This window comes from Battus philenor, unplaced genomic scaffold (genome assembly GCF_028537555.1).
Source record: "Battus philenor isolate CCGP_79_NKW_IND1 unplaced genomic scaffold, ilBatPhil1.0.hap1 SCAF_18, whole genome shotgun sequence".
Classification (NCBI taxonomy): domain Eukaryota; kingdom Metazoa; phylum Arthropoda; class Insecta; order Lepidoptera; family Papilionidae; genus Battus; species Battus philenor.
The window spans coordinates 13498064-13616892 of record NW_027181680.1 but is presented as its reverse complement, the minus strand read 5'-3'; the positions used below and the strand labels follow the sequence as shown (position 1 = coordinate 13616892).

The 118829-nt window shown below is 36.4% G+C and overlaps 1 protein-coding gene across 1 annotated transcript; it reads left to right on the top strand.

The window, feature by feature from the left end:
* Positions 1-7172: 7172 nt before the first annotated feature.
* Positions 7173-89511, top strand: HGTX (HGTX homeodomain transcription factor). The gene is made up of 4 exons (XM_068763678.1): positions 7173-7482; positions 30441-30455; positions 36448-36647; positions 88856-89511. The coding sequence occupies exons 1-4, from the start codon at positions 7173-7175 to the stop codon at positions 89057-89059; spliced, it is 729 nt and encodes a 242-aa protein (XP_068619779.1). The 3' UTR covers positions 89060-89511.
* Positions 89512-118829: the final 29318 nt, after the last annotated feature.

The window sequence follows — 118829 nt, the reverse complement described above, 5'->3', positions numbered from 1 at the left end:
AATTAATATTTGATAAAGTAAAAAAATATCTAGGGCTTAAGTGTTTGGTATTACACTTCATACCAAACGGATTTATTTATAATATTATATAGGTATTTATGGTGTTAATTATGTGGAGATGACAAACTGCACCAAAAGGCACTTTCTTCAATGAAAAATAAACTTGAGTAGATCGTGCGTGAGTGCAAAAGTTTTGTCGGCAGCGCTGCCGCACGCCCGCACCGGCCGGTGTCTGAAAGCCGTGTACCCGCTACAAAAGCTCGCGGCGAGCTTCAGCCGGAGGGGGCGGCGCCTACGAAAGCTCCGCGCCGCACCTCTCCCTCCCGCGCTCGATTCTTCATATCTGCTTTTTTGTAGTCGTTTTTAAGTTGCGAGCCCCGCGAATATCGCGCCCAAACGACTTTTTATTACGACGCTGCCAATTTAAATGTACAAGGGAGATTATTTCCGAGCTCGTGAATGCGTCGCGGCGCTCGCGCACTGATAGATCCTTATCTAATGTTACATCACTTTTTGTTACATTTTCTGTTTTTAAAATCAAATCTTTATACTAAATTTGGTTTTCAATCTTGTTTTCTATATCTACAACTCTCGTTTCCGATGATAATTAATGAAACTAAATCTAAAAACGTGGCAAAGCGGCCTATAATTTTCAATAATATTTACTTATATAAAAATACCGAGAGTTTAATTTTAATTAACAGTAATAGACTTCTTAGTACCGGGTGATACTCGCCCACAAAACCGGAGAACTTAAACATATGTTATACCACTCACGGAAAATACTCTATAGTCTAATATATGTGCCCTGAATATAACAAAATCCCTAACGAACTTGTTGCCCTTAGTGTTTCCTTTGCCTCGTTAACAAAATGTTTGTTATTACATAAGTACTTTTCGATATCAAATTTAACATATTATTGTATACATTTTTAAGACAGCGAGGAGAGTTGTTTAAAGTTGTAGACAATTATATATACCTGGGATCAACCATCCAGTTTCGTAAGTCGGATGGGCAGCGTTCGGGAAGCTCCAAGACATCTTCTCGTGCAAAATATCGCAATGTTTGAACACGAAGATCACCCAGAGAGTGATGAGAAGGGAAAAATGAGGAGATCCGCAGAGGAACCAATATAACCAACATAGTTTGAAATATTGGTCATTTGAAAGAAAACTATTGCGGTGAAAGAATTGGGAGAAATGTACACGTGAATAATGTCGTATTGCAGCCTTACTGATGACGGTCAATATCAAATTTCGCTCGAATAACATCGTAAAAGACATTACTTTCAAAAACTTTTAAATTTAATACCATTAAAATCTATTTTCTGTAATAACTCAGATAATTTACAGAATTAATAAACAAAAATTAAATATGTAAATGCAGAAAGAAATATCTTTGATTCGATATATAAATTATCCTTGTAGGTTGAATATAACTAAAGTAATTAAAGAAATTCGGTTTTTAGTTTCTCCTGTAAAATTTTCTTTTTGAGATTGCGGGTATTTTCGGTGGGGGGACGGTTTGAAAATAATAAAATAAATGTCAGTGAGTTTTTTATTGGCTCTTCTTAGATCTAAAGGAATTTGGAACCCCTAATTGTATGTTGAAGGATGTCATTGTAGAAGTATTGAATTTTTGACAAACGTAACTGTTTGGGCGTTCATTTCTTGACTTACATAAGTGATCACTATAAAACACCGAAGAGTAGAACACCATTAATAGTGAATAATATCTATAACAAGGGTCGAAACACATATTAACAAAAATTTTTAGAGAAACCTCAGCAATCTTGTATGGTTCAAAGAATATCGAATAGTTATCATACAACATTCATTAGTAGATAAAACTGTGTGTGGCTCCGCAAACAGCGGACCTGCTCAGAGATACATTTAATATAATTATTTTGAGGAACTACGGATTGTAGTGAAAGCAAACGGTAAAAGAGGATGTGGACCATCACCTGCTGGTATGATTAAGTCTATAGCTTTCTTCCTTTTCCTTTCTTTTCAGCCGATGGACTCCCACTGCAAGGCATAGGCCTCCCTCGAAAATCGCCACGAGGACCGGTCCTGCGCTCGCGGTCGCCATTCGAGAACCTTTCGGCACCAGCAGCCATCGGTGCGAGCAGTGTCCCCCGCCCACGCCTACTTCAGGCGAGCGATTCTCGAGCCATGTTGGTGATCTATAAGTCTATAATCTGACTTCTCATTCTCTCTCTCTCTCTAAGAAAAGTAGAAGACTGAAGAATATGTTTAAGTTTATTAAGATATTTCAGGACAAGGTTTTCAAGAAAACCATTAAGAAGGCTTATGAATCAAAGTTATTAATAATCTGTGTCAATAAAAAACCTTTTAATTTTAAATCGTTAGGTAATGATTTCCTGTATCATTAATACAAATTGTATTTTAATGAAAAATGTCTAGTCTTTATCTATATTTTTTTCAACACTAAGTGGCGAATTAGACTTCATTGAAGAAGTTTATTTCAATTACAACCAATATATGTTCTGTTGTAGTAACGATAAAGTGTAACACAAAAGAATTTAACGTATGAATGGATGGTGTATATGCCTATAAAATCCTAGGTCCCCCTTGACACCCTTGGCTGGGAATGATAAACTCGCTTAGTAGCTCAAGTCGGGGACTCCCTGCGGGAGCTATTGCACCAACGACAGAGCGACTTTACAGTTATGTAGCACTCATATCTGATGTTTTAAAGTAGTTCACCATCAGATATGAATACTGCCCTGCCACTGCTGAAGTGCAAGTGGCTTCCTCGAGTTTAGTTACTGTAAAGAGATTTAGGCAATTTTAGATAGGCAAGGGTCTAAATGCCTACAAGCAAAGATCCTGTTCAAACATGGCAGCAGTATTCCGCAGAAAATCGATCCTGTATTTTTTTAATATTTAGAGAATATACTTCTTAGGTGTGTGCTCTGAAAGCTGTCATAGTTATGGAGGTCCCTGTCTGGTCCTTTTTGTGGTGTCGCGCTCTCATCATCCTTACTCTCCATTCGTCATCTTATACTTAAATTCTTTCATGTTTCAAAATCGCGTGAAATATTTGATATCTAGGGGCAAAAGAGTTTAAGGTAATTCGTAGTTTGTGTAGGGAAAAAAAAAGTGTTGTTATTTATTGAAAACAACTCAATTGGTAAAGTGGTTTTAAAATTTTTGAGTATGGATAAATTTGGCAATTATTTAAGTAGATATTAATTTAAACTATTTTGAAAGAAAATATCTTTCACCGCGTGTGCCGAGCCGCCGGCAGTGTGGCTCTATGGGTAGAAGGCAACTCGCGGTCGCGGTGCAACTTCCGGTCCGCGACCGCGTCAACCTATGTACGTAATTAAACATCGAGTTATCAACGCTATTTATTTTCTTATTACTCTATTACTTTTATTATATATGCCATTTGTCTTTGCAAGCTTTGTACTGTCATAAGTTATTGGTCATTTTCAAATAGAAAAAAAAAGATTAAATATATTTTACAGTGAACACTTTTTGATTAAATCAGAGTTCCCCAAACTTTTTGTGTCGTAGATCCCTAGCCATGTTTTTCCGTGTTGGGTAGACCCCCTACTTACCTGATATTGATTCCCTGTAAATTTTCAACTGTAGTGAAGTTTAGTGTTAAAAACTTAAAGAAAAAACACATGTTAATTTATACATTTATTAAGTTTTTACAAGTTCGAAATGTATTGCTACCACAAAGTGAATACCATCATCCTACAACTTACAAAATTTTATAAACAAAAATAATATTTTTTTTACTTCATAGGTACTTTTATAAATAATGTAAATGTTTTGGTATTATACGATAGTATGATGTAAGTAAATAGGCACTATCAGTGTATGTGTTGAGATCCACTTCATTTTCATTTCATGGACCCCCAAATTTTTTTCGCTGACGTAGACCCCTTGCAGGTTGTCATAGACCCCTAGGGGTCTATGTAGACCACTTTGGGAATCACTGGATTAAATGGAAATTAAATAATTATTACGTGATTGATTAATAATAACTAATGCAGCCAGTAAACGACGATATTAATTTGCAGTGACGTTGCCAAATGCTTCAAATTTAAAGCGACCGGTCAAATGTTTTGATCTGACGAGTTGATTGCTTTAATAATCATTATATTATCTGAAATATTCCAAAATGCTGTGCAGTTAAAAAAAAAACCTTTTACAAAGTGTATTAGAACACTTTAAAAAAAGACTTCGGTAATGTAGTTTTTAAGTTATGGTGTAACCAAGTGAAGTAAGGCTTTATACATATGTAAAAATTTAAGCATATGTAGTTCGTATAAAAAAGATATATTTTACAGCCTCGGAAATTTTCATCGTCTACTACAAGGTATAGCTCTCCCCCAAAAATATCTTTAGTGGGACAGACCATTATCACCACGCTTGGCAGGCGGGTTGGCGTTCGTAGTGTGGTATTATGGTACGCAGAGGATGCAGCTGTCCATCCTCTGGAAACTAGTTAGTGAGCAGTGACAACCCTATATAGTTAATTAAAGCTTAAAGTTTAAAGTTAATAACATTCTCTTTCTTTCTTCATCCTAAGAATCGAATCGGCAATCTGTTTTTATTAAATGAATCTATGTTCAACATACATTAGCACCCGTGCCTTTGTGATTAAATTTGCGCCTAATATTTAAAAAAAAAAATTATACTTACGTTTTTATGATGATGTTATAAAAAATTATGCTCATGTTATAGTGTTTAGTGTCTTAATCTATTTACTGACTTAAATCGTGAACAATTTAAAACTAAGTTGAAGTTAACTAATTGTTATTTTTTTTGAACCCATGACCTACGACGGAAAGTCTCATTTCTCTACCTTCTGGTCTACCGCTACCCAGAGACTTTGTATGCATTAATCTCGTGGAAACGATTGTTAAAGTTAATTAATTTTTACAATGATCATTTAACCTCAAGACATCCAGTTTTAACACATATTTGAAAACGTTTTAACAAACAGTTAAGCAAACAGGATGTTTGGTGATGGATATTCACCCCCCATTAAAGAGTTCATTTGTCAGCAAAAATCTGTAATTATTTTACACTTATGTCATTTCCAAAATATAAATATGAGTAACTTTGAAATATGTTACAATGATTTATCTTTCTTATTGGAATGCGACAAGCTAATAGCAAATTTTGTAGGGACATACAGAAAACGATAATTAATTTTAATATATTACTATATTATCTTTACGCTATTTATTATTTCAGGAAGCACTGGTTTTTAATGGGGAATATCATAAATTAATTAACAGCAAATGAACTATACATTTATCCCTTTTATATCTATAACCAATCATCCTGTATTTTACATCCTGCAACGACCGTTAGTCGTTGGTGGTCGAAAACAGAACTTATAATACTCACTACAGCTAGTGCAGTATATATCAAGATCAAGTTAACTACGTGCGGTGATCGTTTAGTGTAAGTGGTTCAAAAGTTATAAATTAAAGCTACAACTTGTGTGTAAATGAGCCTGTGCGATCAATCTCACTTTAGACACGGTGTAGTTGAGGACACAAAAGAGCTTGCAGCGACAGCTCACGTGACCGGGGAAGCTGCCACAAGGGCTGCTCTTTGTAACGCTGTGCGTTTCCATCCGGGCCCGTTCATTGTTGTATTTATTTATGGTGCCGCCATATTTATTAGGGGAAGAGGTTTTTAATTTCGCTTAATGCCCGCTATTAGGGATTAAAAAGGGCTTATAAAATTGACTTCAGTGTTGTGGTGTAATTTGTCTGCGAGGCATTTTTTTTTTCAATTCGACTCTTTGTGCGCGTGAGAGCGGACCGGATGTGGTCATAATTTTTAATTGGACTGATTACCGATAGGGCTTATTAATAATTGGGTACGGGGTTGTAGTGCGGCGGGGATTAGCGTACCGAGGTGGGAATAAAGCCGCATTAGCTCTAATATACGAGTAGGTGCACGGTAACGACCTTTCAAAAGGACTTTCGAACGAAACCTTTTTGTGTTCATATAAACAAATTAATTAAAAGTTGTTACGAACTTGTAACAGGTTTTATATACCAATTGTATGTTAAAAAAACGCACAACTGAACATGCGATATCATACTTATATATTAATGAACCACTAAATACATATATGTATATATAAATGAATCGCTAAATTCGTAATCTGTGTAAAATTCTAAAACGGGCTTTACGAATTCGATAATTTTTGTAAATTTTTATTAAGCTCTAAACTAACCTATTTATGGAAAAAAATAATAAAAAAGTGAAAACCATACATTTATTTTCCCGTTCAAACTACAGTTTCTATTGAAACTTCCGTCTCTAACTGTCAACTATTTAACATCAATCACAAATAAAGAAAAGCTTGGTAGAAAGTAAAATAAATGTCGTCTAAAATATAACGATGAAAAAATAATTAAATATACTAAAGTCATGAAGCTTTCGAAAAAAAAAACTTATTTTCGTAATCTAAAATCATTCAGTGGAACGACCACTGTATAAAACGTTTTAGTTTTTTTTCTACGGAAACTAATTCTTGTACAATGAGTTTCCCTACGATGGTGTAAGTGTTTGCAACATGAGCAATGATCGCGCGCAACTGCAGATGCCGCCGTAATGCCGCGGGTGTTTTATTTCCTCTCGGATGGAGTGCTCTCAATTAATACAATATTTGTCACATAAATTATCTAACGACAAACGTCCGGATGCCTATTCACCGCGCGCCGCGTTGTTCCGGACACAATGGTCGCGGGGCGAGCGGGCCGCGGGACGGAGGGGGGGCGGTCCGCTTGCAAAAACTGCACCAGACTTAATTATAAAGAGACAAGAAGCGCTATTAAATAGCGATTCGTTAAATGTACGCGCCGCGTTAACGTGCGGCTCGGCTGCGCTGCGCGCGAGCGGGACGCGCGTCGCGTAAACTAACGCGTGTGAGCAGGACGGGCGCATAGCGTACGCTCCCCGGCCAGGGGCGGCGCCCGACGCGAGGTTTAGATTGACTGGGCGGTGTCTATCCGGTTTTTTGTGTCGGCGTCCGGTCCGCGAGCTTTTCATTCTGCACCGGGCGCGCGCGCGGTGCTGTCACGCGACGCGATGCTCGGCCTGTAGTGCGACATGCACTGACTGCCGGCAAGTGACCGATGCGGTGAACTTATGCGATAAGCATGTCCGAACTCCGCGGTTCCCCTCCTCTCTCGCGAGGTGCCCTCGACGGCGGCTTCGGAGCTCCGCTGGCCGCGCTGAGCTCGCTGGCGGAGGCACCGCCGCCGGCGCCCAACCCGCACGGCATCGACCACATCCTGTCGAGGCCAACGGTGGGCGCAGGTGTGGGCGGCGGGCTGCTCACGCCGCGGCTGTCGCTGGCCGCGGCCGCCGCCGGCATGGCGCACTACCTGCAGCACAAGCCACTCTACTGGCCCGGCTTCCAAGGACTCGTCTCTAACCCCATGGCATGGCGGGATCGCTTGCAGTCCAGTGAGTAATTTCAACTTATAAGTGATTTTAACTTAGCGGTCGTGTAAAAGACATCAACGCGTTCTTAAGCGCTTTTAATATATTTACTTTAAGGATAGTGCGAGAAAGACAAAAATATGGTAAAAAAATAACTCCTAACTAGATGCTGCCAAAGATAGAAAGGAGGCGAAGAGGTTTACTAAAACAACAATAACCTAGATTAGTTTTAAACTACATTCTATTAAACAAAATAAATTACAACAATATCGTTTTAAAACAAATTGCTCAAACAATTTTATTTCAGTGTTCTTTTTGTTCAAGAATAATATTCGCAAGTAACCTTGAAATATTCGAATTGTAGAGATCACTTTCAAATAGAAGCATTAGTCGATAAGTATCAAAAAGCTAGCCGCGAACAGAGATTCAATCTCTACCGACTCACTTTAAGAATACGGACTTGTTAATGTAACATAATACGTAATAAAAAACAAATGACTTAATATGTAATCTATTTGATTTTATTGCGGATATTCACGGGCTTATTTACGTCCAATTATCTCAACACGGCCTAGATTTTAAAGCCTTGCTGGACTATATTCGTAATAATTTAAAATCGCACATTATACATGTAGGCTTATTCGTTATATATTTCATTAACAAATTCGTATATAATATAATAAACACGTTATTGTGGATTCGTAAATAATTTTAGTTTTATATATTATATTGGTAATAGGAACTTTTCAACAAATTGAGATGTTACAAAATTTGACGGATGTATAACAATATACGACTTAATAAACATTATAGAGCTTTTACTGATATTTTACGACAGTTAAGTGAGAAAAAGCTGTATGAATTGGTAGGGTATTATGCTTTAGCGGAAATCTGCAGTAGGCCGTGCCGCCGTCGGAAGGCTCGCGCCGCCGGGCGCAGTCAGGCCGCGTCGTAAAAGCTTAAGGACCTCGTTAACGGCGTGAGCTTTGCGTTTAATTGTCATCGAACTGCTCTCGACACCAACGTACAGGCTTTATCGGCTTTAATTGCTTGTCTGCGAATACATTCGACTCCGCAAATATCTATCGACGTTTATACTAGGAATATTTATTCGACTGTGAACATAATTAAAACCAATATGCAATTTAGTGATGAGCTTTTTAGATTTAAAATTAAGTGTCGTGAATTGCAATGTTTATTTATATCACAAAATTATGCTAACATGAATCTTTATAAATTACCATTAGATATCATTGAATATGTTATCAGCTTGTTTAGTATGTTTTCGTACTCTAAATTTGGAAATCGAAATTTCGTTTTGTATTTAAACTTGCCATAGATTAACGTAATTTAATTTGTATTAGCTGTGGTTATTTCACTTAAATATATATCATTGTTTAAGTGTACTCATGTATTATAAAATTATAGAATTCATTCTACAATATGTAGTAAGAAAGTTAAATTATAGTGTATAATATTTTGAAAGTAAAGTTTTGGTTATCGGATTAAGAGTATATCAGAAATTTACCAACAAAAAAAATCTAATTGATTTTTTTGTAGGTACAGATTAATTCGCGTATGAATACCCTGTAGTTTTACGCTGAAGGTTGCTATAACGCATGGAAGCACAGACCGCGGCCCGCCGGTCGAATACTGGTGGCCCGCCGATAGCAAAAATAATACTCTCGTACATTAAAAAAAATATTGAATTCTATTCCAAAATAATTTAATAAATTATTCTCAATTCTTTATTGTCTTTAATTACCTATAGTTCTGGCGGCCGGCCCGCCATCAGTTCATGATATGCCCGAGTGGCCCCTAGTCTTAATAAGTCTGTGCAACCATGCTATAAGGGGAACTCGCTTCTGTTTTTCCTTTTTCTTCTTTTCAGTTGACAGACGGCCATTGCAAGGCATAGGCTTCCCCCAAAACGCAAAGTCGACCTTTTTAATTTTGAGTGCATCCAGTGACTTCCCGCGACCTTTATAATGTCGCCGGTGCATTTAGTGGGGGGTCTCCCTACACCGAGTCTACCGGCCCGTGGCCACCGCTCCGGTACCCTTCGGCCTCAACCACCGTGATGTGCCCCGTGCACTGCCACTTTAAACGAGCAAACCTTCGACCTAATTCGATATTACTTCTCGAATTCATAACCTATCACCGCTAAATCACACCGGAGACCTTTATATTCAAGCATTGCAATATTTCAGACAAGAAGATATTTCGGAGCTTCGAAATATCTTCTGTCGGTAAGCTTCCGAACTTTACCCAGATAAGTTTGATTATAGTTTCTTTCAAATTAGACTCTTCATATTATTTTCTTGACGTAAACAAGTTATCAATGTTAGTAATGTAAAGTGAATAATGACATATAATCGAAACAGATAATACCTAACTAAGAAAATAATATCTGATCAAAGAGATTTAAATAATTATACGCATTGGTTTTATCACACCTGATTCTTGGCAGCAATTTTATTTACCTTTATATACTTGTTATAATTTTTTTATTACTTTTCTTCTATCGCTACGCCTAGGTAGTTTGTCCTAATGATTCGTATCGTACTATAATATCAATGCTACGAGCATTTACTGTTCAACCTAAATATAAAAAAAAACATTTTCGTTTTTCGACTTAAGATGAAAAATTTCTGTCAAAATAGTACTCAGTGTTTTAATATTCCTTCACATAGATGCACCTTTATTCTGTATTCGTTTCATTACTCTAATAATGTGTTAGTAAAAACCGACCCGGCTGCTGTTCGGTTACCACACAACGTATACGAATGTGAAGGGTAGGTGCTGGTCGAGTGATAAGTCTGGATCGACTTTCTCAAAGGTCTTTTCGCTTAGGAGCGTCTTCGTATATTTTCTTGAGTGTTTCAAAAATAACAATTTATTAATTAATACTTTTACTCATTTATTGTGTGAACCTTTAATTTAAAACAGAGCTACGAGTATTTTAAACTTCCTCTTTTAATCATTATTTTGCTTTGATATGGTCGGACCTTTATGCATTGTATGTATCGGTATAATAAATTTTTAATGTTGTGTCATCTATAAAGGAACACATAACGGGTGTATTGTTTATTCGGTAATTTTTAATGTAACTCTATTTAATGTGTACTGCTGCTGATTTGAGAAGTCCAAAACAAATCTAGTTCGGTTCATTATGTGATCAATTTCACAGAAATCTTAGTCCGATAAAGTAAGCTGTTGTAAGCCGAACCGGGACTTTCGAAACGATGCTTTTAATTTAATTTAAAAATCTATATTGTACACGCATAATATATACTTAGTTGCATAATAGTAAAGACAAAAGTGGGCGGTTTTATCGCACGAGGCAATTCTTCCTTACAACCATAGTATGGAAACAATACGGAGAAAAATAACGGCTAGTTAACGTGTAGTATATGTACAAACAATATATGTTTACAAACATACATACATACATATGTAGTATTTAGTGTTATATAAACGCTCAGATTAATATTTATATCGCGTATTGATAGTCCAGTAATCTTTCTAGTTTCAGCGCCAGAGCATAACTCCATTTGCCACATATAATACATAATTAAATTAAATGATTATTGATCTTTGCATTAGGTTAAGTATGCCATCAAATTGTACACCTACACGATATATTGTAGAAAGAGCTTACATATGTTTTATTAGATTTGAGAAAACTTTTGAATGTTCAAGATATTTAATGCAATAAGGCTCAGTTTTGTGGGATTGCTACTTATAAAACCTTCTTCATTGGTCGACGGAAGACGCTGGATGCAGGCCGCTTTTAATTGGTCCTATAGGAAATCAAAGGTCGGCCTATGTCCAGTGGTGGAGGTCTAGCAGTTGAGGTGGTGATGATGATGTGATCATGAAATCCTTCACCGGTGGATAATGCTTGTAACTCCGTTCACAAATCATAAAAGTCGTCCTAGAGCTGAGCTGTTTTGAATGAACTGTATGAAGGTAAGCGTTGATCACGCAATCCGTGATTAGAGTAAGTTATAAGATATGTCGACATACGTTCAGACATGTTCCCCGTGTGCCGGCAAGTACTGAGCACCGCACTATCTCAGGCCGCTATCTGCCACTCGACCGGCACACTCCTCCGCGCTAATTATGTGTGCTCTTGTTATCAATAATTCCTTTATTAAACTTTATCAGTACACCGTAGTATTCTGTTTTATCGGTATATGTGATTATGTGGATTATGTATTCATTTAATTTAATTTTGTTATGGTAATCATAGTACTAGGTGGATATACGAACCTGTTTTGGTTTATTTTATTTTCATTTCATTTAGGAATCCAGTGCCCGGTGTAGCACGAGTACGACTTTGTCATTAATATGTTAATTAAATTATTACTGCTAAACAAAAACTACGGTATGATAATCACAGACCGTGAAACGAATCGTAAGACGTCCATTTATAAAGAGAACCTTGGACGAATAAAAGTTATGTATAACTCAGAATATTTAAGTGGCAATTGAAGGAGAAAGTGACATAGTTCTGGAGTCGAGATCACTGACCGGCAAGCGCTGCACACGAAATCTAAAAGGTGGACAGGTCACTTTGTTCAGATCAGCGAAAGAAGAAGAAAAAGAAGTGGATTCAGGTCTTTATCTTATTAAAGATTAACAGGAGAGACCTTGGTCCAGTAATGAACTTCCTGCGGCTGTAATGATGGTGACGAATTATAACAGCTCAATTTAAAAACGGTTAACTATATATTTAATTTGCGTTCAAAACATTTTACTGTTATTACGGATCGTAAACGATATCATACCTATGTTGGAAACACATGTTAGCTTTTTAGAAAAAAAACGCTCACACTGATAAGCAGCTCCGAATGAAGCTCTTAGAAACTTTATTCATCAGCTACACTAAATTACTGAAACGCCATGAAGTGCAAAATCTCTTTGACAGATGGTGAAGGATATATCTCCTGCGAGGAGCGTCTAAAGAACGTGATAAAGAACAAGAAACAAATCTGTTTATAGTCTGAGATTGTTTGCAGATAATAAAAAAAATTGTAGCAAAATAATCTTACAGACAAATGGTTATAGAGCTGACTATAGTATATTTGTGAAGAAATATGTTTACAGTTCTTTATCTTGTTCTTTTCAGCTGCTAGAGCAAGGCATAGGCCTTTCCCAAAGATCGCCACGATGTGATTGTTTTACAGTTACTAATTCGTAATTACAATTATTTAATAATTTTGTAGTTACATAAATTTATGACAAATTCTTTTAAATGCATGCGTAGAAGGAATTACTATTAATAATAATTTTTTATAATAATGATTTATATGTCTCTCTAGTAAGTATAAGGTCGCAGGTCTGTCTGTGTATAAATTTGTGTGGTTACATTTTTCAACAATTTCACTTTCTACCCATATTATAGTTGATAGTTAGTTTGAGGTATATCTATTATGAAACACCTCAAAGACTTTTATATTATATGCATCAAACTAAAAATAACTCCAGCTTGTGCAAAAGTGAAGTACTGTGCTCGCTTTTCTGCGCAAGTGTGTATGTATGTGTGGGGAGAAGACGGTTATTAGTGAGTCCAACATATATTACATATATATATATGCGGTATATGTAAATAGTCAGCGAGACGAAACCTTCAACGTCAACTTAATTAAGAGAAATACTTTAGTTATTAAAACCAAAGTTTTATTTATTTAGATGATATGGTGATAAAGTTTTAATATTAGTAGTACATATGTTACGTAAATGCGAAGTATTATCTAAAAAGCTCTCTATGTGTATTAAATTTTTGTTTAATGTCTATGAGTCTTCATAAAATACATAATTTGTGAACTCACAAATAAATTAAATGAATACGACAAATATGAAATGAGTAAAGTAGATTTTGTTACTATAACATTTGTGGTCTTTTATATATATATATATATATATATATATATATATATATATATATATATATATATATATATATATATATATATAGACAAAGTGTCAGTTTGCAATGCCATACATTAGTTAGTGTTTTGTTCCCCGCCTATTTTAGGTTTAATTAATGAAGTAACTGACGTGTAAAGCCGTGTAGAGGTCTGGTTAATATGAACTAAAAATATTACACACAAATTTTTTCTTGTTTTCACACTACAAGGCATAGGCTTCCACCAACGATCGTCACGATGACTTTAACTATGTTGTCGTCCACCCAGTGGGAAGCAAACCCACGCCGACAAACAGACAGACGTAGAGGTCTAATGAACTACAAATACTATATACATAAATACTATGTGTCTACTGCAGTACATGGGCTTCGTCTAGAGGTTTCCAATAATATCATCTGGATACTGTATGCATCCAGTTTTGTGAGACAACTTTAAGATCCTACCCCTCACTTACCGGTCCTTGGTCTCCATTACAAAACCTCAAGGTTTCAGCAGCCATCTGTTCTGCGCGCTATATGACCAATGCCGCTTCGATATATAATTTAAAATCACGCTTAATGCGATAGCTTTTACGGCTCATAACAAAATTTAATTAAGCTGCGTCGATATCGATGCAGTGTGACGACATCCTTGTCTAATGCGTGATAACGAGCGCACATAATCACTTGTGAAGTGTTTAGCGAAATTGAATTACACCGACTTACTGCTCATGTCACACCAGACCTAGCTTCGCCTAAACAAATTGTCTTTTCTCCATTTCTACAATGTCTTTTATTGTAATTGTTTTAGAAAGTCTACAAATCGTTATGTAATTAAAATTGTCTGGAGCACTGTAGAGATTTAAAACCAATATTAAAAAAGTATACCATTCTATTCAAGAATACTATATTAATGTTGGAGTGCGTGGTGATGAGTGGAATTAAATGTTGTCACTGCTCACTCAGGAAGCTAATTATTGTCGCGTACGCTTTACAAAACTACATTTGTAAAGAGCAACTGTTGAGTTTTTTGCCGGTTTTAAGCAGAACTGTCTTCCGAGGCGGCGGTAACTTCTGGGACAACAATGCCGGAAATTTATGTTGATTATCGATTCGAAATTGCTTGTAATAGCCTATTCAAAAAAAATGTATTTTAAATTATAGGGTTTTTTATCAAACTATATTAACCAATAAATAGGAAAAATTAAGCTTAAAGCTTTTTATATATTCTAGTAAACCACTTGACTTTTATCTTTTCTATCTGAAAGATTTTTTTTACTTGAAGTGAGTTAACATTTATAAGGCTTTAATGAATTTATTTCTGTAATTTTTTTTATTTAGTTTGTCTATAATGACATTAGATGTCTATATTATATTAATTTAGTGTTTTCAAATCTAGGCTGTTGGATGCTTAATACATAAATGAATGCACACATGGTTTTTAAGTTTATTTTTAAAAATTACAATATTGTTACATTTCTCCTGTTCATTTGGAAGGTTATTGTTCAAATGCACTCTTTCAAGTAATACAGTTTCCTTTTTATAAATAGTTCGGACAATAGTTCACTGGCTATTGGTCTGTGGTCACGTATACATTGTATTGAATAGTTCCGAATCTACAATCTATTATATTTTGAAAAATATTTGCAGCTTTGAGAGTATCAGCATAGTTATATATTCTTCTATCAGCACCTATCTCTCTTTTTAATTATAGGCTAATTACTATAACATTTAAAGAAATAAAAATGCTGCCAAATTTACAATATTTACTTCTAATACTTTTGTTTAAGTTGGTAAGTTTAAAAAAGGAATGTAATTAATAATACGCACTATAATAATATCATCCGGAAATGACTGCTTTAAGTACAAGTAAGAAAAGTTTTTGTTTAAAAGGTAGTTTGATGTCTTTAGGAAGGATATCTTAGTCTTAATGCCTACTGGGTAGGTAGGTTTCGCTTTGTATGCACGGGGCCCTGCGTGCAGTAAACACGGATATAATCCCCTGTATATCAGCACGCTTTGGCCTCAGCATCCGGCGCCAAGTGACCGCCTACGTTGGACACTGTTTGCTCTGTCTTATCATACATCGTATATACCCAAGATTTATAATTAAAGATCATCTTTGGCAACTGAGAACAATAGATAAAGTTATATAGAAATGAGGAGATTCACAAATGAACGAAAATAAACGTCTATCAGACTGGCAAGTTAAATTGAAATTGTGTAGGCTACGTAGCTCGTAAAAAAGATGGTGGCTTAGGTCTTTAGGTTCTGTAGTGAAGACCACAGACCTGCAAACAGCGAAAGACATCCGCCCACAAGGTGAACAGACTTATTAAGTCTTTTGGAAATCTAGGGGTTAGGGGGTGGGTAAAGTACAATGATTGGAATGGTAATCATAATTACAAAAACTTCGAGGTTTGTTGTGTTTAGTAACCATATGTAACAGATCACGTAAGTAAAGTTGATGTATTTTTTCGTCTCGCTTGTAAAAGGTGGTATAGTTATCCTGTCCATTCAATGGATTTTAATACGAAAGTGTTTTCCATAATAAGCTAACACTTTAACTATACGATCTTTACAAATGAAAAATGATTTGTATAATCATTTCACGGAGGATAGATTCAACACTAATTTTTTTTTTAATAAAGATTTTCTCGACAAATTGTGGGCATTATTATTATAAAAACAAACACAGTTGCCTACCAAATGTGGTGCTAATTTTATGTAAAAATTAATATTAATAATCACGCTTTAATATTTACAAAGTTTAATCAATTTTGGTTACATTTTGTTACAACAGAGTGCATTTTTGTGTGGTTGCTCGTAACTACACTTGATTATTATGTTTTATTCACGCAGCGCGTACATTTGTGCCTTTAATATTTTGCAAACAGATTAAATACGGAACAAAATGTAATGACACATAAAAAAGAAAATATCTAATTTCAAATCAAAATTATGTTAACTTGAAATTTAAATAATTAATTTGGATTTTATTACTGAAACACCATATTTGATTTTAGGCATGCCTGCACAGAGAATGGACAATCTGTGAGGCCTCGATCTAATACAGGACGACTGCTTTTAAGAGAAAGAGCTTTCAAGGAGTAAAAGTATAAGTTCTTTTGATGTCAAATAATGTATAATTAAAACATATCTAAAAATGAATAGTTGTAAAAATAATAAATAAAGTAAGGACAATAGAGCAAAAAAGCTTTTTTTAAAAATCGGATTACTATTTGTTGAAATTACTTATTGTTTACAATCTGTCGCTGCAGACTTTTTACTGTCACAAGCTATTAGCCTGCCGTATTCCAATAGAAAAATATAAATCAATATCATATATTTCACAGAGATCTATTTATTACGTCTGATTGTAAATAGGTATAAAAGCTTTAAACCTCTAGTATAAGACTCTTTATTTTTAAAATACGGTTCGTAACTATGTTACTTTGTCAGGAAATCTACTGCCAATTGTATAACCTGGAGAAGGTAGCAACGAGCGGTTTGGTGGTGGCTGCAGTGGTCAAATGGCAACATTAAAGCTATAATTGAAAAGCGGAAGTACCCCCGCGACAGAATTATTAATGTCCGGCCGCGGCGACGCAGCGCTCCGATGAAGTGGGACATGTTTTTTTAATTACCTCCACGCGCAGGGCCGGCGCAGAGCATTGGCTAAAAGCTCACTCTCCGGTGCTTAATAAGTAAAGCTCTACGTCGTATTATTTTAATCATCATCATCATTTCAGCCGCTCTTTCACTTCTGGACATAGACATCCTTCATAGATTTCCAATGGAACTTGTAAAATTAGTCCGCACTGGCGTAGGGTGGACGTCTTGTACAATGCTTGCTGGTCCGAGGTCTCAATTCCAAAACCTTAAGGCCGTGGCCATCTGACCACTGTCATTTCAACTTGCCGATCAGCTACAAGCCTGAACTACAGACCTCCTCGTAAAGTAATTCCGAGCTTAATCTCCTCCATGGCTTATTGGGTGATTGTTTTTTGGCCCCCATTAGTGTAGACCCTCTCGTTCTCATATCTTATTTTTAGGACAGGGACAGATATGTTTCTATTTTCACCCTCTAATTCAATTCAATTTCTCTCTTTAATCCTTCATATTTTTGATCATTCTCACAGCATTCATTTACATTATATTTATGTATCGCCTTACATCCTTCGCTACATTTCTTGAAATTTTATTAATTTTCATTTCCAATTGACTTTTTATTTTGTTTTTGTTGAGTGACTGGTGGGCTAGTTAATGAGGTCCAGAGTGGGGGACCACATATCAATCTAGTAAGCCAATACAGTTTAATAACGTAGTATATAGGAGGGTGAAGAAGAGGCAAAAATCAAAAGGAACTCATGGTTACAAAACTTGGTCCGTGGCTCACGATGGATACCAGAGCGCTTTTCAGAGATTCAATTTCAAGGATTTTATTCATTTCTTCATATTATTTTTAAGTTTGGATCATTTATATTTATTACTTTGTGTACATCACGAAATGTATAGAAGATTCTAATTAAATAGAAACTACGAATTACTTTTTTGTATGGCTAAACGGACTGGTTTCTGCGATCAAGCGATTGGTAGTCTGTTTTAAAATCCGAGTGCGAAGGTGCTACCGTTTGACCGGCTGTCGCTTACTAGCAGTACTTGAAATAACCCATAATAAGTTTATAAATGTTTTTCTACTTTCAAAAAAGTTCTGTGAAGAAGCTACACACTTAGACGAGTTTTTTAGTGATTGCATTCTCCCACAGGAAAAGGTATTTTCATCTGTGAGTGTACGTCAATCGAGCTGATAAAAGAACTCTCCCGTCGCTTTAAGCGCTCATGTATTTTATACCCGAAGAGATATCACGGCGACTGCAGCGCTTTAAATGCGCATTTTCGTTTCTCGGCTGAAGACAGCCCTGGCTGTTCTAGTGTCCCCTTCTCCCGTCCCTCGCTCCCCCTCACCCCGCGGCCGGACGCGGCATGTGTCGCCTCGAATTAAAATTTCACTTCCGAATGCAGTTTTGAATGGGCGGCCGTTAGCCCGAATGTGCCGGCCTTTTATTGTGCTCCCGCCCGCCCTCGCCCCCTGCGGGGGGAAAATGAAAATTGTCGTGGACTGCCAGTGTATTCGCGTATTGACTTCTGCGCTAATGTTCGCGCCCTTATCCTTGGCTTATTGGGAATCGTTTACATTAGAGTCAGCTTTTTGCCATTACACTAAATACTATGATAATAAAAAAATGTATTTACTTTTAAATATTATTTACATTTATTAATGTAGGAAAATATACTTTTATTTATTGTGGTCAATGAGAATAAAAATTTTGGCCTTAGTTTTTTTGGTCTCTTCGAAGGACAAATCACGTTTGAAACCTTGACAGCTTTTACTTGAAGAACCCTATAAAGGAGCTCAATTTGAGTGAAAAACATACATTCATGTTTAAATAAATAAAACATTAAATATATAATAGGTTACGTTTTCATGAAAGCTATGATTTAAGATGGCATCCTTGCATTATAATATAGACAATGATATAGCTCATTTTCTGTCAAATGATTTATGGCACAATGTCTAACACAGAGCTTTCACTGGAAGCTGCGTTCAGTTGTCGATTCAAATGTCGTTTCAAATGTGCCTTACATTTCACATACAGGGTGATTGTTTACAGCTATAAAAGCTTTAAAGGTGATTGTATGTGATTGTATACCTCTTTTGTTGTTCATTAATGGTACATCCTATCAATCATTTCATAAGTAATAATTAACATAATGATAATAATATGAAAAAGCTTTTTGAAAATCCGAACTGTTAAATAAAAAAAAATATTTCCTGTTTATTATCCATGCAGACTTTTTGCTGTCAGAAATTACTGTGTCCTATTCCAATAGAAAAAATGAATTAAATACGGTGATTCGAAATAGGTAGATTATGTATTTTTTACAATAAGCTACTGCAGATTTTGTATTACCAGTTATTGGCTTGTAGTATTCCTCTAGAAAAAACAAATTAATGTTACACATTTTAAAATAATCACTTGATATTGGATAATTACGAATTGGTATAAAACTTCCGAAGTTTTTTGCTAGCGAATGAGTATTCATAACTTTTAAGCCTTTACACCTTTAGTTGATCAGCAGTAATCTCGGTTTATACACCGATTTCTATACGTCTGAACACCACTTCATTTGTGAGACAGAAGTAATTAGCACTAACAATATTATTAAATGTGAAACATTTTTGATGCTAGTAACTAGTTTCTCTGAATTCCGCAATGTAAATACTGCTTATTTACATTCTTAAGGTCATTATGTCAAATGAAATAGTTAAATAGAAGTCGAGTACACGAGTCTACGCCCGTAGCGCGTCCAAGCGGCGTAGCAGTTGTAGCTCCACCTGGGGTGGTGCGATAATAAGGCTTGGAGCCGTTGGGGGCCCAGACCGCAACAATCTCGCCCGCGCCTAATGAAATTAAATTAAGAATAAACGCAACTCGGTGCGGCTGCGGTCGCGGCTCGCCCGCCCGCCCCCGCCCGCCCTACTCGCGCCGCCCGCCCAGAGCGGACTCCATCTTTGTTTTAGAATGAGGTGACGGTTATTACGTTTGATATGAATTTTGTTACGCCATGTTTATTTGACCATCTTTTTAATTTACTAAAAATTTTAAAGTCTTCCTTATGATGTGCATACAGCCATTTCTGTAGACGTAAAATCGATTTATCGTCATAGTATCAGATGCGTTTCGATGAAAATAGACATCCCGCTAAGAACGTCATGATTTTAATACGAAAAATGTTTAAGCTGCGATAGTAAACGGTCCTTTAGACTTTATCACCGTACAATATGCAGTAATCAAATATCACTGTTACTTTTTTGGCTTTAGCTAAACCTCTGTTCCTTGCCTTGAATATTATATATATATTCTCGAATATCACATGAGACGTACAGCTACGTTATTTAAAAAGCTTTAACGGCCATCAAACTGAAGGCTTCGGGGTTGATCCAATGGCTTCAGCGCACTAAGCAAGCGGAGCCCGGAAGGTATATATACTGGCATTTATGTTGTTATTGTATATGTATTTCAATCTTCCCTATTACGTGTTATTTAGTCACAAAGAAAAAAAAAACAAATTTAACTTTATTATTAAATATAATATCGTGGTTATTCTTACAATAAAAAACATGTATTTAATCAAGTAAAACAAGTAAGTAACACAAAGGGTATGAAACCGTGCGAAAGATCACCGATTATGTATTTATTAATGACATTATCAGTATTTATATTTTTAAACTAATTATCATAATTCTCATGTCAGCCGATCGACATCCATTACCTGACAGGCCTCTTGGTCTATTGCGCTGCCCGTATGCAGCGACCTTAACTATACCGTCAATCCACTTAACAGGAGCCTAATTTACGCCTCATCTACCAGCTCGTGGTCGCCACTAGTCGTCAGCACGAGCGATGCGGCCTGCCCGCACCCACTTCACACGAGCAATACTTCGAGCTACGTCTGTGACTTTGATACTTCCTAGCATCTCCTTATTTCTGTACTTAATGAAATCAGGCGTTACCTTGCAGAAGTCCATCCTAAGTAAGAAAAGAACCAATATTTAGCCACTTCCACAGAGTTCTCTGTGTTTGGCCCTAATCGGTGTAACATAACTCCTGAAGATGCCCCGTGGAGGGGTGAAACACGTATTGAGTGATTTGACGGTGGTAGTTGTGTAATTCGTATTGTTTGCCGCATACGCATTTATCAGCGGGCTGGCGGGCGGTGCACTTTGTTGCACGACTACCACTGCATGTGCAGAAGTGGCTAAATATTCCTTTTCTTGAAGCGAGGCTCCGAAAAAAGCCCTTCATGTGACCTTAATGTTGTAGTATTGCCCAATATATGTACAAAGTGGTACCTCAGCGATAATGGACTGAGACATATATAATTCATACTTTATGTATTAATTATATAGGATTGCCACAGCTCATATATAAGTTTCCAGAGGATGGACTTCAGAGTACTCGGCGTATTATACCGCACTGTGATCACGAACCTAACTGCCATGCGTGGCGATTATGCTATATCCCCCGTAGATATCTTTGAAGGAGGTGTATGCGTCGCAGTGAGCATCTATGGACTGAATAGACGACGACAAAATATACAAAGTTGTGTTTATATATAGCTAAAAATCACCAATATTCTTAAAAATTTAAATACATGTTTCTTTCATGTACAGTTAAAACATGTAATACAATTAAAAATAATGTAGATAAAAATGTTAGCATTCATTAAATCAAATAAGATTAACAGACACTAGTTCCCTAACTCGCAGCGTCACCTGTGAAAATTTCCGCCGCCCCGGCACGCGCGGGCGGCGCGGGCGGCGCGGGCGGCGCGGGCGGCGTTACAACTGAAACAATTGTCACGTCGCCTGTGTACGCGTTTGATGCGCCGCCTACGACGTCTCTGCTTAACCCCTCGACCAACTTAGACTACCTACACACGTTCGCTTTTCAACAGCCGCGTATAAAACCAAACTCGAGCTTGAATTAGCAGCTTTGAAAGCAATTAATAGTTTTATATATCACCAATATTTATGATTTCCAGTAATTAGTTTTAAGTTTGAAAGTGTACAATAGTTTTTACAAAATAAAATGGCTGTCGATAAAATACATATGTACTAATTGTTGATATAAAAAAAATTGTGTCAACTTTTTGTGTGACTTTCTTTATTAACAACAACAACTTATTATATCTAAAGGTACTGCAAATTCTATCTACGTTTATAAAAACGAATGTGTCTGTCTGTCTGTACTCGATAGATTCAAGAACTATTTAACAAATCGCCTTGAAAATTTGGTAATTTGTTAGGTATATCCTCTATGCTGTCTAGATATATAACATAGCAACATGTGAACGAACATTTAGTTAACAATAAAATAAAGTAACGAGTTGTCTGTGTCCACTAGACTCGTACAAAGATATTGTAATGAAACGAAGAAAAAAATAAATGACCATAAGATGCATGTTTAGAATTAGATACATGTTTATAACAATTCGGTCGTATTACGTGCAAATATGAAACATATTAAAATTTATAATTAATTTATATGATGCTAATACAATAACAGTAACAATACAATATTTTTCTTTATAATGATTTTAAAAAATTAAAATGTAAATCAACTAAAATCTTTTTACAATTATTTAAATATAAAAAAAAAACAATGCACAATGAAGTCAACCAATCACCGAACATACCATTTTGAATATAGAACGACTTTATCCTCGTGAAATCTAAGATTATAAATACAAGGACGGTTTGGCACATTTTTTAAATTTACTTTTATTAGTGTTGTGTTCCTGGCAGAGCCTTTGTGACCTTTATTATAGTTTAATTACCACTTTATTGAACAATTAAAAAAAAGTTAAATAAATGTCATTTATGAAAAAAACATAGGAAATTAATTTGCAAATACTATTCGTACTGTCAAACGTATTTTAGAATGATTACTATATTTCATGTCTTAATAAATAAAAAAGAATATTTACGGAATTATTTCATACATTGCAAGAGTCAATAATAAGATTATGTTTACATAGTAAAGCTTTATAATCAATATTTTAATAAAAGCATTTTTTGGTTTTGTTGGCATCAAACGTTTGACAAACAGTGTAAATTCTCAATCGATTCCCTTCATAAGAACCTTCTTTCTCTTAATTAAAAAAAATATGTACCGTTATGGACTTCATCTCCAGTTTTGGGATTCTGGTGTCCAAGGTGTTGAGCTGCTGCATCCTGAGACTTCCTGCGACCTTAAATATGTCCTCGGTCCACCAGATTTGCCTATCCACGCGTCTACCTACTATATATACATTATTTACTTTATTGGAGAGAGACAGTAACAAAAGGCAGTACAGGCAAACTTAGTAGCTTAGAAATATAAAATTGGTTACAGTTGTTACCTTATAAATATCTCACTAAGAACATATAATGATTTATATATTTAAATTCATTTAGATATACAATAAAAAAAATCAAAGGTCTGTGTCGTGTGCAAGCAGCCTAACGTCATTATCTGCAGAACAGGTGTCGTGCGTGTCGCGATACGCTATCGCTTCATTAGCGGCGCCGCACGCCGCACGCCGCACGCCGCACGCGCGTACGAACGCCGATAACTTGTGCCAATATATAATTGTGATAATTGTACAGAGCCGCGTGCCGTCTGTCGGCACATATTAATTATGCGCCGAAAGCTTTGAGAACCTATGTCAATTACCGATTGGGCGCGTGCGGTATTCATAAAAACATTCCATATTCAAAATTTATATTTGGAACTTGATATTGTGATGATATATTTACAAAGATCAATTGTCTAGTTTCTGGACGGCTTTTCTCTGCAGATCAGAATTCCGAACTGTAGGTAGCTGAAATATAATTTATGTTTAATGTATAAATTATATCCAAAAACCTGCTAATGAGCCAATAAAACGTTTTCTATACATACCAATCAAGATAAAATTTTTAAATGTCATAATAGAGTTAACGAAATAATGTACTTTTAATTTTAAATGTAAAATTGTACTATTTTCATTGTCCGCTATTGTTCCTAATTTGAAAATTATGCGGCATGGTTATTAACTATTTGGTCAGTTATTAGCAGTGACTAAGTCATCAGACAATGATAATCACCATCATCAGTGCATTATTAACGTGAATGATGTATATTATATTTATCATCGTCTTTTCAATCTTTGCTGGACATTGACCGCTCCTAGATTTCCAAAAAGATTAGTTCAGAGCGGCCAACGTCCAGCCTTTTAATATGAACTTAACAACTTCTTCTGCCTATCTTGTAGGTCATGATCTCTACAAAATTTTAAGCCTTCTTTCGAACAGTGAGATAAAAACAGAAGTTTATAAATAAAGTAAGTGTAAGTGATAAATAAATGAAGTAATAAGGTACGTTAATCAAAAGTTCTTTCAGTTAAAATAATGTCTGTAGCGTGAGCAATCGCTGCCTACCCTTTCCCCGCAAATAGCTTCGTAGTACGTAAAGCTAAACAAGTCGTCGGACGCGCGGCGCAATTAGAGAGATCTCGTGTTTACCTCGCCGCAAGCTGCGCGCCTTGTTCCGACACGTGTACACTCGTCCCAGATATAAAGCGGCCAAATTCAAAACTTCCTCGAAGCTGTCACCTCTACCTTCATAGCAATAAGGGTCAATTTGGTACGCGGAGTTTGAGATAGGAGCGCAGAACGTTTTTGCTTGGTACTCAGTCGCAGCCCCCCGTAAGGGTGGGAGGATTATTTATACAGGATAGAGCGCAGATTTTGCGTCTGTCGTTACGCTCGGCGGAATGAATGGCCTGTCGTGGCGTGCGCGCGTCGGCGGGAACTTGCCGCGCGCTCGCGACCCAGCCACGTAGACGAACGTATCGTTACGGTTACGTGCTGTTACTCAAATACGTTTTCATTTAAATCAATATGTTCCGGATAGAGAGCTCATTATACAGGGTGATTCATTATAGGTGTACAAGCTTTAAAGGGGTGAATGTATAGCTCATTTACTGCCAATTAATATATGGTATGACTTGTCCAAAAATGAATGGTTTCAGAAATAATAAATTACGTAATGATAATATAGTAAGTAAATAATAAAACAATGTGTTGCTGCAAGCTTGGTGTTTCCAGAATTAATTTGCTTATGAAATGTTACAAGCAAACTACTATATATTAATAGAAATATAAAAATAATGTAACATATTTTAAAGCGATCACTTGCTACAGGTTGATTTCAAATAGGTGAAAATTTAAAGTTTTTTTGCTAACAGATGAGCTCTTTATTCACCCTTTTTAAGCTTTTGCGCCTAAAATCATTCTTTAACACACCTTGTAATTTTCGTAACTCCGTTAAAACAATGTTAATTATCCTTGTCATCCAAGGTGTTGTATAAACGATAAAAAGTCTTTAAACATTAACATACCTGTAGTAGTATAGTATATTGCATTTTGATATCTCGTCAGATGGTTTGACATACGGACATAAGCATATACATATAATAACATCTCCTTTATAAACCATATAAGTAAATACTAACACTGTTTACAATATTTTGGTCTGTAACCTTTGAAGTTTGTAAATTGTGAGGTTAATTTCTATTTAAAAATATATATAATTGATAAACGTAATTAGTAGATATTGGCTTTGAGCAACTGTCATTATAAGTTACACCTCAATGGTCCTGTAGAACTGAATGGCTTTTTATAATATTTCATTAATGTCTGCATCTTTTCATAATGACTTTATATTTATTTTCTCTTTTTTATCTATAGCACTTGTAATTGCGTATCTTTTTTTAATACATATTGTATTCACTTTATGTATTTTAGATTGTGCAGAACACAATATAATTAATATGAAAAGTTAAATTTAAAATATAAATACATCAATATTAACAAATATTATAAAGTATAAGAGAAACATTCACCTTAGCAACAATCATAGCCCCAATATTATATATATATATATATATACATGTAAATAAATATACATACATATATAAATATATATATATTAACATTGCACATAAATAACTTTTACAAGTTAGAAAAGGCTTAATAAAAATTTAAATGTAATAAGGAACATAAACTATGTACAACTATGTAAAATCTAATGTACGTTTTATAAATGATGTAACTTTTATTGTAGCATCCAGTTTTGTTTGTCAGTAAATATAATACAATTTCCTTCCAGCATTTTCTGTGTTGCCTAAGCTTTTGTTCGAGCTTATTTTATTTATGATATTGTTTGCATATGAGCGGAGCGCCGCAACTGCGATTCCGTTGGTGATGCTAAGGCGTGAGCAGCCGCTACAACTTTCTCACTGTGTTAGGGGTCTAATTTCAAAAGACTAGCGATGTGTTTTTTCAAAACAAATCTGTATATCATTAAATACATATATTTATTGTATTTTAATAGCGTGATTTTTATATTATGGCGTTTAGTTATTTCCATGATATATAATAAGTACAAATAGTATTTATGTACATGTGATTTACAATCCCTTCCTACACTTGATGACCATCCGTTCTATTTTTTCACAGCAAAGAACTCATTCAATGATTGTCCGGAAGAAATTGGTGTTTGCGATAAGTCGATCTTTTGTATATCTTTGTTTGATATATTATTAATTTATTATCCTTTTCTACGTTTCAATGTACAACAAATTGTTAAATAGAATTAATTGAAATTACTTCTGTATATTTTTAATACACTACAATCTTTTAATTACAAAGCTATCCGTTTAATTCGATGTGGAGTCAGTAAAGTCGGGCAACTACATAAATTTGAGATTCTTCAATTAATACTGTGTTTAAAGTCTGAGTAAAAGCAGCGCAAAGGGAGTGGAACATAGGAATTGCGATATACAGTGGTAAAGTCAGTGCAGACGTTGCACGCGGTGTGAAGCTTCCGACACGAACCAGCGTAGCACGTAGCACGTAGCACGTAGCACGTAGCACGTAGCACGTAGCCCGTAGCACGCGAGTCAAAGTACATAAGACCGTCTCCCCTATTTTTCAGTAACAGGCAGAGCAACATGCTCACCAATATGTACCCGCTAAAGCCCCCTTCGCTCCTCGTTAGTCCTCTGCAAATCGAGAGGGCGACGGGAGGTCCCCGGGGGCGAAGGGGTTGCGAGGGCCCTGCGGTCGGCGCTGTCTGTGCGTATAAGTGCAGAGATTTTAAGCGCCCAGATAATTGTGTCAGGGTTGCGCTCGTGATTGCCGAGTGACGCGAACGCGCTCCGAGCTCGTCAACGCGCAGATAAAGGGACCTACGCTCACTTGTTACAATTAATTTAATAGCCGCTGCGGAGCTTGAATAATTAAAAGGACGGCGTGCGAAATCTCGAGCGCGGCTGCGAGATACAATTTCTAAATGGCAAAATTCTCATCGAGACGGCGAACTGTAACTTTAACCGCTTTAATGTGGCGGTTCATTATAAGCGGGGGAGATATATTATTACTTATTTATTCATTTATTTCTTCACATTAATTACCACTGTTAAATTTATACTGTCATTAGTGTACGTCAAAAACATAAAAGCTAGACGAGAAGAATTTGATAGGAAATATAACCTAATTGAAAATTAAGCTACGGTGTTTCCAAAGGCGTCCTATACTAAGAAGGGCTCAAAACAAATCTATTTTTTGTAAAAACTCTCACAGTAACTACTGAACAACTACTAAATTATTTTCCTAGTTCTATTCTCATAAAACCATTTTAATTGTATATTTAATTTCAATCGCGGGTTTTTAAAATAAGTTTTGTGGTGAACAAAACGATCTGTTCAGAGCAGACGGAACCGCGGGTAGGGCCTAGTGCGAAATAAGCTCGAAGTGGATAAAACCCGCCGTAAATTGAATTTGTCGGCGCGGCCCCCGGATTGATTCATATCCCGGCGCGGATAAATATTAATGCCGCGGCCCACGGCGGCGCAGCTAATGCTATGCTGTATTAATATTAATGCTATGTTCTTATGGCGGCGCTGGTGCCGGTGCCCGCTTTGCCCATTGCTTTTACTAAGAGTTACGACCGGCGTTCGCAGCTGACCGCGCCCGGACTATGTTGTAAGCAAATTTTGTTAATGTATCACTTGTGTTTCGGCATACGAAAAATACAAATATTTATTCTTTTATCGCGAAGAAAATATTGTAACCAGTGTATTTTATGTCGCTTTCACTTATAGCATAGTTTCTTCTGTTATTGTTTTTATTTATATGTGTGTACGTAAATAAAAAAAGTGTCGCCAAAAATGTTGCACACAAATCCAGAGCGAACGACTTACTTTGCAATTTTTTCATTATTTAATTACAACGTGGTCACGATTTATATGGAAAATAAGAGGAAAATTATAAAAATAACATGTTCTTTTTCACGTCTAAATCACGATGTAAATGAAAACAATCGTCTTTTGCTGTGAAAAGTGAAACTTTTGTCGTCAATTGAAACATGAAGGAAATGTCAGTTTCCCTTACGATTAATCGCATCGTTAACAAAGCTTAATTTTAATTACTCAATTATTTTTTTCATAAGGAATCATTGATTATAGACAAGACTAAAGAAAGAAGAAAAGACTGAAGAAGAAAAATAGTTTTATTTTTTCTACTACTGAGACAAGCTAATAACATTTGACAAAAAAGGCTGTCGAACCACCTTCTTTTCTTTTTCGTGGGTAAATCTCCTCTGCTGCATGGAAAAAAAGGGTTATGCTATACTCCTACCGGCTAGAGTCCCACGGTTTTCTTTGACACCTTTTGCTAAGTCTACGAAAACACCTTCGTATATACCAACGTTATTTAAATGGCGGTGGCCTAGTGCTTCAACTCCTTAGAATATAGCTGCAGCCCCCCTAATCATAAATACACGAGATTCACGTGCCAACGCAGGATCAGGACATGCATACGGCGAACCACCATGAATCTGTCGCCAAGGACATGTTATGAAGGTTGCGACTGCGGATAAGGAGCTCAGATGTTCTTTCTCTCTCTCTTTCTTCGCAGCCTCCTTCTCCAACATTACTTTTTTGCAGAAAGTTATATCAGCGCTGAACATATAGTCAGTTTCAAAAATCTTTTCAGAATGATAAGGAGGTCTCCATAACCTTCCATTTATTCGACAACATTTCAACCACCATTCCAGTATGGATCCACTAATAAATATACGCCACTCCCATAAATTTCCTACTCGACCGATACGAAGCGGGTTGACATCCGTCAACGTTGGAAGTCGTACGCTGTTCTTGTCGGTCTGCGGTCTCTTCTTCATAACCTTAAGGCTCCTGTCATCCGTTCTCACTCTGTAGTAGTTAATCTTCTACTAAATAAACTAATGGAATACGTACTTCTTTATTAATACTTCTTTAGTAAAGTTACAATTTCCTCCCACTGCAGGTCCAATGAAGATTGTTAAATGCTATATCATTATGAAACATCACTGTTCAATTGTTTACTAGTTTCATCTCAGTGTTTTAACTCATTGTAAGTAAACTTTAAGGCTTACCCTTAGCGGCAATCAAACTTCGTCTAAGCCTGTTTGCCTGGTAGGTTTGTTCTTTTTCTTAAAGCCTTTTTTTACAAAATGGTCCCCGTTTTTGGGACTTCTAGTTTCTCTTGCCATGAGTTTTCTTAAAATGTATTCACGCGTTCCTCTATTCACAATATTTTTTGAAACTTCCTTTTGTCCTTTATATGTTCTATTTTTTCTCATTTAAAATCTTTTTACCTCATCTATATTCCCTGATCATAATATTACATCAAATACCCCAGATTATTATACTTCATTTTTAGACAATACATTTTATTTCTATTTTTACAGATAGAATTAAAACCATTCTCTTTTAAAAATGTTCTATATTTTGTCTATATCGCTTTTTACATGATTTTCATTAAAAAAAAAAATATTTCGTGGAATTCTTACCGGCCTTTGGGATCTAGAATTGAGTCTTATGCCTATTTATTGTGATCTGCACTTCTTTACAATACTCGGTATGCTTCCTCCCTCTATCTTGCTTCCCATTTCGACCCATAGTCAGAGTAGAGTCCTCCAAACACAGGATAGCCTGCTTTTCTTAAAGTTAGGTGTTCTTGGTATAAAAGTCGTCATCATGGAGTTTATTGCATTGGGTTCGATGACGAAGAAGTATTTATAGGCATGTTTGACTGAAGGTAGTTGTCCGTGTGGGTGAAACGATATCTTGGGATACTACCTTTAATGTATGTATGGGAAGGCGTAAGTTTAAAAAACGAACTGAAGAATGTAAGATTTGTGAGTAAATGGGTGGGCTCGCAGCGGCGGGCGCGGCGGGCGCGTAAACACTTGGCGTCGGCGTGAGCTCTGCCTACACGGGCCGTGAGCTCGCTACATTGATTCCTCGCTCCGCACTCGCTGTTGTCACGATTTTAAACTTTACACACTTGGCACACGGGTGCAATTCACGTGGCGGCTCGCTATCAGGGCATTAGCGCAATGTACTCGCCGTCTTGATACAATGGGAGCAGGGTTTAAGTTCACTTGTTCGTTTGCTGAGTGTTTGGCGGGTTTGATTCGGTGCGGGCGGCAGTTCACTCGGCGGGGGGCGTGCAGGGGGCGCGAGGGGGCCGCGCGGGGCGGAGCAGGGGGCCCGTGCACCGCCGCGCCACAACATTTACTGGGTGTTTTACATGAAGTAGCGTTTCAATTGTAATTGGCTGCTATTGCTGTTGTCGCTCGCGGAACAAGGATACACGAGCACCGGTTTATATGCGGAGTTATTTAACTTCCAGTACACCAAGCGTTAACTGTACAGCACTAGTCGCACATAACTTAAAATTTTACAGAAAAAACTTAATCATATCTAAATACAAACTTAACCTGTGTAACAAGGAAAGAGAAAATAAAAGAATTCATTTTGAAAAATAATATTTCTACACACGAAAACGTTTAAAGTTATGTGAACTCAAAATTATATGGGCAGAAACATGTTGCGAAGCAGAATAGAGTCAAAATTAGAATAGATTATAAAAAAAAATTCAGGTTTTTAGATAACCGATGAGAGTTCTGTTAAAATTCCAATATTGAATAAATTAAATTTATCTTTATCTTTTATCTTGTTGGGGGGTTATAGGGAGTTATCCAGGCAAAAGTAACTAGACAAATTTAGGGTTTATCCTCTAGGGTATTTTCGAGTCGGAATGCTAAACAAATATTAATTTAGCCTTAACCTGAAACCTGGGCTGCTTGGGGCCCCTGCGTCAGAATAAATGGAGATCTAAGATTTAAGAGTAAGGGCAACATTACAAAAAGGGGATTTTACAGAAATAAAATTGTTCATTTATAGCGGTATAAATACGGGCGTAACTCGAATGAATACACACACTCCTACTTCGGACTTAGTGTCGTTAGTAACTCAAGATCTACCGGCCCTAGGAACAATCCTACAAAGTAATAAGCACCGACTCAGTTTCCGAAGGAATTTTCATTGTGCTGCCTAAAATGGTTAGCCGCTCCTCGCGCCCTGTCTCTTTAAGCCAACGGAAGTTATAAATGCCAACTAGATAACAGTAACAATCGTTAGTACTGTTTACTTGTGTATAGCACGAGAAGAATTCTAGGAGAGCCCATTTTAATAGAAAATAGACCCGGTTTAAGCTCGCCTATAATAGCATCTTCAACTTAATCTACGAGGGTTCGGAACAATCTTCTATTTAAGAAGAGTTCAAAAGAAAGTGAGACGGTTTTGTTAGTTGTAACAATTTATTTCCCAACGAACCAAAATTTGTTTGATAAATTAGTTAAATTTATTAAATGTTATGCAACCGATTGTCAAGCCGTTCGGTCCCAAAGTTCTTGAGTGATGTTTACGAGTCGATGGACGCGGCGTGGGCAGGCCTACCACCAGGTGAGCGAACGACAGAGTTAAGGTCGCTGAAAAAAACCGGATGCGGGCAGAGTGGCACCTGTCATCGTGGCGATCTTGGTGAGGCCTATACCTTTAAGTGGGCGTCTATCAGTGGAAAATAAGATACGGGGTTTTATTGTAAAACTATTCATAATCGCCCCAAAGAAGTTACTAATATATGAGACTAGAGAACGTATGAGATCACAAATGAAGATATCCGCAGAAGAACCAAAACGTAGTTCGAAGAATTGCATATCTGAAGTGGCAGTGGGCGATGCACATCGCTCGTGCAACCGATGGCCATTTGGGCTGAAAGGTTCTCAAGTGGTGACCACGAACCGGTAGACGCAACGTGGGTTGGCCTCCCACTAGGCCGACAATTTAGTTTAGGAAAAAAGAAGAGAAAGGGGAAAAAAGAAATTTGACTTTATTTCTAAGACTAACCTGATGTACATTGCTGTTCTCATTATTCTATATTTATTAATATTATTTTATGCATAGACAACATTAACATATATATGTAAGTCATAATTTTTCAAGACAATTTTGTTTTCTCAGTGTCTCCCTCTTACAATATGTTTTAAAAAAAAAAATAAGATTATTATCAGCATTAGGCCGTAAAAGTAACCCATAGACATAATCGTATGGAAATAATAATAATAATGGCGCTTCGCCAACATTTGTCAAAAGACGTGTATAAAAACCTTTAATATTATAAAAATACCATTAAAGATTCTATTTTTAAATAATAGATACATTAATAATATAGTATTTAGAGTAAAATTTGTACATATCATTTGCTATAAAGCATAAGTGGCGCGGCGTTCCTTTTTCCCGCCAATATTAACAAGCAGTCTGCATAATGCATGACGCTGCAAGATGGCGGCGCCCGGCGCGCCGCGTGCACGCCGCTTTCTTATAGCGCTGCAAATTGCTCCTTGACCGACGCTTCCTCTGCTCATACTTACCTACTTTGACTCAATTTAGTATTAAGGATTTATAATTATTCAAATTGGCTTGAATGAAAACAAGATAATGTTTTGTCCAAAAAAATTAATTAATTTTTTTTTCATCAAAAATTAATCAAGGAATCGGACCGTAAATTCCTACCAATAATCGAAAAAAATATTTTTAAAATAATCATTTGTTAATCTTCGTTGAAATAAAATTTTATTTTGTTTTAATTGTCACAAACACATACAAAGCAGTTTAAAAATTAGGGCTTTTTGAATTTTTAATGACAGACAACCACAACATGCCGTATGTTAAAAATACCTAAGTCTAATTTAAAAAATATAGTAATTATAATACTTCAATAAACATATTTATTATTATTTATTTATCATCACCCACCATTATTAATATAGTTCTTAGTGTAAGTAATAGCGAACTTTGTTACCGTTAGTGAAACAAATATTAACTAGCTGCGCCTCGTGGCTTCGTCCGCGTGCAATTTACCAAAAAATATTTAGTTCGATTAGTTTTTTTGGTCTTTTTTTTTGAATATGTAAGCCGGTCATGAATGTGGCAATTTACATACATTCTTATAGTCACCTACAACTCGAAACGTCATCATTTGTTCGCTGTTCGTTTCAATTTAAATCAGCGTGAACTGTCAAGGCAATGTGAAATACATTGGAATGACAGTGGCGCCATCTGTCGAAAATTGGTCAAACCAACTTTACTAAAGATCACATAATCAAATGCATAGACATGATAAAAGAAATACAGACACATTCACATATAATACATATAATATACAGTTATGCTACTTATTTACTCGTAAAAAATCCTTTTACAGTTTAAATATTTTTTTTATGAAATATTAAAACCGTTTAGTAATGCGTTGTTCTACTACTGTAGTAGAAGAAAAGTGATCAAAGAAACCGTCTGAGTTTACTGTTCGTTCTTCGTAGACTAGAGTGCGTTTGGAACTCTAGAAGGTTTTAAGTAGAAAGACGCTATCATTTTAAGCTCCGAGTTTCTTATGTGACCATTATAAAAGATCAAAAATGATAATCAAATTAAAAATAGAATATTTCATCTAATAACATTTAAATGTATACGTGATAATAAATTAATTCGAATTATATATTACCATTTCAGTCATAGCAAATCCATAGCTGAACATAAGGTTCTATAAAATATTTCCAATAAGTCCAGTTGGAAGGGGTCTACGTCCAGCGCCTTCCGAAGACTATAACAGTCTGTCGGCCGTGGTATCTACTCCAGAAACTTGAGGTCCATGGGTCCTTCTGTTCCGCGACCTTTGTAGCCTGACCATTACCACTTGAACTATCCAATCCGCTGAGCCATGTCGATCCCTACCATTCGTCTACGGATCTCGTTGATTCAATTTTGAGGTTATGTTGTGTTGTTGCCCGATATTAAAGACCCCGTGTCAGCGCCGTAAACAATCACTGGTAACACATATCCAAGTTGAAATAAGAAAGGAACATGTTACATTGTTATTTTATGAAGATATAACCTATTAAAAGTAATAAGGAAGCTGATTTTAAACTGTTCGTTTGACAGAAATGAGATTGCATGTTTCCCTCTCGCTAAATGCGATGTAACACGGAGTGGCGGACCGTTCTGGAATATTAATTAGTCATCTAATGTTTCCGTCGCGGGAACACAAGTCGTCATTCCGAGAGGGTGCAGGCGAAGCCCGACGCGAGGTTCAATGCGAATTAATGGAAAACAAATCTTTTAAGTTTTTAGCCTTAAGGAACGCTTCGTATTACTGGCCACTATACTTTTTAGACTCGTATTATTCTTCTGCGTTTGAATTCAAATTTGGAGACCAATTTAAATTCGAACGCCAGCTGTGATAGAGATACTGTCATCGTGTTGAAGTTAAATTTCATCTCTGTCTTAACAATTGTCAAGGGTCTGTTTGTCAAAAGTTGCAATATCATATAACTCAGCTAACAATTTTGAACGATGCCCTGTCTCAAACACGTCAAGTCCAAGTGTCAAAATCTCTTAATTTTTTTGGAAAAAAACCTCAAAATCTCGTCTCGTATCGTTCTGCAATCACTGTATTCTATAAATAAAAGAATCGAAGGTCTTGAAGGCTATACCGGTAAAAGATTATTCCGACTGTTTCGAGGGTTGGAAAAAGCTTTGGCGAAAGTGCGTTTTATCCAACAGATATTTTTTGAAAGAGATGAAATTGATTTGAGAGAATAATTAATAATTTACTTTTTATATACAAATTTATCTTACTTTTTGATGACAGTCTTTTGTCTATGCTTGTGTAAAATACAAATCGAGTTGTAATGGTTCTGATTCGAAAGGAATATTTTTAAATAACAAAGTTGTTAGTTAAGTAAGTTAAAACTATAAGAATATGCTTACATGATAAACACCTGTCAAGTTACATCGATCTAATAAATGTTTCTAAATAACAAAAAGGCTTCGTGTAGCGCCGAGCGGCTGTGTATAAATTCGTTGCGTCACATAAAGAGAAGCCAAAACAATAACCGCATTAAACTCCATCGCGATATTTTCATCGCGCTCAAATGTTCGTGAGGCATCGCCCGCCCTCCCTCGGGAGGAGGGACGGGGAAAAAAATGAAATGAAAATAATGATAAAGCCCTCTCCGGCGGGGAGCGTTAGCTGAAAGTTATTCTGTTCGCGACCACTCGCTACCGCACATGGCCGCTGCACTCACTTTTGTACAACACCAATAAAAATTATTTTCACTGTCATAAAAAGTATATACTAACTTCATTGTATACAGTATTGCCAAATATACTGGCCATATGCAATAAAATGAAAATTCTCGATCACAAACCCAGACACGATGATATAATCTAACAGTGTCGAGTAAGAAGATTAGTCAGTTCAATTTATCAGAAAAAAATTGTATTTTTAGTTCCTCTGTTGTGATACAGTTCTACTTAAAATAGAGTTACTAAAGCTTCTAAGGCGGCCTGGTCTGTTTAATGTAAAAAACCTTTAATGTTTAATAAAATTTTTGATGTCATTCTAGTTTTTTTTACGTATAACAAAATTTGTAACCTATAGAAAGTTTCACTTACTGTAACGTAAGCGTAGGTATCGAAAATATTCATATTTGTCTTATCAACTAACTACGTCTCTATCCCATTTTTCTATTTAATATTTTTTTTGCTTTGGTACAATGAAACTAGGATAGTAGATGTTGCCTTATATAATGTTACATAGATACACGATACAATCGATCAGAGATATATTTAAAGGAATGAGTGACGTCAGCAACGTTTAGTTTCACGTTTGGGAATGTTGAAAGTTAAGTGGGCGAGAAAGTTGCCTCAGGTTTATTGGTCATCTTTATAGTTTCAGCCGGTTCATAGCTGGACACCGGCTTCTCCCAGAGACTTCTAATAGGACCGGTTAGGAGATGCCTCCGTCCAGGCTCTTTCGACGACCATAATAACTTGGTCTGTCCAGCTTGTAGTTGGACATACTACACTGCGCTTGTCTGTCACTGGTTTTCATTCCAGAACTTTACTACTTCTTTGTTCTTTTTGTTTATTATAAACAACTACTCTACCTTCTATTGATTAGATATTTATAGGACTCTTTATGTCGTATATCATTGGGAGCATTACGTTTAAACGATATTTTACACCGGCAGTGAGCAATGGCGCGTTGAGCGCGTGCGCCGCGCAGGCTGGTGGCATGGACAAGGACGGCAAGAAGAAGCACACGCGCCCCACGTTCAGCGGGCAGCAGATCTTCGCGCTGGAGAAGACCTTCGAGCAGACCAAGTACCTCGCCGGTCCCGAGCGCGCCAAACTGGCATACGCGCTCGGTATGACGGAGTCCCAGGTCAAGGTAAGGCTGTGTTCATCTGTGCCAACATTTTTTCTTACTTCCTTAAACTTAATTTTAGTACCCTTTCCAACCTTATAGAGTAACTTGAAGGAACTTATTGTACTTGGTGTACACCACAGCGGTTTTTATTAATTTAGACTGACAGAATACGTGTTTTATTAGAAGATCTTTTGACTTAAACTTGCGTTATATCATTTCATTGTCTTTGTTATTGTTTTTCTATTCATTGGAATGAACAAAAGCGTCTCAAAAATTACAGGAACTTTCAAGGATGAACCATTTGCCACGTCTGAGCTCGTTAATAAGGCATTTGCTGATCTTAAGTCAATAATTTCAGATAAGGTATTGTGTCGATGACCACATAAACAAGTGTTTCATAAAGGTAATCTAATTTTTAAAAAATGACAAAGCTAGCTATAACTTAATAGAATAGGTTTCTAGGCAAGCATGAAACATCGTAAACCTCGTCATTGTTTAACATCAGGCAAGACAGAAGTCGAATGATTTTCCCATTGACGATTAAAAAAAGCAAAAGTATAAAAAGAGTGACATAGTGAATCAACCTGAGATTACGTGGTTTTTTAAAATCTTGACTAACAGAGTTGTCGAAGTTAGTTGTTAAGATAACACAGAGAACTCTTCGTCGCCCACTAGGAAGATGTTCCTAGCCTCTACTTTTCACACACGAAGAGGCTTAGAGTGGGGCTTCGACAACATTATTACATTCATGTTACAATAACATTTACACTCATTTTAATGAGCACTGTTGCACAAAAGCTTCAGAGCGTGCGAACCAATATACATCACGAGCTAATCTATAATAACAGTTATAATTATAACGAAGAGCTATTTCGTCAAGAAATAGAATAATGCTAATAGCTCGTGTAGCGCGCGTTATATAGCACCGCGATAAGCGACGCGTTCGGACAATTAACCGACTACTGCTCGCTGCGAGACTGTGTGTCAAAACCAACCTTTTCACCAGGACATAAGTGTGGTATTGCAGTGCGCGGGCCCCGGCCGAGCGTGTTGTTGGCCATCAGTAATCGGATTATATAGATTGAAAAGTCAATCACTTAGTCGCGGCGCAGTCAAACGATCGGACCAATGGGGGGATTAGCCGCGGCCGACATGTGGACGAATCCGTACTTTGTTTCCGTTTCGAATTCGGTTTAAATGAACGTGTGTTCACATTGATACATTCGTTCCTATCTGGAATATATTTAACATTTTATATTTAATGAACTACGTCACAATTTAATTTTGTATTACCTTAGTACCTACTGTTAATGTCGTTGGCTGGATCTACGCAGATAGATCTAAAGTTATTTTGAAGCCTTCTTATGTTAAGTTTAAAACAATTAGTTTTTGATTCCCTAGTCGACAGAATCACCCACTCTTCTTCAAGACATTAAAAAGTGTTTCTTTTCTCCGATACCTCCACAAACCATCCTCGATAGGAATCAATGTTTTTCACAAGGATTTGTAGTTTGTCAAATATTCAGGTAGCTGTAAAGAGAACCTGAGCACAAGACTTCTTCAGAAATTGTTTATTTATAATATTATTAATATTACCCGTAAATCTGTGAAGTCATTCACAAAGTTTCACTTTATACGTTATTTAAATTCTTATTCACACTTGTAAGAAGAAGATAGAATAAGAAGAAAAAGCAATTTTCCTATTCTTCACTTGTTTTGTGGTAGCCGAACATTGAAGTCGTTTAATCTATACCTTATGACACTACCAAAGCAATGTCTAAACTTAGATTGGATCATTTACTACTATTAGATTTTAATAATAAGCATTAGGTAATATGCATATCGTAATTAATAACAAACAGGGTACAGTTTAACGGATGTCCCGAACTAAAGTCAAGTTTAGTCGAAGCCAAACAATAGGGCCGGCGTAAAAAGGCAGTTTGATTTCGAACTAATTGGGGTGCAACGCTTACCCCACAAAGGACGCGCTAAATGCCGAGGGGATGAGCTCTTTAGCGTCCTTTACTACGCGCATGAATAGATTTGATCTCTGTACACTGCACGCTGTGTTCCGAAGCTAATTATGTAGGACAGATCGCGGAGAGAGATGTACGCGAGCAGTAACGACGGCGGGACATTTGGCGGAGGGGCGGCGTATTTAGCTGCCCATCCTGCGCTTTGTAATTGAAATCGCGACACTTTCGAAACGTATTATGGGAGCGAATTGTTCACATTAACATAATTTTACTGTGACAAATTTTAATGAGTTTTTTTTTCGTATTTTATCTTATTATATTTTCGTTTTCACGCACGTAAAGATTAGTGATAAGAAGAAAATATAAAACTTTTCCAAATATAAAAGGTTGTATCGCAATTAATTATGAAATGAATAACGATGTTCGTCACCCCACTCAGGGCGAGTTGCGATTTATAATCAAAGGGTGCAGCGCAGTCGACCGCACTAAGGGATCATAAACAAATTTTCTTAACTATTAATTTTCATTGAAATCCATTTTCTTAATACGATAAACATTTAAATTTACTATGAAAACAATGTTTAATTCATTATCGATGTAAAAGCGAATATGTAGCTCTTTTGCAAAACAAATGGTTTCATTGATATTAATACGTAAGACAAAGATTTGTCAAAATTTTGATTACTACATTAACAATATTTAAGAAGTTATTGGCCTGTAACATTTCAATAGAGAAATTAATTAATGAAAGATATTTCAGTTGGAAAACAACATATTTCTTCTTTAAAGCTTTTACACTTATAAACAATCATCCTGTATATGAACTAATAAATCAACAACTTTATTCTAACAACGGACTCAAGGTGAGCACAGGTATTGGCGCATAACCTGAGGCTGCCAATATGGAGTAGTGGTCGCACGAACCGTGATGGTAGAAACTGAAAGTTTTTAGGGCGTGGTGAACAAACAAACAAGACACCGATGATTAAAATAATAACAATATTGCTTTACTTCATTTTTATAAATAATTAGGAGACTAGAGCAGAGCAACTTACCATAATACACATTGTGACTACTTCGTTTTACGAATAACACAGATCAAAAAGTAAATTTATAAAATATAAATTCTTTGTTTGTTCTTCCAAATCAGTTTTATTTCTTTCAATGCTTTTTCCAGTTCTGAAAACAGTCAAAATAGTATTATATTATAATAGTATAGCCTTCAAAACCTTCAATTCAGTTCTTATCACTTCAGTCGTTTCAAAACGGCGTCCTGGCATTGGCATTTTGAGTTTACTGAACAGCGAGAAGTTGCACGGATCAAAATCAGAAATACGGAGGTTACGGAACGACATCAGACGAGTTTTTAACGCTGTTTTTACAAAAAAATTGTTCAATTTTGGTACCAATCATGACTTGACATCTTTGAGAAAATTAAAACATTTGATACTAACATGTGTAGCTCGGAGGTAATTATACTTTTTGACAAACAGACGTTTGAAAAATGTTATAGACAGTCCTACCAACCTATAAAATATTACCTGCCTTCCTAATGCCCAGGAGTTTTAAATGATTTCATCTTAATTTCTAATCACAGTAGCTTGTAACGGTAGGGGCGATATGACATAGAACTGATGGATGTATTAATGTCAATTTTCTTCTCTTAAAACTTCTATCTTCGTGTATATCTGCTCTACGTAAAACCTTCGCGAAGTAGTTCCGAGGCATCGCCTCTTCGACTCGCATGACGCGAGTGTCAAGCTTTTAACGCGAGGGTCCAAATCACATTACGTTAAGTGACGGAGTATAAGCAACGGGCTAATGGCAGCCGTCGTTATACTTAAATGTACAAGTTCGCGCTTGCGAGATAACTTTGTTTGTATCAATAATACTAACGGGAAAAGATTCGGCTAAGTTACTTCCACACGTCAGAGATCGATGTGTAATATATAGAGGGTAATTGGTTGTAGGTGTGAAATGATTTAAAAAGGTCGACTGTCAGCATAAGGTTTTAAGTTTTTCCATTTTATTTTTTTTCCTATTGAAATGCGATAGGCCAATAACTTCAGTTAGTACAAAGACTGTAGAACAGACAGTAAACAAGATTAATTTTAATATGTAGTTAATAATGTGCTTTTTCGTACAATATATTAATAACATTATTTTTTTAACCACTGATTTTAGTAGAAGGTGTACTTTATAATAATCGGCAGCAAATGAGCTGACACATGTACCGCTTTTAATCTTTTACACCAATCAACCTGTACGTGTATGAAGATGAAAACAGATAAAGATAATTGTTGATAGCTATAGTGTTTAACATAATTATGCCGCAGTTAACAACGCCCACCCTTGTATAGAAACGTAGCAGTTTTAAACAAACACATTAAAAAATAAATTTAACATGAGAAGAAGTATTTTTATAAGAAAAACGAGTGAAAATGCTGTGTAAAAGTTAATTTATCAGTATATGTGTGAGTTGGTTCAGTTAATTCCAGATACATGTTTTAATTTACCCTGAGATTTATATGCATCAATTTTTCACAATGATTCTCTCCAAACCTGGAAAAACCGAGGGGTCGAAGACCAGCGGGTAGACCCAGGTATCGCTGGATCGATCGCGTTGAGGCAGACTTGCGCGAATTGAATGTCAACCAATGGCAGACGATGGCGCAAGATAGAGGAAAGTGGAAGTCTCTCGCTTCGGAGGCCAAGACCCACTTTGGGTCACTGAGCCAGTGGAGTAAGTAAGTAAGTAAGATTCTCTCAAAAAGACACATGAACCTAACGAAAACAAAATAAATGTGAGGGATCGTCGCAAATCGCAAATCGTGATTGATTTTTATTTACACAGATAATGAAGTTGTCGAAAGTTTATTTAAACAAACGGTCGTCGGGTCGCGATGCGCCGGCCGCCGCGGGGCTGCAAATGAACCGGAAATAATGAGATTAATGGATGCAAGCGGCCGTGACGTCATCCCGTCACGACTCCTTGCAGGGTTTGGCAGGGTGCTCGCTGCCTCCCGGTAGCTGTTAACAGATGCATTGAGAAACTTTTCACGCGACATTACGTATTCGATATTATTAATTCTGACAGTTCAAGTTTCCCGATGACAGAGCTTTAATATTATTGAATTATAGTTTACTATATGTACGGTAAATCTAGTCTAGTTGTTAAACTCTTTTAACAGATACATTGTTGTGGAATTTCTATCTTTGTTTCTTCGTCTTCACAGCTATACCACCTTTCGAACTACTCTGCGTAGAGTAACAAAAATAGATAATAAGTTGACGATAAATAATAGTTCTGTTAAAAGTTCCAGTGTTAATTAGATAGGTTAATAAAGGTTCGGTTAAATAGTTATGGCAATCATCATTATTGTCGTCAAAAGATGTCCACTGTTTGGTACAAGCCTTACTCGTAGATTTCTAATAGCCAGGAGGAAGAACAGCGAGGTCTTTCAACAACCTTATGGAGAATGTCCTTTTCTTTCTTCCGCTACTTCTCCCAGCGCTAACGTTCTTCGAAGTGATAGTAGTGATATTAGCAATAGACAATAGCAACAGGACAAGTCGAGGTTCAGCTCTCTCAGGTGCCCTTGTGTCGGAGGTAAGCCGAGGTACCCTCGAGGTGACCCTTGGACTTAGTCACTCCATGAAGTGTTCGTCGAAGCGATCTTAGAACTCAGCGGCCTCCGGCAAAATAGTAATATGTAGAACCTTGAAACGAGGCATCGGCGGGAGCCCTCTTCGTTACGCAGTGAGAGCCCATTGAAAAAAAGTCCTTTTACTTCGTCTGCCGATCCGAAGCTTTCTCTCCGCAACAATATTTCTCTAGTAACAATATAAATGAAAATTTAATGAAAATCGAGAAACTTATTGTTAACGATAAAATAAATACATACTTATTATTCCTTCCTCCACGCTTCGTGTAATTAGTAGTCTTGTGGACAGTTGTGTTTAACTCTAAATACCTGTGGAATAATTGTAGTAATTCATGTTTGATGAAATCTAGTCAGGTTTATTATTGGATCTTCTCAGACAGGATCCTCGTGGCATTATTTTAAAGGATGCCTTATGTGTTGAAATCACTGTTTCTAGTTTCTAACCCATAACATTATCACAGTGATATCAAACGCACCCTATGATAATCACAGGTGAACATTATAAATGATGCTCAGTGAATAGACATGAACAAATAATTTTAATGCTATATCAGTGTACACTTTATAGTAGTGTTTAGATGTGTAATAATAAAACGCATCAGAATCAGATCTAAGAAGTCAATGACGTTAAATTCGCAAACACTGCAGTCGTCACGTAGCCGTCACGTGGCCGTCACGTGGCCGTCCCGCAACCGCCCCGCGGACCGCAGCGCCGGTAATCCTTTAAAACGCGTCGCCCAACAAATGAGGCCGCTCATTCACAAATTGAGCTCAAAAGCCATCGCACCAAAGCGGGTGCAATTACCCCACAGATGCGTCCACGTGTCAAGTGAATTAGGACTCTATTACGTTGAGTTAAGAGCCCGCGGCGGTGCACCGGGCAGGGTCCGCAATTCAATTGGGCGCGCGGGATGTCACGGCTCATTTGGCATTCGATGGAATTAATCCGCGGGGCAGAGCGCCCTCTGCTGCCGCGGCCCCGTGTTTACACATGTGACGCTGCACTCCGCCCCCCCTTCATCCCCTCCTCTCCTCCCTGCCGCACACACCCTCACGATGCAATTAGTCCTATGCATTTTGTCAGTTTATTTCATATGCAATCAGCGATGATATTTCGTGCTTTCCAATTGCAGTGGACTATAACCTGACCCGAAGTAACGACACTTCTTTACCTGTACAAATAGTTGAACTACACTATATATAAACATTAATAGACTAAGCATACTTAATAGATAAGAAAGCCAACTTTTTTTAAAATCTGTTTAATTTTGACTCTGCTTTACCAGATATACATATGACTGTGTATACATATAAACTTTATCAGAACTAATGTAAAAACGATTCCTTAAAATAAATGTAAAAGTTCTGAAATGAAAAACCGAATCTATTATTACAATACAAAATTAAAAGAAAAAATATTCTTTTCATTATTTTTCGCCTCACCACGTGCTATTAACCTAATCGAATCGCTTACTGTTCGCTTTCATTGCTGATAACAAAAACCCAAAGTTGTTCCTGCGAAGGATATATTAGTGCCTCTATTAATAGGTGTCAAAGAATAAACTTTACAGCAGGGGTGTCACACTTAAAATCTTAATTTTAGATGGGCCGCAAAAAAATTACTAGTACGTTATAATACACATATATAAAGTTAAATTATTGTTTACGTTGGTTATTTGTCATTTTAGAGAGATATTTTATTGGTTGAAACTGCTTTAAAAACTGGCATAACGGATATATTGACAGGGCCGCAAATATCGAGCCCGCGGGCCGCAGATTTGACACCCCTGATGTACAGCGAGGCCTACGCGAAACGTTTTGTTCGAAAGATACATTTAATTATATCTTTGTGTATGGATGGATTATCTGGCAACAAATAAAATAAATTCGTCCAGAAATAAGGCAGGGGAGCTGCTAATAAAGGGGAGTGCAGGGTTGGTTCGCACTAAACTGTTTACTTCGTCGCCGTTACAGTGCATTTGATCCGTGGGGTGAACGACGACGCGAGCATTAGGCTCATTCAAGCGGACGCTTACTTTTCAAGATTATTTGTTGTTAATTGTCAATAATTTATGGCATAATCTTTATTATTAATAGCGAAGGCAACCCGTTTTTTTTTATATTCCATATTTAAAACAGTTTTATTATGTCAGGATTCACATCGTGTGCTTATTAGACACAGATTTCTAGAACCAAGTTTTGACAGACGCTTTGCAAATGATATAGACAGTTCTACCAAACTAGGACAAAAAAATTACTGCCTTTCCTAATGCCCGAGAATTTTAAATTACAATTTCATATTACTTTTTTACCACAGAGTATATAGCGTTAGTATAAACGCGGCAAGCATTGTTCCAAATTTAAGGGATTCTAGCAATAGTGCAGTCGCGTTAAAAATAGTGAGTCATCAATATTATTCAACTTAAAGACAACCTTTGACTAATAGCTTAATTATTTATATTACCTACCTTTATTTACACATATTTTTCGTTCATTCATTTATAATTTTCAATTGTGAGACGTCATTTGTTGAACATAGACTTTCCTCATAAATTTTTGAAAAAACCGTTAAGAAGCAGTCTTCCCCGGCGAATTTCGGCCTCCTGAATAAGGACATCGGTCATTCCGGTGTAATGTCTCTGAGTTGTCATAAAATAAATTTATAAAGTTTTATGAACAAAAAAACTTAACGTAAGAAAATCTTATTACAATGTAAAGGGCCTTTTGAATGACAATTAAGCTTGAGAATAAATTGCTCTAATTGCTACGTTGGGGTGCATTTGAAACCCTCGGAAGGATGCTTCTTCTTCTTTTCTTAGCGATTCTCGATCGATGGAAGTCCACTGCAGGGCTTAGTTCTCCCCCAAAGATCGCTGCCAGCCCGCTTCTGCGCTGGCTGCAACCAACGACTTTCCGCGACCTTTATTAAGTCGTCTATTTAGTGACCCTTTCAGCCCCAATGGCCATCGGTTGCATGAACGATGTACCTAGTTCACTGCTACTTTAGATTAGCAACCGTGATCTTGGTTTTTTTGCGGATCACCTCATTTTTGACTCCTAAGGATGCTTATTTAAGTAATCTCAATTAGATTCTGAATATCGATTACGTATTGTCAATGTTTGTTTTGACAGAAGTCTTATCTGAGAACATAATGTGCCTGGTCTGTAAAGTTAAACCTTTGACGGTGGCTAAAAGTTTATAGGCTATCCGCGTGAGATATTCACGACGGGAACTCATTGCGTCTCGTAATTCGTGTGCAGTTAAAATGCAAATCCGTGCGACCGCTAGACTGCACTTCATAGGCTTTGTGTGCGAGGGCAGCCTCGTTACTACCTTTAAAGTTAACTGTACCGTATTCACGCTAACATAATTCAGTCAAAAAGGGAGAGTACCCTTCTTAGCGTACGTCACTCCATAGCGTCTATCTAACCGATCTAAGAACTCAGCGGTCTCACAATCTGGTGAAAGTGTAGTATGTTGCAGCTCGAGTAGAGGCTTTAAATGAGATTTTAGGCTTGACTCCCTCTGCACTTTCCCCCTCGAATTCACGAAATCTGCAAATGCCTTCTTGGTGTAAGCAAGGTAAAAAATTAGAAAAATGACTGGTTTTTACTGTTTACTAAAGTGTACAAATAATTATCACTGTAAATTTAATCGTCTATACTAATTATACTATCACTTGTTACTGGTAGCCCAGAGGCAGAGAACTAAGACTTGCGAGTGTAGATCGTTTCGATTCCCGGCGATACAATCTTATATATCAGGGGAACCGGAAAGTAAAGTCGTTTCTGTCGACATGTTTTACAGAAAAATTGATTGATTTTTACCGCTCCGGCATAGAAAATTTGTATACTAGATGGCAAAATGTTGTTGATAACGAAGGTAAATATATTGTTGATTAGAAATAAAAACTTGTTATAAATGTAGTCGTCTGAATTTAACTTAAGAAATTGACTTTACTTTCCGGTCTAATTCACACTTTGTGTATTAAATTTATAAGATTGCCACTGTCACGAAACAAGTTTCTAGAGGATGGGTAGCAGCGTCCTATTTGTACCATAAACCAGAATGCCTTCCCCAACCCACCTACCAAGCAAGAAGACCTATGCCTTGCAGTGGGCGTCTGTGGGCTAAAACGACGGATGTATTTGTGTATAAGTGTAAAGTTTGTTTGTCTATAGTGTATAAAGAGTTGAACAGAACATGCGATGTGTTATCATATTCTTTCCCTATTATTAAATATTATTAATATTATTGCGTATGTTGTAATTTGTAATTTTTAATTTAAGCTTCAATTATTTGGTTTTTTAACATCCGGTACAACTGCCAACGATATACTAGAATTACAAATCGTAATTAAAAAAATTCAAAAAAAATAATTAAAATAATTTATTTAACCGTAATGAAATAAATTATTAATAATTAGATATATAAGTATAATTAATGATTTGTCTAATATTTCGTTTACATTTGAGATGCAATCTTTGTGTTTACAAAAAACAATTATGTATCAAGGACATTGTAAAAGTCCACAAAAAATCTGCCTAAGTTTGTGTTAGTCTCTTCTCAGACCAGGGAGCACTTGGAACTCTTACAGGGTTAAATTGAAGGATGTTATTGTAGGAGAATTGAACCTAATTGGTGGACATAAAGAATAATTAAATCAATGGGACTAGGAGGTACCAGAACAAGAGACAGACCTAATGTCAGATGCGCTGACGAGGTCATGGCTACATCCGGTCACGAATGGCTTCATATTGCCAAAAATGAATGGAAAGCTTTGATGAAGGCTTTTACCTTGAGGAGGTCCATACAAATTCAATATAAATTATTAAAATTATTACCAAAAATTTTAATTTATAAATCTTAAGTTATCTGTATGGAATGAAATAAAGTTTTATTATCATTATATGTGATATGTATAATGATGTAATACGAGAGAATGATTTGTGATAGTTATAAATTTGACTACGTAATATTAGTGACATTATTGAGTTTGCAAATGATTTGAAGTTAAAAAAATCAGGGGAGAGATAAGACAAAGTGCAGCGGGCGCTGGATATTAAATAACTGAGACGGATCGCGCTGTGATTTCGTTTTAATGTGTTTTGATAGAACAGCGCTTATAGGCGCCTGAGCGCGTGACGCTCTCTTTTTATCTTAATTGAAATATAATTCGCGCGGGACCGAGCTCTACCCTCGAACTCTACGTTTGCAGTCATTAGTATATCTATTATTAGTCCGCGTGCTATTCTGCGTTTTTATTTTTGTGTCACTACTTACTACACTACAATGATGGAAAGATTATGTGAAGAATGAAAGAGAAGAGAATGAAAATAAAATAATTAAGTGAATAAATTAAATGCTAATAAAGTCCCTCTCCCACCATAAATAGGGGTACGACAGGCCCCCAATAGCGGGGGTCATAAAAAAAACACTACAATGATTAATAAATAACGATACTAGCTTACTAATGCATACGCTAGCTGTGCTTTTATACATTTAAAGTCTTTGGCAGCAAATGATAGTTGAATATATATCTAACTAGTCATCTTTTAAAGCTATAACATCTTTTTCTAATCACATTGTGTAATATTTAATGGATTCAGGCATTACCTTGCGGAAGTCCATCCTAAGTAAGAAAAGGACCAATATTTAGCCACTTCCGCACATGCAGTGGTAGTCGTGCAACAAAGTGCACCGCCCGCCAGCCCGCTGATAAATGCGCATGCGGCAAACAATGCGAACTACACAACTGCCACCGTCAAATCACTCAACACGTATTTCACCCCTCCACGGGGCATCTTCAGGAGTTATGTTACACTGATTATTGCCAAACATAGACTCTGTGAAACACTTGCTTACCTGGTGTAAATTGATCACTTGCATATGTTAAGAGGAAAATGCTAGGACAGCCTTATTTTGGTAGAAACTATAATCAAATTAAGCCTTAGCATCTTTCAACTTAAAACGCATGACTACTAGGATTCCAAACACGCCCAGATCTGAGAAGTAACAACAGTAAATTCAATCAGTTTGTTTCACTTTTACAAATGTCTTATTTTGTAATAAGAGGAATTCACTTTCAATTTTTATTATCACCTAATTTTTTTATTTTTATGAGTTCATTTTTTAATTTATTTTTTAAATGTATTTCATGAAAATTATGTAATATTACAGGAAAATGTATAATAAGACCGTACACCGTTGAAAAAGTTACCAATTTCATAGAGCTTACATTAAGGTTTGATAAGGATATCTTTATTTCAAGTGTTAACCTTGTGTACATCGACTTGAGTTATGAGAATCATTGGTAATGTTGCTTTGGTTATCTAGGCTTCAGAGCTTGGATCATATACGAAAAGATTATCCAGATTTTTGGTGTTCTACACTCTGCATTTTGGTGAGTGTGCGACTGAGATACATCAATAAACTCCCCATGTCCCTTCTTCTATCGAACAACAACACAATAAAATTGTAGTGTCTGTTTGTATCATAAATTAACCACTTTTTACTGCATGCATATGAATATACACGCGATAAACACAAGAATTACATTTCTTTTAAATTTTTGTTCGTCTCTTTGTTTCGGCTAATCTCTAAAATGACTGTATCGGTTTTGAAAGGTAGCTAATGTAACAAAGAGTAACTTAGGCTACTTTTATTTTAGAAAAACTTTTACACGTAAAATAAAATCAATAAACTTATTTATTAACTTCCACTCGGACAAAGCAACTAATATAAAATAAATATATTTTGATGGAAGCCTATTAGTGTGAAAATGAATATAAATTGGTGTCTATTTAATATTAAATTATAATCAAATGCAAAACTAAATACCGTCGACGAGAGCGCAGCTTGTGCGCGCGCGCCGCCGCGAGGGTCGCGGGGAGCTGTTACGTCATTTGGTTAAAGTGATCCGGATCAAATCTTCATTCGCCGCGGACGGGGCGAGCAGTCATTTGCACACGTTGCAACCATGCTCGCTTTAACAAAATAATGACTCTGCTTATCAATCTAAAGTCAATTATACATGGAGAAGACTAATCAGAGCAGTTGGCAGACCTGATAGCAGCATTCGTGTCTGTTGGAGCTGTAAGGTTCTAGAACAGAGACCACGAAAGCGCAGCGAAGGACATCCACTCACAAGGTGGATTTATTAAAGTCCTTGGTAGACGCTGGATGTAAGCCGCTTCCAACCGGTTCTAATTCAAATCTATGTCCAGTCCAATCTTAAATTAGAAAGCAATGTTTACAATGACCAGCTAAAGTAGCTTTTAAATATCGACACTAGTCAATTTCAATAACTCACATTGATTCAGAGTCGCGGCACTAAGTAGCAAAAACAATGTGTTTTTTTTGTCATAAAAGTAATTTTTTTGCGAAAAAATGTGTATGACTATAATTGTTCCACACCAGGGGTGTACAACTCTAAAGCTAATTTTGGCCTAATAAACAAATTTCAAGTTTTGGCGGACCGCAAAAAAAAATATTTTGAGTAGTACATTGCTGTTAAAAATATCTTTTTTTATTTGTTACTATCTTCGCTATTTCGGGAAAAATGTTATTGGCCGAGACTACTTTAAAAACTTACATAAACAATATATTGATTGGCCCGTAAAATTGTTAGTCTCAAGCAGGCCGCGGCCCATGAGTTTGACACCCCTGTTCCACACCATATTGAAATGATGTTCATGTCTCACGCCACCGATGGGATATCACAATATATCACTGATTATTTTAGAACAAAAATATTCAGAACCAAGTATAGACCCGGTAGGTATTTTGGAAAACGCAAGCAGAAGTTTCTAATCCAAGCGGCTGCAACTCTGGCTTCCAGGAGCCGCTTGAGTCATAAATAACAAACGTAATTTCATTCACAGAGCAGAGTGGCGTGACATCGATAACGACAGTCCATGACAAATATTGAAAATCGGACCTAAATCTATTCTGCAGCCTTTGTGCATTTTGCACTCGATTTGCGACTTTAATATATAAGTAACAAGGTGTAGTTTCTTCTGCCACTTGTTGAACAAAATTTGATGGACGTAGATTTAATTTGGAACGTATGCCCTGTCAATAGAGCTGTAAATACAATGGCAGCTGATGGACGTGGACAATGAATCGATCGCGGAGGCGCTAATGGCCTCTCATTAGACGTGCGGACGGCGAGTGGCTGATGGTGGATGGTAGGTGATGGTAACCAAGATCGCGGGCATTTATAAAAAACTACGTTAGTATGTAAGATAAGTAAACAAAATCCATTAGAACATCAGTGAAATACTAAGTCCCCTGAGGTAGTCCTCAGATTTAATTATACTCAAGAGGTCTACCTTTAGGTCCACCTTCTTCTTAGGGGTTCTGCCGATCTCTTGTAAATGTATGGAAGACAATCAACGCAATACGGTTGAAATGAATGATGAATCAAATGATTTGTTTGTATGTTGTGTTAAATTAATAAGTGCACATGTAAACTCGTCCTAATGTATATATATATATAATTTGCAACATGTGTTGCTACGTACAAAATTCAAGAACTAGAGAATTCAGTTAATTTTATGTCATATTTTCGTTAATCTATGATGGAGCATATACAAACCATAAAATAAGTTAAAACAGTTGTCTTTAATTAGTTGTTTTCATGAAAATCGAAAAAGGTGTTAGGATTATCGCAGATATACCTTCAAAGTATTATAATAACTTTATACAATACGATAATTGTCGAGTCAGCTAGTTAAGGCGGTATTTCTGGAATTTTACGTTGTCGTACCACACGAGGCGACAAAGGCACGGTAGGGTTGTTCAATATTTATTCTATTGTATAAAACTAAGTTTAGCTAGTGGAAAGTTCGTCACTGTTCGCTGGTCGTTATGAGTTTTAAGCTAACACAATAAACAAATTCATTATAAGTCCTGGGGTACAACTCTATAAGTCTATCCATCAATGGTTCCCTTTTGTCGCGTTAATCACCGCGCCGCATGTGCGTGGGCGTGTCCGACGCGTATCCGACTCGTATCCGACGCGTATCCGTTGCAAATCCGATCGTTTATTAAACAACAATAACCGCGGCATTATCATCACAATGCGCCCCAACATAACTAATGGCGGTTTTATTTGGCGCGCGACAGATGGCGGCCGCTTCGACTTCCAACTGCACGAAGCGATTTTTATGATAACCACTTCTCCAATATCCGGTTAACTGTATAACTTTAACTGCATCAAATCGACTTAACTTCGTGTATCAATTTGTCATAAATTAATTTCCCGATTCGATTTGTATTTACAATCGAATATAAATGAACAATAAATTCAAAATATTTAGAACAGTTTATGATGTATAAGCAATAAATCTTTATGTTATATAGGCGAAATTATATTATAGAAAACGCATAATTTTGTACGCTTAAAGAAATTAATAGTAATGACCTAATAGAAAAGTTTTATTTTGTGATTATAAACATAATATGCATGTTGAAATTTAGTTCTGAGATAAAAAAAATAACAAAGAACTGACCCAGTCCAAAGATATCTTAGGATCTTCTAATTATACATCTTTGTAAGTACAACGTATAGGTTTTCTAACTAAACCGTCAATCCGTCTGCCCACGCCGCATCTATTAGCTCGTGGTCTCCAATCGAAAACCTTTTCTGCCATCAGTTGCACGAGCAATCTGCTCCATCCAGTGCCACTTCGGACAGGCATTTTTTAGAGCTACACTTGATCTTGGTTCTTCTACGGATCTGCTCATATCTGTTTCTCGATCTCTCAGCCAAGCATAGCCCTCCAATTGCTCTCTGGGTGACTTTGACTTTCTTTTGTGGTCTGTCGTAAGTGATTACCTTATATTTGATTCAATTACGTAGAGAAATAACACAGACATATCACACAAGAACATGTCTTCAAAATATGAATAAATAAATAAAATAAATGAAGTTCAGAAAAAAGTGTCGCAAGTGTCGCTGTTGTGTTCTATTGTCGTAAATAATTGCATCATCCCGTTCAGCCACTCGATCAAACCTCTCGGAAACAATTTGCGCGGCCTCGTAACAATAAAGCCTTGATACATCGCGCCTCCCGGCGACACCCGCGCCGGCTCCCGGCACAAATCCTGCAATAATAAGGAGCGGGCGTGTGATTGATACAACAATGAAAATCCCCAGTCGACACCGCCATTTGCATTTTTATGGGCGCCGCCCTAGCCGCCCTTGCCGCCCCAGCTCGACCGGGGGCGCCCAACGCTACGACGTGAAAAACTGACTACATTCGTAGGGGTTTGACACGCACTCAAAATGTCTACTAATCGATTGCGGTCCCGCCTCTTAGAGACCTCATTGACTTTACAATAACTGCCTCCACTTGTGTTATATAAGATAGTTGGCTTAACAAGTGAATCTGATTTTTATGACATCCTGTTAATATAATCTGTGCTCAAGGTGGAAGCCGTTGGAGCTGATAGGTAGACGCAACGTGGATAAGTCCATTTCTAAACCAGGTCGACCGACAACATTGTCAAGAATGCGGGAAATCCAATGATGTGAGCAGTGATGTTTAAGGGGGGTATATTCATATATTAATACACTTACACAATACGACTATTTATATACTAGGGCGGACTTAATGCCATCGGATTATTTACCGGTTAAACGTTTAGGCGGTGCAGAAATAAATCAATAAAGGTAGGTGAAACGAGTAAATATCATAAAAGACAAAACATAAAATAAAAAAGTGAGAAAGAAAATATATAAAAACACCTTACATAAATATACTAATGGCTATAACTTACTGTTATTATATATAAATATTCCATATATAATATACATATACTATTTACATAGTATAAATATAATAAATTATGCGTTACAATGGCCATCTATCGGCTCACATGATGATAAAAAATAAAATTTGACAAAATAAAAAATTAACACCCTTTATAAAAATTACATAAAAAAAAGGAAAAATAGCAATAAAATAATTTTAAAATTAAAAATTCGATTACTAAGTTATTTAAGTAAATAATAGGGGCTATAATTAATTTGTTAATAAATAGTACATTATTAAACAGAAGACAAATCCCAGCACTGTTTTTACAAAAACTTTCTGGATCTCTACTAAAATCTTAAATACAATCTATTAAATAATAAACACTGGAAATTAAATATTGTACATTAAAAATGTACCTATCATAAGGTGATCGTTGGATACAGGCTGTTTCCTGCTGGTCTTGTTAGACAACGATAGGTAAGGCCGATGCCCAGCAATGGACTTCTTATAGCTGAAAAATGCTGATAGATTACAAAAATTAGCTTACAGTTAATTCCCGTAAAAACATCTAGTTTAGATATTTACAATGATCCCTTATCTAAATTGAAACAAAATATAGAATGCCGTCTGCAACATATAGGGCTCCCCTAAAGATATCTATGGGGGATATACCATACCTACATGGTAGGCAGGCGAGCTGACGATCGCAGTGTCATATTATGGTACGCAGAGAAAACTGCTGCCCATCTTCTGGAAACTTGTTGAATAAAAGTGTGAACTACATAAGATTGTATCCCGGGAATCAACCCGGTGATAAAAAATTTTAAATATTATTTTTATACAAAATAAATTATATACCTGTATTATAATAATTTTACATTAGATTAAGGTACGTACGTAAATAGATTTATTGTTGATCTAATTTAAAAATAATAACCAAGGGACGGCATTTTAAATCACTTTATATTTTCGTGTAATATTGTAAATATTATATATAAATCGTAATAACAACGACAAACGTGTTCGCATGTTTCAATAGATTTTATTTAAATGGTTCCTGTTTTTTGAGGCCTCTCTTGCTCCCCCGTCTGATTTTTGGAACAGGACCTTCATTGTTTAATTATTATTTTCACATATTTATTTCTGTACTCTTCTATTATTCGTCATATAATCCATCTTTCCTCTTCATTCATTCTATAATTCTCTAGCATTACTTTACACTGTTTCAATAGTTTAGTTATAGTGCGAGTCAAGTGGAAGATATCTGGTTGAGTATACTCTAAAAGAGGGTAGATACTCAGCCAAGCCCTCGAGGCAAGGTTTTACAACCCTCTCACTAATTACACCGTCACCGCCCCTTACGAGGCCGCGACGCCGCCCGGAAAGAATCCTATTGCTCTTTAACTTATATTCCTTGTCCTCATTTACATTGATCTTGAATGTGTTCTATACAATAAATCTGTTGCACGATATCTTAGACCTTCCTTTTCTAAGTTTTGAATCCAAAATAAAAGTATATTACTAAATAAATAATTGTAGTTGTAACACACAAGTGTTTAACTTGGTTAGTTGACTTATTTACTTAGTTACAATATTATCTACATATGAAATATTATATTAAATTTCATTCGAAATATTAACAACAAGCCGGTGGTAACTTACAACGAGACTAAGTACACTGACCCATTTATAAAGATAAAAATAATAAACGATTCAAAATTGCTTGTACATGCCTACTCGAATAATTATAATTTGAATTTAAATCTGTCTGTGGTCAACAGTACAACTATATCACTTTATAGGCTATTCTTTTCTATAAATGCTTAAATATCTTGATAATTTTTATCAGCAGTCATATAAGAAATAAATAAATGAAACATATTTTAGAGTCATTATTTATTTGATAAACATCTTAATAATAAAACACAAACACAAATGTTATGTTTTCTGTTTCGTACACTTACAAAATCTTACTTTAATGACGTTATTGTATTCTCATTGTAATGCTTTTGTATCAGACAAGCAAACTCAACATGACCTCACAAAGCAAACAGACGATCTTTTAGCGTCGCCGGATACTGACCGCCTCCAACTGATTCTGTTGCATATCTACAGCTGAAATGATAACGATAATACATTATAGTTAATAATGTATTTAATATCTTTAACACCTGAATCATACACTAAGATGGTATGACTCGGGTACGTTTTGTAAGGGTATGTTATACTAAATATGTACTTCAGGTACCACGGCCTATGCTGCGCTTGCCGGGCCGTGGTCTTCACACCAGAATCTTAAGGCTGTAGTAGTGATCCGTTATGTATAACGTACATAAAAACTTTGGACATGTAAGCACGCACTGCATTGTACCGCGTGCTGCGCAAGCTGGCGGGCTGACTGGTCTGAACTATTTAAAATAATCAAAAAACACGTCAATCGCAATAGATTTTATTTGATTTGAATCCATCAGCGATGCTTTCGTTACGGCACACATTTATAACACGTACTCCATGGTTTTAATAATTCACGGACTGTCCTAATGTTTTCATAAAAATAGTGTACACGAAATTATTTTAATAACCTGTACAGCTGCATAAGCTGTAGCTACAGTAATAACATTATAATTTCAAATTAGCACTAAATCACAACATTATTGTCTATATACCAGGAATTTAAAAATGTAAAAGAAATTTACATCGAGTTTCTTTGGTCGTATGCAACAAACAGATAAGATAATTTGCATTTAATTTTATTAAAATCTTACTCTTATTATATTAATTATTAAATAGCTCGTGTGAAATGTTAAAAATATTTCTGTCCTAAATGGTATGTTGTACCCATAACATTTTGTTAAATGGATTACTTCTCATACTTAATAGAAAAATTTAAAAACACAACTTCATTTATATATTTTACATTTGTTACAAAATCGCGAAAGCGGAGTATGAACTTCTATATATAGATTAAAATTTATCACTAAATATGTTGTTAAGCGTAAAACTGTTTTTCTTAAGGCTTTAGGAAGGCTCTTGCGGAGAGAACAATATAAATTGTGAGTAATGTTTCAAAAACAATAGGTTTCCTTTTACAATACAGATCACCGAGTAAATGAAATCTATTTTTAACTGCCACAATTTTGCCGTCAATCAAAACTGAAAAATGCATGTTTGGAATGAAATTACAATAAATTACGTAAAAAAATATGAAAAAGACTTATTAACATTAAATCAATAAATATAGGGACCAGTATGAAATACGTTAAATTTATTTATTTATTTCTATTTTTCTAATTGACTACGACATGCCAATAACTTCGGACAGTACAGTATTTGTCGAGGCAGCCAATAATTGTATACTATAGTTCTATATTAATATATATATTGAATCGTTTCAAAAATGAAGAGCTCTCTGTACCGAAATATCAAAAACCATGGCGGTCGTAGTTTTTAATTAACTTCCGTCAGTCCGCGCGACGTCGCTCCGTAATCGACTTAGCGTCCGTTGATCTGTTAAATTGTTTCGGTGGCTCGTCGCCATTTGCATTCTATAATTCAATAGCTCCGAATCAATCGGGTCCCAGCGCTGGGCAACAGTGTCGTTCGGTGATCCGTTTTCACACCGGTTCCCGCGCTCTCTTTATTTGTGTTACTAATAACAATTTATTCAATTTCTTTTATATACAACACCTATAATATTAGTAATATTAGTAGTAGTAACATATACCAATTTCGGCTACCACCTATTCAAAACTATATATTTATTCTCTAAATTATTGTTAAATTGGAATATATAGATATGATTTTGTTTGACATTTAAAACAAAATATCAATCGAAAAAATTATGAAATTATTTCTTGCATTTTGCTTTTTAAACAGTTTGTTTATTAAAACAAAAATATGTTACAACGCTTTAAGTTTAAATGTTTGACTTACTTCACTGAAAATATCATCATGGTTCACTAGGTGAATAATTTTTTTATATGGCGACACTTTACTTTTACGTAACGCTTATAACATCGAACAGTAGTAATAGAGGACTAAGACTTGATCGTAAGTCGCAGATTCGATCACGGAATAAAATTTTATATATTATACACTTTACGCAATAATTATATTGGATTGCCACTACCAAAAATTTCTAAAGGTTAGGTTAGCTACAGGGCGATCTTCAACCCGCTTTCCAAGATGCGATGATGTTATATCCCTTCATGGATATCTTTGTGGGAGGCCTGTTCCTTGCAATGAGTAACGTAATACAATGTAATAACGACGACTTATAACATCATTAAGAATATTTACGAAAATCTTCGGAAATCTAATCAAATACGTGTTGGGGCATTGCTTTATTTGGGAGTGCGTGTATTATCAATTATTTATAAAATACGAACGACATCCTTTTACTGTTAGAAACGAAATAACATGTGCTTCACTCTAACATCGCTAGATTGAGAGATTATATCGTTAATTCAATATTCGGTAACGTAAAGTGCTGCGAAGGTACGCCTGAAATATTACACAAACAATATTTCAAACACGGAAATCTTTATATTAAAAGCTGCCGTCTTCCGAGCGATTTACACACACCGGGATCTCAGACGGACCCATTATTTCAACGCCATGAGTGCTGTCTCGTGAAAAATAACTGTTCGAATTTCGAACGCGATGTGCTGGTGACGTAACGGCTCCGCAGCCCTCCGGCCCGCTGCGGCCCTCCCGCGGTCCTCCGCTGAAACATTTCGTCGCCGAACGACGCCACTCTAGTTTTACGCGCGCAAACAATTATTTATTGCGCCGAAAACAACCGACACCCCATACGCGCATGACAACAAACAAAATCATACGCTACTCTTTAAACACTAAGGTCGGAAATCGCAAGCGACCCCGCCGTCCTCTTCCGAGCAAGATTAATAGGGCATAAAACGTAAGATAATACAATATACAAGAAGACACGTTGTTAACCGTCCCGTTTGACGGCGGCGTCGAGTGAGATTTGACGTCTCGCTCGCGCGCGCGGCCGTCGCGTGAGTCCGTCTCCGCCCGACGGTTTCAATTATCTGCTTAATCCCTCAATTACGGCGACAGATGTCGCTCGCGTCTTCGAGCTTACGCGCCATTTTAAAGTAGCGTCCGCAAAAGCAATTACCGCTGATCGATGGCTCCGCCGCGCCGACAGACACGCGGACAAATCATAATTTAACCTCTTAATCTATGTACATGTCATGTATCAGTGCGGCGTGGTTACCGCACGCATTATAACATACTCGAGCACTGGTTCGAGCCGGCTTTGAATTGTCTTTCCAATCTATAAAACAAGAACAATTCGTCTTCGTATTGTTGCTCTTGGTTTAAGTGACTTGAATAAGTCGCAAACATGAATTTAAGTTAATATTTTTATTTGCATTACTATCACAATAAACTTCATTATAATCCCGCTGATTATCCCACAATTAATTTAAAAAGTCTCTCCAACAAAAATAGTGAATCAGGATGCTTGTCCTGGATGCGAGTCCAACTCGCCTAACTTAATTATAAGTTGAATGACGTTATTTAAAGTAAATCTCTATTAATAGCAGTTTCTGTAAAATTGGGTTCTTCTTGCGTTCTTCTATTCATCATCAGGAAATATTAAGGACAGGCATAAGATACTCTGTGCTCTGGGGGTAGGACAAGATTATGTGAGAATATCCCAATTAAACTTCCATCGGTGGACTTCGGTACCTTTGAAGCGACCGCCGAATCCTTTACGGAACTCGCATCTGAACCTCAATACGTTGAAAAGGCACATTCCAGGAGGAAGCTGTACCTCTCCTGGCATCCTCGTTGCAACGCAGCAACACGAGACCACTTTTCTGCTCTTCTAGTGAACCTTAGGCCTATTACAGTGAACGCGAGCTAAAGGATTGACCTTGTGGAGGGTACAACTACGCCATGTCTTTCGTATCGTGTTCGCCACTCGACAATCTTTTGGCCCCAAAGGCCGTTACAATTTTTGACGAGCAATTCTTCAAACATCGTCGCTGTCTTTGGTTCTTCTGTGGATCTCTTCATTTCAGTACTAATAATAACTCCACACTCTCACAAAGTCCGAAGTAGAAATTTGTACATTCACTAAAGCTTCGCCTAAATTATATTGAGCAATGGTCAATCAATAACAACCGCCAGCCAATCACAAGTCGAGAAGTATTGCAGTGCGCATTCTTTTAGCCGATGCATGTACAGAAACATATTTTTATGGAGTTCTACTTTTTGATGCGCCGCTGTCGATGACGTTATGTGGCTCCTACAGATAAATGATTAAAAAAATTGCGATTGACAATTATATATAAAGCTAAATGAACTTTGTTGCTGACGCTCCCGGCGCGGGAACGTCGCGGGGCCGACGCGACGCGCGTCAGCTAATAACTAATATTATAATGAAGGTTGCCGCGGCGTAACCCGCCCCGCTAATCCCGGCATTTGTACACGAAGCGCCGTCGCAGTACTCCTGCCCGTCTTTAAGGCGGCCATTAATTACCTTGATTCGCCTAATTACGTTTCATTATCGACCGCTTACTTGAGGGAAGAACGACTTGAATGTAAAACATCGGAACCTGAAGCCTCCGTGTTCACTTGCGCACAAACCTTTGCTGTGCTTATGTATATTAAATTAATTATTGATGTCCTTACATGCACTTTATTTTCATTTCTGAACGATCCATAGCAGGGGTACGTAACCCTTTTTAGTCAACAGGCCGCACATAAAGTAACACTTAGTAATCTAAAAAAGTGTATTTATAATAAACATTACAATAAAAAAATGTTAAATTAAAAAGCAAGTAGTTTTTATATATTTGAATTTATAATTCAAAAGAACTAAAATAGCGCGAACTTTCTTATTGCATGTTTGAAATAGTTCTCTTTCAATTTAGTATGTACTACCATTTTATTTTAATTAATCTTATAATAATATATTTATAAGAGAAGAAATAAATTCAGTTTTGAAACATAAATATATTAAATTTGATCAAACCGTGTTCGCTTGTGTCCATCAAAACAAAAATGTTATAAGAGCACAATTTTATTTAAGTAAATATCTTTTTAACTTCTCTTGCATTATAAAAATCTTATAATATTGTAAACCATTTTTAAATGACAGTACAGCTTGGGAATTTGTCTAATGTCGTAGTACGAAGGTACTAAACACGTCCTGATTTGAGAGCCTTACATAAACTAGGAAACTAGGGAACTTTTGTGAATGATACGTTATTTACATATATATAAAACTTTTAATACACCTGCTTTCGAACACGCTTCTTTGCTTCCGATTGGTATCTATAGTTTGACAGGTACGGAAAAGTGTTATAATTTAAATCTCAGACTTGAATTGGAAAATCAAACTATTGTCTTTGCTATTTTTAACTAAATTTTGGCATAGTTTCTCATCATAAGAAATTAAAAATTAGCCGTATTAGACAAGCTACTTTTAAGTTTTGCGCTTAGCAACTAATGTGGCGTTACATTTTCATAGATTTCAAACATAAAGGCAACAAAAGCGCCTACTCTTTCTGTTATCAAACACCTGTGCTCTGGATTACGTCATTAAAAGGCTCGTGGTGGCCACCAGGTGGTGTGCCTTTACCTCATCAGCGTCGCCGACTGCCCGGTCAAGTCCCCGATGCCGCAATATCTTCACACCTCAATTTTCACTCTGCGCTCGACACAACAAAGCTTATAATCGCATTAAGCTAATTTCACGTTAGATTACACCAAATTGAATATTAACATATTTGACAGCCCTCATTATTGATTCAATAGCGTCGTAAATCCGTGGTCTATTGGCAAGTGGTTTTAGATCTAACGCCGCGCGCTGAAGGTCGAGTTTGGATCGCGAGCGGGGGGTAGTTGAAGATAATTATCGGTGGTTGTATTTAATTTCTCCGCTGAGACGTCGGCCGACTTTCATTTGTCAAGAGCGACGTGCGAGCGACGGGAGCCGCGGTCACCGTCGAGTGATATATTACCGGGCGATGGCGCTGGTGATCAGATAGCGGCGCCGCGCATTGTCAGCGAGCGGTTAATTTCCCAGTAGCGGGCAGCGATCGCGCGCCGGAGCGAACGCCTTGTAGATTATCTTTCAATTTGGTGCGCCCGCGATACCATCGGCCGCGCTTGGTATTTAAATGACTTCGTCTTCGCTAATGTATCTATTGACCAACGTCACTCTTGTGGCTAAACACGACTTAATACCGATTGTATCTGTCGTTGTTTTTGTTCTAGAATGATCTGTCTAACGATGTAGTTTACTCTGGCTTCACTACGCGCTGTCCACCAATCCAAAATCAGAATTAACGCTATATTTGCGTACTTATACTTGAAAGTTCTCGTTGAAAGGTTTTTTCTTAATCGTGTGTTCTTGCACTACTTTTTTACATACAGTCCATTGTCACCGACGCATTTCGTCGTCGTTTCACACTGAACAACTTTCAAAGCGTCATTTTTCTTCCGCATAATCTGGTTAAGTGTTTTAAAATTTTAAAGTTAACTTTACAAGAAGTTTAGAAGTAGTCATACAATGAAAAGTTACTCCTTCCTAATTTTCTACGATCGAATCACGAATCAGAAGGTCCGTATTTCAACAGAAGTCCCAGCATAGCCCAGCGGGTCGACATATTGAAGGCGCAGTGGGCAAGCCACGCAGCACGCAGAACAGATGCCCGCTGGTACTTCGAGGTCAATCGAATTATGGTACACAGAGGACGCTGTCGTTCATCCTCTGGAAACTTGTTTAAGCAGTGGCAATCATATATAATCAATTCACAAAGTGTATTACATAAGATTGTGTACCGGGATTCGAATCCGCGACCTACGATCGCTAGTCTCAGTCCACAGCCGCTGGGCTACCTTTCCTAAATGCACTTCATTCTGTAATATAACTATTCCATGATGTTATAGAACTTGTGTCTATTTTATTATTTACCCATTGCGTAGAGAACTATTCCCATAGATAGACATGATGTTACAGAACCTATGTCTATATTCTTATTGACCCAGAGTAGAGAGCTACAAAACTTAAAATGAAAGAAGCTAATAAATTGATAGATCAAAAATATCTTGAGTTTTGGTGTACTACTAAATTCTTCCATTATACTTCAATAATGTTATTTGATCATATGGTAACATAATAGTATGGTGATGTTAGATAAGGTGTACTAGTGTAGGTGTAGTGTACCTTGGTGTCGGAAAAAAAAAACATTACAGTGTTTATTTTCCTTTATACTTTTTTCAGTAATGAAGTCCATGTGTACGCAATAAACAATAGAGTAAAAGGTGTACCAAAGTTAAACATAGCAAAGATACAAAATCACAACATCTGTCGCGCAGTAGCTATTGGCAAAAGACGATCGAGAGGAACCCGACGGAATGATAATACCAGATATCGGGATTGCCTCCGGCCTATCCGTTTCCGTGAAAAGCCAATACACTTGAAGTGTTACACTTTACCGGTGTCCACACGTTGCGGCGGCGGTTGGGAAAGTGCCGAGGAATGGTGGAAGCATGACGTCAGAGAAATTCATTACCCGCCGCCCACTGCGATCTGTATTCATGAATCGATTCCAGTTCAAATTGGGACTGATGTCTTATAGACTAGTATCACCATAATTATGGACAAATGTAGGACATTACTAAAATAGCAAATTTCTGATATTAACTCTACCTACCTTTGAGTATTCGTATTGAAAACTTATATATGTTATCATGGCTCCAGGGTCTCTCTCTTGTTCTAATACTCGAAGGAGAATTTATTTCTCATATTGTGATCATTAAAATTTCTAAAACAGTAAGGTAAATGCATGAAAATCTGTAATAAATTGATATTTAATTATTAAAAGTTTATACAAGGAAATTACTTTCGAAAATTATTTCAAAGTTAAATTAGCAATAAAATAAAGATAAATAAAAACTGAACGCCTCGCCGAAGATAACACAAGACATTTTAAGTCCAAGAGCGAATTAAGTCACTTGGTTTTCTTACGTAAATGTGAAAAGTATTCAAATTATTACGTCACCTTTTTCAATGGAAACCGAAATAGATAAGAAAGAAAATTTTACTCGAAGTCATTGCCTCTTAAACCAAATGTCACAGAGCACTACGAAGTTACAGTTTTCATATCTTTTTATTGTACTGAAAGTTTGATAGTGTTAATACTGCTAATTGAATAATATGAGTAGTTGACATATGCCTATCTGTATTAGTTTCTGGTATTTCTAATATAATACATGAAAGGACCTATTTGATACGTGAACCTCTGGTTTCTAGCTAGGTATATATTTCCTTTTTTGCTATATATTTCACGGCTATATATATTTATATAAATTTCCAACTAAGATTAGAAAAAGAATCAGTTAATTCTAAATATTAAACCCTTTGTTACGAGATGGTGTTCTTCTGGATATTCTAGATAACCTGCCGTCTTCATAGTAATGTAAGAAAAGGACCAATATTTAGCCACTTCCGCACATGCAGTGGTAGTCGTGCAATAAAATGCACCGCCCGCCAGCCCGCTGATAAATGCGTATGCGGCAAACAATGCGAATCACACAACCGCCACCGCCAAATCACTCAACACGTGTTTCACCCCTCCACGGGGCATCTTCAGGAGTTGTTATGTTACACCGATTAGTGCCAAACACAGAGTATATTCGTAGCCGTAGTAGTATACCCATTTAAATTCCTACCCCTTCTCTGTTTTCAGTAAATCCGTTCAGACCTCGCCATATTCCATAGCGTTGTACTATATTAATGAATAATCCCAAGATATAAGTTGTTCATGCTACTCCTAATAAATATTGTGAATCCTTGACCAATCTGTTTGTATAAACCTGGGGCTGTCCCAATTCGCGCCGGTCGCGTGGTCACAGCGCTCTACATCGGTGCGATGGCACATCAAATTTCATGCGGGTATGTGCTGATCGCGCCGAGATTTTTTATGGACACACTAGTCTTATTATTTTATTGCCTTTATGGAGGTTTCCATTCTATTATTTCGTCCCTCGACGTTATTAGATACGTTATTGTAACTGTTATAACCTAAATACTTTTCACATCGATACATATTAAACTCCTTATTATCTCTTTCGTTTGAATATAGAAGAAATTATTTTTGTTTATTTTATTAGGATCACCACACAATGTACGAAAGCGAAAATTTAATTATATAATGACCACAAATGCAAGGATTTTATATCATTTAGATTTTATTATCAATTAATCAAACAAATAAATCATTACAAATATAATCTTGTGATATTTGAACAAAATGTTTTCTCATCAAATACGTAATAAACTAGCACTTTTTAATCGACAATACAGGAAGCTACCACCAGCTCGGAAGGCAGTTCTGCTGAGAGCCAGCGAGAAACTCAACAGTTGCTCTTTACAAATATAGTTTTATAAAGAGTGCGCGACAATAATTAGCTTCCTGAGTGAGCATCAACAACATTTATTTCCAAACATTAACTTTAGTATAATATTCTTGGATAGAATAACAATCATTTTTCAATAATATTTTTATATTTCTCAAAGAAATCTCGCTAAAATTAACATAATACTCTTTCGAGCATGCTATTGGAAAGTAAATTAGATAGAAATTATTTATTTATTTACACTTTATTGTAAACCATAGATAATAACGTGACGAGAGGCGGTCTTATCGCTCGAAGTGATATCTACCAGACCACCTTTGAATGGAGATAAGAGACATGAAAGAAAGGGCAGTTTAGGGTGTACATATACAAACACATATATTACTATATATAAAATACTTATATATTCACATTTGATTGTTTGTCACGAAGCTTATACTTATATTTTTATTATATACAGTATAAATTTTGCTTGCACCACAAGTAACATAGGAACATGAAAGGAATGCCTTCGTAGGGATTGAATTTGAGATTGAAAGTTCACGTGCAAAACGCAATCGGAACAGGTAATAAACAATAACATCTTTGCTATCCTACGAGGTGATGGTATGAAGCGATGATCGCGAGGAACGTTTCATTTGAATAACAAGCATTGTAGGACTCGGTCTGATGGCGCGGAGTGAGCAATAACATGTAGGATGTATCAAGTACGGCAGGGGGGGCTGCCCCCCCCGCGACGCTCCGGCGATAACGCAGCGATAATGTTGCGATACGTATGCAGGACGCGGGATCCTTTATTATTATTTCCGCATATTGACTTTCCGGTGTCTGCCCACCCCCGGCGGGAGGGTGGGGTGAAGATGTAGTCGCGAAGTACACATGTAGCGGTCGCAATCGATCGCGTAATGCGTTCGGGATGGGCCGGCGTGCGCCGCGACGCGACCAACTGCTTTCTACATTATTCTGCAATAACGCAAGCGTCCGTTTATATTCACTCCTTTATAATAAACAACCTTTGTGGTCTAATACAATTGTACTGGATCATTATTTGTCTATTCATTTGTTTTATTTAAAATAAATAAATAGTCACATTATTCCCCCACTAGGTGGACCAATGATATGGTCAAGATTGTTAAATGCAAGCAGCGCTAGATTGGTCATTGTAATGATCATTTAATGGAATCAGGCGTTACCTTGCGGAAGTCCATCCTAAGTAGGAAAAGTACCAATATTTAACCACTTCCGCACGTGCAGTGGTAGTCGTGCAACAAAGTGCACCGCCAAAGCCAGAGTCAACTCTGTGTTTGGAACTAATCGGTGTAACATAACTCCTGAAGATGCCCCGTGGAGGGGTGAAACACGTTTTGAGTAATTTGGCGGTGGCAGTTGTGTGATTCGCATTGTTGCCGCATACGCATTTATCAGCGGGCTGGCGGGCGGTGCACTTTGTTGCACGACTACCACTGCATGTGCGGAAGTGGCTAAATATTGGTCTTTTTCTTAATTGTAATGATCTTTAGAGCAGGTCTATGCCTTGCAGTAGACGTCCATCATCTTGAAAGCAAAAGTCACCCCGACAGCAATACATAATATAAGTTTGCATTAGCTACATTTAACAAAGTACAAAATCAAATATTTTTGACATTTGTAAACAGCTTTGATTATATTTATGCTGACTTATATTTAAAGGTTAATAACTGATTAAAACAGATATCAATATTAAATTTTCTCTCTAATATACGATAAAACAAGGCACAAACAATCTATTGTACGAGTATATTAAAATAATAACAGCAAAGATTACACTTCCGTTAAAGTGATATTATAGCAAAAATATGTGCCTACTTTTTAATAACTTGCATTGGGGCATACTACTTTATTTGGGGGCTTTATTATCATTTTACCTGTGTATGTCCACGGCTGGCCCTTATAAGTGGCCTGTATTTAGCGTTTAAAGCAAAAAGACGTCTATCCAACTTATGGTTTCTGTATTGTACTTACCAGCCTCGCTTTCCTTCACGATAATTATAACGGTTTTTATGTTTTACGAATATCCTCATTCTTAATTCAAATTTGAAGGGAAATCCCAAAGCCTTGTCAATGAGTCCTTAAGCGACTGCGAACTTACCAATGGGGGTTAAGTAAGGACCATGTTTCCGCGTATGGGTTACGTAGCTGAATTCTTCTAGTGATATGATACAGTCATTAAACACTCCATTGCACTCTAACTTTCTACAGATAGCTTTCTCCTTATCTTTCTTTTTGGCCGATGCACGCCCAAGACCACCACCACGGTCGGTCCTGCGATGCCCGCGTCCAGCGAATTCCCGCGACTTGAGAATTTTTTTGCCCAAACGAGCATCGCTTGCACGAGCGATGTGTTCTGTCCACTGCCAATTCAGACGAGAAATTCTTCAAGCCTCGTCGGTGATCGTGATTCTTCTGCGAAGCTACATAGCCATGAGTGAACTTTTAAAATGTAATTTTAGAAATTATCCCAAATTACAATTTTTATTCGTTTTTTATTGCTATGTGCGAAATTTAACATATATATGTATATTAATCAATAAAGTATATATAAATATATATGATTAGTCTTGTACGGTGTCAATAACGGCCAATGAAAACTATCGAGTCGTCGGTCCATTTTGGTCGACCGGAAACTTAGTTGTAGTTTATTTTATCTTCAGTTTAAAGGGAGCTCAAGTTTTTGTAACTTGACCGGGAGAGGGTAGCGGGATGTTATTGGAAAAGTTGCGAGCGTCCCCCCCCCCCCTCGCTCCCCGCCGTCTGCAGGCGGCCGTGCGGCTCTCTTACTTGTATTCTAGTATCAATCGTTTATTAAAGAAATAGTTACTGTAAGTTCTTTAATGTTTCCAGTGAAGCATTAGGCTAATTATCGACGGCACGTTTCCTTAACTGCTAGTTGCTTACGAAAACCTTGGCCCAGGATATATGCGCTGAGCTTCACACGCGGCATGGGTAGGCTTCCACTAGGACCAGCGACATAATTAGTATTAAGGCAAGCAGCCGCATGCAGACAGCGTAAAACTAGTCAATGTGGTAATTTTTGGGGAACCGTTATGCCTTTCAGTGGCCGTCCACCAGCTGTTATGATGATGAGCATGATACAGACGTTCTTACCATGAATCCTATCAAAAAAGATAACCCTTACTTACTATGTATGTAGAAAAATGAATGAAGAAAGGAAAAAGAAAGTTACCTCTAAAGTATTGCCTATCTCGTTGTTTCCAATACCGCACTAAAGTCTCCATACTCCAGGTGTTCAAGAACAACAACTCCTCTCGTTTATCGTCCATTGAATTGACGCCTGTTGTCGGATGATGCAGTTCTTAATGACATTGATGTGACTCCTAAAATTCAGCCAATTTAAAAAAAAATTCACATACTTTTTTTTTTCAAAAATTCAAATTATAAAATTATTTATACTACATAAGATCGAATCTACAATCTGCTCGGATTAATTGTGTCAGACTTAAAAATAATAAGCGGATGAAACCCAACAGGCTACGTATTTTTTTTAAATAGTATAAAATTACTCAAAGCATTTATAGCCTGCAAATCATTCGTAATGTATGCTATCTTCTATGAATTAACTTGCAGTGTAAGTAACCCTGAACACGAGCGTTAATTGACAATTGAATATCAGGCATTGAAAGATTTTTGAACAAAGTTATTTAATTTAAAATTTTCGGCGTAATATACATAAAGGTTAGGGGACAATCTGGACATATGGCCTTTTTAAGGTACTCAGAAAACACTCGATATAGACCTTTTCAATAAGAAATCTTTGAGCGTGGCATATGTCCAGCTGTGGACGGACTGACGGACTGAGCTCACTCTGTGTTTGGCACTAATCGGTGTAACATAACTCCTGAAGATGCCCCGTGGAGGAATGAAACACGTGTTGAGTAATTTGGCGGTGGCGGTTGTGTGATTCGCATTGTTTGCCGCATACGCATTTATCAGCGGGCTGGCGGGCGGTGCATTTTATTGCACGACTGCCACTGCATGTGCAGAAGTGGCTAAATATTGGTCCTTTTCTTATCCTTCGACTTAAAATTTGATGATATCTATAAAAATATTGGTATATGTATATGTATACTATATTTATTAATACATATGTCAGAGATTTGACGTTTGGATCTTAGATATTTAAAAATCGTTTTCAATTCGTAATTGTTTACAAGAAAAATCCACTGGCTAGAGCTGTCGCTTAATAACGTGTACCTGTAGTAGTGGCTGTCCCCGCAATGTTCCCGGAACAAGGGAGGCCTCCCCCGCCCCTGGTCCGCCCTGCCCCGGGTGAAATACGCGCGCGGCGGCGCGGGCAAGTGCCGTTATCGCAGAGCATCCACTTACGACATTTACAGTTCTCATAAACGAGAAAATGTCGCGGCGACTCTTGAAACGGACTTTTACTGCTACTAAAGACTTCCCTGTGACTTCACTGCACGCGTCGTGTCCCGATCCTTGTCCCATCTTATAGTGTCCGCAATATACACTCGAATTTTAATGGTCAATACCATTTCAGTAAAGTGTTGCCATTATTTCATACATTTAAACAGAGATGGATACGAATGCCAAAAATACATTTTTAGTATATGTATTCATATATATTGACCGATGTGCATATAGCAAAAACAGTTATTTTAATACTACAAACAAACAATTAATTTTTTTTTATTTGTATAGACATTCCATCAATACAAAAAAATAGTGTTGATCGCGTCGTTCCTAAATTTCGAGCTAATCAACACATTTGACTAATAATTGTTATATTCGTAAATAGCTACCGTCTTGATTAAAATATTGTAAATATCATTTTGATTGAGTTTCATTTCTAATTACTTCAGCTCATAGACGCCCACTGTAAGGCATTGGCTTCCCCTATAGATATCTATGGAGAAATACGCCATAGTCACCACGCTTGGCAGGCAGGTTGGCGATCGCAATGTGGTATTATGGTACGCAGAAAACGCTGCTGCCCATCCTCTAGAAACTTGTTTGTGTGGATAATCCTATATATTTTTGTGGAAAGTGTTAATTTTATGAGATTGTGTCGACTCGAACCCGTGACCCGTGATCCCAAGTCTTAGGACTCTACCGCTGGAATACCACTCGTCATTGATAATATAGAAACATATTAATTTAGTCATTATATTAACAGTATAAAATTCATTTACTTTTTCAAGTAAGAACCTTTAGTGCTGATTATTATTAATGACTTACAGTTGTCCAGAGGTGAAGTAACAAAAAATTTTTTTAGCATATTTGTTTACTCTCTGACATAATGCAGTTAACTTTTTAATTTATACGTTATTATGTTTACTTGGCTCCTGTTTCTTATGACCAACTATACAGTTCTTTTATTATCTGTGCTCTACGCCATTTAAAATCTGACATCTGATACAAATCAGAACACCTTTATGCTTTTTGACAGCTATAAGCATAATTTAATGTATTTTTTGTAAATATTATTTTAAAAAAAATTATAGATTTGTTGTGCACATAATCTGTCATTTCGGTCCGACATTGTTATTACTGAACTGTCAAAATAACCGCGCACTTAAAAGTGATAACGAGGCACCGAGGCACGCGACGCCGCGCGGCAAACAAACGGCGCGAGGAGAGGCGGCCATTTATTATCCATTTTGTCGTGTGTATCTCCGGTCCATTAATAACATGGACTTATCCCGGGCCTAATCTGCCGCTCATTCCCGCTTTCCGCGGCCGATTCTTTTTCGCGCCAAATAAAAAACGCCGCCATTTTGAATTGGCTGCTGTCCGCGCAGATTTATTGCGTCCGCGGATTAACCGCGCCACCGCGCAAACAAATACAGAGGGGCCGCGCGGTTATTGATAATTTCAACTCCTTATTTAGCAGCCGCTTGTGAGCACGCGGCTTGGAAGGTTTTTATGACAGAACAACGCCTTTTACCAACAGTTTTCACCAACTGTTGCACCTCGTAGAGAGATGAACCAGCCGCCGGGGCAGGAGCAGTTGTCGACGGACACATTTTCGCTGTCCAAATACATGACGAATTCAAACAAATATTTTTTTACTTCTCTTTCGTGCACTCTTGTCAGAGTGGTAATGCCCTAGGTTCTTGTACCCCTGCTGCTATAGTAAATAGGAAATTAAAAAAAAAATTGCAAATGAGGTAGTACAAGGCTCTCTGCCGTTTAAGGGTAGAGGTTTATGGTGACAATAAATTATAAAATAAAAAAAAACCGCTGGTTAAATTAGTCATAATTCAAGCCTTTTAATACATTTTACAGCTACTATGTAATATACTAACCCAGGCGACACGCGTTAGCTGTTTAGTTTTCACGAAATTTAGTTTCGGATTATTAACAATCGGGCTTTATCCCCTTTCGTAGAGTGCGACAAAAAGGGGCTTTGAGTTTGCGGTCGTTACAAGCCAACTTCATTAGGTGCGGAATCGACTTGTTTGTTGGTGAAATAGAAAAAATTAAACTAGCATAAACTTAACCAAAATCAGACTTGACTATGTCTCTGGACATTCATTTGGAGTAAATATTGGAAGACCAAAAAAAAAATCTAAGGTGAAGTGGTCTCATACTACGAGTACAGCAGAGGGTTGGTACTAGAGGAAGTTATTTCATTGTTTCATATAACAATCCATTTGAATCAATTACAATAAACACTAGTACAAGTCACTAGAAGAAAGCCCATTGGTTCCAGTTTAATGTAGACTGAAATCAGACAATTCTCACCTATAATGGTATTCATCAAACTTAAACTTACTGTTGGCGCGCGTGTGGTCTGTCTAAACGGATTAAATAAATTCAAATGATGCTGGTAATTATATTATAATTTTACAAAACTAAATAACTGCAAAATAATACGTAACAATAGATTGACAGAACAAACATGACAAAAAACTCCTTCATAACACAAACTGTCAATTTAAAAAATATTAAAAACAAATACAAGCACAAAGAGGTTTTATATGATCCAGTGAGTCGCAAACACTTACAGTTAAGCCTTGCTGATGTACCTGGCACATAATATAAACGCATTAGCGGGTTTCGAACAACTCAAAGACCTACGAAACTTAACAGAACTCCCACCAAAGGGATATCTCCTTGTTCTTCTTCTTTTCAGCATGTAGAAGCCAAGTGGAAGATATAAAGGGAGGCCTAGAAAGATCACCACGATGATAAGCCTTGCACTGCCCCAAAGGAGTTAGTTGGTAGAAATATTACATATCCTAATCTTCCGCCCACATATCAGTTTCCGTTAGACATCAGAAAAAAGAGAAATAGAAGATACATACAATACAAAAGAGATAGGAATAGAAAAAATGGAGATAGAATATCTTATTAAATAGTAAATAAATTAGTAAATATTATTTTTTTTTAGGGTTTCTTTTTTAGTGACTTAGGTAGTTTCATTTTGTAAAAATTTACATACCAAATACTTGTGGTAGACATGACATGCTGGGCTGTTTTTACATTATTATTAACATATAATAATAATAACATCCTGTATGCTGTCATGATTCTAGCAAATAAATTTTATTTTTTATTAAGAAGAACGCTGCCTCTGAGAAGAACAGATTGTAATAATATCAATCAAAACCCCTTGTAATAGGCCTCAGTACTTCAGAGGGACTAGGATTTCTTCTTATGAAACGCTTAGAAGGATATGCAAAGGTATTTAGCAAATAGTACCAGTTTACTTCCAAAACCACGTAGAATTGTAAAAGGTTCTTTACTAGGGTAAGACAAACGAAGTTTTTGGTGCTTTAACCCTTTCGATACTGCAATACAATAGTGTGTCAGGACTAAAATTGAAATTATATTTAATTCTTACTTCAGGCGTGTGAATGTACTTATTTGTGCCAATTGACAATAAACATATAATTTTCACCAAGATTTAAGGAGTGTAAAGATTAAATTGGACCATTCAAACCAAACTGCTTATAAATTTGACGTAGCAGTCTTTCATCACAATTCAGTGGGACGTTATGTCCCAACAGTTCATATGTTTGATGGGAAATATATATACCTACACTATCGTAAGGGTTAAATACATTTACCTAAGCCTCCAAAAGAGAAAAACTTGTGTCATAGAGACAACTTGAAAGAGTTTGTAGCATGAAAAAATGTAGTCAGTTAACATGGTACAATTCTTGTAAAGGGAAAGAGTACAAAAAGAATGATGTACATAAACCCGGTGTGTCGACAGCCTAAGCGCGGTATAAATTTATTTCTAGTGTTAAATGAGCCGGTGTCGGTGATCCCGATTGCGGTGCGATCGGTTTTATGGGGAATTTTCAATTTGTTTCAGCGGCGATACGCCCGCCCTACTGATAGTTTCGGCACCGGCTCGCCCCCCGGCGCGCCCTCGACTTACACGCGTGTCTTGTGCTCTTTGCTGAGATAGTGGGTTATGGTTCGTAAAGGACTTGAATAGATTTTGATTTTGAAAATTTATACATTTTTTTAAAATATAAAAAAAGTTTTTTTTATAAAAAAAAATCTTGTTAAATATTGTGCCATAACACAAATTGTGAATAATTTTTTCGTCATCGTCATCATATAAGCCGATGGACGCCCTCAGCGAGGTGTTACCTTCTCTGATTCCACAAAGATCGCAAGACGTCTGCCGTATTGCACTGCCGATATTCAGAGACTTCCCGTGACTTTAACTATGTCGTCGTCAGTCCAACTTTTGCGGAGATTTTTTTTATGGCCCCCGCTATTGGGGGTCTCTCGTACCCCTATCTTTTGTGGGACAGGGACTTTACGGGCAAATTTAATTATTCACATAATTTTTTATTATTTATTTTCTCTTCTTTCATACTTGACATTGTCTTTCGGTCTATTCTTTCATGCCACAATTCTGCTTTCTTTCCCTTTTGCTCTGTATCACCTTTCATTCATTCCTATTTTCTTTTTACATTTTCATAATTACATTGTTATTTTATCGCGGAGTTTACCCACGTCACGTTTACCTGCGCGTGGTCACCACTCGTGAAAGTTCCAGTTCCAATTGCCATCCGTTGAACGAATTATGTGCCTTGCCCACTGCTACTGGTGTACTGGAGTACCGACGACATTGTTCACGTCGCGATATGTCACAGGATATGAGCAGCGCAGGACCGGCCATAGTGGTGATTATTGGGGGAGGCTTGTCTTGAAGTGGGCGTTCATCGGCTGAAAAGAAGAAGTACACAATAATACTTAATACTAAATAAATATATATACATGTCCATATCAAATGTTAGACGTCAATTAAAACTAAAATAAGGCGCGTGAGGATGTAACCGGGTAACATAACAATGAAATTATAATTACTTTATTTATATATATATATATATTAACACATTTATATAACTGAAGGAAAATTAAAGTTCTTATTACAAGTAATATATTCAATAGTCAAGAAATTACAAATTAATTACACAGATAATATTTTTATAAGGTTTATAATAACTGGTAGAGAAGAATAAATGAGAAATTTTTGGATTTTCACACCATATACACTAACTAACTTGAATTAAGAATGCCTAACTCGTAATCTGTTTGAGCTTTGGAACACTATATATATATAGAATATTATTAAAGTTATATAGAATATTATTAAAGGTTGCAAGCTTGTATAAAGAATTTATTATTGCAATAATTTGAAGCATATTGCACTAAAATACTTGCAGTGTACGAAATAGACAACTTACAGCATTCACTTGATAACGCTCCGTGTCACTGGCCACTACGGCGACTATACTTTTTAAATTTTAATTAGTATTCTGCGTTCGAATTTCAATTCGAACTCGTATTTGAATTCAATGCCAGTAGAGAGGTAGTCGCTGCCATTTTTTTTGGCTCAAAGTCAGTATTAATCAATAATCTAATAATCGCCACTTCGTCATTTGTCTTTTATCTTCCTCGCCATCGAAGATGGAATAACACATTTTTTGTTGTATACAATTATTACAATATTAATTTATTAAGATATTTAAGCAATAGATAAAGTGTCTGAATGTGTGAATATTTAAGATAAAAATATAAATTCGCTTATTTAACATCGGAACTTTTGACAGACCATCAACTTATTATCTATTTATTTACTTAATCTATTTTATTATGACTCTACTCTGCTTCGCAAGGTGTTATAGATGTGCAGAAGAAGCAAGAAGAAACTCCACAACAACACATCTTTTAATAAAGCTTAACACAGATTTACACATATACACTAAATCAGATACAGCCTAAATGAAGTCAAAATAATCAGGTGATATCACTGCTAAGATTTCTTATCATTTAAATATTCTTTTATTGAATAATAAGCCTTTTTCCGTCATTTTTTTATTTGCATTCTAAATTTTGTAAATGATTCAATAATGTTTTACGACATTTTGTTAATAAATGTGATTTAGTTTATAACAAATGAACTAGAAGCTCTTTGCAGTCATGACTTTGGTACGGTCAGTTTTTACACGGTGCCTTGTAAATGCACTATTGAAAATGTGAGAAAAATAAATGTGCAAAATATTAAGCTCTGATATCCAGTGTCGTGATAAATGTAATTCTTTTTAAAATTGAAGCAATAAAAACGTAAATTTAGTGGGATAACATCAAGTCGTTTGTGTAGATAGTGGACGAATTTTAATGTTTTCGCTGATGGCATCTATCGCGGGCGGCGTCGGCCCCTCCGTGAAAAAAGCTCGCCTAATTCCGAGCTGATGAGTGGCTTACACGCCGATAGCGAGGGATTACGAACGCTTTAAACTTTGCGTCCATCAGATAAGCCCGCGCCGCACTCGCCGCCCAACGCACGCGGGGCGGGCGCCGCCGAACGAATTGTCATTTAATTCCAAACATAAATAAATGCGGCCGTGTAGTCCTATGTAAATGATGACTTACTCACTTGATTTGATCGTGCCCTTAATATTCCTATTCAAATTTGATGTATACATATACAGGGTGATTGATTAAGGGTGTAAAAGTTTATTGTGTGGCTCATTTGTTCGTAAAAAGCTTTCACAACTATTTCCAATCAACATGTATAAAATGATCACTCTGAAATATGGTATTTTTTACTGGATGCGATAGTTTAATAATTTGCAATAAAAAGGCTGTAAAGATACATAGTAAACAATAATTATATATTTTTTTATGTAGTAATCAGAATATTGAAAAGTCTTTTGCTTACTATTTAATTATGTCATGCGTTATTAATATTGTCTGCCACCATTGATTTTTGTATAGATCTAACTTAAGCTTTAAAACCTTAAGCAATCATACTGTATATATTTTGTTACTTAAGAAAATAGCATGATTTTGGTGATATATTTAGTTCATATATGTAGTTTAACGAAACTTAAGTAAAACAATGTTTTATCCGACATTTCATTTGTTCTCGCGCGATTCGAGCAAAGAAATGTTTTTAGGAACTGGGAGAGTAATAGACAACATAGAAATAATACAGATTCTTCCATGATTTAGTCATTATCAAAGTATTGCTGTGACAGTAATGAAAAAATTTTTTAAAAAAATCTGATGAAAATCAAAAGTTAATCACGAACTCTGGCCGAATACAATAACGGCGGGCCGGAATGAGGAAAAATTAAAATTAAAAAATACAACGTTTCCCGCCGTCGCACTGTCAAAAATCTACGACATTTCATTAAGCGAAGGTAAGAAAAAAAAAAGTGTCGCCGAAATAACGGAAGAGCAGAGATTAAATTTTAAGGGGCAGTTTCTCTAAATTAATTAGCGAGGGTGAGACGAGAGTGGGGGGAAAAAAATGAAATGTCAAAATTACAACAAGATTCGCCTTAATTATGTCCGCGCGGGGCCCGGACGCACTAATTACATTTTCTTAATTTGCAAAGTTTTCGACGTCCGGCCGCCGTCCGAGGAGGTTTTTGTCTGAGAATTAAATACATTGGCAGCGCAGGCCGCCGTCGAACGCGATGTTAATTGAAAATTAATTGCTCTAATTTAATATTTTTATTTGTTGAACATTATTTTTAATGTTCAGTACTTTGACAATTATTTATTTTTAATATAACTTACATTTACTTAACATTATGTCAATAAATACCAACATTATTATATTTATTTATACAGAGTGATTAAATATAGGTGTGAAAGCTTTAAACGCTGTGAATATAATGCAATTGTAAACAATTAATATACGGTATACCTATCTTGGTATATAAAAATCGATGATTTCATAATATTATATATAAAATCGTTTTCAAAATTCATATCATTAAGTATTCAAATGAATTTAGTTTATTCTTTGTTCCTGCCGGCTGTACTGCCAGAAATTATAGGCATCTTAGCAGAAAAAAATTATCTTTAAATATTTCAAACTTATCGCTTTATACAGCCTGATTGAAAATAGATGTAAATGCCAGAAAAATAACCATAAATACTGTATAATTATGTAAACAAATGGACCCTGAGGATCAATTTTTAAAATTTTACTAAATGTTTTAATATAATTAAATCATATAATACGATAGAACAAATTGTATGTGTAAATAAATAGGCAGTGCATAGAAACAAATATGCGACGAAGGCAGTTCGAGACGACGGAGGCTTAGTTCGCCAGACGCAGGCCGTTCTTAAACGAAGCGAATTAACATTTTTATGCGGACTCCGAGTTAAAAAACCCAAAGGGGTGAGCCGGCACCGCTCTTTGGATAATTAACTTTACTGTTACAGCATCTCCTTGTCTTTCCTAATTTGCAAATGAGTTTTTTTAATAACACCGAGTTTGTAGCCGCCCTAATACCGCCATGATTTACGGGTGTTGCCAGCGCGTGGTTTGTTTACGTCCGAGTGTTGCCCCTTATCTTGCCCTGATGTAATTAGGATTTAGGACAAACATATATTATCTGGACGGGAATAGGTCATAATAGTTCCCTATCGGAATGACTAGATTTCTTGTACCTTTTTAAATGATCTTGACACAACACTAATCATCAAATTATAATAATTCCTTTTAAAACTAGTTATTTGTAAATAAAATTTGTATAACTATATGTTATTCAATTTGATCCAGATCTTAGTTCTAGTTCATGGACCCTTCCGCTCCGCGAACTCAGTGCCGATGAAGCTGTAAAAGCCTTAGGGCTAACAGCATTAACATCTTCAGAAACAATAAAGTACAATAGATAGATCTTAGTCAGCTCAACCACAGGATGGCCACAGCTGGACATAGGGGAGCTATACAATTTCCATTGGACAGGTGGGAAGGTCTGCATACAGAGCTTTCCAACGACCTTGTAGGTGGAAGTCCTGCGCTGCGTATGCCTGTCTCTGGTCTCCAGAACTCTAAGGCCTCAGAGGTCATATCTACTGCGCTATGTGGCTTGACCACTGCTATTTCATGGACAATACCAGTTACTTTTTATCGCTTACTAGTCTTTTGACCACTCGTCTGTTGGAAAGCGTCGTGGTCGAATATGAAGCAAAAAGCCTCAGTAAGTGTCTATTCACTCTTATCTTGAAGAGAATTGGGTTATATTTTTCAGATAATAAGAAAAAAGCAGACTATTCTATACTCGTGAAGTGAGTTTGCAAAAGAAGCTCAGAGTGAGAGACGAACCTTCTCTAGTAATAGATAATGGCTTAAGGGCCACATATATATGCACATAAATAAATATTTGGTTTGAATTTCAATGTACTTTATTTTACTAAAGTGTACAAGTACATTAAAACAGAAGCTGAAACAGTTCAATATCTGTTCATATCAGTGTGCATAGCGCTCGTAAAATGTTAATAAATAGTGTAAAATTGCGATGTCCTGTCCCAAAACATAAATAGTGCAGCCATCGATCAATTGGCTATTTTTTTTTGTCTACCGAATGAAATGTGACGCGACTCCCGTGCCGGCCGGCTATTTTTTTTATTTTCGCTCTGCAACCATTAGTACGGGAACGTCCATCGATCAAAAGCACAATTCCAATTTACCTATCGCCCACAAATTCTTCAAAAACGACTGCGCGAGTATCCGATCTCGCACAAATACAGATAAAAAATAAATTGCCGCCACCGCAGTACGGCGACTTTGTATTATTTTTTTTTCGCTCTGTTTGACATTTACGTCGCGCGCCATTTTGAATTGTATCGCAGCGTTGTCGGTTTGATGATTTAATAACAATTACGTTTTGAAATTTGGTTACCACATTATTATTTTCTGTATTTAATGTAAATATTAAAACATATAGATATTTTTCATTCAATAAGAACGACTTTTGAAGTTCTGGTCGGTTCTTCTTAGCAGAACTTTACTTTTACTTTTAATGTCAAAAGTGTAAACACCTATTCGAATATTTTTTTAATTTTGATTTAATGCAGATTAATTTCTTAATAATATATTTAATAAATCAATTTATTTTACTAGAACTACAAATACAGTACAGTTAGAAGTATAAATTAGTGCGTTAATTATCGTTATGGATCGGCCGCCATCTTGTTCAGCCGTTAAATGAAGCGTCGAAAGGTAATTAGGTTACAGAACCGTCCGGCGCGCTTTGATAACGTATTGATGGGCTGGGAATGCGAGTAATCCGTACGCCTTGTTGCCTGCGATGATTAGGCCGCCATCTTTATTCTTTTGGATTCAATTGAAATTTGAACTAAATCTTTTTTTTTACTTTTCGTGTTGGATTTACGTTAATGCGTTCTTCGTTACGTTCACTAGATTGAGATAATTATAGAAAAATTAACAAATATTTTGCTGGTTAGAAAGAACAACTGTTGTTTAAATATTTATTTATATATTGTTATATAAGATAACATCAATTTTATAGGCCTTAAAAGAAGAAAGGTAATTTTATTTATTATTAATCGTAACATAACGTAGAAATGTCAGTTAGTTGTCAACGTCACTTGATTGAAACATCTCAAATTCTTATGAAACAACAATGCAATGTGTGTGACGTGCTTGGGCAAATAAATCTAGTTTTTTCTAGTAAGAATCTGCATTTTTATTTAATTAAAACGCAATAAAGCGTACATTTATAAATCCATAGAGTGACAGTAAATCAGCTAATAAAGTATTTTGTTTGATATTCAAATTCAAAATATTTTATTTGGGCAGGCATGACATGCGCTTTAGAATCGTCGATTATTTTAACATTATATGCAATAAGCTACCACCAGCTGGGAGCGCTGATCTGAGGAGCCGGCCAGAAACTAAAGAGTTGCTCTTTTCAAATAAAATTTAACGAATTTTCATGTTAACATTATTATATTAACCATGTAAATGAATCAACGAACCAAGTTCAACACATTTCGATTTAATTAATAAATATCGAAAGATTTAATTTATAATATAATTTTAATTTTAGATTCAAAACTAAGAAAAGAAAGGTAGAAGAAATCTTGTCAAACTTTATTATATATGTGTACACCCAGACCCATATTAAAATAAAATATATACGTGCAAATTTTACCGAAGCGCCCACGCGTAAACGTATCTTCAAATTTCTGTATGATTGTCTCCTCTACAATTATCTCTTCCTTTTATTCTGTAAGCGAGTATATCTCTCTTTGTTTCCCTGGTACAGATAGTCAGGGACATCATTAACAATAGCTTATATCCATACCTTACTTTATGTTAACTGTTGTTTCTCTTACATTCATTCTTGTTATTCTTAAGCACATAGACATATTATCATCTCAACCTATAGATGCTTTCTGCAAGGAGTAGGCTTTCCCCAGGGAACGCCACAATGATGATGAAATAACAGTATCCATAGTTCTTATATTATACATTGAATGAATAACTCCCTCCTATAGCAGGAAATCTGTATCACCCCATGGTTCTGCAAAGCATAGTTACAGTTCGTATTTAAATAGAGTTTGGTTCGTCGCTATCAGGAGCGGGGTGAATGAAGTCGCCGCGGGCACATTAGCGGGCGGCGGGGGTGCGCGGGGGTGCGCGGGGGTGTGCGGGGGGAGGGCTCCGATAAGCCGCAGCTTGACAAATGACTTGCAGCGTAATGATGCGACGCCCTCGGACGCCATACCATCCGCCGGGCGCGCCCTGACGTCACGTTGACCTTAGGTCAAAGACGTGTGTGTGTGTTAATTGTGAGGGATTTTTCAACGACAACTATGTTTATAAAATTCGAACAAAACAATGGATTTATGTTAAAATTATTTAATTGAAGATTTGACAATTATAAATAACATTTCATTGAACAGTCTACCACAACCGCGTATTTAATATAGATTTTTGTTTTATTTGATTTTACAAGATTCATGTTTAGTACTTAATACGAAACCTGAAGTATTTAAACTCCCCGATGATCAACCATTGCAGCAGCTCATGTTTGGGAGGAGGTTTATGCCTTGCATTGGGATGCTCTAGGCTCAAATGGTGATGATGATGAGGTACAACCGGAACAGTTTCACCAATTGGAGTCCATAAGTAATTAACAAAAGACAATTTAACGATAATACAAGCAAAAGATACAGTAAATAAACAAAAGAAACATAACATAGGCAAGAGAACATTTACGAATGACAGCCTGGTCAAATATTATTGTCGTCATCGTCTCAGCCCATAGGCGCACACTGCAAGGCATATGACTCCCCCAAAGATATCTGATGATGATGGGGATGATGGGGATATACCATTATCACCATTTGAAAGGCGAGATGGCGATCGCAGTGGTATTATGGTATGCAGAGGACGCTGCTGCCCATCCTCTGGAAACTTGTTAATGGACAGTAGCAATCCTATATAATTAATGCACAAAGTGTGAATTATAAAAGATTGTATGCCAGGAATCGAACTCGCGACCTACGATTGCAAGTCGCTGTCCTCTACCGTTATGTCACCACTATTAGTATGAACATAGATGCAAATATATCACGCAGTTACATATCGTTGTTATAAAAATGGTGACTGACATATGATAAATACAAGAAATGAAAATAAACTTATAACCGTTAAACTTAATCTTAAAGAAGTTAGTAAATTTAGAGTCAAATAGAGTTCTATACCATATCTTAGACCGTCTTTTCGTTAGTTGTAAAACTAAAATAAAAAAATATTTAAATGAATATATTTTAGAGCATTCAAGACTTTTTAGTTGAACTAAATATAACTATGTTTTGTTTACCTATTTACATTGTTGTTATTATAATGCATACATCAAACATTATTAAATTTAATTTAAAAATACCAACTGTTGAGTTTCTAGCCGGCGCTTCTCAGTAGATAAGGTAAAAATCAGACTGTAAAAAAAAATTAATAAAAGGATACATAATCATTGGTCTAGTGAATATTTAATATATTTTAATATTTAGTTTTGAATTTTGAATAGAAGGTATTGGGTCATCTATACCCCAGCAGTCTGTATCAAATTTTATAGATGGAAGTAAACCTCACGATGAGGGCGTTACGGTCGAGCTTATTACGGTAATTCTGTATATTAAAATATATATATTTAAATTTACAATCACACGCACATTTTGAGCTGATAGCGTTTTTGTTAACCACCTCATGATTTATAGTTTTAATATTACAGTTCAATACATTGGCTTTACATGCCTTCGAGCTTCAATACTCTGAAAGAGGCACTGCCCCTTCGCAACCGTGGAATCTGCAAATGCCACCTGGCCAGATCTAAAAAAATGGCTTTATGTATAAGAAAAGCGGTAAATGCCAAACCGCGCAAATTAGAGACAAATCACCATGAGCGTCTTCTTCGCCATGGAAAATCTTTTGTAAATTTTAAATATCAAAGTATCCATTATGAATTGTTAACAAATTGAATATTACACCAGCGGGTAGTAAGGCGTAGGGTAGATCGCGAGTCGGCTCACGTCTGGCCTGTACTTTATCGCGCGCGTTCGCAGATGATATGTTTGATTTGTTCGATCGTCGACGGCGGGGGAATCCCCTGCGCTGCACGTTTACGAGTTGTTTCATGCATAGCATTTAAGATAAAAAATCGGTTCACATGGAAACGTTTTTTTTTATTTACATCGTAACAATTGTTTGTAATTTTAATAGAAAACTACACCACAGATCTGCTATGAAATTATTCAATTTTATTTATACTTATTTCGTTGTAAATCTGCTGTGGGCGCAGTTGGGATACGCGGTGCCTCAGGGAGAGGGTACATAATCCGGCGCTAGGGCCCGGTGAGGATCGTCGGATTTATATACATTTAAACAGTTACAATTATTCAACAATATTGTTATGTTTTAATTGAAATGAATCGTATCGTATCGAAAACGTTCCAATTTTATTAATATTGTTGTAAAAAACCTTTTCAATCTGCAATAGCGTAATTTCCTCTATCCGTGATTTCAAATCCATCTCTTAGCAACTTCCGGGAGAGGATGCAAGAACGCCTCAACGAATAAATAAATGATCGACCTTAGTAATTCACATACAGGTTTACTGGTTAGAATTCTAAGAAACCAATAATTTTTATACTGATCGAAACATAATTATTTACATATACTATTATTTACGTGAAATAAGCTTGAAAATGTAGTAATATTATAATTATTAAACAGTAAAAAACTTAGGATGTGTAAAGTGGAACTAAACACAGTAAAATGTACCTTCAGATTCCATAAATTATAACATACATATTTCCATAAGTTCTAAATGTAAAGTATTATACACATGTATAATAGAAGCTAATATTTACATATTATTGTTAATAAAGCGAGGGAATGTTTCGTTGTGTGTTCCAGTCCAGTAAAAAAATGTTATAGAAACTAAAACAGGCGCGCATTCGTCGCATCGTTCAAATTAATAATCCGGAAAGCAAGATGGCGGACGCGCTAAGACGTTTTTATTTCCCGCCACTGAAAGCGCATTATCTCTATCAAGCCATTACAGACCTCTCTTGTGAAAAATAATAGATATTCACATAATTATCCCGACCCCCCTCGAAAGAGCGGAACGAAAACATACGAGCTCCTACATTAGAGTGAGACGGATAGTGTCCCCGCGCTACGCGTTTTGCCACTTAAGTAATTGAATAGAGGGGTAAGTCGGGGTATAAAGGAGAACTGGAAAATAATAATATAAGTAATAATGTTGTTGGTTCGCGTGAAAGGGCCCAACTTGTTTAGTTGCGTCGTAAATAGAATAATAAACATACGTCTTTCTGTTAGATATGGGGAAACTCTGAACGGAGCGGCTCGGCGTCGTGTTTGCAGAAGTGGCTGGCCCGCCGCTGCTTCATGCGCTCGCTTCTTTTGTTACACTCCTCTTATATTTTCAGATTGACTTTCATATAGTTTTAAAACTATTTGGCCTTTTACAAACACTTATGTCATATACTAGTCCATCCACAGGGTGTTCTGACGATCTTGGATTGTTGAAAGACACTGGAAAGAAGAAGAGAAGTCTGTGGAAGATGAGGGGGTAGAAGCTCTATGTCTATATGTCGTCCTTTAGCTGAAATAATGATGATAAAGTGATGAATTTGATTTTTACATTAGCTTTTGTTTTGCCTTTGATCTGGTACACGGTTTTATCATCTTAACTCTCAAGAAGAAGACGTATTACTAATACGTAGTGATTTAGACCGACAGAGCTATTATATTATGAAGCTACATACATATATAGAATCACGGGTGATACCTACAACTACATAATATTATATAAGTTTGTAATAATTTACAATGACGGCAACTTGAAATGAAGTGTTAAATGCAAAGCAGGGTTAATATTACAAATGTAGTAATTCTAGCCCGCCTTTAGTGCACTACGTTATTAAGGAAATCGGGACAGGAAATAACAGTACGTAAAGAGGACAGCTTTCGGAGCTTCAGCTGGAGGACAGCTTTCGGAGACCAAATCAGAAATGAGGATATACGCAGAAGAACCACGATCACCGTTGTAGCTCGAAGAAGTGCCCGCTAGAAGTGACAGAGTGCGGGGCACATCGCAAGTGCAACCGAAAGATTTTCAAGTGGCGACCACTAGCTGGTAAACGCAGCATGGTTAGCCCCCCCCCCCCCCACTAGGCGAACCAACGAGTTAGTTCGCGGGAGGTCGCTGGATACGGGTAGCGCAAGACTTCTCGTGGCGATCTTTGAGGGAGGCCTAGGCCTTGCAGTGAGCGTCCATCGGCTGAAAAGAAGAAGAATAAGTAACAGGACAATATTTTTTCTGTATTGCACAGACATTAGCATCCGTACCTTAGTTTTTGCAACTACTTTTAATATTTCCGATTTTTTTTGCCCGCCTTTCTTCATGTCGCAGAGTTTACTAAGTCTCGTAAACTATTTTATAACCAAAATGTTAGTTTTTTAAATCATTGCTGTCTTGTTTGTTTGTTACAATGCCCTAACAAAGTCTAGTTTTCAACATTATGCGTGCACGGTTCGCGCGACACTTTCTGATCCCTTCTTCGAATTCCCATCCTCAGGTTTCATGATGATCAGATTTCATGTGCAATGGTTGCCGTTTATCAGTACAACTTTTCAAAATAAAATAAAAAAATCAAGCTTTATTGTACGCCTACTATATGTAGATGTCTATATATAGAACAAATAGTTCAAATAAGAGAAAATTAATTAGCAAGACATAATATGCTTTGGCAAAAGAAATGTGCCGTAGTTTATTAATATAAATAAATTAATATTTATTAATGAATTGTCCGGAATCATGTCCAAAAAAGGTATTATCTTACTTATATTTTGTAGTTGTCATTCGAAAAATTTAAATAAATAATTACATACATTAGATGGTTACTAACCAACCTAGTTATAGATTTAATTGATGGGAATGTAAAAATACAATCAACTCCTGTACACCGTACATGTGACCGCTAAAACTGGTTTTACTAGAATAAATGATACAGTAATAAATAACAACATGTCTGTGCGTCAGTAACAAAACTTAATAATCTATATTTCTACGACAAAGAACGGGCGGGTGTAGTGCTACGGAAGCAAATAGAATTTGCTTTGCCGGCACCGTCTGCAATAACTATTGATGTATTGACTTCACGTCGTGTTTATCTTCTTTCTTTCGTTTTTGTTTCGCTGACGTTTTGCTTTCGCGTACATTATAAAAGTTAGTACAAGTGTAGCCGTTCAATTGTTATTTTACAGTTTTAGATTATAAGTGTTCAGTTCAAGATATATTTGTCTTCTGAATACCGATACTGCTTACTTGCGGTCTTATATAGCACAATCAAATGATAAGAATCTTTCTTTTGACTGCCTTAACAAATTCAACTGTTTATATTATAAGTGGCTACTCTACCGCTTTGTGGTCTTCTAATTCAGGGCCGCGATAATATGAGTATTTAAACCACCTAATACCGTAGTCAACTAAATTTGCAAAGAACTGTTTAACAATCTTTTGATTCTCCCAAACAAACAGTAATAAAGGTTCTGCCGCGAAGTGGACGGCTCCTGGGGTATTTACGAGATGGTAAGGAACGCGAGGGTCTAATTAATTGCTTGCCTCGTCCGACGGCGCCATCAAAGTGTCGTTACAGACCCCGATACCGCTCTAATCCTTAACTTTAGGGTGAGGATACAGGAACGAGCGGCGAGGGTTTTTTTATTTTATCTACTCTTCACTAAAATCATCAGTTTTTTATTATTACAAATATATTGAGATGTTGCACATAACCCTTAAATATTTTTCCCATTGCCGGCTTGTAGAGCAAAGAGACTGTTTGCCGTCACGGCATGCTCGCATGCCAAGCGTGGCAAGAATCAGCACCATAAACCATGATACCTTCCATATTTCCGATGGAAAGGACTAAGTCGAATAAAAGCCTAGGTTAAACAATGCCCGTCTGATGGTTAAAATGGTGATGATGACAAAATATTAATACAGAATATATAGCAAAGTATTAAATAGTGGTCTGATTGCACAAGGCTATTTCTTTTAGACAAACATTGGATGATGTAGTTAATAAGAAAAAATAGAACGGGTATGGACATCAAATAAAAAGAAAAATTAAAAGTTAACGTATTTCAGATTTGTTCTTAAATATATACCTCAAAAGTATCTAAATGTTTTAATACATAAATCACAAAGCAAAATACAATACATACATATATCCAATAGTAAGCAGAAGTATACATATATAGGTATAGTAAAAATAGGTTGATTAAGGATGTTATAGGCTCTTCTCAGATCAGAGTTTGGATCCTTTGTAGCTTTAAAAGTTATAGGATTTAATAATTTAATTTCCTATAAAGGAGACTTCAAATATTTGAATTCTACTTTTGACGTTCACAAGGCATCACAAAAATTGACTCAAAGTAGAAAGTAATAAGTAAATGAACAGATTTAGTTGCCGCTATGAGAGTAATCGTGTGTAGGAACTTAATATAATAATGATAATACTAATATACAAGATACTTGTATAAAAAACAAAAGCAAGAACTCTTGTTAGGAATCTCTCCTCGCTTCCGCCTATCACAGTGTGCGCTTTGCAAATTTTAACAAAGCCGGATTAAGTTAGCGCTGTAAACAACGACGATACGACGGCCATCAAGCTGCCGCAACCACCAACAATAATTACAATAACATCCAATCGCAGCGGGATGATTTATTTATTTACTTTTTTACACATTGTTTAATGACGGCTTTATAGATAAACTGGTAGAGCAGCTAATCTATTCGCGTGTTCGGAAACATGAATCATCTACCAAGGAGAGACAACATGGTTATGTTGGTTTAGATGTTCATGACATCATCAGTACTCGTCACATATAAGACTTTTGATTCGTAGGAAGGCGAGCACAACCGTGAGACATCATGTGGCTAAAGTTGCTAATGTCCGGACAGTACCTCCGGCGAGATGACCGCACTTTAACGAGCGTCTCAACAGCATCTGCTCCAAACGCTAACCGCCCGCGCGTCCACGAGCACCGGCGCTCAGGCCTAATCATGAAAATGTATTTATGACCTAATTAAACTTCTGTCTACCCTCCACGCGAGCGAGACGCCCGTACGACGCCCCCGAAAGACAGAGCGAGACGGCGTACGCCCCGGGCCGGTGATTAACGAGCGTTATATGGCCGGTTAAGTACCGTGTAATTTGCAAAACGACCCTTAATTACCTCCGAACACGACTACCATCGCCGTCCTTATCGGACGGAGAGAAGGTCCGTACGCCGGAGGGAGATAAATAATGAGAGGCGGGCGGTGCTTTTAAGGCGATGTTTAATGAGGCATTATTATGTCTGCCGCGCAGATTAGCTTCACATGGCGCCGAAAATTGTTTGCCCGCTCTTTATATTTGGTTTCGTGCGGGACAGATGCGCCCGCCGCTGTTCATCTGCGCCTCCATTTGAATACGGAATCGCAGCTAACGACCGCTAGGCCGGCGCGCAAACACCTTGCCCGCTCGCACGCCTTGTTTTATATCACTTACATTGAATTAACGAAACTCGCGGAGCGTGTAAACACGTGTTTAGTCGTATATGTCTTTTCAGTCATTTCTTCTTTTGTTAGGACGTGTCCGTCGTGAAACGCGTTGACAAGCTCTCTCCGTACACTTCTATTCTCTGCTTAAGTCTGGTTGAAGAGTTCAGATATTAATTTGCCTTGATTGTATCGAGGTTTTTCACTGCCTTCTTTTCCTATAACTTGTAGTTTGACGATATCATCTGGTTAGCCAAAATAATCTGATCGAAGATGTATTTATTAAAGCATCTTGCTGTCCACGCTATGTATAACATTAATAATGCGTATACACGTATATGAAATTTAAAATAATGATGAAATGATTAATTTTGTACACGATAATAATATGTAAAATTATTTTATGAAATCTATAACTTCGGAACCAAACACTTCTCTTTGTCAAAACAATTCTGTCCAATAAATTGGACAGGTGTTTTTCCTTCAAAGTGAAATTCAAATTACTGTTTCAACGTGGTGGGATATAGCTGTTATTAGATGTTCACTTGTTGCCAGATTAGTGATGTCGTCAGCATAACGCAGTTTGGAAATATTATTTTCGTCTATTGGAATACCATTTGTCCCTCTTCAAGCCGCTACCCTCAGATGTGTTACCTTACATGTTACTATATTACTTACCTTACTGTAGCGTTATTTTTTTTTCTTTAAGGTACCGAGATAACCCAATAGTGGTTGTATTGACTACTACAACGATCCGCCTTTTGTTTGACGAGCGATGAGCCCAATAGCTGCCGATACCTCGGCTCAATTTTATTTATCATCACCATTTCGGCTGCAGAACATTCTCTGCTGGACATAGACTTGCCTGATAGATTTCCAATAGGGCCTTTGGCCTTAACAAAATCGACTGTCCGCTGGATTGAGTTACATGACAAGATCTTACATCATATCGTTATAAGAAGGTAACATTATTTTACAAAAATATTAATCAAATTACAATGTATTTAAAAGAATATTTCTTTCTACAGGTATGGTTCCAAAACAGAAGAACGAAGTGGCGGAAAAAGCACGCTGCGGAAATGGCGACAGCGAAGCGCAAGCAAGAAGAACTCGGTGAAGAGTGTGATGAACAGGAAGCTCATGAGCAGGAGCCCTGCAGCGACGACGACGACGCCAAGCGGCCGCGCATGCACCTGCACCTGCACCATCAGCCGCCGCACCAGCGACAGTGATCGCATGCCCGCGGCCGCCGTGCGCCCACCCCTACCGCCATGCCCCATCCGCCCCGCCACCTCGACCACCTCGCCACCCCCAGAGCATCCAGCCTCGGTTACGAGATGCCCTGCGACCTCTCCAACTGGCAACTCCGGAACATGGCGGACGAGCGGGACTCCGCCAACGCGAGCGGGTCGCTGGACAGCGAAACTGACTACTACAACGGTGACGACGATCAGCCGATCAATTTCGCGTACTACCATTTCTAAAAGGCCGCGGGCAGTATACACGTATAAATAATTATTTTGCTTCAACTATAAACATTACAAAAAAGACAGCTGACACAATTAAATGTGTAAAACTACAATACAAACACTTTTTAGTTCGTTCGCGTTAAAAATTCAGTGACATCTTTGTCCGTCGGCCTAGCCGTGCTCTAGAACGCGTTGATTTCGAAATTATGCTTTTACCCGGGCAATATTTCTCATCTTTTTAATTAGGAACAACAATTCACCGTATTTTTAACGCGAAAGAACTATAGTTATAATACTGTCTGTCCCTTTTACGTAAGAGCTGTGTAATATAATTTTAATTACGTTTTATTTAGATGTGTAAATATAAGCATAAGTAGTCACGCAGTACGACATAAGTAAATTATTATAACTAGATTTTACATACAAATTAAACTAGAGTTATCGGACGTTGTACATTCGGATTGAAAAGATTCCCCGTGCCAATTCGCCTCGCGTCACACTTATGTTGGCGACTGTACCTCGTTGCACCGGCCGATGCAGACGTAGGCACCGATTATTATTGTAACAGTAATTGTATTTGTAAATATTGGGGTTACGCAGAACTCGTTGTTGCCGCATGCCGCAGACTAATGTATATTATAATTGTTAAGGAATATAATTGTATATAGATATTTAAACGAATTTAATAAATACTTTATCGTGGCTACACGTAGCGACCGCGCGGGACATACTTACTGTCTTAACTCTGTTATGCGAACGAAAATCATGTACGTTATGAATTGGTAATATTTTTATTTCTCTCACACTGCCAATGTCAACAATACCTTCGCTTACTTTAAAAAAGCCAGAAACGGCAGCCATTAAATATATATGGAACAATAGCACTTTTTATCCAAGAAGACGCGCCCGTCTCCATATTTTCAATATAAACATTCAAGTTTTTATCAGTGAGAAGAATTCTATAAATCTATAGTAGTACCCAAAAGATCCGACGTTCAGTCCTCATAGACACTTTGAGATGCTAAACGCGATTCGCCTGACAGCTCATAACATAATTCCACCTCGAAGGCTCTTGCGCTTAGTTAGGAGGTGTAAAAAAACTCTTACGTGACTTCTAATCAGTGTGACGCCTAAAATCATAATTCTACGTATCTTACTATATACGATATTTACTAAACACTTGTTACGAAATTAAGATTTAATGACATATTAAAAATTGGACATCCATTAGGTCTCTTGCATATTTCAGTAAAGATCAGTTACGAGTACTTTTAGATCTCCAAGACTCTACTCTACTAATTGAGAGTTCATTAAAATCATAACGAAAGCAACTTGGGTTATAAATCTCATAAAATGCCTAATAAACACTGGAATTGAAGAACCTGAGGGTTTTCTTCCAAGTTATTAATTCCTTTAAGCATTCATCGCATCTAAGAGCTATGCGACCTCTCGATACCCTAAAAGAAAGGTATGTAGCGGTAGGAGCCGGGACTCCCACGGGAGCCCTGGACCTTCGCTATTTTCAAAGAGGTCTTAAACCAGACAGAAAATCTGCAAATTCCATATGGATTCCAGTGACATTTCGGTTCAAAGAAAATCCAGTTACTCTAGGCACTCTACCATAAAACACAGTTAAAGTATTTACTACTTTGGCAAGATATACTTTAAAGTTTACAAAGATCTACAGAATAGCTATGATAAGTACGTTGAACAATCGAAACAAATCCGTTACGAACACATGGAATGCCTTTATGTTAAATGTTACTACACTGTGACTACATATAAATAATGTCGCCTTCAGGCAATTTCAGTGGTTATTAAATATATCATTTTATTTATTTTTTTAATTGTTTCGGACCTGAGACATTTACCAACCGAATAAGCGGTAGACCCACCTTGATTACATTCAGATGTAATGATGTATATTTAATAGATATTTATTTAATTTGAATTTAAATCTTAAAATGGCGCGTCTTCTAGGTACAACTGTAGCTATTCCGTCATTAAACTTGTGTTGCCTAATTTAATTGATATATACTAAAGAAAACTATTTATAAACCTTATAGCGATAATACTGCATTTGAATTGAATTGTTTAATGTTATTATTTCTATTGTATTTATATATCTATAGTTAATCTTTTATAACACAAAATGAGCCATTTATAGATTTACTAAAATATTTGTTGAAGATACTGTAAAATCAAGTATTGTAAATTTTCTTCGTTTCTCTTTGTTGTTTTTGGCATATTCATATTGAACATCCTGTATATTGTATAACAGAAGTTACTTGAGTGTGGCAGGTCAACTAGTGTGGTTCAAATAAACGGTTAGTAAAAATATTCTCATTTGTATTATTTATCGCCCTTTATCGAATCCAACAGGTGGAAGGAATTTATATATTGGAGGCTGTATTACAAATGAACCATGATGTCAATGAGCTTAACTTTAAAGCTCTAATCGCTTTACAATGAAGAGTTATTAAAATTTTAGTCTCCAACTGTACTGTTGAAAAACTAAATTATAGATATCCTTGCGCATTTAATACTACAAGGTTTCGATGTTAGTATGTAGCTCTTCATCACCGTCATCATTTTAGCTGAAGTACGTTCACTGGTGGACAATGGCTTGCTCCTAAGTTTGTGATACCCGATTGGAAGCGGGCTGCATCTAGCGGCTTTCGACTACCTTAATAAAATCTTCTGTCTACCTTGTGGGGGAGGGGGTGTTCTACGCTCCGGTCGCCGGTCCGTGGTCTCCACTCCAGAATCATAAGGCTCCAAGTGCTTTCTGTTCTAAGTGCCATATGACCTGCCCATTACCATCACTTTACATCACGTATCACTGACTTCTTGTCAATTTTGGAATCAAATAAAAGTCTAATGTAACTGTCCGGCCTATCCTTTGTAAGGTTCCTCGGGCATATATACAGCAAAGAGGTTTAGACGATGCCTTTTCAGCGCTTTATTGTTCCGGAAAGGATGAAACTGTACACTGTAACTGTATACAGACAAGCGCTAAAAATATTCTCAGATCCGATGTTTCGTCCCGCCAGAGGTATATGAGGTTAATATGCTAATAAAAAAAAAACATATAATGCTAGTGTTTCAACAATTTATAATTTTGGCGGCTCTTATGTAGTCTTTAGGAACCATCTTAGTAATTCACTGTATCCATAACAGGTATATAATTTTGAGAATTTTTATGCACACGGCCTTGAAGAAAATTGAATCGAAACTTTTCAACGAAATTTTTCAAAATTAAGAGTTCTTTTGGATATAAAGTCATATGCCAGATGTTTTCTCTTACATGTGATCACTTTTCTCCTTATTTTTTTTATTTAATGTAGCCTTATTCTACAATATAAAAAATGTATATAGTAAATATTTAATGATTTGGAACACATAACAAAACCGTTATTTATATAGTAACTTTTAATGTATTTTTAACTTGTATCTACTGCTGGTGCATTTACGCAAATAAATAAACATTGCAGAAATAACAACTTCATTTTCGGGTTATTTCTCTTTACATTGTACAAAACCTCAATATTAGAATTAGTCGTTACTATATAGTATCGCCATCATCGCTTCAGCCACAAGTCTACTATTGAGACACTGGCCTCCCCCATAGATGCTCTATAGGACCGTTTGGGAGCGGCACATGAGCCTGCCCGTTGTACTTCTCTTCTTCTTCTTCGTTTCATTCGATGGACGCCCACTTCAAGGCATATGCCTCTACCAAGATCGCCGCGACGTCTGGTCCAACGGTGTCCTCATTTAGCAACATTTCCGTAACTTTAACTGTGGTCCTTCCACCTTGTGGTGGACCCACCCATGCTTCATCTACCGGCACGTGGTCACCATTCTATAACCTTTCGGTTGCACAAGAGAGCAATTCTTCGAGCTATGTTAGTGAACTTGGTTTTTCTGTGAATCTCCTCATTTTCGATTCGATCTCGTAAAGAAACTCCGAGCATAACTCTCTACATTGCTCTCTGGCTGACCTCGAGTCTTCCTATAAAACCTATTGTGACTACTTGTATCCGTATATCATCACCGTTTTAGTTTATTCAATATTAAAATGCCTAAATACCTACACATGAATTTCACAATATAAGAAATTTAAACATAACTAAACTCTAACAAAAATCTCATGAGGAAATATTATTTTAGTAAAAATCGCATCGAAAGTCAAGCAAGCTACTAACCGGAAGAAGTACAAAACGAACAGGAAGTGCGAGGGGGCGAGGAACAAGTAACAACCTCCTCCGCCCGCGATCGACTTGCTCAACATTTATCGAATGCTCGACTCGTTTTACACGGGCCGGCGTCGTCTGCCAACCTAAAGACATGTTCACACTCACTACTTTTTATGTTCGAATAACTCCAAAATCAATTGAAATACATAACCTCATTATGTATTTACTATACTATGGTATATTTATTCTCAATAAATCAGATTAGCACAGGACTGGTCATGGTGGTGATCATTTGGGGGTGGCATATGCCTTGCAGTGGGGGGTCCATCGGCAGAAAAAGAAGAAGAAGAAGAGATCAAATGACTGAGCGCATGTGATAAAGCGTAAGTGATTTAATTGAATAAAAATATACCTCAGATTTTGTCAATTAACGTATATAATACGTAATAACGAGTAAATAAAGTTTAATTTGTATTTACTATCCATCCGTGTAAATAATTTACTGCCAGAACTCTGGCCTGTTGCAAACCAATTGAAAATATTAATAAGTGTTATGTATTTCCAATTAATTAGTTTAAAAATAGTGATCGGGAAAATATATAAAAGCCTTTGCTAACAAAAAGGCCATTCACATTTTTAAAGCTTTTACACCTATAACTCGTCGTTTTGTATATTAGTTTGACAGAAATGAATGTATAGGTAAATGTAAGAGATATGAACGAGACACTCATTGAAAAATATCGCATTTAATATAAGTTTGTTGACATATTGTTTGTGTCTAAAAACACCGTTACACGAGAATATTATGCTCAGAGACATTACCCACGGCAATCAGGACATAAAATGCTTCACTGCTATGCTACTCGGGCAGAAATGTTTTATTAAATACAGGAGTAAATTATCTTTTTTTTTAAATAATATAAGACAAATGTTGTTCACAACAAAATTCTCCCATAGGAATTATACGAAATTATTATATCAGATTTGGCATCAGAAAAACTGTATTATATTTCTTATAATAAATACATGTATATTAAATATAATTGATATTAAAAAATTTGTACTTGAATCTTTGCTTCTTTACATAAAAAAAATTAATATAGCGATTGAGCCTTGTTTTTGAGGTACAAGTTCTAGCTCGTTTACAAATGAGGTTCTCCATACAAGAACCTTAAATGTACAGAACATTTGAAGAATTTTTAACGGACCACGGATCGGTCAACGTAGTGTAGGAGGTTCGTCCGCAAGGTGGACAAACAACCTTGTCAAGGTCGTTGGAAGACCCTGGACGATGATCGCTTCCAACTGGTCCTGTTGGAAATCTACAGTGGAAGGTCTATGTCTAACAGTTGGTGTCATATGGTTTAAATAATTAATATGATGACATAGTACATTCTATCGCATTAAAATGTTTGTCCAATTTTAATTATTCATTTATTTGTTATTTTACAGTAGGATTCTATATTAAGAATATTTTTTGATCGCGGTATAAACCAATTGACGAGTATTTTCTTACGTGAGTGTGAACAACGGTTTACCAGATCGGAAAACCTTCCGCGGCAATCGAAACTCCGGCAAAAGTCGCGACGCGCCGCGTCTCCATAGCAACGAACTGTAACAAAGGCCAATGTAAAACCTACCTAAAAGGTATTCAAGTACAGTTCCATTTTATTTGAATAACATGTTGCAAAGAGTTTTCCTTGTAGTTATAAATGTTAAAACAAGGTTTTACCGGTCGCGGCGAGGGCGGGCGGCTTCGAGGGCGGGCGGCGTGGAGTGTGAGCGTGGGGGAGTATTCTTTCATTTGTTGTGGCTCGGGCCGTAAGCGATAAGGTGCGCCGTCTAGGTACCTTTTATTTATGACTCCATTTTAAACCAGGGGCGAAGTGCTACGCAATTCGGCCGGATGTGATTTCCCGGTATTGGGGGACGCCGCCGGGCCTGGTTAAATATGTGCGCGTGATTTATATGGAGCACTCTCATGTATATGTACTTATACAGTACGTATATAGAGACAGTAGGAGACTGAAGTGTTCGTTTTCAACAAGTTGGTATGATGTCCACTACTTACAGTAAAATTTAAGTAAGGATCATATCTTTCTCTGGGCTTCAGAAAAAGCTGTATTTTTTTTTATTTAACAGTTTATTGTACACAATAAAAACACTAAAGTAACAATACAAATATAACTGACACAACAGGCACTACTTATTTCTAACCAGAAATTTCTTCCAGTAGGCCTACGGAAGGAGATTCATAAAAAGTAAGGCAGACACAACGTGCACAATAATTAAATTGAAATATTTACAATAGATACGACTTTTGACCATAATTACATACTTAACATGAACATAAATGTATACTCACATATTATATACTTACATAAATAAGCATAATAAATAATATATATATATAATATAAGCATAAATACATATATAGCATATATAACTAAAAATATTATATATACTAGACAACTAGCGATAAATAGTGCTCTTTGACTTGCTTTTTAAATACAGGTAATGATGGACAATCACGTACTTCGTAGGGGAGAGCGTTCCATAATCTTGCGGCATGGACAGTGAAGGAATAGGAAAAGAAATCAGAGTGATGGGTGGGGATGGCCAGTGACGTCCTTACGTTCGAACGACAAGGTTTGTCCTGGGCCCGGGAGAAGTGGAAGAGGTTACGGAGATAAAAAGGAGCAGAGGGATTGTATAGGATGTTATAGAGAGTAGAAAGAACATGAGCGTTCCTGCGGTGACGAATTGGAAGCCACTTGAGTTGCGATCGGAACTGGGAAATATGATCGTACTTACGTAAACCGAAAATAAATCTAATACATACATTTTGGAGAAGCTCTAGTTTGTTTAGAAGCTCCTCAGTGGCATCCAGGTAGCACGCGTCAGCGTAGTCAAGAATGGGGAAAAGGAGAGTCTGTACGAGGGAGATCTTGGTTTTCAGAGGTAAAAAGTTCTGGAGACATTTGAGCGAGTGAAGTGAAAAATGCAATTTTTTGCTGACCTCATTGACGTGCGGGAGCCAAGACAAATTGGAATCGATGGTTACCCCAAGATTCTTTGCAGATTTGCTAAAAGGTATAATAACGCCATCGTAAAGCAATGGACGGATAGCAGTGACAGCGCCAAAACGCTTATACATATATGCGCTCCCAATAAGCAAAGCCTGTGACTTTTTCGGGTTTACTACTAGTCCGAATGACTTAGCCCAAGTAGAGATCCGCTCCAGATCGGCATTGATAAGAGCAATAGCATCATCAAGATCAGAGATTTTAAAATGCCGATAGATCTGCAAGTCGTCTGCATAAAGATGGAAGTTAGACAAAATTACAGTGGTGACTGTGTTTATAAAAACGGAAAACAGGAGTGGTGACAGTACACCACCCTGCGGCACACCCGCACCGAGATCGCACCAGTCTGAGGAGACATCATCAGAGTGGATCCGCTGAGAACGACCACGAAGGTAAGACTCAAACCACGCCAAAGCAAGAGGAGAGACGTTAAGAGAGCGAAGAATAGCGAGAAGGACATCAAAGTCTACAGAATTGAAAGCTATATTTACTTAGTTGATATTTATATGATAATTTGCATACTGATTGCATAATAAATATAATGACGATATACAAAAGGTTACTACATATAAGCCTGTTATACATTTCTCTGAGTTCTATAAAATTGGCAAAGCTTGGAAACCATTTACGCTTTTACAAAGCTCTTTTATCATCGTCATCAAAATGTCCAAAAGACTTCATTTATTCTTCTTTTCATTCTTCACGAAGACCGGTCCTGCGCTACCTGACTATGTCGCCCATCCACCTAGTGGGGGGCCTACCCTCACTACGTCTACCAGCTCGTGATCATCATTGAAGAACCTTTCGGTCCCAACGGCAATGAGTTGCACGAGCGCTGGACTCCGCCTACTGCCAATTTAAACGAGCAATTCTTCGAGCTACGTCAGTGATCTTGGTTCCTCTGCGGATCTCCTCATTTTCGATTCGATCTCGCAGAGAAACTATGACCGTAGCGCTCTCCATTGCTCCCCGGGTGACTTCAAGCTTTCGTATGAGGCCTACCTTTTTTATTCGGGGATAACTGGGAACACTGTATATCTCTTGGCTATATAGTATTCGTACCCACTAAAAATCCCTCGCTGGTCGTTTTCGGTGACTTAGGAGGGGTCACGGGAGCTTGAACTACAGAAGAAAATGTACCTCCCCTGGCATCCTCATTGAACCTCAACTACACGAGTCCACTTCGCGTTGATATTCTTCTCGTGTTGGCAATAAGGGGACGATGAAGGCCCTCACCCTTAATGCCTGCGAATTCCAGTCCTTTTAGTCACCTCTTACAACAGGCAGGGGATACCTTAGCCATATTCTAGTGAACTCGGTCTAAAGGGTTATATACCACACAATACACATAATTGATAACTTTTCAACTATTACATAAAGATTTATTTTAAATATTGTAACTTTTACAGGACTATTGATAACCACCTTTTTTAATCTATTTTATTTTCGACTCTACTGTGCTTCGCAAGGTGTTCTAGCTATGTTGAAGAAGCAGGGTCGAACTCAATAACAAAACATCTTTTAGACGAAAAGTTTAACATTAAATGTTGATTAATTTCTGATTTAATTTTTTATATATTCCGAGCCTAATGGTTTCCATAGCCTGTTCAACAACTGTAAGTTCATTAATAATGGTCAGAGTACGGCACATTTCTGTTCTGTGCACATTGGTCAGGTCACATACACATTGGTCGTATTACACGTTGATCGGGTATTGGACAATTGAAAAAATTCCCACATAATACCACATTAACAGTGATCTGGCCGCTTGGCATTGCTGTCCGATCGATCTACATTCTACGTTTTTATTATTCCAACAGAGAAGACATTTTAAAAGTCAGATTCGAAATATAAATGATTGATGACCTGGACACTTCGTTATCTAACAGTAAGACATCAAACTTTATATACGAGCTTGTACGGACACCGGCCCACGGCGGTGCGTGCGCTTAAATAGATTTACTGCGCGTGCGCAGCGTGCGCGTGTGTTCGCGGGTCCGCTCGTCTATGTGTGCGTGTCTTGATTTACAAGCCAATTAATACGTTTATAGTGCCGAATCAAGCCGACATACGATCCGTCTCTACGCTTGTAAGTTATATCGACGACCAGCTACGAACGAATAAAACTGAGAACTAAATAAATCTATAGTTTAATACGTTGCAGTATACTCTTGACGAATTATAAACCAGATCAGTCACCTTTGTATAGTGATTATCTGCAGGGTGATTGGTAATAGGTGTTAAATGCTTTTATAACTATTTCTAATCACTCCATATCTATCACCTATTTGACGCGGTAAGAGTAGAATACCTGTCTTCATTATTAGAGAGTATAGAGAAGGATAACATCTCACTGGTGAGTAAAGAGGAAAGTCGACAGAACTTAATGAAGTTCTGTAAAAAGGTAACAACGAAGACAATTAAAATTAAAAAAAAAATTAATACAAAAAGAACAAACGGAAATAATAAAATTTAAAATATGTACAATATAGATAATAAGAATATAAATAAGAATAAAATTTAAATTGCAAATGATAAGAATAATAAAAGTAATATTGTAGAACTCGAGAGGGAAGGCGAAGGAAATGAAACAATGTATGGAAAGAAACGAAAGACATCGAAAAGGACGAAAGATGAAAATTGGAATAAAATCAAAAGGAAAAAAGGTTTTATGTAAATAAAGATCTTGTCCACTCACGATAGGAGTTGAAGATAAAAGAGAATCGCTCCATGTAACGATAAAGTTAAACTTCTTCTACAAAGTCTGCGAGGCAAATAGTGAACAATAAGTAATATTAAGATATTAATAATATATTACCATTATAAAGTATTTCGGAAACCTTTGATTTATGGATACACCCTATCCAGGTATATTAATTAACAGGAAATGATTAATATATTCACCATTTTAAAAGGTTTTACAACTAAAACCAATCACCCTGTATCAAAAAAAATAGGTCATAAGCAGCAAAGCACAAAACAAGAGAATAATTTTGATTCTTTAAAGTAAGATTAAAGTTATAAAGGAGACTAAAAATTAAAGATTTGTAAAGGAAATAGTAAAAACATTTTTTCATTTTGTACACATACCACAGACTATCAAAACTTTCTTGAGTCAGTGTGCGCATATAAAACAAAGTTCTACAAGATATCTTATACATTTCTCTTCTTAACTTTAGATCTTAAATTAAAAGTATACGAATAAATTATTTCCGAGAGATTTTTGTTATTCGAAATGAATCAAACTTGGTTTGTTGACTTATTGACATAGTTGATATAATGTACACACAAATAATTGTTAATTTCTTTTGTATAGAGCAACTGTGGCCGACTCTTCTCAACAGATCAGCGTTCCGCGCCGGTGTAAGCTTACCATATATAATGTTAAAATAATGGACAGTTCAAAATTACGTGTAAATTCATACTAAAAAAAAATTGAATTTAGAATTTGAAAAGATCATAAACAATAAAGAAGCTAATGTTAATACTGCTAGTTAGGAGACCTTCGAATTTGAGTTTACACAAACCAGTTTCACGGTTTGTACGGTGTATTAAAATATAAAAAATATTAGAAAATAATTGACAAAGTTATCAACGAAAAAATATAGTGAGTTGGATCTTGTGTCGCTAACGAAATATATAGGAGATTCTAGTAGAACAATAGTTGTCGTAAAAACTGATCACAGACTACATGGTAACTGAAATACAGTCAAGTTTAAACAAATGCGACAGTATCTTCAACTCGTATACGCGATTTTAAACCAGTTTACCAGTTTCTTCTGTGTTGTACGCTTTAATATTTCATAGTTATTTTGTAAGGCTTTAAGGTACTTTATTAGTGAGACTTTTTAAGAGGTCCCTGTTCACTGAATATAAAATATTTTTTTAATAGTGTTGCGCAAACTGTATGCGGTAGACTATGTACACTTGATGATTTTTGATGAGAGTAGATATTAAAGAAAGAAAGGAATAAAAAAATCGAAAACTCGAAGGTAAGCTATCATGAATCGATTCAAACATTCAATTTTATTGTACAACACTAGCCCAAACCAGCGCGGCGCGACAATAAACCGCTTTAGTGCCGGTGACGCGCTATAAATCAAGCAGACCAAACGCTGCCTTCCACGCGAGATGGCGATGCCATCGACAGACCAATTATAATCTTATCAATTTGACAAGACCTCAACGAACTGTAGTTTACTAATAATGTGTTACAACTATCCTTCTTGTCCGGGTAACCTCGTAAAGACTCAAGCACACATAAAAACCGGTAATTTTTTACTGCTTACAAATTACGTAACTATTTATATAAAGGAAATATCTAAACCAGTGTTTCCCAACGTGAGGCCCACGCCCCATAAAGAGTAATTTGATTTGTTAGGGGGGCAATTCGAAAATGGAATCAATATGAGTGAGCCTTCCACTCCGGGCCATTTAAATGCAATGCCATATGTCAAGTTTAAAGTTAAAAGCAAATTCTTAAATAAATATAAATGTATACAAAATAAATTTGAACTGCTGGGCATAAGAATTTAGAAAAGCTAAGGTGGGGCATGGCATAATAAGGTTAGGAAACACTGATCTAAAGTATACAAAAATATTGCATCTTGTCTGTACATTAACTTGATGGATAATTTAAAAGGCAACCGAATTTCAATCTGCAAATTCTAGATACAGTTTAGAAACAGCAGTGCTTTTCGTAAAAGACACTTTTACTAAAAGCACTAATGGAACTTTTCATTACTACTTCTACTACCATCTACCTCGATAAAAGCACTTGTTCTCTTCTTACTAGATGGCTCACGCAAGCTTCGACTATGGTCGTCATATTACTACTTCCAATTAGTTGAGAGTCCGCCAAGCTTGTACGTCGCTTTGCAGATGACCCATGGCTTTTATGTGACTTAACAAGCCACCTCTTGGTTGATCACTTAATATGAAAACTTCAAAACGGAGGAGCCAGAGAGAGGAGAACCTCAACTCAATCCATTTCTGTTGTCGCATCTCTTTATCTACCTGTAACCTAAGGATGGTTATAAGGAGTAGGGATGAGGAAATGGTCGCACAAAACGTAATTTTATAAACTGTACATTGTTAGGACGTCGATGAAATAGATTAAGAGACTTAGTAAACACTGTATCGTGCAAAATGTGTGTTAAAAATGTTTAGAAATATCAAACGTGAATGTAAAAATAAAGGCACGGGCGCTAATGTCTGTGGAACATTGATATTAATAATAAAAAATCTTTGTCGACTTATGCACCATTTTTAACTCTTTCTGTCTGTCCATGCTTAGAAACTGTCCACTTAACAATTAAAACATTGTATATTAAAAAGACACATATGTGCGCTCTTAAACGTTTAATTTAATGTACAAAGAAATGCGACTAAACAGTGTTACAACGATGAGTATTTTTAACCCGAATTATTACAGTTAACATTATTGTAAGGCAAACTTATATAAGTACTATGAGTATCTGATATGTTCCTGTTACTGTTATTATACAGTACGTTGCAGGGGCATTTTTACTTTAGATGTTACATGTGGCATGAACAAGAGCTACCAGAATCTTATGTGATATAAATACAGCTTTTTGTCTTCATAATTCAGACTTTCATTATTGTTTCAACTGTAAGACGATCACTGCTAAATCTGCCAAGGATGTCAAATAGGATTAAAAGCAGCCTTTCAATTTTCAACCAATCACAGCATTCCTTATTAAAAAGTAAAGTTCTAAATGACCAGTTAAATAATATCTTTCAAACGCAACGGGTTATAATGAGAATTAATTGTTATAATCTGTGCTGCACTAAACATGAATAAATTCTGTTTATATCCACAACAAGATGGACGCGTGGGCCGGTGAGTTTACGACATACTTTATGACATAATATAGCCATTACATATAAAAATATATATTAAACAGTTTATTGCGGCCCCTTCAGCGATGTCCCAACAATGCATTGTTGCTCAATTTTTTAATGCGACTACAACCTCCTTTATAACTTATAGGGAAATACTGTATAAATACATTAATTATTTATTTCATCTTTAAGCCCTTAGACCTCCCCCAAAGATATCTATGGGAGGATATAGCATAAGCAACATGCTTGGCAGGTGGATTGGCAATCGCAGTGTTGTATTATAGCACGCATAGGACACTGCTGCCCATCCTCGGGAAACCAGTTTTTATACCTTCACACCTATACCAAGTGGCAGAGACTTTTCATAGGTAAGATAACTTTTTCATATTTAATGGAATCAGGCGATACCTCGCGGAAGTCCATCCTAAGTAAGAAAAAGACCAATATTTAGCCATTTGCCTGGGCTCTGTGTTTGGCACTAATCGGTGTAATATAACTCGTGGAGGGGTGAAACACGTGTTGAGTGATTTGTGCTCTGTGGCAGTTATATAACTCGCATTGTTTACCGCATACGCATTTATCGGCGGGCTGGCGGGCGGCGCACTTTATTGCATGACTACCACTGCTTGTACGGAAGTGGCTATATATTGGTCCTTTTCTTACTTAATAACTTTTTCAGTTGGCTTTTTTTACTTTTTTCTTTTTTTATTCTTCTTTTCAGCCAATGGACGCCCATTGCAAAGCATAGGCCAATAATTGTCACGATGACCAATCCTGCTCTGCTCGCATTCAGCGACTTCCCGTGACCTTAACTACCGTCGCTCTACCTGGCGGTGGGCCTGCCCACGCCGCGTCTACCTGCTCGTGGTCATTACATTTTTACTTATTCTATACCTTTTTTCCTAGACTGATTGGCTCCTAAGCTCTACTTTATTATTCCATATAATATCTTCTCTTGCTCTATTTCAAATTAGTATAGAAGTATTTATGTCAACCTATATTATGCGTTATTTATCTTCTCCTCATTGCCTGCTTTCCATTCTATTGTGGAAAATCATACGGCTTATATACACCAATACCTCACTTTGCGTCGTGGTTACGTTCCAAAAAAACACGACGCAAATTGAAACGCCGCAAAGTGAATTAAGATTTTCTACAGCAAACCATGTAAAGATCGAAGATAGGTTCCAGAGTTACAAAAATACAACTTTTTAAAAATAAAATTGAACAAAGTAAACATTTAAAAAACCAAAATATATGGCTTTTCGTAACCAGAAACAAGACGTTAAAATTTATAAATTTTTTTATTACCTTTTAAAAAAAAACACAACACACTACATACTTGAAACTGAACTCCAAACTTAGCAAAACAAAGTGAAAATAAAACTGTATTTAAATTGCGTTGTTTTTAGTTAGAAAGGGAATCCCCGAGTTTTAATTGTATGGCGCAATTAGAAATAAAAGTGTTGTCATCTTCTGGAAAATTTCAAAAAAAAATTAGACTCGAACCCAAAACAACGCAACCTTGAAAATCTAACGACGCACAGTAAAAATTAGTACTAATTAAACAGCGACGCAACTTTGAATAAACGCAAAACGAAACGTTGCAAAGCGAGATATTGGTGTATCTACTTTATCTTATATAGTAACTTAATCTATATTTTTACAGTATTATGGAATCAGAATAAATTATGTATATAAATGAAGTAAGTAAATTAGGTTTCCGATGGCATACCGGGAATAAAACCCGCGACCTTCGATCGCAAGTCTCAGTCCTCCACCGCTGGGCTACCAGTGCTTCTAATATAATAGTAAGTAATATATTATATTACATATAGTACAACTTATATTTTACTGTATTTTGTTAAGTATGACTAAGTAATATATGTTATAAGCGAGATATGCGAACTCCGTCAATGAACACGAAAACAAATCACATATTTATCTCTTTCATTTTAAATCGTTGTGTTGATGTCACCATAACACTACAAATTTTTAATTATACCTTAAATTTTATATATATATATATATATATATATATATATACTACTATAAATTGTTTGTTTAGCAATAATTATAATCATAGTGTTTTGATTTCATAAAAAAGTTTATGATTAAAGTTACAGTTAAAAATTATCTTTGCAAATCAGTGAATTTTGTTTAGTTTGGCAGGGACTAAACTATTCTTCTGGAGTTCCGTATTTGTGACAGCTTTTTTTCCTTACTTACACTTGTTTATTCCTGACGAAGAGAATATATATATAAACATCTATAAACACATAAATACCTATATTCAATATCTAATCTTTGAACGAATAGCGATTTTAGATTTACTTCAATAAAGAAATAGAAATGGTGTATGAATACCCCAATAGTAATAATACGGGCATCTCAATAAAACCTCTCAAGTAATTTTAGGGATTATCCGAAGTTGAATCGGCAGTATCGGCGCGAGGCGTTTGTTGCAGGCTGAGTCATCCGTCAGCCGCGTCAGCTGACCGTTCAGAGTTATCGTCAGTACGCGTTTTTATTAAAATTAATAACTCGCGCAGTAAAACACAATAAATGCCAATTAAATGCGCCGGTACACCGGCCGTGTAAAGGTCGCTACACACTGCAGTGATCACCACCTGTAATATTGAGGTTATTATTTTACTCCTGTTATACAAGGTGATAGCTTTCGAAAAGGAATATAAAGGTGATTTGTCAGCAAAATTATTTAAATCTTTTACACCTATATCCTGTCTTCTTTTTTTTCAGTCTATGGACGCCCAGTGTAAGGCATAGTCCTCTCTCTCTCTCACTCTAAGGTTCTCTGATGGACCGACGACATAATTAAGATCACAATAGCCGCTGGATGCGGGCAGCGCAGGACCAGTCATCTTGATAATCAAGAAAAGGACCAATATTTAGCCACTTCCGCACATGCAGCGGTAGTCGTGCAATAAAATGCACCGCCCGCCAGCCCGCTGATAAATGCGTATGCGGCAAACAATGCGAATCACACAACCGCCACCGCCAAATTACTCAACACGTGTTTCACCCCTCCACGGGGCATCTTCAGGAGCTATGTTACACCGATTAGTGCCAAACACAGAGTTGTTGTTGACTCTGTGGGGAAGTGGCTAGATATTGGTCCTTTTCTTGCTTAGGATGGACTTCAGCGAGGTAACGCCTGATTCCATTAAATATCTCAGTAATCTTTCTGGGAGACCTATGCCTTGCATCATTCTGCCGAAAAGAAGAAAGAAGAGCAACTGTTGAGTTTCTGGCCGACTCTTCAGCAGATCACCATTCGGAGTCAGTGGTATCTTACTCCTTAATAATATTAAAATAATCGACAATATAAAAGTGCATGTTAATGCCTAGTTGAATTCGTTAATATTCTGAAGCACGGTACCGATGTAGTTAGTTGTCACCTTAATATACCGCGTAAAATCCGCTGGCACGCCGGTGAATGTACAAGTGGGTGTAATTGCATTTATTGCTCCTAAATCACAACCAATAACTAATCAATTCACTCGCGGACCAGTTTGCAGAGCTGCGTTTGTTTTTCTTTTGCCTTAAATCAAGAAAACTTTCTGTTTATACTTCGCCAGGAGGTTTTGTTCTGTGCATAGGTTGTTAAAAAATTTTCGTCATCTTCATCATGTCAACCTGAAGACGCCCTCTGCAAGGTACAGGCCTCCCGCAAAGATCACCACAATTACTGGTGTTGCGCTTGGTGTAGCGACTGCCTGCGATCTTCACCATGTCGTCGGTGGAGGGTCTACCTTCCCCGCGTCTGTCGGCTCGTGGTAGACACCTGAGAACCTTTCAGCACCAACATCCGTCGGTTCCACGTATTCTTGGAGTTATATAAATGACCCTAGTTTTTCTAAATAATGACCTCCTCATTTCTATATCAAAAAAAAATAATTTAAACACTATAACTATCCTGATCTTTGGGATACAGGCTTTCGACCCTAGTTCAAAAATTACTAGTTGATATAATTTTTTATCAATATAAGTTATTTGCATTTAAAAATACATTTACATTATCATACTTAACATTTACTATTACTTACTAACGCTTATTTTACATAGATTTGTTATGATATTTAAATTTATGTATCGATTTTATAAAAAAAAACTAACTAAATATGTAATTCATTAAAAAAAATGGTACAGGTTACAGTACATTATGACGGTGAACCTGTAAAATTCATAGACCTAGCTTTTAAGGGATAATTATGGAGCGCATTTATCAGCAAAATGGTTTAATGCCTTTACACCTATTTCCAATCATGCCAAAAACTTCTGGCAGTATAAAATCAACACGGCAGATAGTCAACAACAATTATTTTAAATATGTAGTAATCAGAATGTTTAAAACGCTTTTTTAGTACATTATCATTTCGTATTTTCTATTCATTATAAAATAAAAAAGTAAATTATATTGTTTTTATTTCAGGAACCTTCTCATGTCTGTGATCCATATTATTTTCTAAATTAATATAAGTATTATAATTATAATCAAAATAAAAATAGGTCCAGTTAAAACTAAATACAAAATCATGGTACATCATTAAATAAATAACATAACATAAACAGTCATTGTTATTTGCCAACACATTCTTGTGTAGCAGTATCCAGTGGTGATAGAAAGCACTTTCGTACATATCACGCATATGAAACCATTGATTTTTGGATAGGGTGTACCAAACATTAATTTACATAAAATAAGCTATACATTCACACTTTTAAAACTTTAACATCAATAACCTATAAGCGTGTGTATAATATTACATTTATATACTACATATAGCTATTTTAGCAAACAATTAAACTGCATGTAAACAAATTAAGAAATGGCGGGAAAATGATAACCTATAATTTGACAGGCATATTTTTTTTTATTTACACAGCTATTCGCATCAATATTCCAGGCTTAGCGTTTTATTTCATCGTGATCGGATGCATTATTAAAAGATAAAATGCGAATTGTAATAAACGCTTATATTTTACATCGCCGATGATTTTATATCGGCTGGCTGTAAAAGCCACTTATAATTCCGATGCGATGAAACAAGGCGTCGTTCATAAATTGTGTACAGCGCCATCTATCGACTGAATTACTAGCTCAAGTATTTGATTTATTTCGTATTCATATAATATAAAGATGTATTCGGACACTTCTTCGTGGACGGTCTATTACTATTCATTGGCCTGGTCATAACACTTCAAATGTGATAAGCATCAAGTTCACTAACAATAAATAAGCTGTAGCCATAAAGACATGGTTTTTCATAATTTACTTTTGAATAACAATACTATTATCTGCACCTCTACCACCGGCACATCTACTTTTCCCACCACAAATATTACGACTCCACTAACATTACCACCACCATATCCTCCATCATCACCACTACCACTTTAACAACCACATCCACCACCACTACCACTCGTCGTTTCAGCTCATATACGATTGGAAGGCATAGGACTCTTCTGCAGATATCTATGGAGGTATATACCATAATCACCACGCTTCACAGGCAGGTTGGCGAACGCAGTGTGGTATTATGGTACGTAGAGGACGCTACTGTCTATCTTCAGAAAAATGCACAAAATTCGAACCCGCGACCTACAATCGCAAGTATCAGTTCTCCACCGTTGGGCTATCTTTTAATTATCATGACTTCTCTGAAACTCTTACCTCTTCAATAAATATTTTTTCTCATAATTCTTAGATCCTCTTCGCTTTACATACATTATTCCTCGATCTCGACCAGGTGTATGTTATGTTAATCTTCCAGTAACTTGTTCAAAGGCTGATAGAGAAGTCCAATGCTACGCAGTAACCTAGTCGTGACGGAAGACAGCTATATGTTTCTCCCATTTAAATATGTCTTTCTTCAAGTCGTCATATACGGGCCATATATGACAATAGCTGGGTGATGTCCCCTTTCAAATTAAAACAGTCATATTAGCACACTTCTACTTCATGACAGATATGACATATGATCACTTAAGCGGCGATAGACATATGTTAAGTTTCCATGTTAAAATAAAACAATTGTCAAAAGATTACTTAAATAAAAGATGTTCTTAATCAAATGTCGCGGTGCCGTATTTGTAGCCCAATTAAGTCGTATAACTTGGTCGAATAAAATAAATACGATTTATTTATGTTCGGCGTTTGGGTGACGTTACGGCTTACAAAATGGGACGCTCGCGATATGTTATCTGTGGCGCGGCGGCGCGCGCTGTCACTTGTCCACGTCATGGCGTGCTTATAGACTGAAGCCAGAACGCATATTAAAAAAAAACTTATTAAACTAACATAGCTTTAAGAATTTAAGTAATAATATAGCTGAAATATTGCCTGTCTCAAGTGGCAGATGGCACATCGATTATACAATCAACTGTCGTAGAGGCCAAAAGGTTACTTTTTAAATTTTATATGACCTCTAACGTGTTTGGGTATTTTTTTTCTATATTTAAATTTTTTTCATCATTCTCCTTTTATCTTTCTCTATTTTGTATAAACTTGCTTTCTTACTTTCACAAACTCAGTCTTCCCTTCTCTTTCATATCTTCTTTCACACATCACCTTCCTTCCCTCGATCTCATTCCTAGATCACAGATTAGTACAGTATCACAGTTTATTTGACTCGTATATGTTTTATTTTTAATAATAATTTTTCTTTACAGTAAAGCTCTTGTAACTAATCTTATTAACCCTGTTTCTGCCTGAAGACATAACTTACCTCGAATCTAATCTAACCCTTTAGTTTAATTTTTGTTTCTCGTTCGCTGTACCATCTTTCTACAAAACTCTAGGTAGACAGGGCGACATTTATCGTAGCCCGTGAGGGAGGCAACATTTTCTTCCTCTCTTCTCGTATCCATTGCGACCTGGATATGAAGGCGAAGCTCTCTAAATATATGACAGCCGGCGATGCTGTGCAGAGGCCAAAGCCTCCACCGACGACATAATCCCACCAAAGTGAACCGATAACGTAATGATGATGATGACGGGGCGGCTTGAAAATGATCATCGTGGTGATCTTTACAGGGGGGGGGCTATGGTTTCCCTCAAAGTTCGCCGCGGTGACCGTTCCTGCGTTCAGTGAATTCCCGCGACCTATATCGTTGGTTCACCTAGAGAAACCTACCCAAGCCCAGTCTACCGGATTGTGGTCGCTTTCGTCATCATCATATCGGCCTTATAACGTCCACGGCTAGATATATGCCGACCTAATCCCGGTTGGAACAGGCCCGCAGCGGTAGAGGTCTGGGACATGCGATCTCAGGTCGAAGGTTCGATTCCGGTATAAACTTTAAAATAATTCTCAGTTTGCGCATCAATTATAGGATTTCCACACAAACATGTTTCTGGAAAAAAGGACAGCAGCATCCTCTGCTTATCGTAATACCACACTGCGATCGCATATATATATGGGAGGCCTTACATTGACCGTCTGTGAACTGAAACGACGGATTGGTTAACAGTTGAAAATTTGGCGTGCATAAAAAAGTCAAATACAGAATACTTACATTACATATATACATATATTTAAGTGAGAAAAAGACCAATATTTAGCCACTTCCGCACATGCAGTGGTAGTCATCCAAACACAGAGTCGCTCTAAACACAGAACTCTGTGTTTGGCACTAATCGGTGTAGCATGGCTCCTGAGGATGCCCCGTGGAGGGGTGAAGCGCGTGATGAATGATTTGAGTGTGGCAGTTGTGTAATTCGCATTGTTTGCCGCATGCGCATTTGTCGGCGAACTGGGAGGCTGTGCACTTTGTTGCACGACCACGACTGCATGTGCGGAAGTTGCTAAATATTGGTCCTTTTCTTACTTAGGATGGACTTCCGCAAAGTAACGCCTGATTCCATTAAATAAACATATATTTTACGAAATGGTTCTCAAGTGGACCACCATGATCCGGTAGATGCGGCATGGGTTGGCACTCTTCTAGGTGGACTTACGACATAGTTAAGTTCGCGAGAAGTTGTTGAATATGGGCAGCCAAGAACCGAACATCGCGGAAAGCTTTGGGGGAGGCTTATGCTTTGCAGTAGTCGCCTACCTGCTGAAAATGAGAAAAAGAATATATATTTATAAAAATAACCACAACTGTAATATATAAATAAGCAATTAACCGTTTTATTTCACATCTATTATTGCTTGTTCGCTTTTACAGTGCCACCCGGCTGGAGATGGCAGTTCTGGTGGCTTGCCTTGGACATTCGATTCGGCCGTTTTATTCGATATTAAACTGAGATTAGAAATTCGGTATGACTAGACGTTATGGCGTCGACTAAGAACTGTATCTTAGACTGTACCCAGTAGAACGCCGATCTCTCACCGTAAGGCTCTACCGGCATGTTCTAGTACCTTACTGGACGTAGACTAAAGCTTCTCCTGGCTCCGGGCGAGGTCATAAAAACAAGACAATCGGAGACCACATTCCTTTAGAGCGCGGCGCGGAGTCCCGGCCCGATAAAGCCGCGTGCACATTAAAACATTTTAAAATGTAATAAATAACGCGGGTTAACTGCTCCGACGTGAGCCGCTATTAATCAAAACTTGGATTTAATGCCAAGTTTTATTACATGTAAATGAGTGAGGCATGCAGCCAGCCTTATTTGTACCCGGGACGGCGGGCGAGCCGCTTATACGCCACGACACGCGTCCGACCGACGTCCGATATTTAGGCTGTAATCGCAGATCACATAATATATACATTCATCTGACATAAGTTACTGGCTTTTAATATAAACAAATAAAACTAAAAAATAAACAAAATCGAACTATCACTTTTTTTTTACAAAAATACGTTTTTTCTGTACAAATGTAAGAAAAAAATGTGTGTTAACAATAAATATTATTCCTACAAACCTTTTATTTCTTTTTCTTGATTGAAATTAAATGTATTTATCTATGGACAGGTTTTATAATTTACTTTGTGATTTATACAGTTGTAGTTTTCACATTTTTTTGCATTTTTTCTCTAAACAAGTACCTGCGTGTGCTTTAACGAAAAGACAAGGAAGACAATGATCGCTGAATTGGTTGAGCCGTTTTCGAGCATAGCCATTCATATGCCAAGTAATTTTTATTTATAAATGTATATATTATCAAGTCTGGTAATTTTTCCATTATTAGGACTTTCAGTCCAAGGGTAAAAAGGATAAAATATTATTCATATATCAATTAAAATACTACAACTGTATAAAAATCGTGATATGTAAATGTATCTAGTAGAGGTAATTATTGGTTAGATGGATTCTGTGACTGTACCTTACAAGGATATAGGATTATATCTCAACTGCCTCATGCGTTGGGCACATCGAACTGAACTGACAACGGATAGAAACAGGAGCCTGTTATGATGAACTGCGTCATCACAGAATAATATTGGTGACATGAAAATATTGACCCAACGTAGCCATGCCGAAAATAAATACATTTAAAAACACTTTTAATTTAAACGGTTTTTTGATACCCATATTGTTGTGGTTGTGGAAAAATATGTACCTAATCCGCCATATTGGAACGGCGTCCATCTTGAATTTTAAATTTTGACATAATCATCGTGTTTTACTAATATAGCCCTTTCATTTGGTACCCATATCGAGGGGGTTTAGCAAAAATGTGTAAACCGCCATTTTAAATCGGCGGCCATCTTAGATTTATAATGTTATTGATTTATTATATTGTATTGTCATCTAAATTAAATGTGTGTACCAAATTTCAGATCAATCTGACAACGGGAAGGTGCTTAAATTTCAATTTCTAATTTTGATTTTTACAGGTCGAACTAAATAAAACCGTTAAAAATGCCTTTTGACACTGACCAGGTGAAGTAACATTTTCGAAAATGACAGACGAGTCAATCTAAGCGATTGGTTTTTATATGCGAAAACTTAAAACTTCTGAAGGTATTATAAAATTTAAAAAATAATGTGATATACATAAAAAGAAGACCAAAGAAATTTATATAAGGAATGATTACAAATGGGATACTGTGGAAAAAAGAAAAGAATAAAAAAGTACGAAAGAAAATTTGATTCATGAAAGAGGAGATATAACGTAAGAAGTAACTGAAAATAAATATTAAATTGAAAAATAAAGTCATTGTCTCTCCGAAGATAAGGGTGAACGAGAGATCTCTAGCAAGGGAGACCATTAAAAAGAAAAGTTTCGGAAAGTCTTTCGTAAGGAGAAATGGCGGATGAAATTTCATTAACAGGAAAAATCCGGTAAATCAAGTATGCAGCAGACCACCCTGGTTAACGAGAGAAAAAATCATTAATAAACCTTACATCTACCGGCCAAACATTTGTTTATGTATTAAAACAAGTTTGGGATAAATACAATAAATTTAATTAACCTCTCCGGTATTTAAAAGCAAATGTCCGAGGTCCCGCTCTCGTCTCGCGGCCCGCCACGCAGCGCGCCGTAAACGTACGAGACGTAAAAAACGTATACACGCATAAATCGCCTGTTATTTATGTCCAAGTGACAAGCGATGGCGATGTAATGACGCGCTGAGACAGCCGGGGCACCGGGGGCTTGGGGGGTGGGGGCGATAATGCAGCTGCACCAAGACGTACCGGATACTTGGCCGATAGACTTTTGACCGACACGTATAGTCCTGACTCACTTTCATGATCACTCGAATCCGAAAAATGATGTTCGCCTTAAGCACGTAGCAAATATATTTAAAAAATTAAGTGCTTGTTTAAGTTCTTACTTATATCTTTATTAATTTAGCGAGTTTAATTTTTATTTATTTATATTATTGATTATTTAAAAATAAAACTTTGTCGCTAAATGAAACGTTAAACATATTAAAACACGATTCTTAAAAAACGAATTTGAGTAAAGATATGAGCCGTCATAAATCCTTCGTCGCACACACATTTGACACTCACATATTAAATGTCTGGCTAGTATCAACGAACTTGTCACAAGGAAACGAAAAAAAAAATTTTTTTTTTCAATTAAAATTATTTCTCGATTAAAGCAAAAAGTATTTAATGCCAATAACTTTTTAAATAAATCAAGCTATAAAATTTATTACAGTATTAACCTAATTTAACATTTGATTTATGACATACCACAATTAATTATTTAACAGCAAACTTATGATGTAAATAGAAATAGTAGTGACTGCTGAATATAATATCATTTTTAAAAATATGAGTCTCGTAGGTAACCCATACAGCCCAGCGGGTAGACAAGTTGAAATGGCAGTTGGTAGACGACGCAGCGCGGAGAAGGTAGAATGATAATCGGGGATTAAAATGAAATTTTTAAATGAAAAACTTATTAAGAAAAATATAGTCCCTGTGTACCCAAGACAGAGAATGTACAAGAGGCCCCAATAACAGAGGCCGTAAAAAATCTACCGTTATTAATATACATGTTAAATAAATCTATCTAATAGTTGATCCGAAAGACCACCGTTTGTATTACTTCTAATTTTTTATATAGTTGTAAACGAATTAGGCGTTTGTCTTCCATCTCACCTGATGGCAAGTCTACATGAAAACGCAGGTATTACACGCCCATTCAAAAGAAACCTGTTCACTCTACTCTTAAAGGCTCCAGAGTACAACTCATGAGGAAAATTAGACCTAGGCAGGTTGTTCCAAATCTTGGCAACTCTCACAAAAAACGAGCTGTCAAACCGTTTAGTTCGATTTTTGGGTGTGTTAACAACGTATGGATGAAACTTTTGCCTGCGCCTAGTAGTCCGATAAAGGAATGGAGAAGGCTCAATCTGTTCCAAAAGAACCTTCGAATACAATCCAAAGTGTATTTTATATATTTTTTTTCTTCTCCTATTTTGATGTACAATAGAGTCAAATAAATAATTTCAATCATTTATTATTATTACCTTATATTCCATATTAGTATGGTCAATCAATCGTGTTCTGTGATTTGAATATGGTTTGCGTATAAGCCTTTTACAACTGCTTACAAATTTCTTTATCGTTATTTCTCTTCCTTTCAGTATATAATATGTTCATCAATCTACCGTTCACGTTTAAACATATCTTTTGTACTATAAGTATCCTTTCCAACGTCTAATTATATTTGTCTGTCTAAGTCCAGATAAATATACTCGTATTAATAAGATTTTTAGTCCATAAAGACAAACATGACTTCGTGGGCATTTATAAAGTCTTATCCACATGGTTGTCTCCCTAATAAAAAAACTGTGAAAAAGAAATAATAAAAACAAGGGATGTTTCATTTTTAAAACTTGTACAAACACGAAGTTATTTTTTAGTGATAGAGATAATACAATGTGGATGATTTTATTATTTCCGTCCGCTGATGGTTCGACGGTCACAAAAACGCGTAATTGATACGGGAGCGCGACATCAACGTCGTGCGGTGACAAGTGCTTGTTGACTTTAGCTAATGTATCCAGTTTCGAATTGACGCAGACGAAACACCGAAGGAACGCACTCGGAAGTGTTGTGTTTACCTACACAGTCTCCATTAATTATTATTTAAGAACTAAGTCAACTATTTATGAATAATCTAATATATAAAATTCTCGTGTCACGGTGTTCGAACTTGAACTCCTCCGAAACGGCTCGACCGATTTTTACCAAATATTATATTCGTATTCAGCAGGTCTGAGAATCGGCTACTATCTATTTTCCATATCCCTAAGTGATAAGGGTTGTTCACCCTTAAAATTTTTTTTTTAATTTTTTGACGAATTTTTATTTTTTTATTTATTTATCATACAGCATACAAAAATACATAAAACCCTAAATTTTTACCCCTCTACGATAAACCGTTATTTTTTATTTGTTAATTAATTTTTTTTTGCAAAACAACGTTTGCGGGATCAGCTAGTTATATTTATAAACGCTTGCGTCGATAGCGAAGCAAGACTTAATTAGCCTGGACACGCCTCGTGGCCAATCAAATCGTTCCTAATTAGAAAGTCGATCTCACAGTGACCAATTGAAAGCGTACTTTCAAATGCAACAGTTAATTACGTGTTATAAACTCGAACAGCTTCTACTAAATCAATGACTAAGATTTATGTCGACATTATCATTTCAATCTATATATATTGTTTGGTTATAGCTGTAAACTACTTAAAGGTATGAATAAATATGCTTTCAATTGGTGTATAGCACATCCTGTAATAATGAATAGTGTCAGAAATAATATATAACGTAATTATACGTTAATATAGTAATAAAAAAGGAAAAAATAACCGTTCTATGTAATGTATCCCTGCAGACTTTATACAGCGTGATGTTAATAGTCTATTACATTCCCATAGAAATAGTAAATTTATATAGAGATCACATAAGACAGCGAGATTGGATGTATGTACCTTTTTGCTGACAGATAAGGTATACGATCACATCTCAAATCTCTTACACTAACATCTGATTACTCTATACACTACGTATAAGATTTTATTTATTTATTTAAAATTCTTTACTGTACACGATAAGATACATAATATACAGATACAATAATATACAGAAAATTACAATTGGCGGTCTTATCACACAAGGCAATCTCTTACAGACAACCATAGTAAGGAAAAGTTACAAGTACTTATAAAGGGTAGTTAGTTTACGTGTACAAAAAAATACATATTCACAAACAAATGAACATAAAAATACTTAAACATACATACATACGTATATAACATATATACTTATAATAAAAAAGGTTTATTACATATTATAAATATGTTATAATACAATATTAAATAAAAACATCTAACTGACTTCGATCAGTATTGGTTCGATCGCACTTGCCTCAGAAAGAAGCAAGAAGAAAAAGAAATGAACTAAGATTGTTTGCATCAGAAGTTCTCGTAGAACAAATGAAATGTAAAATTTTTGTAAAACTTTGAAACGCATTGTGAACATCAGAAAAGTTGACAATAAAGTATAATTTTAGAGAATCTAGAAAATAGTATAACAAGCTTGTTTATATATCTAATGCTTGTGCACCTTATTGTTTTTCATATACAGGACGATTGGATATGTGTAAAAGTAATAGCTCTTTGTTGGTAAACGAATTAAACATTCACCTCTTTAAAGTTGTTGCGTTTATAAATAATCACCATTTATTTGTAATTTTTCTTATTCACATTGTCTAGTGGTTACTAGATGCCGCTCTATGGAGTGATGTCGTCACAGGAGAAAGAGTGAGAGAGAGTGTCAGCTAAAGATTCTTATGTTAGCATTATAACTCCAGGGTGCTCTGGATCAATCCACTCAGCAGCTACCGTCGTGCAGGCAAACGACTTCGCTCATTAGCCTGCACTCTCACGGCCGGACCGCGCGCTGCCAGCCGCAATAAATCAATAAATCTTTCTATAATAACTCCATTCGTCTAAATCTATTTTTAAAGCCGACACCGAGCCGAGACATTATAAACCTTATTCTTACAGCCTTATGGACTTCGTGAACAAATTAATCGAGTGTTAAAAACGGCCTCGGTAATGCCACGCAATAAAAAAGTGAGAAAACCGGTAGCCAAAAAGGATTATCGGTAAGTTTTTATATGAAATAGCGCTGACGGCACCGCGGTAGTGTTGGCCTCTTTGCTCTTACCCGCTATCGATATTATAATACATTCAAGCTGTTTTAGTTCTACGTATTTTCAACTGTCATGATTGTACATAAACATTACAGTTTCTGTCAGAATTATCACATCATCATATATTTCATATGAGGACACTATATTTTGTTTTGACCAAAAAGTAGTGGCAGTAACTTGCAAGTTATATAACTTAATTAAAGCGGTGTTACAACGCTTAATAATAATATTGTTGTGAAGTTTCTTCATGCCTCTTCTCCACAACAATCACACCTTGCGAATTGAGAGATTTGAGTCAAAAATAAAATATATCCAAAAAAAAGTTGTCAATCAATAGGAGTTCTGTTAAAAGAAAAATAAATTTTATCTTTAATTTCATGTACATATTATAACAGATAAAAAAAGAATTTAATAGAGACAACAGATAAAAAGAAAAGAGAAAAGAGAATTACCTCAGTCTTGTTTTCTCTTATTGTCTAGTTCTCAATAAGAAAGAAATCAAATATAGAAACAACGTAAAGTTATCTTAGAAAATGACTGGCCTGTGGTAAGTTTTATTTTTGACTTGCAGAAATTAATAATAGAAAATAAAGAAATATCCCGGCATTTGAAATAAAACTTCTGGGATTAAATTTGATAAATAAATAATAACAAAAAACATCGCTTTTAAAATGTTGAATATATACACGCATTACTTTTATATTCCTTTGGTAATTGGTGTGATTAAAATAAAAATTATTTTAAATAGAAAAGTGATTTTATCGACATTTGGACATAAATTGTCCCATCCTTACGCACCCGGCCACATTATAATATTAATTATTAATAATACGGACATCATTAGTGCCGCGGCCGCCGAGTGAACGACTCGCTGTCCTACTCATACAGCGCCCGTCTCGCTCGCACTACTTGTTATTTATCTAAAGGAGAAATTAGATCTTGTTGAAAAATGTATTATGTTTACACAAACAGTAACAATGAGTAGGAACTGAATTACTGATAACATCTGCAAGCAGTTCTTCTTTAGTTTTGAGGAAGCGACGAAGAAGAACAGATGTCGTTATTCACAGAACTTTTCTTACTTGGTAACAAGTGACAATGTTTTTACTTGTACCATTCTTCAGCTTGACAATGTTATAGCAAGCTAAAAGTACTCCTGTAGATCATGGTCAAATTTGGAAGAATGCTGCAGATTATAAACGTAACAATAAACCATAAATTATTGTTAAGATAAATAAAGTGTTATCTAAATAATTAGGATACTCTCGTCTTCAAGCGAGTGCAATACAATCACACTGCTTCTAGAATACTTCGATCCATTGTCCGCCTGAGAATGTAGTAGAAGTTAGGGCCCCCACCCTAAACATTTGCGACTCTGAGTGCCATATTTCAGTTAAAGATTCTGGTAACACTAATCTTCGAAGTACTGTCACCAGGCGCGCCTTTGCGCTGATAGCGTCATCTCCGGGATCTATCCTCTGCCGATACCTTCCAATTGCCTCCTTTTGTACCTTTCCTCTGCCAATACCTCCTGACTCCTTTTTGTAATTCCACCTTCTCCACCGATGCCATGGGCTGCAGATCGCGGAAGGCGCTTAGGCCAAACAAAAAATTATTCATCATCAAATGCGATTCAAGTCAGTTTGATGTTTTTATATATGTTATTGTATTTATATCTACTGTATTTATTATAAGTTTATATGAATAAACATATCTACACGTGTATGTATATGTATGTATCTTTGTATATTTAGTCTATATGTACACGTTATTTATCTTTCTA

Bases quoted from the DNA above. Each gene is read 5' to 3' on its own strand.
- HGTX (XM_068763678.1), top strand. From the start codon at position 7,173: ATGTCCGAACTCCGCGGTTCCCCTCCTCTCTCGCGAGGTGCCCTCGAC. The intron at 36,648-88,855 runs GTAAGGCTGTGT...TTCTTTCTACAG, and splicing joins TGACGGAGTCCCAGGTCAAG to GTATGGTTCCAAAACAGAAG.